Here is a 121896-nt window from a genome sequence, read left to right as displayed (position 1 = left end):
CATGATCTTCCCTACACACACAAAGAAAAGCCTGGGTTCTCCAAGAACAAAACTGAAAAACAGTCCTTAGCAGGAACGTTTAATCATGACAGGAATGAGAAAAGACTTTTATAGATCCCTGGAGAAGGCAGCTCCAAGACAGACGAATTAATCACCTCTTACGTGCTCGTGGACTCCGTCCCAATCCTTCTGTTAGTGCTCAGCTGTGGCTCTCAGTTCTCGATACAGGTAGACAATGACTAGGTGATCATGCTCTATGTGCTAAGGTTATAAATGTAAGCAAGACAAATGAGGGGGAGAGGTGCCTGGTGGGTCGCTCAGTCTGCTGAGTGTCTGACTTCAGCTCGGGTGATGATCTCACGGTTTGTGAGTTCACGCCCCGCATCGGGCTCCACTGCTGTCAGTGCAGAGCCTGCTTCAGATCCTCTGTCCCCCTCTCTCTCAAAAATAAATAAACATTAAAAAACAAAAACAAAGACAAATGAGGGGGAAAATAGGTAACTTAGGCAATGAATGACGGTAGTAAGGACAATAGGGGGTGATACTGGGTGCTGGGGAAGCAGAAGGACCTAGTCCAGCTCTGGGGGTGGGGGAGGGGAGGTGGAATTGGTGTGGGTTTCTTGAAGTAAGTCTCTATAAATTGAAACCTAAAGAACTAACTAGTAGATTCACCAGACCTAGAGGGACAGGGTGGGAGTGAAGAAGAGAAGGGTATTTCAGGAACAGGGAATGGTATGTGCAAAGGCCAGGAGGTGACACAAAGCTTGGATCTTTGGAGGAAGTGTAAGTGGTTCTGGGCGGGAGGTGGGAGAAGTCAAGAGAGAAGCTGGAGAGCTGAGCAGCAGCTAAAGTCTTGTGTAGCTTTGAACACTTACTAAAGAATTTGGGCATTATTCAACAAAGAACCACTGAGAGACTTGAAGCAGATTACTATGATTTGCATTGTAGAAAGCTCAGTTTGGAGAATGGATTAGAGTGGGCTAAGTCTAGAGGCTGATAGACAGTTAAGTGCTTGAACCAGGGGTAGTGACCAGTGGGGGAAGGAGGGTGGATGAACTGAAGAGATAATTGAGGCTAAACATTGAGTCAAGGGGGAAGCGTGGGTTTCTGGTGCGAGCTGCCAGATGGAGGGGTTGTCATTAGCTCCAAAAAGTTAGAGGAGACTGGAAGTGTCTTGGATACACTGTATTAAGTGCCCGAGAGGCAGCCCGAATGGGGATCCAGTGAGTGGCTGGACGTGTGTGCCAAGAGCTCAGATGAAGAGGGTGGGAGAGATGTGGACTGGAGAATCATCTGCACAAAGATGGTGGATGAAGGTGTGGGATGGATGGGCTTGCTTGGAGAGTGGACCAAGAAGGCCAAAGACCCAATTCTGAGGAAGGCTAGAGCTCAAAAGCAGTCAGAGGGAGTGGGACCTGCCAAGGTGCCCAAGAATCCTTGCACAAAGAAACGCTCAAATTAAGTGTTTTTTGAATTTGTTAAACGAACAGGTTGGTCAGAGGAGGAAAAGACTTGCTATTGATGCCATGGAGAGTACTGTTATTAATTTTTTAAAAGATAAGGTATCTTTAAGGATTTATTAGTTTGTTATACCTTTACAGTTGGAGGGCGAAGAGGAAAATATCAAAGCTCTTTGTCTAACAAAATGGCTCTTGGAGATTAATTTACATATCATTACCCATGATAACCAACTAGCATAAAAAGCAGTTAAAAATGGTTATATTCCACTAGAGACATTTACTGAAGTCATGTTTTTTGCCTTGAAGTCTAAGGAGAGTGCTTTTATTTATTTATTATTTTTTTAAAATTTTCTTCTTAACGTTTATTTTTGAGACAGAGAGAGACAGAGCATGAACGGGGGAGGGTCAGAGAGAGGGAGACACAGAATCTGAAACAGGCTCCAGGCTCTGAGCTATCAGCACAGAGCCCGACGCGGGGCTCGAACTCACGGACCGCAAGATCATGACCTGAGCCGAAGTCGGCCGCTTAACCAACTGAGCCACCCAGGCGCCCCGAGTGCTTTTATTTTTAAAAAATTTTTTAATGTTTATTTTTTGAGAGACAGAGTCTAAGTGGGGGAGGGGCAGAGAGAGATGGAGACACAGGTTCTGAAGCAGGATCTGAGCTCCCAGCTGTCAGCACAGAGCCCGACGCAGGGCTTGAACCCACAAGCTGTGAGATCATGACCTGAGCTGAAGTCAGATGCTCAACCCACTGAACCACCCAGGCGCTCCATAAGGAGAGTACTTTTAAAAGCCAGACTCAGCAGTCATTTAACTGCAGATGGGTTTCAGAAAGACAGGATTCGAGTATTCACCCCAGTCCAAGAAATCAATTTCCTTCCATTTGGTTTCCTTGCTGTGCATCTCACTTGCTTTCAAGTCGGCAAGTTCGCCACAATGACATCATCTGGGAGTTAACTGCCGCCACTTTCCCGTTTCTTCTGGTGAATGTGCCAATTCTTAGCTCCTATCCTGTCTTCACACATGACTTTATTTCACCCTGTTCTATTTCACCTTAAATTCCTTTGCTCCTTGGTTAGCTCTCAGTGCTATGCACATGCTAGGAAGTCTTCTAGGAGAACAAAAGTCATCATGAAAACAGACAATCTCATCATAATCTGATCCAAGTGGCCATTTTACTTTACAGCTTACATTTTTTTTAGAGCTACAACCTCAAGATTTAAGACCAAGTTACAAATCCTAAATTGCATTGCTTACAAGAACTAAAGCTTGACCGCTCCCTGAAGTTCAATCTATAAGCGTGGAATAACTTTGGCCAGAGGCCAGTGAATGTACCACCTCTCCCAGACTACTCAATTTTGGACAGTGACATCATTGAGAGACTTCTGTTTTATAAACATTTCATATATTAAGGGAAATGTTAGAGATAACTGTCTGAAATGCAAGCAATGTTAAGAGCTTGAACAGGAAGGACATAGCTAATGAGAGGCTAGGAAATGAGATAATCTCTTTTATAGAATCATCTGATATTGAGGAAACAGGAATTTAAAAGGAGGGGATACAATGAAATTAACCAATGAGTGGAGCCATCCTTTGGGATCAGTAACCTTTAGACCTGGGTCTAACAACAAAGCTGTGGTGGAGTGGAACAGGGCTGATCCGTCTGGGCGTTTGTTTCCTCTAATGATAGCACCCCCCGCAGAAGCCCTTAGAAGGCTGTATCCTAAATTAAAAAGTGTAAGAATCAAGGTTGCAGCAAAGAACTATTCTTGTATAAATGCTGGAAGTCACCTTTTATTTTACGTGATTGAAGGCCAAAACACAAAGAACCCCACCCAATCCCCCCCAAACTAGCTCTTATTGCTGTGTCCCAGTACATCAAAGACCCGCTTCATACGGCAAGAAGACGAGAAGGGGAGGTTGTCAGAATAATGACCTTATCTGCTTATTTCAAAAGCCCAACATCTAAGTAAGATCTGATAATACAGAAATCAAAATAGGACTTGCCAAAACATACCAAATTGTATATACTTCAAATTTCTGCATCATTATTATATTACAGTTATATTTCAAATTAAAAGGCACATGGGAAAAAAGGGCAGAAAAAAATGGGGAAAAGGGTACATTATCAAATCCAGTGGCTAAATGAATTGTATCTATTGTCCTCAACAGGGTCAAAAGCAGGTAACAATAAGCAAAGCTTATTTAAAAATTATTTTTTAATGTTTATTTATTTTTGAGAGAGAGAGAGAGAGAGAGCGAGCAAGTGCATGCGGGGGAGGGGCAGAGAGAGAAGGAGACATAGAATCTGAAGCAGGCTCCAGGCTCTGATTTGTCAGCACAGAGCCTGACACAAGGCTTGAACTCACAGACCGTGAAATCATGACCTGAGCTGAAGTCAGAAGCTTAACCGACTGAGCCACCCAGGCACTCCAGCAAAGCTTATTTAAAAACAAATGTTTCTGAGCTGCCTAAATAAACATTTCCCTTCGACCACTACAAGGACTTCTTCAGTAAATGATGGCACCCATACCCTCAATCCAATTTTAAAAACTGCAGAGAATTCTTGGAGTCATGAACAAAGGTTGATTTTTTTTTTTTTGGCATAATTTTTCAAATAACCTATAAACTAGTTTAACTTCCATCAACATGAAAGTCATGCGTACTCATCCTGACAATCGAGGATTTAGCTCTTTGGGTTTAGGCATTTCATGGTGCGGGGGAGGATACTAGGTCCATTCATTTAAAATCGAGGCTGAAAAACAAATTAAAAAGCTCTTGTCCATTTTGAGATTTTAATATATTTATTTGAAAACCAAGTTCTGTAAAGAGCACACTAAATAGTCCTATATCTTCTCTTCACCAAAGACTTGGAGACAAGGTTCTTCAGGTCAACGCAGAGGCAATGATACATGCAGTGAATAGCGGGTCTCGGCATGAACGTCCTCACAGGCATTTCCCATACGAGCCTGGACAGTCTTCTTCAGAAGAGCAATGAGATCCTAGGGAAGGGGTGAGGGGGAAAGCTAGGGTCATTCTTTTTTTTTTTTTTTTAATTGTATTTGAGAGAGAGAGAGAGAGAGAGAGAGAGAGAGAGAGAGTGCATATGTGAGCAGGGGAGAAGATCAGAGGGAGGGAGAATCGTGAGCGGGGTCCACACTAGGCATGGAGCCCAACAAGCGGCTCAATATCACAACCATGAGATCATGACCTGAGCCAAAATCAAGAGTCAGATGCTCAACGAGCAGAGCCACCCAGGAGCCCGTAGGGTCATTCTTCAAACATTTTTTTATTTTTTATTTTTATTACTAGCTGTTGAAGTCTAAAACTAGCCCCTAACCCTGCCTGTGTCATCCTAAAAGCTACTTTTTGCTAAGACAGACTACAGTTTTTACACTCCTACTAGACTATTTTATCCTTTTGAAAAGAATAAGAATCTAACTTCTGTGGTGCCTGGCCTGGCTCAGTTGGTGGAGCGTACGACATTCGAACTCTGGGCTGTGAGTGGGCGCAGAGTTCACTTAAAAAAAAAAAAAGGAAGAAAGAAAAAAAGTCCAATTTCTAACTAAAACTTTTATAAGTCATCTTGTAATTAACTGCCTTGAAAGATTTAATCAGGGGGTTTTCAGTAAGGTGTGAAGGTGTTATAAAGGCTTAATTAAGGGGGCTAATGTGAGTCCGTTCAGTTCCACATAGACACCGAGTGCTCATTGTATCAACAGTGCCTTGTGCTGCTTGGGTAAAGCTTAGGAAACCAAAGGCTGAAAAATAATTTTCAAAAGTAAGTTTACATAACCAGGAAGTTAGTGTAAATCTCCCTCTCTCAAAGGTCCAAACACTCTCAGAGGCTTGAATATAGTTTCCTACTAATGGCAGGGTTTCTGACTTAATATTTATCTGAGACTTCTGTAAAAAGCCTTCATTAAATGCTGGTCAGTGGGTAACACTCATGGTGCTAGACTTACCACCTGATGTTTAAATGTATTTCTTTTGTCATAATGTAATAAATGATACAGTTTTTATTATTTTTATTTCCATTTTATTTTAAGTGTATTTATTTATTTGAGAGAGACAGAGACAGTGTGAGTGGGGGAAGGGCACAGAGAGAATCCCAAGCAGGTTCCACACTGTCAGCACAGAGCCTGATACGGGGCTCGAACTCAAGAAACCGTGAGATCATGACCTGAGCTGAAAGCAAGTTGGACACTTAACTGACTTGAGCCACCCAGGTGCCCCTGTTCTTCTTATCTTCGAAGAGTAGAAGAGTAAATTCTTATTTGTCTGACAATGTACGTGTACTAGGGTGGACTTAGTAAACCTTGATTATATAGTTCATAGGTTATCTTCAAATATGTGATGACTACTAACAAGATGGGGGAAAAAAGGACAATTTCATGACTTCAGATAGATTATTCCAATCTTCTGCACCTAAAGACCTACTCCAACACTGTTAGAATACTGGAATAATAATCTTTTTCAACTGGACAAAGCTTTGTGTTATAGTCTAATGGACTCCAAAGTACCTTTAAGCACCGTGTCTTATCACATTAGATGTTCAACAGCTTCAGTGAATAAATAAATTATTAAGGCTTTCAGTGCCAAAGAACTGCCAAAGGAAAGGGAGAGAGAGATCAATCAGTGAGAAGCCTAGACCTGTGTGATCCATGAACCAGGCCGGCCCATGAACTGTAACTGATCTCTAATAAGGGGCTTACATCAAAATGTAAATCAACTCTACCGTGAGCAACTTGTTAGTTCAGCAGACTTTTTTCTAGGGGGAGCAGGTAAGTAAGCAAGGTTTTTTTGATGAAAGAAGCATTGAGTAGATTTACATTCTGGAGCAAGCTCCTTACCTCCTCATGGTCAAACACTACAGGGCAGAGAGAGTGGAGGGAAAAAGAAAAAGGAACGGGTGGTTATGTGCACAGGAAGAAATCAAAAAGAGGGGAAATTTTAATACCATTTAAGTAAATAGGGATTAAGCATAAAAGGAATGGAAGAAGTGAGACAATGTCTCTGCCTAAAACATTTATGACGTACTGACAATAGATTTCCCTTGATACACAATTTTATTCTACACATACCTCTGGGTCCTTAATCATCGATATACTCAAATGGCTCTGGGGGTTCTGGCTCTTGTTCTTCTTCCTCAATTTTTGGGCCATGGGCTGCCACAGGTTCTACCAGCTCTTCAGTGTCTTCACTGGTATCCTTCAGGATTATGATGCCTCCAATGGAGAGCTGGAAACACAGAGCAAGGAATGAAGAAGCACAAATTCCACTCATATTTTCAGACTGCTTCCGAGTCTAGGGCGCATATTTGTGAAATGGTACCTTTAAGACTACTCAAATGATTTGGAAGTAAAGGACTGGAATAGAACTACACTTATACTAGACAAAAGTCAGAAAACCTGGGCATCTGTGCCTGTGTGATGCTACAGTGGTGACACACTGTTCAACAGGGAGAAGGGGCTAATAAGATCTTCCACATCTATTCCTTCAGGAATAGTCTGAAGACTAAACAAGGAAAGCAACGTCAGTGTACATTACAAAGGATAAAGAAAATTGTAATCCATAAGGAATATTTACAAACTTAGCCCAGTGGCTCTGGATGGTAGGAGGTTTAGATGATGCATCCCAAGCGAAGAACAGTAAGCACTTCCAGTATTGCCTCAGTCTGAATGTAGGGAGAACGTCTACTGTCTAAGTATAGATATGAATTCTAATGCCCTGCTACTCAACACATGGTCCTGGACCAGCAGCATCATTACTACCTGGGGCTTTGTTAGAAATGCAGAAAACATAGCCCTACCTAGATCTACAGAACCTGCGTTTTAACGAGATCCATAGGTGATATGTGTGCACATTCAAGTTTAAGAAGCACGCTAGTCTACTAGATACTTTATTATTTGTGAGAAAACTATCATTTTGGACACAAAAGACAATCTACGAATGAAAAGCCAATTTTTCTCCGGCAATTTCAGAATGACAGAGAGAACGACATAAATATCACAGATTTACCGATTGTTTTTCACTTTAATTTATAAATCCTTGTGATACAAGACGACAAAGTAGTAGATAGGCAACAAAGAAGAACTATAGTGTAAAAGCAATTGCATTAGCCCTCTCCCAAACATATTACAAGTAAATTCAAATACCAAACTCTTCACCCATCTCTGGTGTGCTAATCTTATCTTATTTTCTTGCCTGTGTCAAAGGAAATGGAAAGCTGCTCTCTGTAATTAAATCAGTCGACAGTGGCAGGGCACATCTGGAAAAACATTATTTCTACCAAAGCACATTAATGGGAAGGAAAAGAAGCACAAGCACATTAGTCAAATGATTCATGTATGTACAAGTATCTCTGCAGTTCAACCTAATCTGATTTTTACTTGTCGGAACTCTGCCCTGCCATGCTATAAAACTGGTGTGCCTTCATGAATTTCTATCTATATTCTACTTCTCTTCTCTCAACACCCACATATCCATACACATTAATTTCTGACTCTTTCCCTTAAAAAGTATGCTTTCCTTGCAGAGGAGCCATTTTATGAATGGACCCTGCCTGTGCTATCCATATTCACCCAAGAACAATCACAGTACAAGGCCACTTAATCCTCCACGGCCTGCAAGTTTACCTGAACCATTTAAAGGACCAAATGGAGATGAACTGTCTACCAAACAGAAGAAAATATCTACGTTCAACAAATAGGACTTCCAATATTTTGGAAACAGATGGCTCCAGGTTATAACTGTACTATTTTACGCTTAATTGGAATGAAATAATCCAACTCAAATCCTGCAATTATAAACAACGTAAGGAAGAGCCTTTTATAGCTATGTGGTTTAGGTTTATTTTATTCTTTTTTAAGTAATCTTCTATATCCAACATGGTGCTCGAACTTACAACCCTGAGATCAAGAGTCACATACTCTGGGGCGCCTGACTGGCTCAGTCGGAAGAGCACGTGACTTGATCTTGGGATCATGAGTTCGAGCCCGTCAGGTGCAGAGATTACTTTAAAAAAAAAAAAAAAAAAAGAGTTGCATGCTCTATTGACTGAGCCAGTCAGTCCCTAACCTTTTTATAAAATTTTATAAAATGTTCTTTGTCTCTAGCAACAATTTTTGTCTTAAAATATATTTTTTTGATTTAGTACAGCTGCTTCAGCTCTTTTTTAGTTACTTGTTTGCATGGGATATCTTTCCCCATCCTTTTGCTTTTAATTTTTGAATCTCTGAATCTAAAGTGTGTGTGTGTAAGATTTTATTTTATTTTTTTGTTTTACTATCATTTTTAAATTTTAATAGTTCATTGTCAAGTTAGCTAACATATAGTGAGTATATATAGTGTAGTCTTAGCTTCGGGAGTAGATTCCTATGATTCATCCCTTACATACAACATCCAGTGCTTATCCCAACAAGTGCCCTCCTCAATGCCCAGCTCCCATTTTCCCCACCCATCTCCCCATCAACCCTCAGTTTGTTCTCTGTATTTAAGAGTCTCTTACGGTTTACCTCCCTCTGTTTTATTTTTTAAGTAATCTCTACACCAAACATGGGGCTTGAACTCTGAGATCAAGAGTTGCATGCTCTACTGACTGAGGCAGCCAGGCACCTCATAAAGTGTGTCTCTTAATAAGAGAGCATGTAGTTGGGTCCTCTTCTTTTTTATCCATTTGGCTGATCTTTGCCTTTTAACTGGAGTGGTTAGTCCATTTACATCTCATGAGGGTGCCTGGTTGGCTCAGCTGGTAGAGCATAAGACTCTATGTTAGAGCTGTGAGTTCTAGGCCCATGATGGGCCTAGAACTTACTTTAAAAAAAAAAAAAGATTTTTCATCTGATTACTAAGGTAAGACTTACTTGTACCATTTTTGCAATTTGTTTTTTGTATGTCTTCTATATTTTTGTTTCTCAATTCTTCCACTACTGGCTTCCTTTGGCATTATGTAGGTACTTTCTAGTGTACTAGTTTAATTACCTTGTTTCTTTCAGTCTACTTTTGAGTTGTTTGTCTGGTGGTTATCTTTGGGGTTACAATTAACATCTTAATCTCACTGAAAAATAGCAACTTAACTTCAAAGTATACAAAAACTACACTTCAATATAGCTGTTTCCCCACTCCTTTGTTGTTACTGTGTTATGAACTGAATGTCTGTGTCTTCTCATCCTGCCAATCACATGCTGAAATTCTATCCCCCAAAGGGATAGTATTAGCAGGTGGGCCATTAGCAAGCAATTAGCCCTCATTAATAATGAAATCGGTGCCCTTATAAGGAGAGCCATGAAGAGAGCTTCTTTCCTCTCTGCTCTCTGCCTTGTGAAGACACAATGAGAAGAAGGCCATGTGTAAAGTAAGATGAGGGCCTTTACTAAGACCCCAATCATGCTGGCGTCCTAATCTTGGACTTTTAGCCTCCATAACTGTGAGAAATGTTTGTGGTTTAAGCCATTTAGTTTTAAACGATAGGTGGCAATCTGCTTTAGCAGACAGAACTATGACATAGTTTAATGCAAATTATGCTTTTGTGCATACCTCAATACCAATTTATGACTGCTTAATACAGTTGTCTTTTAAACCAGATAGGAGAAGAGTTACAAAAATACATTTATACTATCATTCGGATTTACCTATGTAGTTACATTTACCAGTGCTCTTTATTTTTTCATGTGGATTCAAATTACTGTCTAGTGTCCTTTCATTTCAGCCTGAAGCATTCATTTTAGTATTTCCTGTATGGCAAGTTGGCTAGCAACAGATTCTCTTCATTTTTATCTGGAAATGTCTTAATTTCACCTTCATTTTTGAAGGACCGTTTTGATGGATACAGAATTTTTGGTTGAGAGTCTTTTCTTTCAGCACTATGAATATATCATCCTACTGCCTCCTGGCCTCCATGGTTTCTGGTGGCAAACCAGCTGTTAATCTTATTTAGGGTTCCAGTATATGATGAGTTGCTTCTCTCAAGATTTTTCAACAATTTTATCACGATGGGGCTGGGTGTGGATCTCTTTGGGTTTATCACTCTTGGATTTACTGAACATCTGGGATATGTAGATGAGTAACATTTATAAAATCTGCCAAGTTTTCATCCATTATTTCTTTAAATATTCTATGCTTTTCTTTTTTGGGACTCCCATTATCCCATTTTATGTAGCTTGGTATGCCTGGTAGTGTTCCACAGATCTCTGAGGTTCATTTTTCTTCACCCTTTTTTGGAGAGTTGTTCTTCAACTGACCTATCTTCAAGTTTGCCCAAGCCTGCTTCAATCAGCTGTTGAGCTCCTTTAATAGTTTTCATTTTAGTTACTGTATTTTTTAATTCCATAATCTTTTATTTTTTATGATTTCTATCACTTTACTGATACTACTTGTTAAGACATTCTCATACTTTCCTTTAGTTCTTTAAACCTAGTTCCTTTAGGTCTTCAGACGTATTTTAAGTAGTTGATTCAGTCTGCCTAAGGCATCTAGGTTTTTATTTCTTTGTATGTATTGTAATTTTTTGTTGAAACTGGACATTAAAATAATATCATGCAGGCACTCTGGAAATCAGATTCTCTCCCTTCCCCAGGGTTTGCTGTTGTCTGTTTTGTGACTTTTCTGAACTTCTTCCATAAAGTCAGTATTTTTTGCTGTACGTGACCACGTAGTCTCTACTCAACTGAGTGGTCAGCTACGATTGGGCAGGGCTTTCCTTAAACACCTGGAACCAGTAAGTCTCCAGTCTTTGCCGAGGGGCTGTGTGTGCATTAGGGGAGCACACCACCAACAGTCAGCCAGGCAGCTGGCAACTCTTCCTTAGCTTTCACTGCTGGCTTGCTCTGACAAAGCCAGTCTTTTGACTCCTAGATGGACAACGGTTGCAGCTTCCTCTCATTCTGAGCAAATGCTAATAAACATTTAATTTCCAACAGAAACATATCAGTCTTCTCATATGGCCTCACAATATGGAGCGTATACTTTGCTGTCTTCGGTTCTTCGTAATTGTCAAGAACACTGGGTGTCTTGTGTGCTTTCTGTATTCACTAGTTATGCGCTAATAGATCTATTCTTGATATACCCCACTTAAACTGGCAACAGCAGTTTCTAGACACTGTTAGAATACACTCTCTGTAAACATGCCACTTAGATGAACTGGGTAGTCGAGTAGACAGTGACTGCATTTAAGGTGTGCATTGGTGGTTCTATGAATTCATTCATTGTACACTACAGACCAAGTAGTATTAGGTTCTAGTCATAATGAAGGACTAATAGAAGTAGGAAAAGATCTTCAAACACTTCCTGCCTTCCTGGCCTGACTGCCTTGCTAACTACAGCCATCTGGTGACTTGTTACCACCATCAACCAATACTCATTAATTTTCTTAAAAAAAAATTTTTTTTAACATTTATTCATTTTTGAGAGACTGTGAGTGGGGGAGGGGCAGAGACAGAGAGAGAGAGAGAGAGAGAGAAAGAGAGAGAGAGAGGGAGGGAGGGAGGGAGGGAGGGAGGGAGGGAGACACAGAATCCGAAGCAGGATCCAGGTTCCAAGCTGTCAGCACAGAGCCCAACACGGGGCTTGAACTCACGGACCGCGAGATCATGACCTGAGCTGAAGTCAGGTGCTTAACCAACTGAGCCACCCAGGTGCCCCATCAACTAATATTTATTAAGAATTTACCATGTGTCAGATATTGTTTTAGACATTTTACATATAATGATCTATTTAATCTTTACAACATTAACAGATGAGGAAATTGAAACATGAAAAGATCAAAAGACTTGTCTCAGTTATACAGCTAAGAAATGGCAGAGGTGGAGTATAAACTCAGTTCTACCCAATTCTAGCTCTTTACCACTAAATACAGCCATCTATCCCTGTCCTTCTCTCCTCTAGCTGATAATCTAGTTAGGTAAGACCTTGGCTCACAAGTGTAGGTAAGAGATGCTTTCCACTCACCACTATCAGGGACCACTTTCAAGTTGATGAGAATGGGTTTACTTTTTTTTTTAGAAATCTCATCTATGGCACTGTAGACAGGCCCAGGATCTGGATGTATTAAATGTGTCTACTAACAGCTTTGTTTTCCAGTTATAAGAATGTGGGGGAAAAAAAGACATTTTCATGCTCAAATTATTGTTCAGTGTTTCTAACCTGAAACATTCTTCCTTAGAATAAATTAAATGGCAGAAAGATCCTTTTCAAATTGTAAAATTCAATGCTCTAAGTGCTTGTGTATTAACTGTTATCACCTTATTCACTCTTTCATTCCTGAGTTAGGTATAATTCTTATTTTACAGGAGAGGAAACGGAGGCAGAGAGAGGTTTAGTATTAGACTTAAGGTTACACAGGCTGTAAATGGTAGAGTCAGCATTCAAACTCAGGATGTCTGGTCCTGGAGTCTATGCTGACCTCATAGCTATCACCATGCTGTATTAGGAACTTCTATTATGTAAGCCTCTGGTAGATGAAGGATGCTTGTAGGGTTACCCAAAGGGAAAAAAAGATCTCTCCCAAATCTATATGAAATGGAAGGGAATGTCCTCTCTTTTGCTAAGAGACTGATTTGTTCTAGAGAGCTTTCTCCAATGCTTTGGAGATTTATCCTCCTCTATCAATATGTCCTTGCTCTACGAATTAATATCCCACTGGCATATAGCTAAGGGCCATAGATAACTTACTGGTTTGAAAGGCTGGTATCTACAGGTCTCTGGCATGGTCAGGACCTTAAGCTGGGCAGGCATAACTCGGGCTGGGTTATCCAATAACTGGAAGTTTGGCTCAGGTTCTTTTTTCTTCTCTTTTTCTTCCTTTTTTTCTGCTTCGTCCTGGAAAATATGAGAAAATAACCCAACAAAGGTTTACTTCTCTTCCACATCACTGAATAACGTTTGATAAGTTTACTGAGCAACTCCTTTTTAAAAATTTTTTTTAAGTTTATTTATAGTGAGAGGGACAGAGACAGTGTGAGCAGGGGAGGGACAGAGAGAGAGGGAGAGAGAGAGAATCCCAAGCAGGCTCTGCACTGTTAGCACAGAGCCCGATGTGGGGCTCGAGCTCACAAAATTGTGAGATCATGACCTGAGCCGAAACTGAGAGTTGGATGCTTAACCAACTGGGCCACTCAGACATTCCTTTTACTGAGCAACTCTTAGGTACAAAAGGTAGCTAGGATTAGATGTAATGAAAATACAACTAAAGTCATACCAGACTCAGGATGGACAGGACAACTGTGCTTAGGGGTGAGAATGCTATGTAACTTGGTTTTAAAGGATAAGGAAGTTTTTCTACCAGGAGAGACCATAAAAAGAGGGTCTATTTAAACAAATGATATTCTCTTTGCTTGAAAGGGCCTTTTTTTCTCCCAACATCATCTCATTGTCTGAAAATTCTACTCTGTCCTTCAAAACCCACTTTAGTTGTCATTTCCTCCAAGAACTCAACTCTCTTCCAATTAAAACTTTAGGAGTCTCTATGCTTGGAACGGGATACTTACTTAAGGAAGCCAAGAGCAAGGTATGGAAATGTTCACTTACGAAGAACCTGGACCATGATAAAGATAGATATATCAACCCACATGATCACCAAATTATACTTACCACTTCCATTTTCTCCTCCTCTTTTTTTTCTTTTTCTTTTTCCTTTTTTTTAGCCTTGGCAGTAATAGATAACACAGCAGTGGAAACCTAGAGGAAGTGAACATGGTAAATCGTAGTCTCTTACCTACAAGGTACAAGCCCACAGAGAAATCAGTTCTATAATACTTTGTTTCCTGGAAGTAAGTATCATAAATAACAAAATAACCAGGGAATAAATGCGAAAAATAAGCAGGACATTTATTCATATAATTTTCTACTATAGTCCTCAGGTGATTCTTTAGTTCCTAGAGGCCTGCATCCAATATAACTCTTATTATTACTACTTTTTTAATCTGTAGTCTACCTTGGATGTGGATTTGCTATCATGAGATTCTGAGATATTTGGGTGCTGCATACATTTTTACCTTATAGGGAAAGCACTAGAAAACATAAAAATTTCCTCCAGACTTGGTCATAAAGATCCTCTTACTGAATTAGATGCTCTACAATTCTAATACACAGTGGGTGAATGGTTAGCCTAGAACTACCCTTCTTGATGGGTCTTGCTAAAATCGAAGGTAAAACAGGGACTTTGAAGGCTGGCAGTATTGGTATAAGCTGATTTTGTTTCAGACCTAAAAGCCGGGGGTCTGAAACATAGCTGATGGAACAGGATGTTGTCGTCAGAGATAGTCATCACCCACCACCCTCAAATTTGGTCAGTTGTATAATTATCCCCACTTACAAAGTTTACAGCAAATAATCAACTGGCTAATACAGAGCACTGTTGAGAGGAAGAAAAGTATTTTCCTTAGTATAAGGTTGATCAAAAAGGATAATTTTACTGAGAAAACTTCAGGGGCAAGTGCAGCTCTCTAATTCACGACAGTTTGATTTAACACACATCAGTGAGTATTCTCATACATTGCTGTTAGTACCGTAAGTTGGTTATATCCATTCTGAAAGGAAATTTAGTTAATATCTATGAAAATAAATAATGTACATTACTTCTAATCAGTCACATCTAAGATCCTAACCTATAGATATACTCGTACAAGTGCACAAACATACATGTATAAAGACTCTTATTCTAGTCTCATTTGAAACAGTGACAAATTAGAAACCACCTTAAAGTGTTCATCATGCGAGGAACTGAGAAGACAGATAATGGTATTGTACATAAAGGGAATGCTCTGCAGCAATAAATGAGATCCATATACACTGAAAAACTTAGATACTTTTAAAAATTTTAAGTAGGCTCTACACCCAAAGTGGGGCTTGAGCTCATGATCCTGAGATCAATCAAGGTGCATGCTCTCCCGACTGAGCCAGCCAGGCGTCCCCTAAAGATTAACTGTTAAAGTGAAAACAATAAGCTGCAGAACAGTGTGTCAACAATTATTTGTGGTATAAAAAGTACTGACATGTGCAGAGAAAACATTTGCAAGGATTCACAAATTATGATTCCTGTGACGTGGGACTTGGATGACCAGGAGAGAAAAAGGGCTTTTACTTTACATTCTTGTGTAATGTTGGATTTTACCATAAGAAGTATTACTTTGAAAATATCTAATTTAAAACATTAAAATATTTAAAACAAACCCAAGTAAAACACTAAGCAGCTTCTATATAGAAGTACAAATGCTGCTCAAGGGAACAAAGAACCTACCTTTTCCTTTTCTTTTTCTTTTGGTACTTCCAGAGGGGCAGGATATGCAAATGTGGATGGTTTACAGTTTGATTTATACTGAACTTTCGGCATCTGAAGAAATAAAAGAGTTTTCCTCCTTACATTAAAATAACCCAAATCAAGATTTAAGTATTTTATGCTCTTAACAAGCACACAATGCAAAGGAATGCCAGAAGTTTCAATCTAGGCTAAATGTTCTCTTACAAAACTCCCTTACAGGCATCTGTCTTCTTCACTGAATTTGTTTCTAGGTGCTTTACAGAACTACCTGCAGTTCCTTAGACTTTCCTGAGGCTCTGTGCCTGTTCATGGGCACCCGCTTGATCTCATCTCTACTGGCCACGCACCCTGCTTCATAAGTCTCACTCATGGTGTGAGCATCAGATCAATGGTTACCTCCTTTGTAAAGTGTTCTTTGATTAGTTAGCCTGCACACCTAACTTCCATGTACCTTCCTTATACCACTCTAACAATCTATACAAGTCTGAACACGGTTTCTATACCATGTAATCACTCCTTATAAGAGCCCAACATGAGCCTGATGAAAAAGTCAGCTTCACATTACTTAGTGATTAGGTTTTAAAGTTCTCTAGTCTGAATTTTTCTCTATTTACCCAATTTACACTGACAGAGAATGGTAACTGGCATCATATTTACAGGATAAGAAATCTTGTCTTTTTTTAAGTTTATTTATTTTGAGAGAGACAGAGAGTGTGAGCAGCGGAAGGGCAAGGAGAGAGAGGGAGAATCTCAAGCAGGTTCTGCGCTATTAGCACAGAGCCCAACACGGAGCTCAAACTCACGAAACTCTGAGATCATGACCTGAGCCGAAATCAAGAGTCAGACGCTCAAATGACTGAGCCACCCTAGCACCCTTGGAATCTTGTCTTTTTCATTCTACTTTCCTTGTAAAGAATGGAAAACAGAGATCAGAAGATTGTGTGCTAGAGGGAAAAGTCCCTACAGATTATACAGGATGCTTCACCACAGTGTTAAAGGTTAAAAGTTAGGGACTGGGGAACCTAAAGATTCTTGTTTGGAAAGAATATTTACAAATATTTGCTCAATATTTACAAATGTGAGTAGTTTTATATTGAAACACTTAAAGGATAAATGACTGTATAGCTATACCGGGGGGGGGGGGGGGGGGAGTCAATTGGATGAAATACTCAATCTTCATCAGCTATTTTCTGGTCCCAAATTTTTCCACTTTGAAAATTTAATAGAACATTTTAACAGAAGTGATGACCAGATTTAAGAGTTATTTGAAGGTCAAAAGGCTCTGAGAAGATGGAAGAACAAGAAGGTGAATCATCAGGCCACAGGATTAGGAAAGACCTAAGCACAAACCCCACTAAAAAAAACATGGACGGTGTGATGACAGGGGATGTATCACTTCCAGTCCTTGACTTATGTGACTAGTTTCTCTCTGTCAGATTCCTTGGCTTCTCATTGTTGGTCTTGTTTTCTGCCACTACCGAAGAGACATCCTCCTATTTTGCTTTTCCCTTTAGAAATAATCCTTTCTTCCATCAAATACTCCAGCATCATACAACTCTGAAACATGGCCCTGCCTCAAAGCCTCACTCCTTATTAAGATTTAGTTCAGGTCCTCTTTCTTCCTTGCCCAGATGATTGCAATAGCATTCACTGTAATGGATTTCCACAGATACCAGAATGAGGTTTCTAGAGTGCGAACCTCATCATGTCATTTATCTGCATGAAATCCTTCAATGGCTCTTACAGAACTTCAGTATTAAATAAAATTGGTAAGAGTGAGCTATAAAACCTTTTTGTATTTTTAAATTTGCCTCCTCTCTTACCATTCCCTCTCAACTGATTCATCCAAGGTTACACAGTTAGTAAGGAGACCTGATTTTCAAAACTTCCACTGACACACTCCACTCAACAAGGTGATGACTCAATTTGAAGGGGAAACAAATATTGGCGAGATGCCAATTCATCTTTAAAATTTCATGAAAATCCTTGTGAGTGGGTGATTAGGTAGGATACAGTGAAGAAGACACACTATAAACGTGAAGTCTTATAAACATACCTTTAGGTCCTTGTTAAGGCCAATGACACAGGTAGGGGTATAAGCCAATGACAGGAAGTGTGAAAGAGGAAACCAGAACCAGAACTGGGTAAAGACAAGGACGCCAACTACAGAAGGCATATGCGTGTGCCCAGTCCTGGACTGCAAGGAGATTGTGACATTATGACCACCTGTAGAAAAAGAGAGAAACCATGAACATGAAACCAGTAGGGCCATAATAAAGATTTCTAAGCACTGCACTACGGAAGCATTTGGTGATTATTTTAAGCATACAGTTCACAAAATATTATATGGAGTAGCTGGAGTTTGTTAGCCAGTGAATTATCTAGGGTCTCCAAAACTGAAGTGCTGTATTTTACAGCACTAGACCTTCATTCTGTATAAGTAGGCATTTTCCAAAAACGAAGCCTAAAGGATATAAAAACTGAATGCTAAATTAAATATTAAAAAAATTTTAATGTTTATTTATTTTTGAGAGACAGAGACAGACAGACAGAGCATAGAGTGGGGGAGGGGCAGACAGACGAAAACACAGAATCCAAAGCAGGCTCCAGGCTCTGGGCTGTCAGCACAGAGCCTGATGTGGGGCTCGACCCCACAAACCATGAGATCATGACCTGAGCTGAAGTTGGACACTTAACTGACTGAGCCACCCAGGTGTCCCACTAAATTAAATATTAATCTACATTCTACACTGGGGCTTTTAATGCTAACAAAAAGTAAAATTTCAGTACACATATTTGCAAGCAATAGCAAAGAGGCAAGAGGCAGATATTGTTTGCTTAGTTTTACTCTTTCTGCTTTAGTTATGTCTGATAGTAGATTGCTCCAACATTTTAACTAGCCTTATGACCTTGGACAAATGACTTTACCTCTTAAAGTCTCTTTTCCCATTGGCAATATGAAGGTTTGAACTTGAGCACTTGAACTAGAGTACTATCACTAACAAAAGAAAAATTTTAATCTCTAATCCTTGATTCAGATGAAATTTTTTGAGGACACACAATATGTGAAACAATGAAACCAGAGCTAATTCTATGTAATCAGAAGTTTGGGCTGTTGAGAGTATTATGGCTCAGAGCCTGTCCTGTTCGCCCATTCCTTGCCACATGCCCTAGACTATCCCTTGAAGGAGTGCAGAGAAACAGTTTGAAAACTAGTGAACAAGAGTGAAGATCCAACCATCAGTTAGACAGCTGGATCATTATTGGGCCCTTGAAAGACTAAGAATCTAAGGCTAATAGGGGTTGAAAAGTTGAATGCCTTTAGGAACCAGTCAGGCAAACAAATAAGAAAACTTGGATTGGAAGCAATGGGAAATTGAGGCAAATGGAAAGTTCATGTCATATTTAGAGAGGACATGTTACCAAGGGTGTAGGTCCAGGGTCACTAGGTAATTTTGTTTTTAAAAGCAGATTAGAATCTGGATTTTGTCCAATATTTTGCACATTTTGTTAGGCACACAAAACAAAACATGTTTAAGTCCGATGTGGCCCACAGGCTGCTGTGTTGAAGACTCTATATAAAGTATTAGTGCTGGACCCCAGAACTTTGAGACCCCAATCTTTTAGTTTATATAACATAGCCTATAAATGGCGCTTGTCTGTGCCTAGTCACCATCCTAATTGAATTCCAATTCTGGATCCCTACTGCTCACATTTCACTTTTTTTTTTTGGAGATTTTATTTTTTAAAAAAAAATTTTTTTTTTCAACGTTTATTTATTTTTGGGACAGAGAGAGACAGAGCATGAACGGGGGAGGGGCAGAGAGAGAGGGAGACACAGAATCGGAAACGGGCTCCAGGCTCTGAGCCATCAGCCCAGAGCCTGACGCGGGGCTTGAACTCCCGGACCGCAAGATCGTGGCCTGGCTGAAGTCGGACACTTAACCGACTGCGCCATCCAGGCGCCCCTGGAGATTTTATTTTTAAGTAATCTCTATACCCAACACGGGTTCAAACTTACTACCCAAGATCAAGAGTCACATGCTCCTCCAAGTGAGCCAGCCAGGCGCCCCATACATTTCACTTCTTTAAACCTCAGTCTCTCCCAGATGCCTCCATATTAGAGTCAGGAAGTACTAATTCTACTACACTAAAAAGCACTTTAATTTTTTATAAGAATCGGGGTTCAACTGTTCAACCAAATAACCTAGATTTTATCTGGAAAAAAAATCAGGTATACTTTGTTTTTCCAACAGGAATGAGTTACACACATTTATTGTCTGCTTGTACTTTTCTCTACTCAACCTCCCCCATTCACTGAATGCTTACAATATATATTGAGAATCTTGAACAAAATGCTGAAAGCGATCCTGAGGAGTCTCTAGTCTAGTGGGGAAGACAGATAACTAGATAATTAGACCAGAGCAGGCAAGCATTAGGATAGAAACCTATGCACTAGTGAGAACATAGAGCTAAGCATGCCTTGGCACCTACCCCAACATGAGGCTGGGCAGGGTAGAGCAGAGGGGAAGGCTTCCTAAAGAATGTGATCTTTGATTTAAGTTTTGAAGCTGAATTCCCTTTTATTTCAATGAAACCCATTTTCTTCAGACTTAGAAACTAAACTAGCTTTCTGTTCTAACAGTCGGGAGATTTACTACAAAACAAGAAAGAGTTTGTCCTATTGATAGTGTTTACACAGTTTTGCAAACTTCAACCATAAACCTTAATTTTTGGCTTTTCCCCCCGAAGAGACCATATCATTGAGTGAATTCTCAAATTTCAGTCATTCCTTTGAAGTTGCCCTCCAGATTTTCTCCATTACCACTAACTTCTGAGAGCCAGAATACATGACTACACATTTTTTCTAATGCAGTTGCAGCCTAGTTTGTAGGGGGACAGGACACTGACAAAGTAGAAAGGGGTGACAGAATAATTATGCTTGTAATAGTGAACACGACACTACAGAACCTTTATATACTAACTGACACTAAAATAAGTAAGGCAAAAAACATAAATAAAAAGAGAAATGCAAAAAAAGCATCAAAACTTGACTGGTCCATAACAATTCAAAGAGATATTCACAAAAGGAAGTGAAGGGAGAAAGGCCTGAAAGAGTAAGAAGAGGGGAGAGAAAGGACTTCCAGTAAAGACAGCGAAATGAAGCCGAAACAAGAGAATTATCCTCCCCCAGTTTTTTTTTTTTTTTTTTTTTAATTTTAGAGAGAGGGCAGAGTGGGGGAAAGGGGCAGAGGGAGGGGAGGAGGAGTGGGGGAGAGAAAGAGCAAGAGAGGGAGAGCCAGAGAGAGTGAGAGCAAGAGAGGTAGCGCGCGTGTGCGAATGAAATAGAGAGAGAGAGAGAGAGAGAGAGAGAGAGAGAGAGAGAGAATGAGAATCTTAAGCAGGCCTGAGTTGCTTGACCTGAGCTGAAATCAAGAGTCACACACTCAACCGACTAACCAACCCAAGCACCCTTATTTTCCCCTAATTCTTAACAAACAACTCTGATATAGCAGAAACCAGCAAGAAACCGTAGTAGCTCTGAATGAACAAGTAAAGGGTTGTAGTGTAAAAGTACAAACTTCAAAAACTGCAGCTAAAAAATAAATGAATACATAGAAGATTATGGACTAGTAAAATGTTACTCCTAAACCCTACTTAAAAACCAATTATCCAAAGTAGCCAATCTCAAATGGCTACATACTGTATGATTCCAACTATACAATACTCTGGACAAGGAAAAACTAAAGCTACAGTGACAGTAAAAAGTTCAGGGGTTGCCAGGGACTGTGTGAAAGGAGGGAGAGATGAAAAGGTGGCATAGAGGATTTTTAGGACAGTGAAACTACTGTGTATGATGTAATGGCGGATATATATTTATGCATTTGTCAAAACTCATAGAAAGTGAACCTGAATGTGGGATGCTTGGGTGGCTCAGTCGGTTAAGCGTCCGACTCTTGATTTCAGCTCAGGTCACGATCCCAGGGTTGTGGGATCGAGTCCCATGTCAGGCTATGTTCTGAGCATGGAGTCTGCCTGGGATTCTCTTTCTCTCTCTCTGCCCCTCTCCCCACCTTGTGCACTCTTTCTCTCTAAAAATAAAAAAAAAAAAAATGAAATTAATGAAATTAAAAGAAAAAGAAAGTGAACCTGGATGTAAACTAGGGACTGATAAAATCCAGCCAATTAAGTGTCAAGCCGTAGTACAGATACCCAGGAAAAAGCAGCAGTAATTAAAAAAATGGTGATGAGCACTGAATCCATTCAAATATGGAACTAAGACTAAACTGTAAGAATTACAATTTCACAAGAGGATGTAAACATTATAAACCATGACAATATAAAAATATTAGAAGGCGATGAAGAATAAGGAAGAAGAAATGATGACATGTCAATGTCTGTATTATTGATATATGGGAGAGAATCGATACCACTGAGAACTGAAATGTTTTACTAAAGTACCTATGGAGTATTTTCCTTATTTATACACAGCTACAAAGAACTGTCTTTAAATTAAAAAGACACAAATAAATTGTGCCTTAACCACTAAAAGTTTAAGCAAAAAACTCTTTTTGGACAATGAAAACAAAACAAAAACCCCCATGTGACAATGGATTAAAAGAGAAGACTATCTGCCTCAAACATTTAGGAAAAAAAAACAAAACTAACTCCTGAGAAAAGAGAGAAAAAAGAGAGAAAAAGACAAGAGAGAAAAAGCAAATAAAAGATTTCAGCAAAATGAAAAGAATTTAGGGAGGAAAAAAAGTAGCATCAGCAAAGAAACACAAAAAGAAATCTCTGGCAAATATAATCAAGAAAACACTCTCAGCAAGTGAAAACCTAGAGAGACTAAGAAAACTTTAAAGACATAAAAGGACTGCAACTTCTTTTCCTGACCTCCTACAGAAATATACATGCAATTCTACTTGACCAAGAAACGACTGACTGTAGTAGCTATGGCTGAGAGTGTTTTCATTAGAAGCTATACAGATGGCTAATCAGTTTGAGAAAATATTCATTGAGTAACAGAACTGTTATGAAAACCTTGAGATACTATTCTTCACAGCTTTCAAATTAGCAAAGATCCAGGTACTAGAGCACAGGCTTCTACCTTGGAAGGGTAGCCTGTCTCTGACATCAAGCATAATGTAGAGGTGAAGAGCGTGAATTCAGGAGCTAGATGGCGGTTACACTCTGTATTTATTAGGTAAATATTCCATACATCCTATTTTAAGATGATTTGGCTGCTAGAATTTGTCTAAAACCTATTTTTTTTTCTCAAAATCTTTCCAGTGTCAACTTGTTTCAAATTGATATATACTAAGAAAATTAGAGAAAAAAAATCCATGCTGAGCACTTTATTAAGTGATAGGTACTGTTTTAAAAGCTTTACGTGGATTTTTAACCCTCCCAACACCACAAGGCAGACTTTACAAGACAAGAATATAAACATGGGGGAAAACTTCTCAAGGTTATACAGCTACTACTATAAAGGGCCTGGGACTCAAACCCTAACAGTCTGCACGCTTAACAACTCTACTAAAGTATTTCTATGAATTCTAGGCTCCACATTTTCTACAGGAATAATTTCCCCCAGACTCAATTTCTACTATGTCATAGAGCACATAGTTATTACTTCAATAGATTTAGTTTAAATAGATTAACACATCTGGAAGATTTAACATTTACCTGCATCCAGTATGCCCTGGGCCAAAATAGCGCCAAACTTGGCCATGACATCATCATGTTTATCATTGATAACTTTGGAATACAGCTGTCTGAACTGATTCACCTGTATGAACAAGAAAAAGAATTATAGTCAAATTCTATACATTTGCGGTGTCATTTCAGAACAGGGAATAGATTGCTCAAATTGTAATGAAACTTGAGTTCTGAATTTTACAACATTTAAAAAGAGAGAGAGATATAAACCAGACTTGAAAGCAGAAAAGTTCCATGGCTGAAATCATGGGTGTTATGACTTTTCTTGTGTGGGAGTACCAGTTCTGTTTTCAATTCTCATTCCACAGTGGATGATTCACACTCATGGGAATGCTGAATGCGATTTCATATCGCACCACGGTTAGTCAGTAGGCTTAAACAGTTCAAGCAAACACTGAGGACTTCATTGTACTGTGAATTACAGCTATTTTGCTTACCATAACCACTACTAGCAGGCATAGTCCTTCAATTCTATCTTCAAATAAACTACCCTTTACTGAAGTTGTGTGAGGTATATTTTGGATTTAGTGTATATGCACACGTATTAATTTTTGAGAACATGTCACAATAATTAGTCTCATCAAAAAAAACACCAAAATGGAACATGTGCTAACTTAGGATGGGATACCCAGTAATTTTGTTTGTTTCTTTATTCTTTTCTATATTTTCTAAAATTAATATATCTTACTTTTACAATTAAAAAAATAAAGTTTATAAAATAAATATTATCAATGTATTTGCGATTCCTTTAAATCTGTTTGGGTGACAACAAAGGAACTATTTTACGCTTCTTCCAGGTCTTACACTTCTCTGTTTTCCCACAAGTGCTTTTCAAGTGGTAGGCACCCAGGAAGTCTGCTTGTTCAAGAAGCACATAATCAGGGAGCTCCCCAAATCTGCCAAAAGCAGAAAATATTGAATTTGAGTTTCCTAATATAATGACTTTATCTGCATTACATATTCTTTCAGAATCTCTTCCCTTCTTCACTTGCCTTGGTCTTAGAGGCCACACTGTGCTACAGTGCAGGGTAATCTAGAATCAGACAACCCTGGCTTATAAATATCTCTGCTCCAATAAGCTGTTTAGGTAAGCTACTTAGATTTTATGAGCTCCAGTTTCGTCATCCCTACAGGGATTAGAGTGCCTACACCTTACACGGCTGCTGTTAGGACTACCTGATGTAAATATATATGTAATGTAATGTGTAAAAGGCATTTTTGACTTCAATAGCATGGCCATCCTACCATACTAGGGCAGAATCCTACCAGTCCCCCTTGACTATGATCTCGGCAACCTAATACTGCTAACAAAACAATATTCCTTAAACACGCTTCTCATTTTTTATTCACAGGCAGCAATAAAAGGTGATGGGAAAAACAATGAAGTCACTCTGCCAATACCTAGCAACTAACCATTAGTAAGCCATTTCTATCGGTCTTACTTTCTCTTAACTATAAAACCCAGCATGATTAGATCATTGTAAAATTCCCTTCTAGTTTTACAAATCCTAAGGTTTGATGCTTTTACTCTGGTTCAACAGGTCAAATTCCTTTGATTCTGAACTTATTTTAGATGAACACTTACATTACCTTATATAGGATGGAAATTTTATGTGCTAAAGGTTTATGAAATATGTCATGATCTTATAAAAAGAAACACTAGACAAAGCACTGTATGTACATTATGAGGAAGAATTTAAATATAAAACTACACCCAAAACAATAGGAAAACATTCAGTGACACTGAAAGATTGGTAAAAAAAAAATCAACACAAATGTATAACAGGATTATCCAATTACTATTAAGTACACTACTTAAAGAGCTACTTTTATGTTTATCATTTAAACATTTTCCCCCCCTCACATTTTATTACTTATGCAGCAGTAACTTAATTCTCATGTTTATGATTCTTCAGAAAGCATTATTGTTTTGGGGCACTGAGGTGGCTCAGTGGCTCAGCCACTGGGGTGGCTCAGTCAGTTGAGTGTCTGATTCTTGATTTCTGCTCAGGTCATAATCTTGTGTTTCATGAGTTGATGCCCTGTGTGAGGCTCCATACTGATGGTGTGGAGGCTGATTGGGATTCTCTCCCTCCCTCTCTCTCTGCCCCTCTGCTGCTCTGTCTCTCAAAATAAATAGATAGCTTAAAAAAATCTTAAAAAAATTATTTTAGTAGGTGAGGGCAGTTATCTTAAATTTGAAAGGCAAGTTTGAGATCATGTACTCCCTCTATTTACAGATGTGAAACTGAAGTAAGATGGGTGAAATGCCTGGATTGCTTATAATCACAAAAAAACTAATTGCAACCATAGTTAGGATCATGACTTTCTGCTTCAATTTCACTGTTATGCATAGTATGGCGCCCCCATATAAAGTAGAATTTGTGGGAGAAAAGCATATTTATTTCCCATTTTATATTATGATAATCTCACAGAAAAGACAATTAAACTCTAGGCAATCCTGTGATCCATGCTTTCTACTGGGCATGATTATCTAAAAACCTACCTTTTCCAAATTCATGCATTTTTAACATTCATCATATTTTTAACTCTATACTTTATACGGCTGGGGGGGGGGTGGGAAATCATTCTCAGAAAAAAAAATGGGGAGAAGGGAATAAAGTTTTTTGGGGTCATTTCTGTTGGTACTTATCACCTGGGAATGTCTCCTTTCAATTTTCTTCTATTTTGCCAAATACAGAAATAAAGCAGCACATTGGCGATCAGTTTTAAAGTTGTTTTTCTTTTCTTTTCCATGAGATTTCATCTCCTCTTATGACTTAAACTAGAGGTCTATAACTCCTTCCATGAAATCCTTGAGGCCAGATGAATTTTGGAATTCAGAATTCAGAAAGATAGCATTATACATATACCCTACATTATGCAATACTCTCAATGGAGCATGGGGGCAATAAGTTATAATCAAACAAATTAATATTTTAAAAGCAGCTAAATGACTGAATATTAACACTAAATGGGATAAAGGCTATAGATGAGTTCATATTAGGTCAAGTTCTGCAGCCAAGTGAGTCCTTAAAAATTTTTTAATTTTTATGTTTTTGATGGAGCAAAATAGTGCATGAGTGGGGAAGGGGGAGGGGCAGAGAGAGAGAGAGAGGTAAGGACAGAATCCCCAGCACTTAAGCTCCATGCTCAGCAGGAAACCCGATGCAGGGCTCGACCCCACCAATGTGAGATCATGACCTGAGCTGAAATCAAGAGTCGAACGCTTAACTCACTGAGCCACCCAGATGCCCCCCAAATTGAGTCCTTAAAAATAAACAAACCTCTCTTCAATTTTCAGAGCTTTTTAGATTTTGGAACTGCAGATAATGGGCTATGACTTATATAATTTCTTTGTGGCTAGTCCCAAATCTCTTTGGTTCTGACTTTTTTCCTATGCTCTTATCTTATTTCCAGCTGACTTGCTAACATCTCAAACTCAACATGCTTAAAACAAAAAATGATCTTTATTCTTCTTTCAAGATATTGTCAATGCTACCATGATTTCCCCATTATCAATATGCCAAATGATGTTTTTAGCTCCCTTCGTAATTTTATGAGTATTATTTTGCTTATGGTAGTTGCTTGCAGCCCTTTCTTTATATTACCACTGAAACTATTAGAGTCCAAGTTCCTACCTAAGGTGACAGTATGGTAATATATATTATTACTTATAGATGTGTTATGCTGTAAACTATCACCTTATAATACAAAATTTCATTCTTATAATTTCATCCTATAGAAGTTTAAACTTTCTCCATAGAAATACTTCTAGGTTACTATGATATTTCACAAAAGCCTCGTCTACTTAAATAGTGATTTTAGAACTGCAAAAGCTTATCAAGCTTGGCCAAACATGATCCTACTGCCAAAAATGTACCTGTCAGTGGTGGGAGAAGCTTTCCCCCAGCAGGTAACCTCAGGCCAGGGGATATTAGGCCAGGAAGAGCACCAAATATTTTATTCCTACACTGTGATATTTTTATCTGATTCTATATATGATAATATGTATGTGTTCAAAAATGCTAAAGGTAGATTTCATTTAATAAGGAAAATAAAAGATAGATCCTTCATAAAGAGTAGAGTTGGGTTCTTCAGAGAAAATAGTTCCAAGGACGTATAAAAGTACATTATTCTAGTTAAATGGTTCTGAGTCTGGTGTAAAGGCTTTTTAAATTGGGTTTGTAATCACCCAGGGGTATATGCATGTTCCTGGGTCTACATTGGTGAGAGTGAGTGAGCAAAAAACCAGCAGAAGAAAAGCAAAGATGCACTGGGATTACTTAAACCAAAACCATAACGTATCAAACTAAGCATTAAGACAGCATTCTGTAAATGGATGTGATGTATATCATGATTACATAAAACATTTCCTTTGGAACGTCTCATTGTGCATTTCATAAACTGAGAAACGTCCCTTTTGGATTCCTTTGAGGGGTGGTTATAGTTTGATGAAATTAGCACTTGATCTCCACTTTACTTCCACTTTATTTCATGCACCAGTTTGCAACCTTGTGACTAGGACTCATAATCTTGAGAACTTCTCTTCAAGCTTAACAGCTTTTTCTTTTCAGCAAAATGTCACATATCACTCCAAAAGAATCTCAAGTTGTCTTGTTAGCAATTATCAGATAAAAGAGAAATGATATAAATGACAGTCCACAAAAGTCTTTACTGCATGCTTAATAGCAGAAAACAATGAAATAGAACTTAAATTTTAGAATTCATGAGCTAAGTAACAGTTTCCCTCTAAGGAATAACGTTTCCTGAAAACTGGAGCTTTATACTGCCCTACACAGCTTTGCTTTCATAGTTGGCAGGGTATACATTTAACTTTCCCTGTGGAGTTTATATTAATGGCAATGGCTACCAGCTCTAACTGCATTTCAACATTCTTAATCAATACTCAGGATTCTGGTACAATCTGAAGATGGAAGTGTGCCCCATGTATTCACATCAGCTAAGACTTGGTTCAACAGTATTTTATGGAATGATTTTAAAAATGCGAATTAAATTCTGTATTTTTTCACTTTTTCTAAATGTGAGAAAGTTTTATTTATTAGAATAAATAGTTGAATGCTTTTTCAAACTACACAGCCTATATCCTACCCCACCCCCATTCCAAAGGACTCTGCCATTGTTGGTGCAGAGTTTATGATTGAAAAATCAACAAAATCCTACAGCAGAGGATGGAAAGATAGTAAAACATTTGTCTTGTTCACAATACAAATAACATGAAAGCAACATGCAAGGTCAAAGTGGATAAGTATCTATATATTACTATTAGGGGAGGTGCATTCCATGGCCTAAACTTTCTTCTTTAATGACATTACTCAGTTGGATAACCTCCAGCTGATAAAGCTCAGAAGATCAAAAACAGAAATAAAAGATGTGAAAACTATTCATACTATAACTGCTATATTTAAAAATAAAAACCAAAAAGAAATGCAGACTCTTTGAAAAGATGTTTATGTTTTAAAAGATATAATATATGAAGTAATATATTATTAAAACAGAATGAGAAGTTAGATTCTATTTTTGCAATAATACAATTTTTGGAAGTCTTATGAATTATTTTGACAGAAAGAGCAGGACTGGATAAATGAAATAAAAATGACAGCAAATGCTTAGAAATAGAAATCTATTAAACAAAGTTTCACAAAATGAGAATGAATAATCCAGCATCGATGAGTTCTGGCAATTCTTCTCTTCTCCACCCGCCCCATCAATCTACTTTGCTGAAAATGAGGATGTTCTACACTTGGCAGATGAGGCAGAAGACAGTATACTAATGGTTTTTCCACTTGTTAATTTTGACTGTTTCTCAAAGAGAAGCAAAATTAACACAAAACTATTAAATACCCTAATTTCAAGTTAACGAAAAGATCTGAAATTAGTGCATAAGCTCTACACATCTACTTAATATAGTAAACGTGGTAAGTTATAGTACACGTGAATAAGATCTACGCATTTTCTGTTTCTGAACAAAGCGAAACGTTTTGGCTGAGGTGCCAATTTACATTAGATATTATACTCTTAACATGATGTCTAGGGGATTGTCATGAGGAAATTTTAAAATAGATGTCTCTGTGAGGGGAGTCATCCACAGGCTCTATCTGAGAAAACGGGACTGCAGGATATGTGAAGGGGATTTCTGTGGGTCTTTCCCCCTCACTCCAAGCCTAAAGATGGGCTTCAGAGGGATCACTTAGAGAGCTTAATATGATCAGTGGTCACTGTGCATTGACATCTGACATGAAAAATAGGAGGCATTAGCTATCGATTGAGGTACTAGTGGAGAGGGAGTAGGACGAAGAGGAGGGAAAGGAAGACAGAGAGGAGGGAGATGAAGCTGCACTAAGAGCCATACTTCCAGCTACAAGGGTAAATATGCAGGACTGCCTATGTGAACAGAAGGGGTCAAGAGGGAAAGAAGGCCATCCTGCAGCCATGTGAAACTCTGCCCAAAAGATCACCCAGGAGGGAAGTGACACTCTAAGAGAGTCTGGATGTACTCATTTTCCTTCCTTTTTTTTTTTTTTTTAAAGTTTATTTATTTTGGGGCACCCAGGTGGCTCAGTTGGTTGAGTGTGTGACTTCAGCTCAGGTCATGATCTTGTGGTTTGTGAGTTTGAGCCCCGTGTCGGGCTGTGCGCTGACAGCTCAGAGCCTGGAGCCTGCTTCGAATTCTGTGTCTTTCTCTCTCTGCCCCTCCCCTGCTCATACTCTCTCAAGAATAAATAAAAATGTTAAAAATTAAAAAAAAATAAAGTTTATTTATTTTGAGAGACAGAGAGATAGTGAGCAGGAGAGGGGGAGACAGAATCCCAAGCAGGCTCTGTGTTGCCAGCACAGAGCCCAACACGGGGCTCGATCTCACGAACTATGAAATCATGACCTGAGCCAAAATCAAGAGTCAGGTGCTTAACCAACTAAGCCATCCAGGTGCCCCTGGATGTACTCATTTTCTAAACTGAGACTGGATATATCATATAAAGTGAATGTAAGACTTTTTATTATCTTAGAAAGATGGGATCAAAAACTCATGGACCACCTGAGTTTGCATCCTGTATCAGAGGAACAATTATCCTACTAAATACATTTTAAAAGGACAGCAGGAGGCAAAAATTAAAGTTCATTTTTATGATTTCATCAATCTGTAAGTTTTAATTTTTCAATTATGGCTATATAGCTGAATTAACAAACTGACTATACATCTGTAAAAAATGCACTTAGGGAGTATTACTACATATTTAAAGTTTCCCCATTCTCACACCTTTTTACTTCCTGTGAGTTCAGTGTTCATTATATTTGAGTTACAAATGTCCTTAAAAGAACATAGGTTACTAAAGAAAAGCCTGCACCAGCTCTCTTCTACAGAGTTTTTTTGTTTGCTTACCTTTGGACAAGTGATTTCCGTCTGCTGGATCATGATGAGAGCTGAAGCTATAAGAGCTCCTTGCCTCACATAGTTCACAGGATCATTTGTCATTGGTTCTAGCAAATTAATTGCCTCCTGAAAGCATTAAAAAAACTTTAAATAAAGCTGGTATCGCTGGATTTTCAAATTAGTTACTGTCATTCTAAGTCAGTATTTTCATCTAACATTGTAATAAGTTCATTAAAGACTACCTGGAACTGAGTATGCTTTAAGTTTCAATACAATTGATGGTAAGTGCAAAGAAAGCTTATAGAACACAAGCGCTCCTGTTGTGAAGTAAAAGAAGTCAAAAACAAAGTAACAGAAAATGAGATTAATGTTTGATAAACACCTATTATTTTCCAAGCACAGCACTATTTTATATGTGTTATCCCATATAGTTCTATTAATCCCAAAACAAACAAACAAAAAACCCACAACATAAAACCATCTTTATAAACAAAGAAACAGAGTAAGAAAGGTTAAGAAATTTGCCCAAAGTCACACAAGTAGAATGACTCCAGGCTAGTCTGACCCCAAAGCCTGGATTAAGTATCCAACTTCCTTCAAATACTAGGGTAAGGTAATGTCTTTGATGATTTTATAAGACCTAACTTAAAAAATTAAATTGATATTTAGCAGGATTTCCCTAAAATCATATTCTTCAGAATAATCAGTCCTATGAAAAAAAGGATTCCTTGGTGAAATAAGTTTGGGAGTTCCTGTGTACTATATATCACCCCCTCTTACAGATTCAAAATATATACTGCTTATCAAATACTCTACAAATGTACATATCCTAGCAAAAGCTCCAAAAAGCCTTATTAAAGAAATCACTTGAACTTTGTATTTGTCCACTGTATTTGACCAAGAACTCTTTTGCCCTACTAACTTCTATTAACACCCTGTGGAACCTTAGTTAAGTGCCACGTTATAACATTCCTTCTAAGGTCCTTGGTAGGTATAAATCTAGAGGAACAGAGAAATGGGTTTACAAGATAATCAAACTGATTTCTTAATATAATATACCATTTCTTAAATATCCTTTGTTTCAAGGCCAAGGAAAGAAAAAGTTAAATCCTTTTTCTTGGGAAAACAATTTCAGTTTTCTTTACATGTGGATTTATTTATTTATTTTAAATCAGTGCTGTTAACAGATACTGTACACACCAGGTAAGTGTATTCTTTCTCCCCATTTCACTGAAAAATGTCATGACATTATGCAGAGGAGTAAGTTTTTCGACTATTACTTATAATGTTGGCAATACTGTTTCTAAGATAGTCATGATACAAATATAACCAAATTTCCAGCTTGTAAGTTAAAAGACACTAACTTGGTCTTTGAACTATGTGATATAACCTCAACGATAGATATTTTAGAATAAACAGGTGTTTCAGGTTTTTAAGAACCAAACATAAAGCACCAAACCTTGGTCAGATAGGTACTGATATGGAGACCACACAAACTATCTAGAAACAAAGCAGACTTGCTTAGTAGGAGTAATAAAAATTTCTCATTGAATTAACTTGTTCAGATGCTGTGTCTCAAACAACATTTGCTCCTAGATATCATATTAAGGTTAGAATAATCTGGAAAGAAAAAAAATCTAATTTAAAATATTTAACTTATGAGGCCTGCCATAAATGTCTACTGAAGACCTGAGGGAGAAAATACTTTGAAAAACATCTATATTTTTCCTTTGTTTACAGATGTATCCCAGGAAAAAAAAAATGAAGGCCAATTTCTATAAACTGTATTTTATATACTCAATGATATTTGTATATTATTAAAAAAAATTTTTTTTTGAGAGAGAGAGAGAAAGACATCACATGTGACTGGGGGAGAGGGGCAGAGGGAGACAGAATCTTAAGCAGGTGCCATACTCAGGGCGGAGCCCAATGTGGGGCTTGATCCCGTGACCTGGGATCCCATGATCTCATGACCTGAGATGAAATCAAGAGTCAGATGCTCAACCAACTGAGCCACCCAGGTGCCCCTACCCAATGATATTTCCAATAAAACTGCAGATATATTCTCATGTAAGAAATCTCCCCCAAAAGAAACAAAATCATTTTAAAAACAAATCTCTGTGATGACAGACTATGTCCAACTTGTTCACTATCATATCCTTAAATGATCTCCACCCCATCATTGATTTTTTTAAATTAAAATTTTTTGTGTTTATTTTTGAGAGAGAGAGCACGCGTGTGCGTGCATGAGTGGGGGAGGGGCAGAGAAGAGCGAGGCACAGAATCTGAAGCAGGTTCCAGGCTCTGAGCTGTCAGCACAGAGCCTGACACAGGGCTTGAACTCATGAAAAGTGAGATCATGTCCTGAGCTGAAGTTGGACTATTAACCAACTGAGCCACCCAGGCCCCCCAGCCCCCAATCACTGGTTTGACAAATATTTACTGAAACCTACTGTGTGCCAGGTCTGACCTTAGATTCCAGCAATGAACATTGTGTTCTCAGGGACCTTACAATTCAGTGGAGAGGAGATAGACAACAAATAAATAGGTGTAAAAATATGCTGGGTGGTGGTAAGTGCCATGATGAAAAATAAAGCAGGGTAAGGAGATGAATGAGAAATACTGCAAGGGAATGTTTCTCTATAAATTTTTATGTAATTCTTGTCACATGTAGTGAAAATGCCCATATTAATTCCTAGCTTCAGTAACATTTTACAGGACTAGGAAAAGTTATTAGTATCCAATATTAATACCCTTTATTTGAGAAAAAGTCAAGCAAATTAAAATTTAATTCCTGGATCAATCAATAAATACCTATGTTTTATTTTATCTAGTTTGGACAACAGAGGATAAAAAAATGATTCCTTCTGGGGCACTGGGGTGGCTCAGCTGAGTGTATGACTAGCTCAGGTCACGATCTCATGGTTTGTGAGTTCGAGCCCCACATCAGGCTTGCTGCTGTCAACACAGAGCTTGCTTTGGATCCTTTGTCTCCCTCTTTCTCTGCCCCTCTCCGCTCATGCTCTCTCTCAAAAATGAATAAACATTCAAAGTGTTCTCCTTCTCTCTGATGTAAAGACATCAGAAGCATACCCTAATTATGTTCTTGTTCTAGATGTTCTCATTCTCGTTATGTTTGTGTTCCCTCATGCACTCCATTAAAACAAAAAAGTTTGGGGTGCCTGAGTGTCTCAGTCCTTAAGCATCTGACTTCGGCTCAGGTCATGATCTCACAGTTCGTGAGTTTGAGTCCCAGGTCCAGTGAGCTCGAGCTCTGCTTCAGGGGAGCCCTGCTTCTCTCCCTCTCTGCCCCTTGCTCATTTGCACCCTCTCTCTCTCAAAAAAAAAAAGGAAAAAAAAAGTGTAGCTTGGGGCAGTGGTCAAGGTGTGTCCGTCTATGTTATGAAAGGCAAAAAATGTTATGATTAGGTCACTGCTATAAATCAAGAATACTTGTTTAAGCAATAGTGCATTTCTTTATGAATCTCATGATAAACTGTACTTTCCAATCATCTACTTATCTAACCCAACTCCTTATTTTGTCACTTTTGAGAACTTAACAAATATCAGGTTATCTGTTATGTTTGTGAGGAGAGATCAGGCAAATGGCACTTAAAGTGATTTGTTTAAAGTAAAACAAAAAAAGAAATCAAAGTGGATTGATTTTGGTGCTCTTATATGAGAATTTTGATTCTCTATCAAAATCATGAAAATTAAACATGTAAATCTACTAATCATGAAAATTAAACATGTAAATTACCATTTAAAATGACCAAATTCTTTAAAGAAAAAAGTATTTTATCTTTTTCTTTTTTGAAAGAAATCAATGCTCTCAAAGAGAAATTCAACAGCATGTCTCCATTATAGCCACCCCATGGAATGTGGTTTGTTCTATTTTAATTTTAATTTTTTTTTTTTTTTTTTAAATTTAAATAATCTCTGGGGCACCTGGGTGGCTTAGTCAGTTAAGTGTCCAACTCTGGCTCAGGTCATGATCTCATGGTTCCTGAGTTTGAGCCCTGCGTCGGGCTCTATGCTGACAGCTCAGAGCCTGGAGCCTGCTTCAGATTCTATGCCCCCTTCTCTCTCTGCTCCTCCCCTCCTTGAGCTCTGTCTCTCTCTCTCAAAAAATAAACAAACAGTAAAAAAAATTAAAAAAAAAAATGTAAGTACTCTCTATACCCAACACGGGGCTCAACTCATGACCCCGAGATCAAGAGTTACACACTCTTCCAACTGAGCCAGGTAGGCTCCCCTGGTTTGTTCATAACTGGCTTTGAGCAATCCAGCATAGTAAAGTGAGGAAGGAAGTTCTGGTAAGCTTTGTGAGGCAAGTTTACTCTTACAGATCACACCACACTTGTATTTTTGCAGCGGATGCATAAACTTCTCTGTGAGGGAAAACAGTCTGGTGCCAGGAAAGAACTGACCCCACCGGCTTTGGACTTTACCTTGTTTCCGGTACCAGCACAGCAGATGCCTAGGGCCATAGCAGCTCCATAACGCACGTGAGGATTGTAACTCTCTGACAACAATGAAACAACGCTGGGGCACTGTTCGGGGGTCCTGAGAAGAATAGAGAAAGTGAAGACAGTGTTATAGGTAAAATATTCTAAATCAAGATGGAAGAATTTTAACCAAATTTTTTTTAACTTATGGAAAACAGTAATTATTTCACACAGAAGTCGGAGAATTAAAAATCCACGGAATTCCAATTATTGATATTAAAAATCTATCTTCAATATTCAGAGTACACAAAGAAAGTGGAACGGATCAGTGATTCCTCAACCATAGCTCTGCCTTAGAGCATTACAGTCATTCCCTCATGCCTCCTCCATTGTGGAAACTAACCATGGGGAGCACACAATGCTCTACATCAATTCTTGTATTTCCTGCTTACTGTGTTTTGTTTCAGAAGACAAAAGTTGTTACAGAGACTCCGTATGTTTCCAAAGTGGAACACAAGATTTGAGTCACCCAGTATTACTGATTGAATATAAAATTGGTAAATATGCCTTAATAATGAAAAAATTCTGTTTTCAATTATTTTTGTGTTGGTAAGAACAGAAACTGTTCTCTTCTCATCCTCTTCATATACTTCGGCCAAGACCAAAAAAATAGGATGACCCTGACTAATGAAGTACCTGACTCATTAAAAGACTACCCTGTTATAGTGGTTACTCTTTAGGGGGCAGCAGGATAGGGGTAGTAACTAGAAGTGAGTGTAAGGGGAATGTATGGGAGGCTTATAATGATCTTGAACTGGGTGTGTGTTATACACAGTGTTTGTTCAGTTGTGAAAATTCATGAAGCTGTTGGCTGATTATGTGCATATTTTTGGATATTATATTCAATAACAACTTAAAAAAACACTACCATATACTACACTTAATAAAAATCTTTTAAAAGACTATCTTGTTGTGAATGAAACAGTAATTACCTACAGACCAATTAAAATCTATAACTCTGTTTGAACTATCCTCTAGCCTCAAATTCTAGTAAGTGGCAAACTCAAATTTCAAATGCAAAAGAGGCAAATTGATGAAAACCATCCAGAAAAGTGGAATTTTGCTACAAGAGAAAGTTGGATTATTTACTGCTTACAACAGAGTCCATCATTCTTTCTCGAAAATGTTCTCAGTTTGACTAAGTTTCCTAGTAGGAATAATCTGTAAATAATACTAATGGCAACACCATGGAGAAAAAGTTTGGGGCTGTGAAAGATTCAGTGTACTAGGAAATAGAAGATCTGGGTTCTAGTCCTAGTTTTGCTAATTTCTTAATATGTGACATTAGGCAAGTCACTTTCTTCTTTTTGTAATTACAGATAACTTTAAAAAAAAATTTTTTTTTTTAACGTTTATTTACTTTTGAGACAGAGAGAGACAGAGCATGAACGGGGGAGGGTCAGAGAGAGAGGGAGACACAGAATCTGAAACAGGCTCCAGGCTCTAAGCTGTCAGCACAGAGCCCGACGCGGGGCTCAAACTCACAAACTGTGAGATCATGACCTGAGGTGAAATCGGACGCTTAACCAACTGAGCCACCCAGGCGCTCCGATAACTTTTCTTTTTGCAGGAGTAATATAAAAAACAAAATGAGCAAATAATTAAAAATATAGTAATAACATACATACCTTCAGTTAATGCATAGTGACATAAATAACAATATGTTACATAAAAGGAAGCCATAAAGTCAGAAACCCATGTTCCAGTTCCTGTTTTGTCTCTAAATAGCCAGGATAATTTAGACAAGATTCAATGAACCAAACATTCTGGGCTTCCTTTCTATGTATGAAAAAAGAAAAATGGGACTAGAAGTTCCATAATGTCTGTCCCACTTTACAATTAGCTTTGGTTCATAGCTTTTAATGAACCAAACATCAAAGGTTTTCAATGTTCATTATTACAGGACATTTCTTCAATGAGAAATATTCCTATGAGACTTAAAGTGGTATTATACCAATGCGTTGTTGGAGAGTCATTCTGCAACTTACAGTTTACTTTTATTTTTTATTTTTCACTCCTATTAGGCTAAGAACTTAGAGCTCTGTCCATAACTCGATACTAAAATTCTCTGACCAACTCAAGGATTCTGTCACCAAATTAATTACAAATAAAACCAACTCAAGACTGCACATATCCCAAGGGCTAATACTGTGTTTTCTATATATTTTATTTTCCATAAATTATTAGCAGAGTGCTTACTAAAGACAAAATAATTTTTATTATTTAGTAAAATGTAAAGGGAACCAAGATAAATTTATAGTTACAGACTTAAACAGTAAGTATTTTTACTAGGTTCAAAGCCTAATGGTTAATTAACCTCTGGCAGAGGGTGGGGTGGGGGTGGGGGCGGGAATCAAACCCTTCCCTGTTCCCTTGCCCTCTGAAGTTTATAATTTAGCTGCATAATCAAAAAAAGGGAAAGTTAACAAGTACCTGTGCTGCCCCATTAGGGCTAACTGAGTGTCTTAATTTTATTGTGCTTTAAAGTTCTCAGTAGGGAGACCACACAGAGGACTAGGTAAAGCCTGCTTGAAAAAATGAAACACCAGTTGAAATAGGTACCTAATTCTTTTTTTTAAGGTTTATTTATTTATTTGTGGGGAGGGGCAGAGAGAGAGAGAGAGAAAGAAAGAGAGAGAGAGAAAGAGAGAGTCTCAAGCAGGCTCCGCACTGTCAGTGCAGTGGCCAATGCAGGGCTCAAACTCAGGAACCATGAGATCATGACCTGAGCCAGTTGGACATTAACCATTTGAGCCACCCAAGTGCTCCAGTACCTAATTCTAATTTGTTGTTTCAGTACAATTTCTTGGCTTGTAGTCAACAGTCAACTTGCCAACTTTATTATCTATACAAACTTACCGTAGAGCAGGAACTATGCAAGGGCATATGCACAAGCCACTGCTATATCATCTGATCATACATGCATATATGAACTCCTTTCTCTCAACATACTGGCTGTTAACTACTGTTTCTTTACTGAATATTTTGTGTAACCTCAACATCAAATCATATTAATAAATCAAATGTTTTCAAGAATATGGTGTCTTTTTTCTAATCTTTCACTAGAGAAGGAAAAATACAGCAATATAAGTATATAGGCAGAAACACTGTTCTATGCACATGGGGTTTATCACACTGGCAATCTGCTGAGGCCATAAACCTCAGGGTAGTCCTTCGGTATAACTGTGAATTTATAATTCTCACTAGGTTAAGTGCCATAGGAATAACATAATGACAAAGGAATTAAGAATACAGGGGCGTCTGGGTGGCTCAACCTGTTAAGTGTCTGACTTTGGCTCCAGTCATGATCTCACAGTTGGTGAGTTCAAGCCCCACATGGGGCTCTCTGCTGTCAGCGTGGAGCCTGCTTCAGATCCTCTGTCCCCTTTCCCTTTTGCCCTTCCCCTGCTCTCTCTCAAAAACTAAACTTTAAAAAAGAATTAAAAAAAAAAAAAAAGATATACACTCTGTTACCCCAAATAGTCAAAGTAATGTTGAAAAGGAAAATCAAAACTGGAGGAATCACAATTCTGGACTTTACACTGCATTACAAAACTCTAATCATCAAGACAGTATGGTACTGGTACAAAAACAGACACATAGATCAATGGAATAGAATAGAGAACCCAGAAATGGACTCACGTATGTATGGCCAATTAATCATCAACAAAGCAGGAAAGAATATCCAATGGAAAAAAGACAGCCTCTTCAGGAAATGGTGTTGGGAAAACTGGACACCAACATGCAGAAGAATGAACCTAAACCACTTTCTTACACCATACACAAAAATAAACTCAAAATGGATGAAAGACCTAAATATAAGACAGGAAACCATCAAAATCCTACAGAAGAAAACAGGCAACAATCTCTTTGACCTCGGCCGCAGGAATTTCTTACTAGACATGTTGCCTGGAGGCAAGGGAAACAAAGCAAAAATGAACTACTGGGACCTCATCAAGATAAAAAGCTTCTGCACAGCAAAGGAAACAATCAGCAAAACTAAAAGGCAACCACAGGAATGAGAGAAGATATTTGCAAATGACATATCAGATAAAGGGTTAGTATCCAAAATCTAAAAAGAAGTTATCAAACTCAACACCCAAAAAATGAGTAATCCAGTAAAGAAATGGGCAAAAGACATGAACAGACACTTCGAAAGAAGACATCCAGATGGCTAACAGATACATGAAAAGATAGTCAACATCACTCATCATCAGGGAAATACAAATCAAAACCACAATGAGATATTACCTCACACCTGTCAGAATGGCTAAAATTAACAACTCAGGCAACAATAGATGTTGGCAAGGATGCGGAGAAAGGGGAACACTTTCGCACTGCTGGTGGGAATGCAAACTGGAAATACAGCCACCCTGGAAAACAGTATGGAGGTTCCTCAAAAAATTAAAAATAGAACTACCCTACGATCCAGTAATTGCACTACTAAGTATTTATCCAAAGGATAAAAAAAATGCTGATTTGAAGGGGCACATGCATACCAATGTTTATAGTAGCTGAATTATGGTAAGAGCCCAAATGTCCATCCACTTACGAATGGATAAAGAAGATGTGGTGTATATATTATATATATATATTATATGTATATATATATGTGTGTGTGTGTGTGTGTGTATAGTATATACACAATGGAATATTACTCAGTGATCAAAAGAATGAAATCTTGCCATTTGCAACAATGTGGATGGAACTAGATGTATTATGCTAAGCTAAATAAGTCAGAGAAAGATAAATATCATTTGATTTCACTCATGTGGAATATAAGAAACAAAACAGATGAACATAGGGGAAGGGAAGGAAAAATAAGATAAAAACAGAGAGGGAGGCAAACAATAAGAGACTCTTAAACAGAACAAAACTGATGGCTGCTGGAGGGGTGTTGGGTGGGGATATGGGTTAAATCAGTGATGGGCATTAAGGAGGGCCCTTGTTGAGAATAGCCCTGGATGTTATACGTAAGTGATGAATAACTAAATTCTATTCCTGAAACTATTATTACACTATGTTAACTAACTTGGATTTAAATAAATAAATAAAATGAATATACACCCTATTAAACTCCCTTGTATTCACTACCAAAAGATTAAATAAGCTAAGTAGTACCCTGAATTCCAAAGTGCCTACTGAATGTCTTCAACCAAATATACGACAAACACCTCAACCAACAGACAGAATTCCACACCGAAAGAGGAATAAGGGCCAGCCCTCCCATAAACGGCTTCCCTTCCCATGACATTTCATTTACACACCCAGGAAACTCACATCTTTCTTTAATCATTCTATTCTCTCATTCCCCGTATCTTATCTACCACCAAGTCATGTGAAACCCTTAAATCTTGTTTCTGTTTCCACTGCCTGTTTCAGGCCTCAATAATCTCTCACTGGAAGTAACAGTGACTCCTCAAATAATCTCTCTGCCTTCTTTTCCTCTTGCCTTCATTTTGCTGTGGTAGGGAGAACAACATGGGTTTGGAATCAGAAAGACCTGAATTCCAATTCCAGCACAGCCATTTAATAACAGAGTGGCAACCACTAAATCTCTCTGAGCCTTAACTGCATTACCCATAATATGGTATCTGTTCCACCTTATTTATGCTGGGGAGAGTTGGTGGGATGTATGACAGACAGAGTAGAATACCGTATTATAATGACTGAAATCTAAATGCATTACCAGAAATTGTCTTTGGATCAGAACCAGGAATTTAGTTACTCTAGCTGTGGTTTGGGTTCTTACTTGTAAAAAAGGGAAGGTAGTAACTCATGCCCAAATATTCATGCAAAATAACATAAAGTGAGTTGCATATTAAACCTAGAAAGCTCGTTGTATTCAGGGTCCTGACCTCCAGATATCCTCACCAAGTTTTTAAGGAGCTAATGGCACAGAACATTTACCCACTCATCCCTCGGCTGCAGCCAGAGTAAGACATTCCAGGGAAAACTGACTAACACGAAAGAGCTTATTCTAAATGTATCTTAAAACTTCATTTATTTCATGATGTTCACTTATTAAAAAAGTATTAGAGTAAGATATTAATAGTTTCATAAGGTTCAGAGAAAATTTTGCCAGCAAACATAAATACTGGGAGCTTAATGCAGAGCTTTATCTAGTTGATTACCATAAAGACTGAAATAGGTTGTGAGGCTATAAACTCAAAGAACATTAAAAAATTCTTGTCAAATTTCTCAGTCTATAACGGTTCCAATCCTGACACATTCTTCGGTTTAAGTGTTAAGACAAGAAATTATAAATTCTTTAATAAATTAGCTTAGACATTCAGTCCCTTCAAGAGTACAATAAAGCCAGAATATTCTATGTTTACTTTAATTTTTAGCAAGTAGCTCTAAAAGGACAAAAGATCTTTCTAAGCAATGATTGGAATGTAAATATTCGCTGAAAGCAAAATTTCTACACATTAATCTTTGTCTAAACATTACAATATATGTAGAATGTATGTATAAATATAAAAATTTTAAAGTAACAGTTAATCAATGAATAAGTGGTAAAATAATTATCAACATCACTTTGAGGCTTGGAATGAATTAATGGACTTCAGGATAATTATCAATGACTACTGATATCATAAAAATTGAAACAAGTACACCTTATGTGTACTGCCAGCCCTGTCCCTCCAAAGGGGGGAGGGGAGGGGGAAGGGAGGGAGAGAGAGAGAGAGAGAGAGGAGAGAGAGAGGGAGGAAGGGAGAGAAACTGAGCCTCAATGTGATCAACCAAGCTCCGATATCCAATTATCAATTTACAGGAAATAAAGAAGACTAAAAACCACACTATTTTACATACAGGGATGCAGGGTGCAATTAGCAAAACCCATACTGTGGAAACTTGACAGTAATAATGACCTTGTTTCTTCAACAAATAAACTGCAAGAAGGAAACAAAAAGAGGCGAGGAAAGGCAAGAGATGGGGAGAAATTAAATTAAAAGAAAATACACCAAATCTTTAATAGTAGCCCATAAGGCTTTCTTTCAGTTATTTTAGATAATTCTGACACTACTTAACTCTTAGCTTTTCTAAACAATTCTCTCAGATAACATCACAAAATAATTCCTGTCATTTGATATACTTTCCTCAGACTCAGATAAGCATTTATAATAAAGTATTTAAATGACTTATCCCTGATCAGCAATAAAAACTCACCTCATCTCTATGTCTCCATGAACATATTTAAAAAAATAAATGTCTAGAAGTGATCAAGTCACTGGAAAATAGTGGATTTTGTTTTATTGGAGAGGGGGAGGTAGAGAGCAAGGGATTCAACAGTTTGGAAACCACTGTATTAGCATAAAATGTATCACATATGACAGCTGTTTTTCACATATTTATGTTTTGGTATGTTAAATTTAAAAGTATATTTACTCAATTATAAATCTGTTAGCTGCATTTGTTTTTAACAATGGAGCTAAAAGTAGTGGGAATTGTAGCAACTTTTCTTGTTCTCCTTTACTTTTTGGTTTATAAAAATAAAAAAGTGAATATGATTAGGATAAAAAGCAGAGAGAGAGATTTTTTGAATTTTATTTTCATCACAATATAAAAAAGATACATCAAATATGCATTATCAGGAAAATAACCGAAAAAGAAGGAAGCAGTTCTGTTTCCCAAGCATACTTTTATCCCATAAACTTCCATATCACAAGCTACTGCTATGTGTGGATTTCCACTTTATCAGTTTATATCTACCTACTACATGTAAAGTACCAAGAAAACAAAAACAAAATTACACAGATCCTGTCCTAAACCTTACAAATTTAGTCCTACCTTTAATATATACATATATTTTTAAAATCATTTTACTAGACTTCAGATAACTAAAAATAGCTATAGTTTTAGATAAGCTTTTGCTTTATTTCCAAACAGATTGATTTCTTTCAGGTGCTACCAAAGTAGGGCAAAAATATCTCAAAAGGGAGAAGAGAGCAGCTTCATAAGATTTATAAATACAAAAGGGCATCTGGGTGGCTCAGTCAGTTAAGTGTCTGACCTCAGCTCAGGTCATGATCTCATGGTTCACGAGTTTGAGTCCCACATCAGGATCTCTGCTGACAGTGTGGAGCCTGCTTTGGATCCTGTCCCCACCTCTCTCTGCCTTTCCTGCTTGTGTGCTCTCTCTCAAAAATAAACATTAAAAAATTTATAAATACAAAGAAATTGCTACTTCACCATCATAAGAAACATGGCTCTTAAAATATCAAATTTCAGGGGTTCCTGGTGGCTCAGTCGCTTAAGCATCTGACTGTTGGTTTCAGCTCAGGTCATGATCTCATCATATGTGAGTTCGAGCCCCTGCTTGGGATTCTCTCTCTCTCTCTCTCTCTGCCCCTCCCTCACTCGTGTTCTCACATTCTCTCAAAATAAATAAACTTTAAAAAAAAGGAGGGACTTCTTTAAAAATATATCAAATTGCATCCCTGTATCTAGAGAAATCTGTAATATTAAAAAAGTTATAGTATATTATTAGTACATTCCCACCAGCCCTTAAAATGAGCAAACCAAGAAAAGTCTACAGTATGAGTGGGATGCTATTAACTTGTAGATTATTAAAGATTTCATTGGTATTTCCTTGATTTTATAAAAATGAAAATGTACCTCAATTCTCAGAAAGTTTAATTCATTTCTGATATTTAAATAAGTGTCCTGATGATAAAAGTCTGTTTCTAATAGCTGATTACAGAGATTACTGAAGACTTGCAGAGCTGAGCAACTTTACATAAAAATATTTGGATCTTTTATGATCATCAACTATAATTCCAGGTATAAGAGTTCTTTTGATTAAAGGACATTGCCACTTCATGACATCAAGTTGTATTATAGAGTTTCACTGATATTTTAAGAAATCTTATTCTTGGGGCGCCTGGGTGGCACAGTCGGTTAAGCGTCTGACTTCAGCCAGGTCATGATCTCGCGGTCCGTGAGTTCGAACCCCGCATCAGGCTCTGGGCTGATGGCTCAGAGCCTGGAGCCTGTTTTCCGATTCTGTGTCTCCCTCTCTCTCTGCCCCTCGCCCGTTCATGCTCTGTCTCTCTCTGTCCCAAAAATAAATAAACGTTGAAAAAAAAGAAAAAAGAAAAAAAAAAAGAAAAGAAATCTTATTCTTCTGTTCTTGACAAAAGTAGATACAGTCATAAGCAGCTCTGTCTGGCATTAACAATCTGGCAAAAACTGTCGGAATCAACTTTTATAGAACTCTGCAATCTAGTAAAAAACTTACAACAACCAGGGGACAGCTTAAGGAATCACTGTTGTAAGGGAGGGCTGTGACATTTTCAACTACCTGCCTACCACCCCTACTCCCGAGATTGGTGGGTTCAGTGGAGAGCATGGCCTGTGTCCTGGTAAGGCTGCTAATGAGAGGGAAAAAGAAAGACTATTCTCACAGAATTGTGGCTATGTTTCAACCTGTCTGGTGGCTCCTTGAAGCACCAGTGCACAGTCTGACTTTGTTTCACCAAACTTAGAGTACGCTCAGGGCTGCAGCAACTTCCCAGGTGTTATTTGCTGAAAACACTTAAAGGCAAAAGTATTGGCCATAACCCTTATAAAAGGGGTTAATAGGATAGGAAATAAACAGACCAAAAAGCTTGGAAAGAAAGAGGCTGGGAAAGGAGATATGTGGAGTTAATAAGGGCTTCTAAAAGCTCCCGAGTATACTGGGGGAATTGAGAATACCACATGCATACTCAGGGCTGGATGCATACTCAGGAAAGGCCTGAGAACTGTAAACTTTCATCTCAGGCGGTGCACAAACAGGAAGCGAAGGCTAAGGCAGAGTGGTAAATGACCTGGTTAAGTGTTGAAGGAGCGCCCTAGCACACAGCCAATTTGCAAATAGTCTTTTTCCTTTTCCTTTGATTTTTCTTTTCTTGGCTCCAGGCACTGAAGGAAACTCTAGCAAAAACACTAGCTCAACACTAAGCTAATGTAACACAGACTTCAGTGGCCATTCACGAGAAAGAATACAGACTTTATAAAACTACTTTAGAAAAGTCACCAATCTATAACAAGCAGCAATAATAAACCCTTGGAAGGGGGGAAGAGTTTGATTTCCTTTGTTGCCACAGTATAATATTCAAAATACCCAGTTTTCAATAAAAAATTAAGAGTCATGCAAAGAAGTAAGAAAGTACAGCCCATTCAGAGGAAGAAAAGAAATTAATAGGGGTGCCTGGGTGGCTGGCTCAGTCGGTTAAGTATCTGACTCTTTGATTTCAGCTCAGGTCATGATCTCATAGTTCTATGAGTTGGAGTGCCACTCTGTGCCGGTAATGTGGAGCCTGCCTGGGATTCTCTCTCTCCCTCTGCCCCTCCCCACTCATGCGTGCTCTCTCCCCCCAACCCCTTTCTTTCAAAAAAAAAAAAAAAAGTAAGTCACGGTAAGGGGTACTGGAAGAGCCAGTAGAGGAGCGTTTAACAATATTAATTATGGCACTCAGAGTAGGCTTCAATGATAAAGTGATATTTAGGCAAGGACAGGAAGGCAGTGAGGAAGCAAGCCAAGTGGTTATGTGGGGGAAGAGTGTATCAGGTAGAGGAAACTACTATCAGGTAGTGCATCAGATATGCAGCTCATGCATATCCCTATGCTGGAACAATGCCAGGCATGTTTGCGAAGCAGCAAAGGCCAATGGTTTGAGTGTCATGAAGAAGGGGAAGAATATGGCCAAATCATAAAAGCTTTACAGGAACTTTATAGGCCAGGAGTTTATTAGAACTTTGGCTTTTACTGTGAGTGAAATTAAGGGCCAATGGAGAATTCTGAACAAAGGAATTATATGATCTGACTTGTTTTAAAAGGGTCATTTTGGCTGCTTTACTGAGAATAGAGGGCAAAGGTAGAAGAAAGAAGACTGGTTAAGAGGCTACCTGGAAATCCAGTCAAGATATGATGGTGACTTAGTAAGGTAAGATGGCAGCAGTAGATGTGGGGGCGAAATTCAGTGTATATATATATACACGTATATACGTACACATATATGTGTGTGTGTGTGTGTGTGTATACACACATACTGAAGGTAGAACCAACAAGATATTTTAAGTTAATTTTTTTATTTTGAAGTGAAACGGGGGGGGGGGGGCGGTGTGGGCAGAGGCAGAGAGAATGGCAAGGAGGCTCTGTGCCACTAGCACAGAGCCATATGCGGGCTCAAACTCACACTGGGAGATCATGACCTGAGCCGAAATGAGGAGTTGGACGCTTAAACGACCGAGCCTTCCAAGTGCCCCAGCAAGATTTCTTGATGGATAACATGCAGAATGTGAGAAAAAGAGAGTGGAAGGATGCAAATACCTTTGCCAGAGATAAAGAAACCAATACATAGAGCAGATTTGGAGGGAAAGAGCAGAAGTTCAGTTTTAGACAATCTGAGTCTTAGACTGCTCTTTTAAGTCAAAGATAGAATCTGTTCCATAAATTAAAAGGAGGTGCCTGGATGGCTCAGTCAGTTAAACACCTGACTCTTGATCTCGGTTCAGGTCATGATTTCAGGGTTCATGGGATCAAGCCCCATATTGGGATCTGCACTGAAATCTTGGAGCCTGCCTGGGATTCTTTCTCTCCCTCTCTCTCTGCCCCGTCTCTGCTCGTGCACTCTCTCTTTCAAAATAAATAAATAAACTTAAAAAATAAAAAAGTTAATTAAAAAGGCACCAGGGACAAAATTCATTATTTTAGAAAAAATGCACTAATTATTAGAGTCTGAATCTGAACTTTAAGCTACTTTAGTAAGAATTTATCTGGAGTTCTTGGTAAATGAGATATTCCACACAAATGAAGTTTCCAGATATTTGAAATTTCATCCAACTAGTTAAGAATCATACTTTTATATAATTGTCATTTGGGATGGCAATCTTTTAAAAAATGCATTTCACATATTCCTGCCATCTAAAACAGAGCTAAATAAAGATGACTTAACCTTTTCTTAAATATGTAGAAGTAACCACTCTGGTAGCAAGTATTATACCACATAAAATTGTGAAGGGCTGAGTTACAGGTGAGCCACAAGCCTCTATTCTGAGTAGACCTACATGCCTATACTTTGTATTTCCTGTTTCTTCAGCGGACCCCTTCTGCTATCACCAAAGTGCTTGTCCACCTTTTAATTTGTTAATCTACTTATGGAGTAGGCATCGAAATGTTTGTTAAAACGGTCTCAAGGGTGAATTTATCACTGAACTTTTTCTTGAAGTTTCTTTATTTATTTTTGAGAGAGAAAGTGAGTGCGAGCAGGGGAAAAGCAGAGAGAGAGGGAGATAGAGAATCCCAAGCAGACTCTGCACTCATGTGGAACCCAATGCAGGGCTCGATCTCACGACCATTAGTTAGATCATGACCTGATATGAAATCAAGAGACACTTAATCGACTGAGCCACCCAGGCGCCCCTATCACTGACCATTCTTTTGTACTATTTAGATTTACCACCACGTGCAAGTGGTATTTTCATTAAAGAGGAGAGAGAGACATGTTTCTGTGAGTATATATGTAAAGGGATTGGGATTGAGGACTTATAGGCTGCTTTCCATCTAACATGCGTGAATTTTTAGAGGGCTTATAGTTATTGCCAACTGAGAGATTTGTCTACCTTTCATCTATTTATTATCATTTTGCTTTTTTCCTGATTATCAGCTACGCTTCTAAGAACCCAAAATTGCCAAACAAGTAGTTTGAACTAGCTATGTTCCCTCCCCATTAAACTAATTTAAAAATAGAAAAAAATAATCCAACCACCAATTTTAACTACTTATACTTACGATTAAAAAAAAGGTGAGCGAATGTGGGTGAGAGGGTTAGTACTGGTAAAGTAGTATAATAGTAATAATGGTCATCATTTTAAAAATATATTCCATGAATATTTTAATAAATTTTATCTAGAGGGACACCTGGGTGGTTCAGTAGGTTAAGCGTCTGATTTTGGCTCAGGTCATGATCTTAGGGTTCATGAGTTCAAAACCCCTGTCAGGCTTTGTGCTGACAGTTTGGAGCCTGAAGCCTGCTTCAGATTCTGTGTCTCCCTCTCTCTCTGCCCCTCCTTTGTTTGTGCGCTCTCTCTCTCTCAAAAATAAATAAACATTGAAAGAATAATAAACAAACATGGTATCTATAAACACAAATACATGAAGGTATCTGTAAACATAAACTTGTTTCAGACAAGTCTTTTCATTGAATATAATGTTCCTATTGTGTGACAGGTACTAAACTGTGATTCAGAATAAAGCAGGGCTTCAGAATATTTCCATATTCCTGCAGAGAATCCTGGAACATTAAAATCCACTTGAATATTATTTTATATGTTTTCATACTCAAAATTCATAGCAAATATTTTTTATAAAATACTGAATTTTGAGTTAAAAAAATATTGAACAAAATCTCAACTGCTCAGTAGAACTGAAATGAATCAAGTATTTTCCACACAAGCTAAGGAATATAAATTTGAAACAGAAAAAGGGCACAAATGCTATGGCTGACCTGGAAGTAATTAAACACTTTAAAAATGAGGATCTATGGGGCACCTGGGTGGCTCAATTGGTAAAGTGTCCGACCTCAACTCAGGTCATTATCTTGTGGTTCAAAAGTCGAGCCCCACATTGGGCTCTGTGCTGACAACTCAGACCCTGGAGCCTGCTTCGGATTCTATGTCTCCCTATCTCTGCCCCTCCCCCACTAGTGCTCTGTCTCTCTCTGTCTTCCAAAAATAAATAAATGTCAAAAAAAAAAATTAAAATGAGGGATCTATGATGATCTTTTAAAAGGAAATTTTGAGAATGCTAGAAGTTCTAATGCTAATAAGCTAGTCTTACAGTTTAGAAAACCTTTGCATAGCTGTTAAAATTTTTATATCAATTTTCTAAAATAAGGCAGGAATATATTTTCATTACATTCTGTATGCTTTCCCCAATACATCTGTGGAGGAAAAAAAAAACTGCCAAAGAACCGACTCCCCAATCCAGAGGACATCTGTTTAAAAAATGAGCAATGAAAGTTTCTGCTAAAACCTATGTACACAAGTAGAATGCAGACCTTTCTGCACTCTTCTATATAAGGTTGCAACCAGAGAGAATTAATTGTGTTCCACAGCAAACACATAAAAGCTGGATAAGAATCATTTTTGAAACTAGAACTCTGGAAATTACTGTAAGGCTCACAGGGCAGAATCTTCACAGAATGCAAGCTCCAGAATTTCTGGACTTATTTTTTCTCAAATGGGAAAAACAGCTCAGTATTAATCTGAAACAAAACTATCTTAAACTAGAATGACAGAGGCTTATTTCATTCCCCCAAATATCAAAGAAAGCTCTTACAAACATAACATGAATAGGGTCATGAACTGGTTCAACATACTTAACTGGTGGTTTTATGAATTATAATGAATGCTGCTACTCTCTAAAAATGAATGTATCAAAGAGGAAATAACCTTCTTGGCAGGCTTGCAGCTATACAACACATTTGTTTCACTGCTTTCAAGTGCCAGTGCTGGAGGCTCTGAATAAGTCCACGGGAGAACTTCAGTCACAGCAGCAAACAGGTCTACCGAGCAGATAAGATAACATGCTTGGGAGATTGACAATACGAGGTAAGTATTTAACAAATAATCTGAAAGTTTTTTTTTTCTTTCTTCAAAAAAAACTGCTACCTTTCATTTCTATTCAGTGATTTAAAAGCCTAAATGAAAATTTACTGATGTTAAAGGAGAGATATTTAATAGGGGATTTACAGATTTTATGAATAAATGGTTTAACCTTCCTCTTAGCTTACCCTCCTTTCCTAAGGAAACTGGAGAGGTTAAGGGAGAAAACGATTACTTAAAACCAAAAGAAGGAACTGTTTGAAATTTGGTGTAAAGTGATAAATTTGGAGAATATTTGTTGTTGCAGAAACAGGCTTTCTTTGAAAGATAAAGTTACTAAAAACAATTATTTGGATTCTAGTAATTATTTTTTTCCTTCTCTCAAACTAAAGGACTTATAAAATGTTTCATAAAAATGTTATTTACATCAGTATTAAGATAAACTTGATCAGATAAACCCAACTACAAACAAGGATTCCTAGCTGGTAAATAATTTATTTGGACCTTACATGGGTTTGAAGTATTTCTAGGTGAATGTGTACCAAAAAGTTCTATTCAGAACTATTTAGTGCTTTGATGTTTCTATTCTTATGTACATATTCTAGAGTAAAGGTAAAAAGACATTCAAGGGTCGGAAACAGCTAGCCTTTTTTTATGACTACTGAAAAAATTAATGTATCTCCTGTTTCATAACCTGAGGCATATCAGGAATATGACTATGGAACTAAGTTGCATTGCCACAAGTGCACAAGAGACTTGTTCAGATGGGAAGGGCTACTAAGCTCAAGTGTTTAACTATTTTTTTAAAATAAAGAAATAAAATAATGCAATTCACATATTTTATACATCTAGGGAGAAACTCGGAACTCACTGGCATTCAAATTCAAACAGGAGTCTACCACTACAGCAAAAAAAAAAAAAAAAAAAAAAAGAGAGAGAGCAAGAGAAACTAATCAACAGTCTTTCTTTCACAGCTATCAGTTTCTTTCACTAAGCCTTACGAAAGTGGAGCCTCTGCTGAAGACTAAACACTTGGGCCTTACCTACAGAAATGGACAGATGATGTATGCTCTCATTTTAGAGAACCTGAAAATATTTTTTAAAGGAAGGAGTCAACTTTGGCTTTTGAGTGTTTCTGTGGCCTGGGTACAATGCCTTTAAAAAGCAGATGACCAGCTTAGCTACTGACCATGCTGACCATTGTCCGGAATTGGATCAAATCACACAAAAACAGCAAATGGCCTTCTCTTATAGAATATCAGAACAAAGCAGAATTCCTGAGCACACTTTGCGGAGCTCATTTGATCACTTAATCTTTGCTAACTGGTCTGGATTACAGACAGAATCAATACCAGAAGAAATGAAACAGATTGGTGAGCAACAGGGAAATAAACCGCGCTGGGCTGCTCTTCTGATACTCATGGTGATAATACCCACGATTGGTGGGAACATCCTGGTTATTCTGGCGGTTTCACTGGAGAAAAAGCTGCAATACGCTACCAATTATTTTCTAATGTCCTTAGCAGTGGCTGATTTGCTGGTTGGATTGTTTGTGATGCCGATTGCCCTCTTGACAATAATGTTTGGTAAGTATTTCACTTTGTTCCTGACATCAAACCACAGAACTGTGATATACTGTTAGAAAAATGGATACTCATTTAGTCTTTAAAGGTGAACTTAGACTATTTAAAGATACAGTGAGTAAACAGACTCTTATTCCCATCATTTCCTATGGCTGATAATCAATTTTAAAGAGCAAAAAATAATTTCTTAGAAATTCTACTCCTTCCTAGCCATCATTTAAAAAATCATCCAAGTTAGCAATATTCATAGATTCCGCATTCATCACCTAAAAATTATAGTGAAGAACAGACCTATACTTTAACTTCCCCATTATTAATATATTTTTCCCTTGACTAAGTAATAGCTAGGACACTTCTGTGACAGTTATGTGCTGAGTTACTTATTAATGATAAAATCTTTAGTAACTAAATTCCAATTTGAATCACCAAACCCAAATTTAAAACTGGAATTGTTTTAAAATTCTTGTTATATTTATCATTTGTGTACTTTAGACTTAAACATAATTCTTACACCAGTGTCATGTTAAGAAAATACTATGTTTAGTTGCTAAAGGAAATGGTCTGGCTCACAGTGTTCTAAAAGATGATTCATCTGTTTAATTTTTATGATTTCTGACCATCCAGGTCCTTGATACATGTAAGAAAAATCAGACTTTAAATTGTTATTTAAAATAACATCAAAAATTATTAAACATAAGTTATTACAACCAGTGATCAAAACCTGAGTTATTACAATAAAATGTAGTTCAATATTAAAGTATTAGTTTGTTATAATAAAAAGATAATGATATTATAATGAACTAGTTTTGATTTATGCATATCCTCTCTAGTTAATAGAATGTGGGTAAATTCAAATAATTCTAATAAATTATGAGGGCTTCTAAGAATCAGAATTAAAAGGATATTTAACGTATTCATTGCCTGGCATAAATTGATATTCCATCCATTAACTGCATAAGAAAAATGATTATTTGCAGCAGATAGGGCTTCTTGAAATTATGTTTATATAGTGAGTATAAAAATACTTCAGGTTAGAAAAGTAGAGTTTATTTAACTAGAATACATATTAGGAGAAGAAAAACTCCAATTTAAACTATTATATTTACGTTAAATGTTACATTTTTAAGTAATTATAGAGATATCTAAAATTAAGTGTTTGATCCCCCAAATATCAGATGGTGACAGGTTAAAACTTCTCATTCTAAATCAACATTTATCCAGGCTTGAAATTCTGTAGCAGGACACGCAGTAATAAATAAGCTTCCACTGCTTTAATTGACTCTCTAATCATTAATAATGTCTATCTTTCCCCTTCTCTTCTGTAAATCTGTAACCTTCTGAATAATTTAGTGCTACATGTAACCATGGAAAATAATTAATAAATCATACTCGAAAGGAGAACCTAAAGGATCTTTATCCTGAATAAAGTTTAAAAGAAATAAAATGAGGATTATATAGAACCATTTATGTATATTTGGTAAAGACTGTACAGAGATTTGATTCAAGCTCTTTTCTCTGCACACACAATAGTAACTTAACAGTAAAATCACTCTTTAAATAGGCATACAGCAAATGTTACAATGCTCATCTTATACTACCATAAAACTTAATTGATCTTATATTGAACAAATGAGATAGAATGAGTTACACAGAACTAAATTTTAACTTTAAAGTCCACGAGTCCAAAAATATCAAAAATCTACTACATACAAAAAAATACTGTGGTAGATATTCAAGTTATCAGCTAAATAGTTAAGGAATCTTAAAAAGCAAAGTTCCATAGTATTAAAGTGACCTGACAAAACACAAAAACAGATGAGAGATAATTCCATGTATTCCATAGGAAAATAGTAGGTATGTGCAACTGACAACTAAGTTTATATTTACATTTTTTGGGCCCAACATATTCTTGCCAATAAATGTTAGCAGAAAACCCAACATATTTTAACATAAAATATATGGAATGTCTTCCTATTTTTGTCCTAATAATATGTTTTAACTACACTTCATTCTTTCAAATGTTGTTAATTTTTAAATTTTTTTTTTTCAACGTTTATTTATTTTTGGGACAGAGAGAGACAGAGCATGAACGGAGGAGGGGCAGAGAGAGAGGGAGACACAGAATCGGAAACAGGCTCCAGGCTCTGAGCCATCAGCCCAGAGCCTGACGCGGGGCTCGAACTCACGGACCGCGAGATCGTGACCTGGCTGAAGTCGGACGCTCAACCGACTGTGCCGCCCAGGCGCCCCAAATGTTGTTAATTTTTAATTACAAAATAAAATCTTTCATAGTCCCAAACACTTTTACTATCAGTAATTAAGCTCTATAGGGGGATTCGATTTTTAAAAAATAAACTAACCTGGGAATTTAACTTCTATTTAAAAAAATTATTGCATTAAATTCATTATTGAAAACACTGTTCTTTTTTTTTTTAACGCTGTTCTTTTTCTATGAGAAAGGATATGAGAAAATACATGCTCTGCCTTCTAAAAAGCTTCAAAAGGATACATTCATAAATTGGGAACTGCACATACTATAAATTGGGACCTGACTTCAAATACTAAGATTTTTTGATAGGTGTTCACATGTTAACAAAGACTTTCTAAATTAATGCATTTATAAGAATTTCTAATAAATCTAAAAGACAGGAACAGATTTTGTGTATTTTTCTCTCATTACAGGAATAATCTTCCAAACTTCTGAAGTCGGTACAGTGTCCCCAATTCTGTAAACATAAAAAAATTAACTACTACTGAGTGGTATGAGTGATTTTAGTCATCTCAGGGAAATTTAATGAAATTATCATACGAAACTTTACATTAACTAATGTTCTACTAAAACTAAGTTTAAAAAAAGGAGAGAAGTTAAACATTTTAAAACTGGTTCCTATGGTACAGAGTATTTTATTCAACCAATGATTTATATACTATTTGATCATAAACTGTCTGAATTTTTTTTTTCAATATTGTCTGAATTTTTTTTTTTTATAGAATTTCTATTTTACCAAGATTATGACTGGCCCAACATGGTCTCTCAAATGAATTGTGATACCTATGTCAATGCTCTGGGAGCACTAACTTTGCTTTATAGTTCTAGTTTTTACTGTCCTGCATGTAATTCCAAAAATGCAATCACAAGTTAGTAGCTTACGACAGAAGGCTTGGAAATGCCTACATTAGAAATACTTGAATAGGATGCAAAGGAAAACAGAACATCATGTGCTAATACCAAAAAGACAGAATGTTCACTCACAGTTTAAGAAATTCTCTGGACTTTCCCTTCTCTCCTTAAATAAATGATTAAAAATGTAAAGGAGAAAATAACAGTGTTTGGTCATTCATTGATCATTACTAGTCTATTTATAACTTAAGTTTTAACTCATGCCTCACGATTATAGCTGGAACAGTATCTGTCATACAGCTGGAAGAGGGTGTATAAAATAAAATGGCTCAAAGATAGAGGTTACAGAGGTTTAAAGCAAGACAACCCAGGCTCTGAATCCGGGTTCTCCTGTGTTGGCTTAGGAAACTCACTCACATCAGTTCAATCATCTTGTCTGGAAAACGGATATGCTAAAACTGACATTGCAGATATCTTGTTAAATGGTCAAATAGGGACACATTATAGGCACAAATAATTGGCAAGTGGAGTATGAGAAGAGTTTATATACTTAAATATGTGATTTAGTTTAGGTGTAAGTCTGACCAGAGATGAAACAGATGTACAGCAGTAAAAGAAAAAAACATCAGTTATTCACTTACGCAGTGAAATGTTGCTCTAATTCTTAAATGAGGGAGCAAAGCAATTAAAGCACTTCTTTTTGGAAAAGTGGAAATGTAAAAACCAAGAAAAAAATTTTCCTAAGTATTAAATCACTTGAAACATTTAAAACACTATCATATTAGACATCTAATCCCAGAATATTTTATATGCTCTAATGTAATAGGAAAATGACAACAAAAACAAAACAGAAGCTTCATAATAAAGACTGAAGCACTGATCTATGTCTCTCTTTTCTGGAAGATAAAGATACAAACATAAGAATTTCTGAGGTTTAAAAAAATGGCTATTTTGAGAACTATGCCTTTTCGGATTATTAGGCCTTGTCCTGCTCTAACACTGTTTACCTTGGTAATCTCTAAAGGCACAGCCCTCTTGGGATAGCTTTAAAAAGAGTCTTTTAGGGGCATCTGGGTGTCTCACTCAGTTAAGCGTCAGACTCTTGATTTTGGCTCAGGTCAGCATCTCATGGATTGTGAGTTCAAGCCCCATGTCTGGCTCTGTGCTGACAGTGTGGAACCTGCTTAGGAATCTCTTTCTCTTCCTCTTTGCCCCTCCCCAATTCATTCTCTCTCTCTCTCAAAATAAATAAAAAAGCATTAAAAAAAAGTCTTTTAAAATACTCAAAAGGCAAATATCTTATATCCCAGACTTACATATTAATTTTAATTACTTTCTAAACTAATAATTCAGCTTTCCAAACTAAAAACTTGCCCAAAGATTAAGCAAGGTTCAGATAAAATGAGTCTATCTCATCAAGAAATGGAGTTTCTGGTTAAAAAATTTAGGTTTTTATACCAGTTAAAAAGAAAGCAAAATAAACAAACAAATAAATACACATAAATAGCCAAGCATGGCAATGAACATAAGTTATTTATGTTTGCTATTTATAGTTAGACACACACATATAGACAGTTAAAAAGGCATACTTTCATGACAAATTTAAACAGTTAAACATGTTCCCATGCTTTTTAAAGAGTACAGATTTAAATTCAATTGGATACATGCACTCATTTTTTTCCCCCCTTTGGAAACAAAATTTTTTTCTTTGAGAGAGAGAGAGAGAGCACGTGGAAACAAGGGAGAAGGGCAGAGGGAGAGTGAGAGAGAGAAAGTGAGAGAGACAGAGAGACAGAGAGAGAATGAATGAATGAATCCCAAGCAGACTCCATGCTCAGCATGGAGCCCGATGCAGGGGGCTCAATCCCACAAACCTGGGATCATGACCTGAGCCAAAATCAAGAGTTTTGGCTGCTCAACCTACTGTATCACCAGGTGCCCCTGGATACATGCACTCTTGCTACAGCAGTCAGGAAGACAAACATACTGATTTTATAGCAATGATATGACTTACATTTCTAAGTAGCAGTGTTTTAATGGCTACGCTACTTGGCTAGTTTTTGTCAGATAATAATAGTAATAAGAACTAACATTTATTGAGTGCTTTCTCTATGCCAGACATTTTCTAAACACTTTACATGTAGTACAGCATTTAATCTTCAAAGCAAACCTATAAAATGGGCATCATCACCATATCCCTACTTTACAAGAGAGGACATAGGAATAAATAAATGGAAGAGACATAATTTGAATCTGGGAGAATGACTCCAGAATTCATACTCTTAACCTCTTCTACATTGCTTTCTCAAATGAAATGAGAAATCATACCAACCTAAACAGTCATATTTGGCAAAGAGCCAACATTTATATCTTAAATAACTATCTAACAAGACAGCCATTGGGGTACCTAGGTGGCTCAGTCAGTTAAGCATCTGACTCCTGATTTCGGCTCAGGTCATGATTTTGAGGTTTGTGAGATTGAGCCCTGTGACAGGCTCTGCACTCACAGTGCACAGCCCACTTGGGATTCTCACTCTCAAAATAAATACAAATAAAAGCTTAAAAAAAAAAGACAGCCACAGAATTTTCTCTAGGGACAGCCAAAACCCAATATTTTTAAATTTTTGTATTTATTAAAAAAAGTTTTTTAAACATTCATTCATTTTTGAGAGACAGAGTGTGAGTGGGGGGGGGGGAGGGAGAGAGAGAGAGAGAGAGAGAGAGACAGACAGACAGACAGACACAGAATCCAAAGCAGGCTCCAGGCTCTGAGCTGTCAGCACAGAGCCCAATGCAGGGCTCGAACTCCCGGACTGCAAGATCATGCCCTGAACTTAAGTCCGACACTTAACCGACTGAGCCACCCAGGTGCCCCTAGTTACTCTAGTAAGAAACTTTTCTGTCCTTGAGCCTATCAAATTAATGCTAACTGAAAAGACAATTTGAGAATAACTTGAGAATGTCTATAACTGCTTTTAATTTGTATAAATTTTTGCATTACCTGAACCTACTTAAGCAATTAGACAAGCATATAAAAGATGTGTTAATTAAATGCAGTCATGTTACTTTTATATTCATTTCATAAAAAGTCTACTGACTAGTATTTCATGAAACTTGCAATTATAAAGGTTAATCATAGAGATCCATCTCTCTTAATCCTAAACCTATTACAGTCTCTTTTTCTATCACGCCTCAGTACTTAGCAATACTTTTTCTATTACGCCTCAGTACTTAGCAATACTTTTTCTATTACGCCTCAGTACTTCTGTTAGCAGTAAGTACTGACTGAAATAATAAAATTCTAGTGATCTGCATTAATTTTAATACCCACTTTGTGTTCCAAAATTGGAGTTTATAAAATAAATTCATTCTATTGGAAAGTGAGCTTAACAAGGCTTCACAGGCTTAATTAAATGAGCACTAAAGAGCTTTAGCTCACAACTAGGAATATGTAGGTCAAATAGTCTATTTTCCAAAGATCTGTCCTTTTTACATGAGAGTTCTATTGTGGCTTCCTATCACAGCTACTAGATTTATGACTAGAATTTTCCAGATCTTAATTTAAAGACAAAGAACCCATAATTAGAAAACCTATATAGGCACATTTAAAACTATAATCAGTATCTCTTGTTGTAGCTCTAGACTTGAGTATTTTTCTACTACTCAGTCCTAAATGTAGAACTTTACTACAGAATGTAGCCTCATTTCAAGTCATTTCCACTGCAAAACTCTCTTAATCATATGTCATTATTTTCACTCACTTAGACTCTTAGTTTACTTAAGCTCAGGTCCATTGCTGTCTTTCACTGTCCAAAGTCCCTTTCTACTTAACAGAAAATCTAAATACTATAGATTCTTTAAAAATAGTATTAGATTCTTTTAAAGACAGATTTCTCTACCATACTTGATTAATTTTGAGAGGTCTTCCATAAATTTTTTCATATGAGGCATTCTGAGCACCTAACCTATATCAGCAAACAAAGGTAGGTGCATCTTTTAAGACCCAAGACACAATCTTTCTCAGAGCCTTCTCAAACATTAATTCGCATACTTTTGAAAATAACATATTCAAGTCTATTTCAAAACTCTTTTCCTACACTATAGTCTTTTTTGTTGTTGTTCTGGGATACTAACCTCTCTCCACCCTCAGGATTCCTGAATTTAAACAGATTACAACTGATGAGTTTCTTCTTGGTGCTCTGAAATCCTAAAATGGTTATCTTGGTCCTCCTTCAATTATCCTAATCATTTTATACCTGTCAAAGTCAGATCATTGTGGAAAAACCAACAAAAGTAATTTATGTTGTCTGTGCACATACAACAGTTAAACTGTAAAAAGATTTAGATATTCTCATATATATGACATTTGTTTCAAATAGAAGTAATTTGCTTTTTATAGCAAGTTCTAAAATCTGTGAGTATGTGTTTTAGTAAAGTGGATTCTAACTGAAATATTCTAGGGCAAACCCTAAAATAAATTTTAGGTGTTTTAGAACTGTAAATATATATATACTGGGTGTGTGTATAATATATTATGTGTCAAACCCACATATGTATGGATACTTGTCTAAGTAAATTTATTGGAAAGCTATGTAGAATATAGTTATCATATCCAAACCCTGAAAATTTTCAAAGTATTTCTTAAGTGCTCAAGACTATATGAAATATTGAGTAAATGCTTTTTTATAAGAGTTTGTTACATAAATTAAGTACTATGTCTAATACTTGAGACTTTTTAAACCATAGTCTCCAGTGCCTGGAGTGAATGAAGGAATACAGAAGGATAACAATCTACTTTTCTTCAAAATGATCTGAAGCCATTCCTTTTGCAAACTTTATTAAAGAAGTACTTCTGTCAAAAAGAAAACTCAAATCATTCCACTTAATTATTTCACCAAATGAGAGTTTGGTATAAACAAAGATCATACTGCTAGTTATTGCTAGAACTGAGCCCAAATCCCAGGTCTCACTGAGACTCCCATTCACTTAAAAAAAAATTTTAATTTTTCATTACAGAGAGAGGGAGAGACAGAATTAAAAAAAATTTTTTTTATGTTTATTACTTTTGAGAGAGAATGTGCGTGCACACACACAAGTGGGGAGGGGTGGAGAGAGGTGGAGACACAGCATCCAAAGCAGTCTCCAGGCTCTAAGCGGTCAGCACAGAGCCTGACACAGGGCTCAAACTCATGAACCTTGAGACGATGACTTGAGTCGAAGTCAAACGCTTAACCAACTGAGCCACCCAGGCGCCTGAGACAGAATCTTAAGTGGTCTTCATGCTCATTTCAGAGCGCAACACGGGGCTTGATCCCACAACCCTGAGATCATGACCTAAGCTGAAATCAAAAGTGGAATGCTCAACTGAATGAGCCAACCAGGCGCCCCGTGATCTTTTTAAAAGATCACAAAAGGAATAGACAAAAGAACAATGGTATGTTAAAAATATTAAACTGCAGATTTTGAAAGAGTGTTGTAATTATTATATGAAATAGAAAATGTATTTAAAAGGGGTCATTTGCAGAAATATACTTAATATTATTGACTCCATTGTCTTAAACATCTTGTGGAGGATAAACCATAAAGTTTCAGATGAATAACATAAAAAGTTTAAAAATCTATTATCACTTTAAAAAGAAACTACAGATTGAAGATTGCCCCTTTGCAGGAGAATATGTTTTTGTTTTGTTTTTCAGAGGCTGTGTGGCCCCTCCCACTTGTTCTCTGCCCTGCCTGGTTATTTCTTGATGTTCTTTTTTCTACTGCATCCATCATGCATCTCTGTGCCATTTCAGTGGATCGTTATATAGCCATCAAAAAGCCAATCCAGGCCAATCAATGTAACTCACGAGCTACAGCATTCATCAAGATTACAGTGGTATGGTTAATTTCAATAGGTATGTGGGGAATGTCAGGGTGTGTGGGGTGGTGTAAATAAACAGTCTTTGGTTCCATTTGGCTAGGAAATATAGCAGACCTGGTAGGCTGTGAAACCCAACAAAAGACGTCAAGGCAGGCTACTGATATACAAACACAAGCTCCTTATGCCATGTCATCATACAGCTACTAACCCACACTATCAGCAATACGTGTGAAAACGGAGAAAAGTTCATGTGCTCTGAAGGAACCATCTTCACAATGTTTACTGAGATATCTTCCTGCTTTAATTTTGACATGTAGGAAGACTAAGTCTGGAAACAGTTTTCATTTTTGTCAAACAGATCATTAAGGTCTAGGCAGCATGCAAAATCGCAAGTGACAAAAAAAAAAGTATCATCACATTTAAGAAGATAAACAGGAAAAGAGGAAAAAAATCCAAATGTTTTATATGTGGATATTAAAGATCATAAATTCATCTTGGAAGCCAGTATGTGTATAGACTAAAGTCAGTAAATGTCTACGTGTTTTGGATATGTGTTTAATCAGAGATTTTAAGAGAGATGCAAGTGATATTCACAAATGATTTACAGAAGGAAATATTTCTTCTAAACTGTTTTATGCCGTTGTGCTCATCTTTAATGCTCAAAGATAGCTGCTAAAATAGACCATCTTAGCATCAAGTATAGCATAAAAAAACTCAAACCGTTTATAACATCAGAAAAACAAATAGATTCACAACAGTTACTATGATCATTACATTAATAGTCCGACAAGTGGATTCATTTCTTCCTAGCAAAAAAAAGAATTTAAAGAGGAATAAAATCAAGAGAGATCTGGAATGCTAAAAGGAAAACAAGAAAAAGATGGTCTCTCTCTCTCTCTAATCATTAATAAGGACACTTGGTTAAAAAAAAAAAAAAAAGGCAAGAAAGCAAGACAATGAAAATGACCCTTATATTCCTGAAATGATGATACCAGGGCCAAACCTCTTCTGGATAGTTTGGAGGTAAAAGTAAGGAGTGTTACTATTCTGGCTTGGGAAGAAAGTTAGGGTCAAGGAAAAGTCTATTCAGAATGGACAGATATGCAAGTGGTGAGAGGATAGTTTTAGGAACAGATGCTGATTGACAGAACAGAAGAGGCCCCCCAAAAAGAAGTTAGAGAAAGGGCATGGGAGATAATGGGTAACAGTTACCAAAATTTAAAGTGCAAAGAAGGACAACTATAGTAGCTCATGGCAAAAGACCCACATCTTTCTGGTAAGCTCACTGCAATGAGGGAGAGGAAAGGGAAGACAGTGTGACGTATGTGTGTTGGGGTAGGGTGGGGAAATGGGACAAAGGCAGGGAGAAAACAGGAGAAATGATCTTTAAGAAGAATTAAAACATTTGAAACCATGAAATATGATCAAGCCAATAAATAGCCTATTGTTAGAAGTGATACCTCAAGGCTGGATCATATGAATCCATAAACAGATCAAATCTTTGAGTACCTATGACATGCTAGGTACCAAGAATACAAAGAAAGATAAATAAAAAAGAGCCTTTATATTCAAGGAAGGTAGATAATAAATTAGACTAATACAAAGTGTTAAGTATGCAGAGGGGAAAGAATAAAAAGAAGACTCCAGATTTATAGCTTCAGAAGGGATCTTATAAGTCCACTTTTTCCTTTTACAGATGAGAAAAGAAACCTAGAAGTTTTAAATAGTTGGCTTAAAGACTGCTTTCAGCTTTTCAGCACCAAGGCCAAGATCAATGCTCTGTTCATTTCATCACACTCTGTTTTGTAGAAGCAGTGACAATTAAGTAACCTTGTAAAAGAAAAAGCAGAGGATAGTAAAGGTTAGTTTAGGTTTAAATTCTGCAAAGTGCTTTGAAAAGAGTTCAGTTATCCTAGGTAAGACCTGGCATATAAGCCAAGGTATGAAAGAATAAGGGGAAAAGGGTATAAGAAGTACCAGTGAAGGGGTGTCTGGGTGGCTCAGTTGGTTGAGTGTCTGACTTCGGCTCAGGTCACAATCTCACAGTTCAGTTCGTGAGTTTGAGTCCCATACCTGATGACTCTGCTGCTGTCAGTGCAGAGTCCCCTTCTGATCCTGTCTCCCTTTCTCTCTATTCCTCCCCCACTCTCTCTCTCTCTCCCTCTAAAATAAATAAACATTAAAAAAAAAAAACCAAGTACCAGTGAAAATGTAACTTACTGACCACCAAGTTGGTTGAGACAGGTATTGTGAGCCTTGATAGAGGGTTAATGGAGTGTGAAAACAGAAGGAAGAATGGACTAGAGGTCAAGATAATAGGAAAGAGAAGTTCCACAGTAATGAAGAGTAGCAGGACAAGAAAGGGAAATAGGAAACAAAGTTCATAGCTTTAGATATGGGACAGTTTTAAGAGCGCTTATGGATGGCTTCAGGAGTCCAAAATACTACTACTACTACTACTACTACTAAGAGCTGATACACCTGAAAGTAATATAACAATGTATGTTTAACTACATTGGAATTAAAATTTTAAAAATAATTTTAAGAATTAGAGTTGAGTTCAAGAGACATAAAATGACGGTGTTAGAAGGGTCATCAGTGAGGTGAAATCATGGAAAGTAACGGCAACGGACCAGCAGACAGGCAATAGCAAAGCACTGAATCCATTGAGGAAGACGGACAAATGTTCTGAGGGCTGGGTAGATGACCCGGATGGGGAACAGAGTGGTGTAAGGAGATTAAATAGACTTCAAAAGGGAAGGGTTTAGGGGGGAAAGAACAGTGGAATGATTACCTAGAAATAACAGGGTACATACAGCAGGGGTTAGCCGACTTTTCCTACAAAGGGTAAGATAGTAAACATTTTGGGCTTGCAGGCTCTATATGGTTTCTGTCACCACTACTGAACTCTGCAGTACAGTAAAGGCAGCCATAGATTTGAGGAAAATATTTACGGCAAAGGTTCTTCAGTAACCATAAAAAGGCTGTGTACATGACGAAGTACTTTCACATTCATAAAACACAAGCGTTCTACAGGTTTCCAAAGATTAGTTAACTCAGACTTCTTTTAAGGATCTGCTGTTTCAAAGGGAAAGGATGAGGATAACACCTGTGTACTTTCTTCCTAATTAGCTACTTCACTAGGCAAGATCATATTTAATTACCTACTTCATGGCACTTACAGTATTAGAAGATTAGCATAAGATACATTTCTTTCATATCTATGAGAGGAACTCTCAACTTGAAAATAAATTTTATGATCCACATCCTCTCAAATTTTTAAGTAGCATTTTTTTTAAAAAAACAATGAAACCTTTAGTTTTCCCTAAATCAAAGGAAAAGATGAAGACATTCATGAATTTCAAAAAATGAAAATGTCTGTTCAATGAAACTGTGTAGCTCAAAGATAACAGGTCTCTATCCAGAATTAAGATATTCTATGAACGTACTGTGAAGTCTCTTTAAGTCAACTACATCGAATATAAAGATAAAAGCAAATTCTCTTCTGAATTCATTTTCCTTAACCTGGGATAGATCAATAAACAGATATAAATGGACACATTCTTTGCCATTTCGTGGACATACTGCAGATTTAGGAAGCTTTTTTTTTTTTTAGTTTATTTTGAAAGAGAGAGAGAGACAGTGTATGCACACATGTGAGAGTGGGGAAGGGGCAGAGAGAGGGTGAGAAAGAAAAACTCAAACAACCTCTGCATTGCCAGCACTGAGTCCAATGCAGGGCTCGATCCCACAAACTGTGAGATCATGACCTGAGCCAAAACCAAGAATCAGATGGTTAACCGACTGAGCCACCCAGTCACCCCAGGGAAGTTTTAATTATAAACTCGAAATCAGTAATCAATGTCTGTTTAAAAACAGCAGGTTTGCTTACTGAGGTTCTATTGGTTAAATCTTCCAAGGATTAAGTGCTTTGCCCAATTCTGCATTGTGTGTATCAGGAATTACAACACACTAACCACTAACCACATTAAGTCACTAAGATAAAGTCTAAAAGGACATAATCTAAGAGTTGAAAGTCATAAAATTAACTAGATTTATCTCGTTTCTTCTTCCTTAGGCATTGCCATTCCAGTCCCTATTAAAGGCATAGAAACTGATGTGGATAACCCAAGCAACATCACCTGTGTGCTAACAAAGGACCGTTTTGGCAACTTCATGCTCTTTGGCTCACTGGCTTCCTTCTTTACACCTCTGGCAATCATGATTGTCACCTACTTTCTCACTATCCACGCTTTACAGAAGAAAGCTTACTTGGTCAAAAACAAGCCACCTCAACGCCTAACATGGCTGACAGTGTCTACAGTTTTCCAAAGGGATGAAACACCTTGCTCATCACCTGAAAAGGTGGCAATGCTGGATGGTACTCACAAGGACAAAACCCTGCCCAACTCAAAGAATGATCTACTCATGCGAAGAATGTCGACAGTTGGAAAAAAGTCAGTGCAGACCATTTCCAATGAACAGAGAGCCTCCAAGGTTCTAGGGATTGTTTTTTTTCTCTTTTTGCTTATGTGGTGCCCCTTTTTTATTACAAATATAACTTTCGTTTTATGTGATTCCTGCAACCAGACTACTCTCCAAATGCTCCTGGAGATATTTGTGTGGATAGGCTATGTTTCCTCAGGGGTGAATCCTTTGGTCTACACCCTCTTCAACAAGACATTTCGGAATGCATTTGGCCGATACATCACCTGCAATTACCATGCCACAAAATCAGTAAAAACTGTCAGAAAATGCTCCAGCAATATCTACTTTCGAAACCCGATGGCAGAGAACTCTAAGTTTTTCATGAAACATGGAATGCGAAAAGGGATTAATCCTGCCATGTACCAAAGCCCAATGAGGCTCTGCAGTTCAACTATTCAGTCTTCATCAATCATTCTACTAGATACACTTCTCCTCACAGAAAATGAAGGTGACAAAACTGAAGAGCAAGTCAGTTATGTATAGAAGGAACGTCAGTTTTCATCTAATATAACGAGTATGGTGATGAAGCAGATATAAATGTGCCAAGAATCGTATAAAGAGGAACTTTATGCCATGTATCAAATCATCTCTTTATCGAGATTATGTAATTTTCTTTATTTGGACAAAACTACCCCATAAAAAAAATCATTTTGTACAGCTGCAAACGAAAATGACCTAGCACTCTGGCTAAATGTTACGGCATTCAAATGAAATAAAATTAAATAAATAATTGTAAGCTTAAAAATAAATAATGTCACTGTAAGAATTCGTTTAGTTCCTAATTGTATGCAAAGCTGTGCTAAGAGTGTCATTTTATTAAATGAGAAAACACATTAACCCCCTCAAAGCCTTAAAAATATAAGGCATAACAGAACAACAGTGATAGGAAGAGAAGACTAAAACTGAATGCATAAAATGATCACATGCAGTGGTAAGCTAAGACTGTCATTTACAGTCTGACTTACTTAGATGTAGTCATGATTTTGCTTTGATCAGGAAACTTGTCTTGATGGAAGGGATAGGGACGATAGTGGTTGGATATCACACAAAATAACAGCATCTTAGAACGGGAGCTCTTTGTTAAATGGTTGATACCAGGAATCTACTCAGCAGAGGTGGGGCTAACTTAGAGAAGGAGGAGGAAGCAAATGAAGTCAGTCCTGGGTACCTGAAGCTCAGTTTGTTCCTTAAAGAACATGTACAAACTGGAGCTGTGGGATCTCAATCCAGGAATCTAACCTTTAATGGCCACATAAAACTGTGATCATGGTTGCCCAAGCTCACCCAAAGAGTCTGTTGAACTTCTGGCGCAACATTTTTTATTCACCCTTTCCTCATTTCATTTTGCATTGCAAGATCTGGGAATAAATCCAAACCATGTCACTTACTAGCTAACTGACTGAATTTATGAGAGGTACTTAAATTTCTCAGTTTTCTCATCTACATTTCATACGGTTCTTATGAGAATTAGTACATGTGCACAGTCTGTACATGCTAGCCAATTCTATTTACATTTGATATTTTATTGTTACACTATTCCCATAAATGGTAAAGAAATTTAGGCTGAGGGGGTCTGCAGTGAAGCCAGTCCATATCTTAGCTTTTCCTTTTCGTGTTGACCCATTCTTATGTCTCAACCTATTTATTACTACTGTATCGCTGTCCCTTTCCAGGTGATTAAGTTTAAGAAAATTACTTCAAGAAATGCGTTGGCTGTGGAGCTCAGCATAAGTGAACCAGATACATATTCTCCACATGGTAGGATCCTTTCCTAGAACACAGTTAGAACATAGACCTAATGGGCTCTATGTCATCTGCCAGAAAGAAAAGATTACAAATTTAATCCCTAAATCTCAAAGCTTTAGGCACTTTTCCCTACCAGTCTAAGATTCTTCAGCAGCATTAAGGGTGGCCCATTTCAGATAGGCAAAATAATCTACATTCCTAAAAAAAAAAAAAAAAAAATTGTTATCTATTTTGGTTCTAGTCTCTAATATGATGGGTTTGACATACATTAAGATTTATATTCTTGCAAAGTCACAGAAGATTAAGTTTTCTGGTGTCACTTTAAAAGTATCACAAACTGAATCTTATCTATGTAAAGGCATATAAAATTGTTTCCGGAAAATCTAGAGATGGCACTCACACGGCCAAAGCTCTACCCCTAGACGAACTAGATTAGATGGACTACCTTCTCACATGCTCTATACTGCCTCCAAATTCATGTATGTACTTAAACAATCACACACTTACAAAATTAACTATATGACTAGTTAGCTTCAATTCCTGGGGAAAAAAATCTTTGCTTTATAGTTAGCTGAGAGATCTTTCTCTAGTTAATCATTCTAGTACTTCCAGAAGATTGTAGAAAATGAAATACAACTCCAATATAAACTATTTCTGAAAAAGTACAACATAGCACAAACTTTTACCATTTTGATACAAAACTGACACTTCCATTTCAAAATACTTTTAAAAAATCTGTAATTTGAAAGCAAATTTCAGATGTTAACCACATTTATGGCAATAAAAAGACTATGAAAAAGAGTAGTCTTTAAAAATATGTATGTCTTTAAAAATAATTTTGGAAGAAAACTTTCATTAAATTTCATATTTATTAATTACTGGAGGGGGGGAAGGTATAGAAAAGGTTTAAAAAGACAGAAATAAAATAAGGAAGTTATAGCATCAAGAACCTAAACACAAAGACAATGAGGCAGAAACAGAACAGAATACAGACAATATGTATCAAAGTGATAAAAAAATCGGAATGGAGATATTGTAAAGATGATTCATGCACTTGGTGGTAACTAGCTGATTGCTGGGGTTCCTTCAAATTCTAAGACTCTATAATGGTGCAACATTTTTATATTCAAGGAAACATATCTTATGGTCTAAAGAAATATCTGCACCAAGACTCTCCCTCATATCTTATAAGATCCATCCGTATCTGAAAGCAAATTAATGTATACATTGGAAAATATGCAGTTATTGTTATAACGTAAAGTTATAGCAAAGATGTCCAGGGATCTCTAGGATTGTCTAATTTTAAGAAGAATCTGTATCAGATCATTTTTGCAACTTAACTTTAACAAGTATATAAAGACCAATGCTTCTTTTAACTTTTCTTCACTTTGCTTTCCAATGTCAAGTTAAAATAATTCAGATTATGCTCAGTTCCAACTGAGTTTCAGTCAATGCCAAGCACTGTATCATAAAAAGAGTTGTTATAATAAAATCTGCTTACTCGATAGATAACAATGGGCCTAATAATCACCTATTTATTAAACAAAAATGTACTAGGTTCATTTCAACTTGGCAAGAATGTTTTCAACTCAATTCTCAATATTTATATACATTATAAACAAATAACCCACAAATATCAGGAGAAAGAAACAGTGAAAATATTATAACTGTCTGGACTACTTCAGGGTAAAAGAGATAACATACATAAGAATTTTTAGTTTCCCACGAAGACAATTTCACCTTAGTGGTTGAAGTACAAATACATGTTTACCCACATATTTTCAGTATTCATGTCCAGTAAGTACATTTGAAAGGAAGATTAAAAAAGTAAGAAGAAATAAATTCTTAAAATATGGTTCAAGAAGGTGAAATGTCTGCAGTTATTTTAAAAGTAAATCTAAAAGGGAAGAAATGATAAAATGGAGCAATTTCTAAGAAAATAAATGATGATGCACCAGAAAACATTAACTATTCTTAAGAGAAAGGACAGAAACTTTCCAAATATTAAAGGTAACGAGGAAATTTGAGAATAAAAATGTTCCGTGAGAGTTGCTCAGGAAAATAGTACTCTGATAGAAAGGCATGATGTAGAAAGCCCTGGTCTCTAACAAGACCTGTTTTGAATTTCAGTTCTACCATTTAGCTCTATGACAACGGGAAATTTTATTAACTATTTTAGAATTGAATTTTCTTCTCTTTTAAAAAAATATTTCTAAGTTTCTTTCATCTTTAAAGATTCTCCCTCCAGGGAAATGACACTAATCTAAAATTTAGAGAATTTGGTTTCAACGGCAATTTCTTAGACAAGTTGATTACATTTAATTTTCTTCATCTATAAAGTAACTTTTAGACAAAATCATCTCTAAAGACTTTTCCAGTTTCTTCTACTTATAAAGAATCCTATCATGAAAATAAAACTCAGAATGATCCCTAAGAAATAACAAACACATAGAACCACTCATTAGCTGGATCTATCCTAAGTAACTGAGATCTTAGCAAAGCCTAAAAGCAGCTCATGGGAGACATCTGCTGCTGAAACTGGGAGTTTAGCATGAGTGTGAACTACAGGAAATGCAAAGGCAGAAATGAATTTTGTTAGAGAGCAAAGTGCTGTCAGGTTAAAAAGGGAAGAGAAACAGTCTTCATGAAGCTCAACTTCCTATGTGGCAGAATATACATACTAGACCACTGATGTAGAGAATATGAAATGGAAAATCACCAGTAAAAATTAACAGCTGACAACAAAGAAACAAAACAGAGACCATCATGAGTAGGATGGTTTACACAAACCAACAGTTATTAAAGGTACTCCTAGAAAAATATACTTTCCAAATCAAAATTACCTAGTTCTCTGATAAGAATTAGAACAAAAACAAAAACAAAACAAAAGAACCTCTCTGGATGGCAATAATTACCCATGCCCAACCCTACATTGTGTCTAAATTCTAAAGCTAAACCAGTGAAAGTTTAGGGTCATAACTTGGCCAAAGATGACAGGCAGAAAAGAGAACTATTCAACTTCTGTTTTGCTTCCTTTTTTTTTTTTCCCCTCAGGATAATGAGTTTTAGACCAGCAAGATAAAAAGTAATGGAAAGAGTGATCAAAATGTAGACTGGGTGAAAAGACTAGCTGCCTTAAATGAGTTCAACTCTCTAAGCTAAATGAATCACCTCCCTGAAACAGAACTTTGTGGTTGTAATTATGGAACCACTGCTGACAAATCTGAGAAAAAAAGAAAATGGCAAAGGTACAAAAAGACTGTAAGTGGCTAAATGTTCTGATGTTCAAAAAAAGATAAGAGAAATAGGAATCAAGAAATAAAGCGTGTAGTCTACTGCAGATCTTTTTTAAAAATGTAGAATAGCTTAACGCACATAGGCTCTGTCATCTTAGAAAAACAATCAATGAATATCTGACACTTGTATGGATTTACTAAAAAGCAGTAATAACCAACTAATCACATATTCTACCTTGGAGGTGTTACACAGTAGATCTGTGTACTATGTCTTTGGATTTCAAGAAAGCTCTCTACTGTCTTTGTGAACAAGTTGAGCAAATAAGGGTTTGAGGACAACACAATGAAGGAGGTTATTTAACAAAACTGGTGTAAGGAGAAACCTATTAGCATGTCGTATGGGTCTGTACTTTGCTGTTTTACTCAACATTTTTATCCACAATAAGAGCAAAATTATTTACAGCCTTTCTGGATAACCTCCCGATAAATGGAATAAGCTCCTATCAAGATGTTATGAAGAAGATCCTATAACCAGTTCACGGTGGACATTCAATATTTGTAAACTTACATTATGACCTTTGCAACAAAGGTTCACTCCCAGGGACTTGGGGTAGAAAATCTATCCCAGATTTAAACGGACATGAATGAGACTCATCTGACTCATCTAACATATATCCTGGGAACTTTACTGTGTAATTTCATCAAAAATAAGTTGTTATAAGCAGTGTACAAATAGAGCTAAATGAAGCTCTTTTAATCTGCCTTTGTTAGATTTTAATATAAAGTATCTTAGCTAAAAGAAACAATGGTATGAGATTGGAGATAATAAGCAGACAGGAAGAAGAACTACTGCAGGAAGTACTATTGCAACTACCACTATTACAGTTACCACCACTATCACACGCTTAAATAACACGTAGTAGTGCCAGACACTGTTCTAAGGGCTTTAGATATTAACTCAGTTATTCATCTAAAAACACATTTCTTAAATAGGCACTATTATTGTACCCGAAATCAGAGATTCAAAAAGGCTAAGTAACAAGCCCAAAGTCACTCAGCTTGTAAGTGGCAGAGCCAGGATTCAATCCTGGCAGACTGGTTTCAGAGTATGTCCTCTTCATCACAACTGTACTAAGCCAAGGCATCTCCAAATCTCAAGTCCAAAACAGTTTTCTTAACTCCGCACATTTTTCAGCCTTCTTTAAACAAAGTCCATTACCTTTTATTCTCATTAAAGAGCTTCAAGAACTCTACAAATCTGTGTAAGAGACAGCATCCAATTTGAATTACCAATGTTCATGGAAAGAGTAGTACTAAATATGTTATCTGGATTTAAAAAACTAAACAAATACACTGAATGTTATGAAAAAACAAATAATCAAGTCATTTTACTATTTCTCAAATAGGTTCTTGGAATCTCAAGACACACTTGCTTCCTTTTTCAGATGAACAGTACTAATCTTATTGTTAAATGGTCTTCACTCTGAACCTAGACATATTTCTCAGACACTAGTTTCTGTTTAGTTACTATTAAAAAAAAAAAAAAAAAGGACTATAAAGAGAACCAGAAATTAGAAATTACCTGAAAAGAATGAACCCAAGTGATTCTACTGCTGCCCTCCTGACATCATCATTAACGTCACTTACCTAGGAAAAATTTTAAAGGATTACATTATACCATGCATTCCATTACTAGAATAAACTGATATGAGGCTCACATCATTCAAATGTAAATTAGACCTCATTAATTTATTACTATTTAATTAGAATGTCTTCCTCACTTTAGAAAAACTCATCTGATATAGTTTTCATTTCAGGGCTTTTAAGCTTGGTGAAGTTTAGGATTCAGGGCTACTTCTAAAGATTATTTCAGCTGCACTATATAGCTTTTGTGGGCTACACTGAAAATGTAACCATTTCTTCAAAGTTATTTTCAAAAAAGTATGTCCTAAATTCAAGCAAAATACAAACATTTAATATTTACAACATACCACATGTTGCACTGATAAAAGATAAATCAATAATAAATACAGCGGAATGTGAGCATTTCTGGGAAGAAGATAATAATAGTTCTAAACCCTTTCTGCATGGGAAGATGACCTGAGGTTTACCTTCTCCTGGCACCAAGATGGTAGAAACCTACTAAGTGAAGACATATGTACAATGTCCGCTGTGTTACCAGGCAACATTACTGTTCATAAACTCCCATCTGGATTGGGAGGACTAGGAGTGGGAAAAGCCTGTTGGAAAACACGGACACTGGCTTTCCTGTATAATGTATCTCTTGTAACAGACCATGTCACTTAGGGCTGCCTGGAAGCTAACTTCACAGGTTGTAAGAAAGAAGTGATTTTTACTGTTCATTAGATTTCCCTATCCTAGGGTGGCTGCACACACTCATGTGGTCTTGTTCCTTACAAATGAGGATGCCCCTTGGAGTAGGTTTTCAGAAGTTGCCCCTGAATGATTTTAAGGACTTCTATTCATATCGACTTACTGTTATCCTGTACTACATCCTTCTGAAAAGCCAAGTGAACCTGGTGCTTAGGTTACAGCTGATTGTGTCCAGCGAATGATAATCTGTACCCGAGATCACTGGTGGTGATCATGTAGTGTGGGTGCTGCAATAACCTAGACATTTAGTGTCCATCTGCAAACTTTCCTTTCCCCCTCCAGCCAAGAAAGAGTACTTACAGCAACATGTAGCAGGCGCCGGATAGCTTTGTTGTTACCCGAGCCACAATAAGCCATGGCTACAGTGTACATTCCAGATCGTCGAAGAATTGGGTCCTAAGAAGAATAATGTACATCAATAGACAAGTTAGCATTTCAAATAGTAAGTGGCATCCACCAGGAGAGTTGGTTTTAGGTAGGAAACGATGGAAACAATAAACTTAAGGAGAACTATTTTGTGGTTGGTAATTTGCTAAAACAAATGTGGAAATAAAAGACTCTAATACAGAAGGAGTTAACTTCTAATTCCCAACATTCTGTGCAACATGCCTGTACTGCCTCACACTTACTAGGAAGTATAAACTCAAGTCCAATACCAACACTATCCTCTGACACTCAACTTCCATTATTAAACGAATAAGAAAGAAGCTCGCTTCTAATTCCACATTGTAACCTCCTTTTACCTTGTTTAATTCTTGGGCACTGACGAGCACTGAATGGAAGAGATACGGAGTCTGAGAGCTGAGCAAAATAATCAGTAGCTTTATCATTTAATACAGTAGTAGTTCTTTTTATCAAGACTATAGAGGACAGCATTATTTACCACTGAGTACCCACCATATACAATACCACTGTCAAAATAAAACAATACAAAAGGCAATGAAAAACACTTACCCAAATAAATAAGCATGGGGATTGGCACTGGTTTTTGATGCAAAAACAATAAATTTGTATCTCATTAAATGATTATGAAATAATTCCAAAAATACTATTTCTAAAAGAAATCAACTTGTAAATTTCTAAATACCTTTTCTGGATCTGCTTATCTGAAAATTACTGGTCTGAAATCTTGGTTAAATTGAAAATCCTCAAATTAGTCCTGTTCATCCCTTCTAATCAGTGTTTTTCTTTCCTACATTCTATTAGGCTTTATATACCTTGTTTCATCAACGAGTATAGTTACGCGTTCTGTCAAGAACAGAGATAATTTCTAATGAAAAGTATTTCTGTAAATGCAGGTGATAACTAGGGCATGAGGGAGTACAGGGGGAAAAGGATAAACAATGTATCGTCTCACCTTATCACGGCAGAGAGATTCAATGAGAGCATCAGCCTCCTCCATCCTCCCATACATCACTAATGCAATGCCAACTGCAAGACCACGCAGAATCTTCTCATGTTGAGTTTCCTGTGCATAGCCGACCATGTCCTCAATAGCCTGGGCATTTTTAGAGCCCAACATAACCAAACCTAGGGCCAGGCCAGCTGCTTCCCCTAGTGAGTAAAAAATAAAACATTAAAAAATATAGGGCATCTGGGTGGCTCAATTGGTTGAACGTCTGACTTTGGCTCCGGTCAAGGTCTTGAGGTTTGTGGGTTCAAGACCCACATTGGGCTGTCAGCGCGGAGCTCACTTCAGATCCTCTGTCCCCTTCTCTCTCTGCCCCTCCCCGACTCATGCTCGCTCTCTCTCCCTCTCAAAAATAAATAAACATTAAAAAATAAAATTACATATGTAAACTCAATAAAACATATCCTATTGGAAGTGGCACTTACTATCATCAACTATCAAAACATCTATTAAATGAAAATGAAGGCATTTTTTCAAGCCAGCTGATAAAAAGCACATCCATATATTTATAGCTATTTTCCTTTTAAATCGTGACAGAATGTACCATCAATCCAACAGTGATTTCAAAAGAGACACGATGTTTTTCTATGTTATCACCAAGCAGTACAGATAGCTCTGTGATACAAATAGATCACTCTAATAAATTTGTTTGCAAAAATCAATTATACACACACAGGATGTATCATTTTTAAAAACTTATACGTCACAAAATCTATTTTTATGAGTTTGACAAATGGGGCAAAATCCACTCCCTATACAAGTAATCTATTAGATTTTTAAGAGGCTACAAAACAGAAGTAGAGGGGCGCCTGAGTGGCTCAGCTGGTTAAATGTTGGGACTCTTGATTTCAGCTCAGGTCATGATCTTACAGTTCACGAGATCAAGCTCCACGTCAGATTCCATGCTGACAGCGCGGGTTCTTTCTTTCTTCTCTCTCTCTGCCTCTCCCCACCCCTGAACCCCTGCTCACACTCTCTCTCAAAATACTTAAAAAACAAGACAAAACAAAATATAAGTAGAAAACAAATTTAGTCATGTTAATTAATCCTAAAGTGAGTTGTCTTTGCAAAGAATCACTTACCTGTCACAGCATCATCCTGATAAAGGTTCGTTTTTAGCAAGTCATATACATCCTGGCGTGCAGTCCCCATGGCAGCCAAACCCAGGCCCAGGCTGCCCCCATGTCGAACGATCTAGGGAAAAAGCATGGGTTCCAGGGATTTAGAATACTGTACTTAAAAATCCAAGCTTTTATTCTAACTTCAAAATGTACTGTGATATTAAACATGCAGGGCAGTTGACCTAGTGAGTATGACCAAAGGATTTGACTCAGATGGCCAGTGGTAACCTCAGCAATTTCAGTTTCAAAAGAATGGTGCTTGCTGATGCAAAATAATAGTAAGTTGAGAAGTGAATGAGAGATAAAGTGGAGAGAGAGGGTATAGCTCTTTTTTAATAAGTTTACATGAGAAAGGGAGAAATATGATAACTAAGAAGGAGAAGCAAGTGTCAAGGAAAGATTTTTTTAGGATAGGTGAGACCTGAATATGCTTACTGGCTAAGGGGAAGGAGGCTGAAGAGAGGAGGAAAAGGTATCTATGGAACACAGTCATGAAAAAGTAGGAAAAACGGGGTCAAGGGCAAAAGCTGGTCTTTATTTCAAGACGGACACATTAGTGGTCATCTGTCATTTTTGAGTGCAGTCTCCTTTTACAGGAGACAGCACCTCAACGTTGCTTGGGAAATACTCTTCTTCCAGTGGTTAGTTTTGGTGGAATTGCCAACTTAATACGTGCCCACTTTCTCCTACCCAAAGTATGGGACTGTGAGACCCAAGACAGGCCAACTGAATGCTCTTTCTCTGAAATTCCAATCTTTCTTAAGTGAAATGACCCAAGGACAAAAAACATTTCAAATTCCTTCATCCTGACAGCAGGGCCCTAGAAAAATGGTACAATTAGTTCCTGTTATCTAGATCTCTAGAATTGCCCTGGCTCTTAACTGTTGTGAGAATTGGTTCATCAGCTTTTCCTTTAATTGTATAAACTACTTCCAATAAACATTTTGTTTAAAGTCAATCAGTGGAGGTTTATATTGCTGGTAACCAAAGAGATTTGTCTGATTAGAAAATTTTTACCTGAGAAGGAAATGAGGCAAAGCCATGAATAAATGTATATAAAATTCGTGGATGAGGGGCTTATTAGTGGAGACAGATCATCCTATTGGCCTCAATCTTTTCACTGAAATAGGAGGACAAAGTTATCTTTCTTACTTAGCTAATCTCCTAATAGCCTTCTAAAAAAGAGTCTACTCTAACATAAAAGTTAAAGTCTAAAATCCTATTTCAAAGTTCTGTAAAATAAGAACAAGCTGCTTAGTAAGTTTTTCCAAAACAATTACATGTAACAAATTATAAAACACCAAATAACTAAGAATTGATTCCTGACAGTTACTTCTTTGGGACTTAGTGTCCTATAAAATAACAAGATTAAACCAAATGATCATTAAGGTCACTTACAGTTCTAACATTCCAAAACTCTTAAGTGTGGAAATACAACATATATTTTACAAACATATGGTACTTTATTTTGCTTGTCACATACCAATTTTAAAGGACTGAGAAGCACAATTTTAGTTTATAGAACAGGAAGGAAAATTCCCTTAAAAAAGAATTCTTTAAGAACAGTTCCATTTTGGGAATTTCAAAATGTATAAAATTTCTATTCACTAAAGTAATTTGGCAAATGTAATATTTTCTTGGACTCTTAAGTAACAGACTAGTTTTCCATTTTCGTACTTACATCATTGCTGGCATTCTTAAGCTGGTTAAGCAGATAGTCAATTATATCACCACCATGATTGGCATGAATAAGACCTAATGCATAGAGACCTCCACCTTCCTGATAGGCGGATCCTGGAGAAGTGTCCTTGGGAAGATATGTTGCCATTAACTGTAATGCCTCCTTCTCGTGACCCTGTAAAATTGAGCCACAATAAAGGTGTCAGTAAGAGAAAAGTGAGAGAAAAAAGATGTAATATTTTCTAGAATTATTTTCTTTTCTCCAGAATGTTCACTTTCTAAAAGAGGAGGAAGTGGGGCTCTCTCCTATACAACTTTATAACTCAAATGAGGAGAATCTTTAAGAGATTGAATCACATCCTTGTTAGAAACAAACGCTTCAATTTTTTCCCTAGTTTTATAACATTTCCCCAAATTCATTTCAGACTATACAAATAATTTATTTCAATTCATCCTGTGAGAAATGGCTTAGTCTTCATAAGGAAAGGATTTCCACCTTTTATTAAAATCAAACACATACATATGTATTTTCATTTCTTATTTACTTTATTCTTTCCTGTAAGAGAATCTATCTGATTTAAAAAAATTTACTTATGAAAGAAATACAATAAACTTTTACGTTTTTTAACTCCAGAAAAATTGGTTCCGTTCGCACTGATCATTGTATATTACCTTATGAATTACACCCAAACTGGCTGTAGCTGTAAATTTCGCCCAGTTAGTGGCTCTGGCCAACCATTCCAAGTTATCTCTGCAAGAAAATTCAGCAATACTATTGAAATGAATGCCATAAAGTTTTTTATAATACTAAAGTCAAAGCATTAAAATTTTACCTTGAACTATTACAAATCATTTTACTTTACGGAGCTCAAATTACTGGTGATTCTATTTTATCTACTAAGTTCTTAGTATTCTAGAGACTTTAAAAAATGCATGATATGTAATTTCACTATGAACAAAAGCAGAATTACATTAACATTATGTCATGAAAAAGCCTAGATTCAAGCCAACTAATAAAGGGAATTAATTTTACCTTAAAATAAGCAGGCATATGCACTAAAAAAATGTATAAAATAGCAAAAACAGAATTTAAAATTCAGGACTGGCAGCTACATCTATGTAACAATGTCAAGTGTCTCTATTAAAGATGATTTTAAACCAAAGTGGAAACCTTCGAGTATATTTACCTAAGAAACTGGTCACTGGTAGTCCCACAGTGCATAAAAGAATTTGCTATAACGGTTGCTGTGTGACATACAGAATTCCGTACTGCATCCTATAAAAACAAATACATCTGTACCACTGGCAAAGTATTCATACATACACAAAGTCACATGTAGGTACACAATCAGAGGCCCTGTTTTGTGATCAAAATATTAACAAACTGAACTGACATTAAACTATGAATCTTGGACATTAAAATTTTTAATGTTTACTTATTTTTGAGAGAGAGAGAATGAGAGAGTGGGGGAGGGGCAGAGGACTGAAGTAGGCTCTGTGCTGACAGCAGAGAGCCCAATGCAGGGCTCAAACTCATGAATTGTGAGATCATGACCTAAGCCGAAGTCCGATGCTTAACCAACTGAGTCACCCAGGCGCCCCTGGATAATTCTTTATATAAAGATTAAATAGGTAGTTTATAAACACAAGCAAGTCAGAGTTTTATCTGTAGTCTTGAGATCAGTAGGTTGTAGGTAGCAATTTCGGTAGTAGATTTTCTATTTATTGGTTTCTGAATAGTTTAATTTGCCATTTCTTTTCAGCATCTTGTCTAAGGTCTCCAAGGTATCAGGCTAGCCTAGAGAACAATGCTGCATCTCTTCTCACTCTGCACCTCTGGCAGTAACCAAAGGGATTTTGTTTATTTCTAATGAGACTATATTATAAAGATTAGTTTCAAAAAACTGTCATAAATACAAACTGTGTAACTGTGTCCATCTGACATTTGTAATTATTAAAAATTTGAGAAGTATGATTATATATTTCAGTCAAACAACTGTGTAGTATTGAAATAGTATATAGCTGTAAAAGAGGAATAAATGACTTTATCAAAAGCTACTGGGTAGATAAGACAGGAAAGGGAAGAAAAATACGTAAGTTTTTTCATATGAAAACATTTTCCTGAACCAGATGAATATATTATCTATTCAAAGATTAAAATTAATCCTACTGTTAGGATCAGTATCTCAACAAACATTACACAATATCAAAAACCTGTACACTCAAGCAGTTTGCAGTTCAATGGGAAAAAAGACACATAAACAAACTGCATCAGTGCTCTGATTGGGCCATTCGTCCAAGTGCTACATGTACATATTAAAAAGTTAACTAAAAAAAATTAAAACAAGGAGCACCTGCGTGGCTCAGTCCGCTAAGTGTCTGATTCTTGATTTCGGCTCAGGCAATGATCTCACGGTTTGTGAGTTCTAACCCCAAGTCAGGCTCTGACAACCTAAAGCCTACTTGGGATTCTCTGTTGTCTCCTTCTCTCTCTGCCCCTCCCCTGCTCACACACTCTCAGAAATAAACAAATGAACGTTAAAAAACAAAACAAAACAAACCACTAAACTTCCCAATGAATGTGAAACACAAAAACAGGAACTCAATTTTAATTTCCTTTCTTCTCTCAACAAATTCAAGAATTTCTCTCTTTGTTATTCTTTTTAAGTTACTTTCTTGATTAGAATAAAATGCAACAAAGTATTCAATAATAAATAAGTATACATACTAATAATCAACAAAGAAATAAATACAAGAAAGCCTCCATTACAGATGAATTTCCTACCTTTGTGTTTTTTAGAATCATGAGATCTGTGTTATTATTTCGTATTAAAAACTGTAGATGTAACTCAATAGCCATTTCACCACTTAAAATTTTAATCATTTTCAAAGTCTGGTCCTTGGGCTCTGGACTCTGCCAAAATAAACAAACAAGAAGAAAAATTCATATATTACTGATATCCACCAATTGTGCTTTAACAGTCCTAAACCAGTGAAATTCACAATCCATACACAGAGCAAAACTTGTATTTTAATAGTAGGATCTAGAATACTCATATATCACTTATTTGAAAGAAAGAATATTTCTTTAATAGCTACCACTGAAATATGATACCAGTTTAATGAAAGAATATAATTCACTCTGAAGAAACTTCCAATGTAAAATTATTTTAATGTTAAAAAAAAAAACCCAAACTGTAAAAGAATGACTACTGATGATATGCAAGGAAAACTATTTTATACAGAACAACTCATAGTTTAGGTGAGAAACTGCCTACTCCAAACTGGAAAAATCAAAAACACATTTAACCAACGCATATATATGATCTCATCAACTACCAAGCTATCCAGGTAAGTAATAGTTGACATTTATATACCTGAGTATCAAAAATCAAAAGTCTTGGTGGAGGAAACATTTACATCCAACAGACCACTGTTCTAATACTTACCCCATTCCTCCATACACCATGAATATTAAAAATAACAAAGACAACTAAAGTACCCTGCCCCGTCTACAACTAAGTTGTCATTTAGTTGTTAGAGGCCACACTTTTTTCTCATCCTGTGACAAATAATTCAGAGTTATTCTAGACAGAAGTCAATCTTTTGTAAGGATCTAAGGATTTGCTTTCTTCTAAGTTAAGCACTTTCTAGGGTCAGTCTTTAAAATTTTACTTTTTTACAGAAGATCTATTTTTATAAAATAACTTTGGTATTAAACTTAATATTAAACCACTAACAAAGACAGATATATAACACTTTAAAATAACTTACAATATAATTGTATGTTAAATGGTAACCTCAACTTCAAAAAACACACTTACCACTTCTGGTGTCTTTCCCACAAGTACACTACCTGGCTTTTCCTCTGTTTCCATTGAGTCACTAAAATAAAGAGAATCAACAGTTACTAATCTGATAAATCTTTTCTGAATAGTATGTATAGGTAACTAGTTATCAAACTAAAGAATCTGAACCATGTTCAAATAAATATTTTGCAAGGAAAAAATGTTTAATTACCTAAGTATTTCCCTTAAGAAACAGAGACGATTCTATTAAGATGGAAGCAGCCCAGTGATTTAATTTCCTTCAAATAAATTCATAAAACCACACAACTAACTAGGTTAGCACAAACAACAAATACAACAAAACCAGATGACAAAGCACCCACCAAACTCCTAAAACACAGCCAGGTGGAGATACACCATCACCAGCTACAACACCAGTTTGAAGTGAAGCAGCTGAGGACCCCAACGACTCTGAAAAACAACCAGCCAATACTCCCTTCTAGGCGAAAGCATTTCAATGGGGATAAAATGCTGGGTACAGAATCCAATTACCATGGCAGAAAGAAAGAAAAAAGAAAGACCAAATAAAAGTGAGAAAGTAAAGGGGATTGGGTGGCTCAGTTGGTTGAGCACCTGACTCTTGGTTTTGGCTCAGGTTACAACCTCACAGTTTGTGAGTTTGAGACCCGCATCAGGCTCTGCACTGGCAGGGAGGAGCCTGGTTGGGATCCCCTCCCTCCCTCCCTCCCTCTCTCTCTACTTCTCCTTCCTCAATGCTGTGTCTGTCTCTCTAGAAAGAAATAAACTTAAAAAAAAAAAAAAAAGCAAGAAAGAGAGTTAAGAGATCTCAAGTTGTAAGATACCATTTTAAAACTCAGTAACACAACAGAAGAGGGAATTCTAGAGAGCAGTAAAATTAGAAAAACTATCCTAAATAAGCCTCCTTTGCAAAAATTTAGGAAAACTAATTTCAGTAAAGACAGGCTACTGACAAGGATCAAAGTTAAAGCCCATATAATATTAAAAGAAAAAAATTATTTCAAAAGAGGTAAAAGACATTAATAAAATTATACAAGATATAAAAGAATAAAACATACCAGAATGAGATAATTCAGAAATGAAATTATAAAACTGGGGGGAAATTATAAATGAAGGAAGCAAAATAATAATTTCAGAAAATTAATTCAGAGGAAACATAAGACCAGATAAACACAAATCAAATAAAGGAGAAGGTATGAAAGAAAAAATTTAAATTAACAAGAAATAAAACAAATGCCATTCCCCTAAGATCAGGAATGAAGGATGTTCACTCTTATGTCTACCCAGTAACATTGGAAATCCTAGCCAATGCAGAAAAACAAGGGTGGAAAAGTCATGAAAATTATAAAGGAAGAAGTAAAATCGTTTCTATTAAGGTAACAGGATCCCTATGTACAAAAGTCTATAGAAGGATCTATAAAAAAAAATTACTAGACCTAATAAGTGATTTAAGCAAGGTTGTGGGATTCACATTAATATAAAAAAATCAACTGTATTTCTACATATCAGTAACAAACAAATAGAAATTGAAATTTAACATACCACTTACAATAGCATCAAAAAACATACTTAGGAATTAATTTAAGACGTACAAAATCTCTGAACTAAAATCTATAAAATGCTGCTGAGAAAATTTAAAGAAAACCTAAATAAATTAAGAACAAAACTATGCTTATGGATTGTAAGACCCAATATTGTGAGGGTCTCAATTTGTTCCAAATTGAAGAGATTCGACACAATCCCAACCAGAATCCCCTCAGGCTTACAGAAATGCAAGAGACCCAAAACAATCTTGGTGGTGAGGACAGAAGGGAGGTCATAACTGTATGTCTTCCACTGACCTGATTTCAAGACTATAAGCTTTAGTAATAAAGACACTGTTTCCTTATACTGGTATAAGGAAAGACAAATAAATGGAAAAGAATAGAGAAATCGATCCACATATCACATGTCCAAGGTTCCAAGGCAATTCCACAGGGAAAGGACAGTCTTTCAAACAAATGCTAATGGAATTACTAGACATCCATGTTTTTAAACAAACTCTTTATTCCTGACACCGTATTATAAACCTTAAACTATACAGTTTCTAGGAGTGTGGCAGAACAGCAGAATACCTTTGTAACTGTGAGACTGACAAAGAATTGCTTAGATTGGGATCCCAAAATGGAAAACAGGATTATAAAATATAAAAACTTTTGGGGTGCTTGGGTGGCTCAGTCAGTAAAGTGTCCAGCTCTTGATTTCGGCTCAGGTCATGATCTAACGGTTCATGAGATCGAGTGCCGTCTTGATAGTATTCTTTCTCTCCCTCTCCCCACTTATTTATTTAAGTAAACATTTTTTTTTAATTAAAAAAAATTTTTAATGTTTATTTTTGAGAGAGAGAAAGAGTGCAAGTGGAGGAGGGGCAGAGAGAGAGAGGGAGATGGAGACACAGAATCCCAAGCAGGCTCCAGGCTCTGTCAGCACAGAGCCCAACACGGAGCTCAAACTCATGAACTGTGAGATCATGACCTGAGCCGAAGTAGGACACTTAACCGACTGAGCCCCAAATAAATAAACATTTAAAAAAAATAAGTAAAAACTTGTGCTCATCAAAAAATACCACTAATAAAATGAAAAGATAAGCCAAAGACTGGGAGAAAATGTTCAAAACAATGTATCTGACAAATTACTTGTATAAAAATTAACAACAAAATATCACTTTATACCACTAAAATGAGTAATATTAAAGAGACTGATAACATCTGATGTTGGCAAACAAACAAATGGAATGCTAATACATTGCTGTTGGGAGGGTAAAATGGGCAACCATGTTGGAAAATATTTCGGCAGATTCTTACCAATTTAAACATATACCCTGTGACCCAGCTATTCTAATCCTAGGTATTTACCCAAGAGAAATGAAAATATTTGTCCACAAAAAGACTTGTATAGGAATGTTCTAGTAGCCTTGTTTTGAAACAACCCAAATGTCCATCAGTATAAGAATGAATAAACAAACTGTGGTATAGTCATACAATGAAATGCTGCTCAATGATAAAAAGAAATCAGTTACTATTTCATTCAAAAAACACAGATATATAGAACATGTTCAGTGAAAGAAGCAGAAACAAAAGAATACATGTTATATGAACCATTTATATGAAGTTTAAGAACTGGCAAAACTAATCTATTCTGACGGAAATCAAACCAGTGGTTGCCTCAGGGGCAGTGGGTTGACCTCGAAGGGCACAGGGCAAGTTTCTGGGATGATAATACAGATGATGGTTATATGGGTATTTACACTGTCAGAACTCATTGAACTGGATCATTAGGATATGTGTATTTAACAGTATTTAAATTATCATTCAATTAAAAGAAAGAATTGAAGGGGTGCCTGGCTGGTTCAGTCAGTTAAGTGTCTGACTCTTGATTTTGGCTTAGGTCATGATTTCACAGTTGGTTTGTGAGATGGGGTCCCAAGCTGGGCTCTGCACTGACAGCACGGAAGCTGTTTGGAATTCTCTATCTCCCTCGCTCTGCCCCTCCCACAGTTGCACATGTGCTCTCTCTCCCCAAATAAATATTTCCTTTTAAATAAAAGAAAGAGGGGCGCCTGGGTGGCTCAGTCGGTTAAGTGGCCGACTTCAGCTCAGGTCGTGATCTCGCGGTCCGTGAGTTGGAGCCCTGCGTCGGGCTCTGTGCTGACAGCTCAGAGCCTGGAGCCTGTTTCAGATTGTGTCTCCCTCTCTCTGACCCTCCCCTGTTCATGCTCTGTCTCTCCCTGTCTCAAAAATAAATAAAATGTTAAAAATAAATAAATAAATAAATAGAAAGAAAGAAAGAAAGAAAGAAAGAAAGAAAGAAAGAAAGAAAGAAAGAAAGAAATGAAGAGCTGAAAAGGATTCAAAAGAAATGAGAAATACAGAAGATGGGCAAAGAAAATCCAACTTACATATTAACGATAAGCCCCAAATAAAGAAAAATAAAGGGCAGAAAACAAATACTAAAAACTAAAATTCAAGAAAACCTTACTGAAGCAGGACTATTTCTAGTGTTTTTGAGTAATAGTAAAAAGGCCACTGAGATCGGAGGGCAGTAAGTAAGGAAGAAAGCAGCAAGAGATGAGTTGAGGGGTATGGAGACGGATCATGTATAACCTTGAAGGCCATGTTCAAGACTTAGAATTTTATATGAAATGTGTTCGCCAAGTATTGGAGATTCAAAGAGTTGTGACATTTGTTTCAGAAAAATAACTCTCACTGCTGTGTGAACTTTAAAAGGAAAAAAGGAGGCATAAGAAAAACATTTAAACATTTTAAATAAGTGGTCTAAATGCATAAAAAAATACAGTAAAATAAAATCTAACATTGCATCAGCCTAAGATAAATGTATATTTAGTTCTAATAAAAGCACAAAAAGCTGGAAATGTTTACTTTCCAAATACTAAAATCTAGCCCACCTAACCTGAGATTTTTAATTTACTTGGTTAGATAGCACACATGCAATTAGCCCTCCCCGTCAGTCACTTCCATTTCTTTCCAGAAGAGTTCCCAGTTTTGATTTTCCTTAATGTACCCAGCACAGTGCAAAACAGAGCAATACCCTTAATAAGACTTTACAATCTATGAAAGCTAATTCTGAAAATAATTCTTAGACTACACAGTCGATGAATATTCCACCTATTCTCAAAATGAAATAAAGGCTGTCCAATTAGTTCTGATGCAGAAAAAGATACTTATACCTGTCTTTCTCTGATCCTGGGACAGTACCCGTATTGGTGGATCCAGGCACAGAAGCAATAGGGGTGCCAACAGTTCGAAGATTCTGGATTACAGATGACAAAAACTGCTGGCTAGCACTTTCATACAAATCAAAACAAATCTGATAAGCCATCAGGAGGTTGTCTTCCTTGACCAGTTTTTCTAAGATATCACTCACGGCCTGAGGATCATCTAAGAAAATTAAGCACTGAAATGCAGATAAAAAACAATTACATAATAATCGAAAACTGTGTATACAAGATACTTAGAGACTGACGAACAGTTGATAATAATACAGGAAACCTGAAAATATAAGCACAGGCAAACTGGGGCAGATAAATTGTTCCAGCACTCCATTTCTTTTTTTCTTTTTTTAAATTAATTTTTAATTTTAATTCCAGTGTTAGCACTCTATTTCTGATCCTGGCACTAGACAAATTTTTCCTGAAAACGGCATCTGCTTTCTGTAAGAAAACCCATACAGATCATACTCACAGCTCCTAATTACTGTGTCTGGCAATTAGCAGTACTTAATGACTGATAGGTAAATGAATCTTGGATTCTTCAAATCTTATCTGTATATTATTGTCAAGTGCTCCTTAATTTGAATTTTCTGCTTAACCATAAATTGTAGGAGTCATTGATTCATTTAACACATGTTGTATAGTGCTGGGCCAGAACAAGGGGCACTGAAATGACCATTTTGAAGTATTTCTCTTATCACCCTTACAATCTGTCATGTTTTAACAAAATTATCTAATAAATTTAGGATTTTTTTAAGAATTCAATTAAAATTTTCTTGTTCCCTTAAAGTAGCAAATAACTAATTTCAAAATGGACACATTAACCAAACTTATTACAAATTAAGAATGAAAATAATGGAGGAGCACCTGGGTGGCTCAGTCAGTTAAGCATCCAACTCTAGAGCTCAGCCCAGGTCTTGATCTCAGGGTCCTGAGTTCGAGCCCGTGTTGGGCTCAGCACTGGGCGTGGAGCCTACTTAAAAAAAGAATAGGAAATAATGGGGCTCCTGGGTGGCTCAGTCAGTTAAGCATCTGACTTTGGCTCAGGTCATGATCTCACGGTTCTTGAGTTCAGGCCCAGTGTCGGGCTCTGTGATGACAGCTGGGAGCCTGGAGCCTGGAGCCTGCTTTGGATTCTACGTCTTCCTCTCTATTTGTTCCTCCCAAGCTTGCGCTCTGTCCCTCTTCCTCTCTCTTTCAAAAATAAACATTTAAAAAAAAATTTAAAAAGAATAGGAAATAATGGAAATAAGATAAATAAAATAAATAGGGAAATGGTTAAGTAAGGCAAAGTACATCCACTAAATGCCTACTGCACATTCAAGAAAGTTGGAACAAGAGTTTGTGAAGACTTAAATATGGAAAAATGTTAAAACTGAAGGATTTATATAACCGATAACTGTTTGCCTCCAGAGAAGGAACTTAGGAGCCAAAGGAAAGGAGTGGGAAGACTTCTCCCTGTATACCCTTTGGTTCTTTTTTTTTAATGCTTATTTATTTTTGAGCCAATGCGAGAGACAGAGTGCAAGCAGCAGAAGGGCAGACAGAAGGAGACACAGAATCCGAAGCGGGCTCCAGGCTCTGAGCTGTCAGCGCAGAGCCCGACGTGGGGCTCAAACTCATGAACCGTGAGATCATGACCTGAGCTGAAGTCAGACGCTTAACCATCTGAGCCACTCAGGCACCCCACCCTTTGGTTCTTTTTAAATTTTGAATCGCATGAATGTATTATTACCTGTTCAAAAAAAATTTATTTTTGAAATGTAAAATAAAGTTTTAAAAAACCTTGAAAGGACAAAAAATAAAACAACTACAAAGAAATGAAATTGCCTCTGAGGAATAAAACTGAAATACACAGGTGAGCATAAGACTATTGTTTCTCATGTACGTTTTAAAACACAATTATTTAAAAAACAAACACAAACAAACAAAACCTATTAAAAACTACTTAGAGACAAACAAAACTCCAAAAAGCTATACAGGGAAAACTGAAAGGAAATACACTTAAATGTTGCCATTGGGTGATGTATATGATTTTTCTTCCAGCCTTTTCTGTGTTTCAAACTTGCTTCAAAAAGCATTTAAAAAAGGATACATTACTCTAAATTTTAAAAACATATAGATGATGAAATTATATGAGAACACATTATAGTGACAAAGTAACAAAATCTGTGATGAAATGCTATGCTCTAAGCAGAATACAAAAATTGATACAGTATGACAATTGTTAAAAAAGCAAACTCATGCGCTTCCAGTCAATAAAATACAGCCATTTAAAAGAAATGTGCTAATGAGTGAAAGAAAAACATCTATGCATTATCTTTGAGAAAAGGCCCAGGGAAAGGGAAAGATACACTTTTCATTTTCTGGGCCATCTGAATTTTTTAAAAATGTGCAAGCAAATTCATACATGAAGAGGGGAGCCTGGCTGGCTCAGTCAGGGAAGTGTGCAGTTCTTGATCTCGGGATTATGAGTTTGAGCGCACACTGGATGCAGAGATTACTTGAAAATAAAATCCTTTAAAAATTTTCAAACATAAAAAGAGATAAAATATACCCAAATGTGTTGGTTGTGTTTGGGTAATAAAACCAGAGATCATTTACCTGAAATTCTTTTTAGAATGACACAACAAAGGTAGTGTTTTTATCTTTTCTTCTATCTTTCATTTTTTTTAACCTAGTTTTCAAATTTTCCATAAATGTTTGGAATACTTTCAAAATGAAAAAGAATACAGGGGTGCCTGGGTGGCTCAGTCGGTTAAACATCCATCTCGACTTCGGCTCAGGTCATGATCTCACAATTCTGCACTATCTGCACAGAGCCTGCTTGGGATTCTCTTTCCTCCTTTCTCTGTCCCTCCCCTGCCCGCGCACACACATGCTCTGTTTCTCAAAATAAATAAACATTAAAAACAAAAAAAGAATACATGGGATGCGTTGTAACAAAAGTTTTTTAGTTTTTTAACATTCAGTTTCTTATCAGTAAAAAGGAATATAAGCATATACCTTATCTTCACAGAGCTGTTGTGAAAATCAACTCAGATACATGTATGAAACCATTACAGTAATATAAAGTAATGTAATGTGGTAAGGTCTAGCCCACCAATGCAGCATAAAGTAGTGTGACATAAGGTAAGGTAACATAAAGTAATACAACGTAATGTAATGTAAGTACCTGACAAACATTGATGAAATCGGGTTTCTCCAAATTCATGTAGATTTTCACTAGAACCCTTAGTACCTTATTCCGAAACTGTTTATTCTGCATTAAAGACATGCAGAGCTTGAGGCTATAGGCTAGCATTCCTGGGACATCATTCTGAAAGAGATCATTTAAAGATATATCATTATCTGGTTACTGAAGTATTATGTTTATTTAGAAATCAAATTATTTTAATCTACATACTTTAGTTATTTTAAGCAACGAAAGATTTATTTGCTACTTAAACAGCAAAACTTAAAAACAACCATTTTAAGCGGATGCCTGGATGGCTCAGTTAGAAAAGCATGCAACTCTCAGGGGCGCGTGGGTGGCTCAGTCGGTTGAGTGTCTGACTTCGGCTCAGGTCATGATCTCGCGGTCTGTGAGTTCAAGCCCCGCATCGGGCTCTGTGCTGACTGCTCAGAGCCTGGAGCCTGTTTTGGATTCTGTGTCTCCCTCTCTCTGACCCTCCCTGTTCATGTTCTGTCTCTCTCTGTCTCAAAAATAAACATTAAAAAAAAAAAATTATTCAGTTAAAAAAAAAAAAAGAAAAGCATGCAACTCTCGATCTCAGAGTCATGAGTTTGAGCCCCATGTTGGGTAGAGAGATTAAATAAATAAAACTGAAACAAAATAACTGTTTTTAGGGGTGCCTGGGTGTTTCAGCCAATTAAGTATCCAACTCTTGATTTCAGCTCAGGTCATGATCTCACGGTTCATGGGATCAAGCCTGCAACAGGCTCTATGCTGATAGCATGGAGCCTGCTTGGGATTCTCTCTCCCCCTGCCCCTCCCCCAAGCTCTCTCACACATGTATGCATGCACTCTCTCTCAAAATAAACTTTACAAAAGTTTAAAAAATTAAAAAGTAACCATTCTAAATAAAAATCCTTAAAAGGGGCGCCTGGGTGGCTCAGTCGGTTGAGTGTCTGACTTCAGCTCTGGTTGCGATCTCACGGATAGTCAGTTTGAGCTCCATGTCAGGCTCTCTGCTGTTGGCACAGAGCCGATTTCAGATCCTCTATCCCCTTCTCTCTCTGCCCCTCCCCGGCTCTCTCTCAAAAATAAACATTTAAAAAATAAAAAAATAAAAATATCAGAGCTATATCATAAGTAGTAAAAGCAGGCACTGTTTCATAAAACCTAAGTTATATCCATATGTATACGTGCACTGGGATGCAAAATAAGATGCATTTCTTACTGAGCTTTGTTCTTGATTTGAACATGTCACCCCTTGACTTTAAATTTTTACTTGTTCAACTGCCTATTCCCCTAATGGTTTGTTCCATCTGGTCAGAAACTCTGTTGGTCTTATTTGCCACTGCATCTCCAAAGCCTAGAATAGTTGTCTGACATACAGGAGTCAGTCAAAAAATATTTGTTGAGTGAATGAAAACAAATTCTGTTCACATGAAGACAAGGAGAAGCTACAACTGCACAAAAATGAAACAGTATAAAACAAGGTCCAATTCTTTTTTTTTTTTTTTTTTGGATTTACTTTGATGGATGCAAACTTTTTATTTTATTTATTTATTTATTTATTTATTTATTTATTTATTTATTTATTTTTAATATATGAAATTTATTGTCAAATTGGTTTCCATACAACACCCAGTGCTCATCCCAAATGTGCCCTCCTCAATACCCATCACCCACCCTCCCCTCCCTCCCACCCCCCATCAACCCTCAGTTTGTTCTCAGTTTTTAACAGTCTCAAACAAGGCCCAATTCTATCACACAAGGTTGCTCATTCATTTACTCGTTTAAACAAATCCTATCACACTGCTGCTAAACACTGCCTCTGGCTTTGGAGACACAGTGGTGAATAAGGCACAAAGTACCTGTCCTTATGGAAGTTATAATCTAGTGGTGAAGACAGATGTTAACTACCAAGTAACACAATGAGTTAATTACTTTAATAGTAAACCCTATGAAAAAAAAAACACAAGGCTCCAAGAGATTAATAAAAGAATTGGAGCTAGTCTGCAGTAGGGGTTGAGGAGGTATGGGTGCTGGGAATCGATGGATCTGTAAAATAGTGACAGTTGAGCTAAACTCTGTATCTTGTACAGGAATAAAACAGGTAAAGAAAGGAAGGAACATTTTTGGCAGAAGCAGTATTTCTGGTAAGGAGAATGGGGCAGGGTACATCTAGGAACTGAATTGAGGTTAAACTGGCTGGAGAACAGAGCCAGCTTATGGAGACAGGTGGTTAGGCAGGCCAAGTGGGCATAAAAATCAATGCCCACTTAACTCAGTCTTATACCTTCCTGACCACTTCCTTACACTAACTTACTACAAATGTTATAATTACTGCAAAACACCCTCAAACAAGAATCTAGTCTGTAGTATTTAACCATAATAATATAATTACTGCAAAACACCCTCAAACAAGAATCTAGTGTGTAGTTTTAACCACAATGTAGTTTTAACCACATTTATTATTATGTGATATGGATGTGATACGAATTATGTGATACGAATTATGTGATACGAATGTGACAGGATAAAAGCAGGGATTTGATGACCACAAAACCTAGCCAAAGTTCATATATATATACATGAAAATAAAACATTTGGTTAAAAAGCATCTTATTATTTCTAAACTAGATTTTCTTTTCACTACCCTTGAGGTTTTAGTTTTAACAACTTGCTTTGCTGATTCCCCATTAATAACAGTCTCTAAAATCACATCATCTACCTACCGACTCCAGTATAGTCTTCTCAAAGACGTCCAGTCTTCGTGTCTCCAGAGCAATGCCAATAGCTTGCTTATACTTGTGATCATCTAGACATCGCTGGAACATTTTATTTACAATTCCTTCTAATCTCTGGTCAATTGGTTTTTTTTCTCCTTCTGGCAAATCTGCATTTTCCACACATTGTTTGGTGTAGTGATCAATGCATTTTGCTATGAAGAAAATAAAATAACGAATCACCTTATAAACAGGACTGAACTACTAGAAAAGAGAAATGCCTACATTTATAATCATAAAAACTCATGGGATAACTATAGAGTAATAAGCAATTTTCAAAATTTATGGGATAACTATAGAGTAATAAGCAAATTTCAAAAATTTTAAATTCTAGAAGTTATATATTCAAATTAATATTGTTCCCTTCAAAAGTTATACTGGAAGGCTTACACACTAATTCCAGTAAGGCTGATGTCATTCACTATATTACTACTTTGTTACTATATTTTAACCAAAATTATACTCTTCAACTTCACTGTGCTGCTTATTAGACAGAATTGGCTACAAGTGCTCTTTCACTTTCAAAAACAAATATTTGCTATCATTGAGGATATTAAAAAAGACCTACTGTAACAATTATCACAGAGCAATAAATTATTAGACTTCTTCATGTTAGTAAAGCAGTAGAAACCATGTCTAAATCATCTCTTTAAAATAATGGCAGGGGCGCCTGGGTGGTTCAGTAGGTTAAGCATCTGACTCTTGCTTGTGGCTCAGGTCATGATCTCACGGTTTGTGAACTGGAGCCCCATGTTGGGTTCTGCACTGGCAGGGTGAAGCCTGCTTGGGATTCTCTCTCCCTCTCTCTCTGCCCCTCCTCTACTCTCGCTTTCTCTCAAAATAAATAAAACTTAAAAACATGAACGCAGAATTCTAGTTACAACATCAGAGACGTTTGAAAGTATCCCTTTGGACCACCTTGTGCAGCACTTCCCAATTTCTGAGAAAGAATACCAAATCTCTCCTTTTAAGGGTTCAGGTGAATAATGCAGATCTCTTCTAAATCAGCAATTCAAAAAAAAACCTACACCGCACACTCCTGAGAAAACACACCCTTGGGCTCTCTCTATAACTATGACTGAAAACTTGATATTCCTACACTTGCCTGGAGAGTATGCAGTCCTTTTTCCATCTATTAGATCAGTTTCCAATCGCTTTTTTAAAGTGACACATCTTTGAACAAAACCTTACATAGTTATAATTCAATTTACAAGATAGAGAGCCTAAAGCCTTGCCAGTATCCTGCCCCCCACTTCAAAAATAAAGAAACAAATTAGAAAATGATGGTTTCTAGTAGAAACAGTATGGACTCTGAAGTGAGTAAGCCTCAGTTTTAAATTCTGACCCTCCTATTTAATAGCCCTGTGTCTTTATCATCTCGAAACCTGAGTTATAGCGCCTTCCTCACAGGGGAGCTGTGGAATAAACCACACCATGCAGAATGAGTGGCACAGTGCCTAGCACAATGAAGGCAGTCAATAATGGTTTCTGGTATTAGAAACAACTCTATAAATTGCTGTCATTTAATTTGTCACTCATAATAATGACTGAACTTTTTCATGCTACAGAATGCTCACTGGAGTAGCAATAACCATAATGTAAGATAACTATCTTTGTGTTGATTAGGCAGTTTCTGAATAATTTATCAGATTAATTCTTAAAATGTTTTGTGAGGTAGGCATCTTCATTATTACTGTTACTAATGTTACTGCTCATTATGTCAAAAGATAATAAAGCACAAAACTGGAAGGCAGATCTAAAAACTCAGCTTACATAAAATTATAAGATTATAAACTTCCAATTAAAATCAAATTTGGCAGGGTGCCTAGGTGGCTCAGTCAGTTAAGCATCCAACTCCTGGTTGTGGCTCAGGTCACAATCTGACAGTCTGTGAGATCAAGCCCTGCACAGAGCCTGCTTGGGATTCTCTCTTCCCCTCTGTCTCTCTGCCACTCCCCTGCCCTTGCTCTCCTTCTCTCTCAAAAACTAAATAAATAAACTTAAAAAAAAAAAAAAAAGATTAAGAATTAAATTTGGCAAGAGCAAGAAGTAATCGGAAAAAAAAAAATGTTATGTGCACTACGGCAAGAGAGAAGCCAACAAGATAAAGCCTTACCAGATGGAGAATAATTACCTATAATAGTCTCCACGTATTCAGAGTTATCATTGACATTGAAGAGGTCACCGGCTCCAAGTGCATAATTCAGAGATTCCTCAAAAGCCCCAAGGTGATAAAATACTTTAGATGCCACTAAGGCTGCAAACTGCCGACTCCGGAAACCTTCATCTTCATACAAAACTTCTCTGAAAGAAATTTGGAAGTATGGGCAATCTTAAACTGTGGTTCTTCTCAAAAATCCCAAATCTAAATATGTTTAGTAGCAGCAAATTTCTAAAGGAATCAATAAGCCATATGATCCACATCCACAGAGATTAGTTGATCTACTTGAATCCAGTTTATAGAAATAAAATAATTTCTTACATTTTATCTACAGACTCAGAAATTTCTGCCCAGAAATCATTGACAACTGCATTCAATTTGTGTAGTGCAAATTCCTGTAGAAGATAAAACCAAAATTCAATTTTGAGAGAGACTTACAATTACATTTTCTTAAAAAAAAAAAAAATGTTTCCAATAAATCAGTGGCCAGATTCTCAGTCACATTTACTAAAATTTTTACTATGACAAACACAAAAATTAACTGACTTATGTTGTCTCTTAGGTCTACACATTTCCTTGGTTTTTAATCATAAAACATCAGACTAGCCATAGGTCATTCCTTACAAAGTTGGAATACAAAGTATATACAAAGTTGACTATAACTCTGGACATAAATGAATTCAGGTGTGTAGAGCCTCTTAACATACATTCCAAATTTCAATCAAATAAAAATAATTTAAAAATATGTGACACACGAGAATCAATTTTTTGTGCTTTCCTTTGATAAAGAAACAAGGGTGAAGGGAGTGTTCTGGTGGCATATTGAGAATTATTTACCTTAGCTTTGTTAAATGAACAACTGCTATTGCCAAAATACTGTCCTTTGGGGCTAGATTTGAATGGGTATAGACTGGGTAAGATGGCTATTTTAAATGATGGAAAATACACAAATATCACTATAGCCAAAGAGTTTCACAGCACTCCTATTAACCCCAGTTAATTTTTCTTCACCTCATACCTTAAGCTGTGGTTCTTCCTCATCCAGAAGAGAAATAATTCCAGCTATAAAACAAAAGGTTTATCGTGATAATGAAGTATATGCGAAGAAAGAAGCTACTGCTTATTAAAAAATATATCACAGTTGGAAAAAATAAGTATTTTTTGAGGAGTGACTTCACTACAATAATTATTTTTCTTTATATCTATAAATGCGTATATTTTGAAGTTTAAGAATTATGTTATCAAATCCTTATGATACCATGACACCACATATATCACATTATTTGCCAAATTCAATAGTTTTCTAAGTGTAGTCCTTGCATCCACAGCATTAGCATTACCTGGGAACTTGTTAAAAATGCAATTCTTGGCCTCATTCCAGATCTACTAAATCAGAAAATGTGGGGGTGGGGTCCAGTTACAGGGCAACAAGTTTTCCTTGGGATACAGATAATACAGTTTGATAATCACTGGCCTAGTTACTGATCAAGGGGAAACCTTCCCAGACAATTTGTTTGAGAACAAATTTATTCACACAAAATAAACCAACAGTTATAAAATTATTTACCAAAAAAAAAAAAAAAAAAAGAGAGTAATCAACTCAACAGGGTAAAATACATCAATTATTTCAAGGCACCTCCTTGTTATCACAAGTAACCTAGAAGTTATGTGAAATGATGAGCAATTTGACTTGTTCTGAATTCTAAGTACCCAAGCACAGTGTTCCTCCTGTGACCCTGAAGTGTTAACATGAACACTGGAGAGTAAAGGAAACAACTAACCTCTCCAAAAGAATACACCTTGAAATACAGTCAAAGGGATTATTAGAAAAAATATATGGGAAATTACTCTCCTTAGACCACAAAGAAACTGTCTCTCAGATACAGGTTTTCCATGTAGGTCTTAAAATCATTCTGGAACACTGAGTTCAAACTGTGAGTTGATTAAAGTTGATCAAGACAACTTTACTTAGGAGATGTCGCCATTTTTAATTGGTGTCAGTCTGCCAAATAACTCCAGCAGTCTTTAGACAGCCATACAGGAAAGGATACAAAATATAGCCAACAAAATCACACCATGGTGCTGGCTAGGTCATAATGCTACTCTAAAAGCAAAAAGCAAATAGAAAGAACTTCTTGGTACTCTAGTTTGGTAGGACAAGTCCAGAACAGAGAGGCTAAACTGACAGAGTGGAGAGAAAACAAATTAAAAAACGTAATGGGTGGGATTTTAAACTAGTGACGTGGGTAGCTGATAGACAAGAATGCTTTAAATGTGGAACAGATCATGAACAACCGAACACTTCATCAACGTACTACAAATGCTACCCATTGCCCATCATCAATGATGTGTCTGAACTGCTTTTACCAAAAGAGATAATGAATTTTTTACACTCTCCTATTTGGTTTCACTTATGACTAGCTTGTTACATAGTTATCCTGGCTTGGAAATACAGCCTTTGTTCATGGAACACAACTAAATCAGATACTCTACACTCCATACACAAATCTTTGTCATCTTAAAAACAAAACAGAACGCTCCTTTGGACAGGGGAGGGGAGATACACAAGGCATGTGAAAAGTTTAGCATGCTAGAAAAATCTCTCCTGCCCTAATAAAAAGTAAGCAGATACTATGTAACTTATCCAATCAGTTTATAGAAAACTTTGGATGTGATTTATAAATAGTGACGTATGTTCCAGTGGAAACAGCTTAAAAGTTGAAAGTGGCTGTCTCCAGGGATTAAGAAGAGGAAAGAGGAGTGGGAGGCTACTCTTTTAAAGCTTTGTAGCATAATTTCTCTTTCTGTGCCTATATTATGTTAAAAAAAAAAACAAAACAATCAATTTTCCATCTCTCTCCTGTAACCACCTATCTTTCTATCTCTCCACTGCCTTTCTCTGCCAAATGGTTTGAAAAATGTAACAATCCACATTCACCTCTTATTCATCACTGTGTTCTTCGTGCCTAGCAAGTGAGTAGAGAAATAAACAAATGAACGGATGAATCCCCACCAGAACCATGAAGCTAGCCTGTTTAGCACCTGGGACAGATCCTAAGCCACTGTGAGCCAAAGGACAGGAAATAAGGTGACAAAAGGTTTGGAGCAGAAGCTAAGTAATTCAGTAAACATAACAAATGATAGTAACAAATACACACTCACCACAAATATAGCACATCACCACAGTCTCAGAGTAGGACCTCAAAGGCCTTTATTCTTACCACCAAAAGGCTTAAATTCTTCCCATTATATTCCCACCAAGCGCTTTTTCAGCCTCCAAAACACTTTAGGGATTGATTTATTGATTTGATTAGCTGACTAATGATTTCTTCATTCAAGACATACTTGTGAACTTCTGCCATCTGCCTGACGGTGCTCGAAGAATTATGAAAACGACAAGTCTGTCGTCCAAAATTGTACCAGAGAGAAAGCTATCAGGCAAGTAAACAAAGTAATCACAGGACTGCGATGAAGGGAGGGGACAGCCAAGGTGAAGAGAGGCAGGCAGCACGTTTTAACAGAATGATCAGGAAAGACTAACATTCGAACCGAGACTAAAGACGGAGAAGTTAAGGGAAAACTCGAGGAAAAAGAGTCTAAAAAGAGGGAAGGGTCCTCAGGTAGGAGAGAAACTGACATACTCAAGGAACAGAAAGGCCGGTAAGATTCGGATGCAGTGAGTGGTGTAGGACAAGGCAGGTATCCAGCCAGGTAAGTCTTGGGTTACAAGACTGGATCTGGTTCTAAACACAGTGGAAATCACTGGAGATTTAAAGCCAGAAAGATGATATTGTGTGATTAAAGTTTGAAAAAACAGGGGCGCCTGGGTGGCGCAGTCGGTTAAGCGTCCGACTTCCGCCAGGTCACGATCTCGCGGTCCGGGAGTTCGAGCCCCGCGTCGGGCTCTGGGCTGACGGCTCAGAGCCCGGAGCCTGCTTCCGATTCTGTGTCTCCCTCTCTCTCTGCCCCTCCCCCGCTCGTGCTCTGTCTCTCTCTGTCCCAAAAATATATAAACGTTAAAAAAAAAAAAATTTAAAGTTTGAAAAAAAATACGCTGACTACGACAAGGAGAATGGAATGTATGCAGGTAACAGTGGAAAAACCTAATCTTCAGGCTGTTACGGTAACCCAGGCAAAAGAAAAGGCGGTCTCCGGCAAAGAAGCAGTGGTAGTGGACGGATGTGAAGTAGAACGAGGCCTACGTTTACAAATGGCAACAGACTTCATGCTGATTGTACCTTTAGAGAGCCGGGACTGGAAAAACTCTTCCCTATTCAACTCAAATTCATCTCATTTGTATTCTTTGGGGGCAAAAGTCTGATTCCAGGTGCAGGTGACGGCTCTTGAAGTCTTTGAGAGTAGCTATTACGTCCCTGGGGTCTCCACCAACTTCTTTAAGCAATCCTCACAAATGCATGGTTTTGAGCTCCTTACAAGTTATTCTGATCACCAGCCTAGCTCACAACAAAATGCTTGAGGGACAAGCATAAATAAAACAGGAGGAGAAAAGGGTGTGTAAGCAGGCAAGCAAACAAGGAAGAAAGAAAGAGAAAGAAAGAAATGAGAAAAGAAAAGAAAGAGAGAGAAAGAAAGAAAGAGACATCAAGGCTGTGGGCAGCTACACGCAAATCAATTTGTAGCAGGGGGCTCAAAAAATCGCCGCCAGACCTGTACAGCTTATCGCATGTCAAATGTCATTACCCGAATCTACATCTACAACGTTAAGCGTATGAAGCCTGCTCCGCACACCCGCGAATTCTTTGCTCAATGCAGAATGTTTACTGAGCACCTCGCCTCCAAACCACACAATGATTCGCAGCGTAATGCTGTCTCCGGGTGTTGTCTTCACCGCACACAAAAGTTGTCTGGGCGTTTTAACTGAATCCTCTTGGAATAGGCCCAGAAACCGCCCGCCTCAATATAATTATCAGGAGGATGGGGCCAGAGCACTGGCAGGGAGGCCGCCTTACCGGCCGACCGCACAGGGGGACCGGCCCATCCTAAGCACCTGCGAGGAAGCCCTGGGATGGAGGAGACGGCCCCACACGGCCGACTTCGGGAGGCGCAGAACTTAGAACCTCCACCGCCCCGGGGCCGGAGAAGGGCCCAGGTAGCTCCTCGGGACCGGGCACGGGGGTGTGACTGGGGAGGGATGCCCAGGCGGTCGAGCCGGCGCGATTCCCCCGAGCCCGAGGGGGACGCGGGGCCCTCAGAGAGGCCGGACCGGACTGCCAGCCCCCGGCCCGGGGGCTGGGCCGTGGGCAGCGAGGGGCCGCGCGGGCCGGCGCTCCGCCGGGAGGTGCCCAGTCACCGGCCCTGACTCAGCTAAAAGCCGGCGTGGCGGCTCCTCCCTTTCGGCGCCGGCTGCGGTCGCACTCACCAGCTGAGGTGATCATGGCTGCGTCCCGCACAGGCCTGCCCGCTCGCTCGCCGTCCCGGCCGCGCCGTGTATCTGTCAGCTCCGGGCCCGTCCACTCCGCCGCGCCTGCTCGCTCTCCCGGTGCGCTGCTCAGTCAGTAGCCTCCTCAGGCCGCCGGCTCGCTTCTCTTCCAGGACCCCGCCCGCTCCGGGGCTGCCCGCCTCCCCGCCTGCTGCTCGGCGCGAATTCTCCCCCGGCCTGCAATTCTCTGCGCCCCGACCGCCGCCCTGGCCCCTCGCTGAAGGGTGCAGGAGAGCTCCATGTTTTTCTTCAACCCTCCTCGAGGTTCGGCGCTCCCGCTGGGGCGCGGACACCACTGCGCACCTGCGATCAGGCTTCAGAATGGCCACCCCCAGAAAGAGGACCCCATCATCACCCGCCATTGCTCAGAGAAAGGGTGTTGCGGGCAGGTGCTCGCGGAGCTCGCAGCGCCACCTGCCTCCTGGGCGGTCTCTCTGCAGCATCCACCTCAGCCAAACCTTTGGCATCAGGGCAAAGAGCGTTTTCTTAGAGAAATGAGTTTCAAAAGTTTTTATTTTTTTGTTAAAAAACACTTTCTAATGTTTATTTATTTTTGAGAGAGGGAGAGAGAGAGACAAAGTGCAAGTGGGGTGGGGGCAGAGAGAGAAGGAGACACAGAATCCGAAGCCGGCTCCAGGCTCTGAGCTGTCAGAGCCTGTCGTGGGGCTCAAACTCACCAACCGTGAGCCGGGGTCGGATGCTTGCTTAACCGACTGAGCCACCGAGGCGCCCCGAGTCTCAAAAGTTGTTAAAAAGCAGAACCCGTCTTCTAAAGAAATCCTCACAGAAATGCTTTATTGTCATAATGAATCCCTAAGTATTCACTGCTTTCGAATAAAATTAAACCATGAGAATTTTGTTTTACATTTAGAGTCATTAGCACAGTACATTGTTTTATAGAAGTGTAGAAACATATACAGTGAAAATGTCCCAAAGGAAAAAAAAAAAAGCTTTCCATTCTTGTTTCCACTTGCCTAATTCTTCTTTCCTCCAATAACAACAGGTTCTTGGTGTTTCATATACCTAATTTGAAATGGCAGTTGGGGTCCCTGTTTGCAGTCATACACCAGCTTCAATGGCCAATTTGCTTCAATAGCCAGTACTGAGAAAGCCTTGACAAAGGTTAGAGACAGATGGTGGCATTTTTAAGCCACTTGCCTTACATCATCAAGTTACTCATCGATTGGATAGCAGTTAGAAAAGATTATTTCTGAAAGAGAAAAATCAGGATTATTTCTGAGGCCTTGTGAAAGCAATGTAACCTACTGGCACAAAAATATTTTGCGGTGCAATTAAAATTTGCTTGATAACATGTTGGAGTGTATGTGTGAATTTTTTAAATTAGTATTCTTAAGCTAAGCTTGTTAAAATATATCAAATATAACTATGAAACACTTTTGAAGACCCTATAGCTCAGGATGAAAGGCACTGCCCTGGGAAGTGTGCACAAAAAATAAACAGATGTCTGGGAGTATCATTTTACGGATGCATTTTGGCCAATCCCTCATATAAAGACGCTTGTATGCCCGAAACTTCTAGAGGAATCACAAATGTAACAGGTGATGTAAAGGAGTGAAGCAGTCTGAGTATAATATTAGATCAGCATGATGGTGAATGGCAACTAACAGTGTCAGGGAGGCAGGAGGGCGTGGTGATAACTGTACCAACACGAAGAATGAGTGTCCCATTGAAAGAGAGCGGGGGCTGAGTAGCCCAGCGTTGCTGTGCAAAATGTAGGGCTGCTGTTGTGAAAGCTTATGACTTTTTTAATTTTTTAAACGTTTATTTATTATTGAGAGACAGAGAGACACAGAGCGTGAGCAGGGGAGAGGTAGAGAGAAGGGAAGACATAGAATCTGAAGTAGGCTCCAGGCTCTGAGCTGTCAGCACAGAGCCTGACATGGGGCTCGAACTCATGAACTGTGAGATCATGACCTGAGCCGAAGTCAGTCACCCAACCAACTGAGTCACCCAGGCGCCCCTGAAAGCTTATGACTTTTGCAAGAAAAGCCAGAAATCAGAATTTCATATGAAATATGACTTTTAAATGGTGATAACTTGGGGGCACTTGAGTGGCTCAGTCAGTTAAGTGTCCGAATCTCGGTTTCAGCCCAGGTCATGATCCCACTGTTTGTGGGATTGAGCCCACGTTGGACCCTGTGCTGACAGCATGGAGCCTGCTTGGGATTCTCTCTCTCTCTCTCTCTCTCTCTCTCTCTCTCTCTCTCTCTCTTTCTCTCCCTCTCTGCCCCTCCCCCGTTTATGTGTATGCTCTCTCTCTCCCTTTCAAAATAAATTCTTAAAAAATTGTTTTTTAGTTTAAAAAAATGGTGGTAACTTGGGTGAAATGGGTGAAGATAGTAGTCAAAAGGTACAAACTTCCAGTTATAACATAAATAGGTCTATTAACCTGAAACTAATGTATAATTGTGTGTCAACTATACTTCAATCTAAAAAGATGTCCTGGGGATGTTACAGTATGGTGACTATAGTTAAAGATATTATATTGTATATATGAAAGTTTTTAGAGTTCTAAACACAAGAAAAAATTTATACTGATACCCTGCTGGATGGTAACTAAACTTATTGTGGTAATCATTTTCCAATGTATACACATACCCAGTCATTATGTTGTATACCTAAAACTAACCACAATGTTACGTTATATCTCAATAAAAGAATAAATGTTGGCAACTAATTCAAAATGTTTTAAAACAAGAGGAGGGATGCCTGGGTGGCTCAGTCAAGTTGAGTGCCCAACTCTTAATTTTGGCTCAGGTCATGATCTCACAGTGGTGAGATCCAGCTCCACGTGGGGCTCTGCACTGCGGTATGAAGCCTGCTTAAGATTCTCCCTCTCCCTCTGGCTCCACCCATCTCTCATAAAAAAAAAAAACCCAAAAACAAAAACAAAAAACAAAACAAACGAGGAGGCCAGTCGCCACCCCTGCTCTTCAAAGAGAAGAAATTCCCTGTGGGAGGACAATCATGTCTCTGGCTGGGATACTGTACTTGCAGCTGCCACAACCTCATCTGAGCCCTGTGGGAACCCTGTGAGGGGCTCCCTCTCTTCCTGGGGATTCTGCTTTTCCACCTGGATGGCTGTTCCAGGCCTTTGGTTTCTTCCTCTCCATTCAATTGTGCATTCTTTACTCAGGGCGATCTTCTCAAAACTCAACTCTGACCACCGCCTCTACTCCTTGAAACCCTCAGCCCTCATCCCGAGCTCTATTCTTATGCTTCGTTCTTCTGAGTTTCTTTCTGTCCATAGCCTTTGTCTCATTCCACATTCTCCCTGTGAGAGATCAATGCCTCCCATTGCTATACACTAAAATAGATCCCTGCATGCCTGTCCTCTCTCTCGAGCACCAGACCCACACACGCACCATACATCTCTGCTAGATAATCCTTAACTCAACAACCTCAAAGCTCCATTCTTGTCTCCTGCCTTGATCTCAGTGTGGTGAAGGGCACCCAACAGCTACCGTAGCGGAGCCCTGGGGCGTGCACTTGACTGTTCACTGCCCCTCACCTGGTCTGTACCCGATCTGGTCAGTCTAATGTCTTTCACATTAGTGCAGCTCCATTTCCCAACGGTCTTGGCTGCCCCTTTTCTTTCCTGGCTGCAACAGCTTCCAACAGCTTTGACTTCCTGCTTCCCATCTCATGATTCCCCAGTCCATTCTTCCCAGCCAGCCCAGAGCACAATCAAAAACAAGGAAGACAAGGACTCTCTCCCCCAAGACCTTCACCCAACCCTGCTTACCCTCAATCTTTATGTCCCAGAGTGGCCATGCTGCCATGCACCTCGTCTCTGACCTTGGTACTTGCTCTTCCCTCTGTCTTCCTCTCCCTCTCCCCCTCAGCTAACAAGCAGCTCCTCCTCTGGGTAGGCCTTCTTGACCACTCCACTATGTGCCCTCTTACAGACTTTACCCCACACAGTTAGTATTCTGTCTCCTTGCCCATGTTCCAACTGGACCAGGACCTTCTCAAGGGAACACGCTACATCTTATTCATCTCAGTATCACCTATAGTAACTAGCACAGTGTTAGGCACACAGTAGGTGCTCAACAAATGTTTGTTGAATGAATGGATGAATGCAGGGTCAGTTATTTATGGCACAATGCTAGAACTCACACCTATGTCTCTCAAACCCTTGCCCTCTGCAAGATTTTTTTTTAAAGTTTATTTATTTATTTTGAGAGAGAGAGTGAGAGAGAGAGGGGAGGAGCAGTGAGAAAGGGAGAGAGAGAGAATCCCAAGCAGGCTCTGTGCTGCCAGTGCATAACTGGGCGCAGGGCTCAAATCCACGAACCATGAGATCGTGACCAGAGCAGAAATCAAGAGTCTGATGCTTAACCAACTGAGCCACCCAGGCTCCCATCCCTCTCCAAGATTTGAAAATGAGATACATTTATCTTCAGAGAAGTTTGAGGACATACCAAAATCACAGAAATAATTCTTAGCCAGTGCTCTGTTCATAAACAACTATCTCCCTCCAAATTTAGGAGCGACACAAAAGTTCTCAGAGCCCAGACAAGGTCATCTGTGGGCTCACACGGGTATCGGCCTGGCCGGGGTCTCTGTCAGGGTGAAGGGAAGAAACCAGTGGGCCCACCTCAAAAAGGGTTCAGTACCACGCTCTGCCTGGAGCCACTCCCTGATCGGCGCGGCGCCCTCTAGAGGCCACAGTGCTCCCCGGAAGGCAGAAAACTCCGCTGCGTGCGAGACCCTGTGGCCACCCACATCCCCCGCTCCCTGCCACCCCGGCGCCCCACCTCCAGGCATTTGAATCCTGGGTCTTAGGAGGGCTCATTCCTGCCAAGAATCGAGATTGATTGCTTTTTGAGCAGAAGCGTGATGAGTTGATTAGGGCAGGCGTCGGAGCCAGGAACAGCAGGATCAAATCTCCGATATTTTGCCGCTTAGCGGCGCTGTGGCGGTGGGGTCACTCGATCCCAGGCGTAAAGGGGGCGGGTCCACCTGCCTGGCGGGGCACTAGTCCGGGGTGGGGGGTGCTCTAGTCAAGGGTTTGGCATAGAGCAGCGTTCAATGAACCTCAGATCTTATGTCACAGGGCCTGGCGGAGAGGCTGCTGACTGCTTCACGTACAGCACGCCTGCCACGTGCTTTTAGAGGGAAGGCATTTGTTCTCGGGAGTAGAAGCGTGAAACGCAGCCGGTGACGTGGGCCTCCGGTGGGCGGGTGCTTGGTGGGAGGGAAAGGCCTGGATGGGGCCAGAATCGCCCTGGGTGGACCGAGGCCCAGAGACCTGCAAAGCCATCTGAGATGCTGAAATCTCTCCACCCTAGGCATGGTCTCCATGAGGACAACTCCTTGCTGGGAGTCGGGGGGGGGGGGGGCGGGGAGCCCCACAGTGAACCCCCAAGACAGGTCTCCACCTTTCCAGTGTTCTCTAGACTCTTGCTTTCACATCCGGTGGCCACTAGCGACAGGTGATATTGAGCCCTGGATATGTGGCTGTTCAATCCAGGAACTGATTTTTAAATTAAATTTTATTTTATCTCATTGAAACTTAAAGACTGGCACCCAATTCAGTTATGGGAAACTTCTAAGTATGTTTGGAACAATGTCAAGTACTTTGAACAAAAATTTAGTGTCTGAATTGAGCTCGAAGTGTAAAATTCTCACAATTTCAAAGATGCCAAATGTCTCAAAATCTTTCTATATTTAAGTTGAAATAATATTATTTTGGATATATGGGGCTAAATAAGATATATTATTTAAATTAATTTCATTGCTTTGTCAATTATTTTTCTTTCCTTTTTTTCAAGTTTATTTATTTTGAGAGAGAGTGAGAGAGAGAGTGCTCATGAGCAAGGGAGGAGCAGAGAGAGGGGGAGAAAATCCCAAGCAGGCTCCACGATCAGTGCAGAGCCCGATGTGGGGCTTGACCTCACAAACTATGAGATCATGACCTGAGCCAAAATCACGAGTTGGATGTTTAACCAACTGAGCCACCCAGGCGCCCCTACTTTTTTCTAATGTGACTACTAGAAAATCTGAACCGACATATATACGTCCCTGATGTTAGATTTCTCTTAGACAGGGCCGGTCTAGACCTACCCAGAACTCTCGTTCCGACTTGCCATTTGGGCCTGGTTCTGCTCGTTGGTGCTGGCACGTGCTGGACCAGACCGGACTGAGGGGCAGAGGCTAAGGGTGAGACCCACTCCCATCAGGGAACAAGGGGCTTGGAGTGGCTGTCCTGGCAGCCAGGAGTTCTGGAGTGGGCGATATATCTGGGACAGCAGGTGGTCAGGGTTAGAATACTCTGGGTTGGGGAAATGATCTGAGAAGACCTCACTAACCAGTGAGGAAAAGGGAATGCAGGGTGACAAGACAGAGGCCCAGTATTGGTACCCAGAACTCGAAATGAGAGCTTAGTCACAAGGACTAAGTGCCTAACTACTCCAAATGAGTGCAGAGAACGATAGTAACAAGCCTGACTTAAGACTTAACATCTGAACTCCTACTGGAGTGTCTCTGAATTTCACCAGCCATGGAACATGCAGATGTGGGTCTGCATTTGAAGCAGGAGCCCTGGCTGGGGCTGGGGAGCTCAGGTAAGAAGCCAGAGGGGTCTCCCGCCCTTGCCAAGCCCTGGACCCACAGTGGCCCTAGTGCCCAGCCCAACTTTGGACCCAAGCAATCCCACACCTTGGTCCCTTCGGTAGGTCTGTGAGCCATGGCATGGCCCGGCTGGTAGGGCCTATTTCTGTTCCCGATTCGGCAGCCCCAAGTATAATGCAACCAGAGGGCTCTGGCTCAGGGGCCAAAGGCCCCTGAGGAATTCATGCAGGATCCTGGTCATCCACGCTGCCTTGTACCTCATTTCCTTTGAACTCTAAAATTGCACAAACAACGGTCTGTCTCAATCCTTGATCCACTAACACACAAAACCAGGTCAGAGGGGAGTTGTGCAGCCCCTGGGTACCAAACAAAAGGCTGTCTCCACTGCGCTGGTCGTGTTTGCCATCCAAACAGGACAAAGTGCAGGCCTGCTGACTACAGGGAACCCAGCCCCGCGCGGTTCTGTTACACTTTGAAGTGCAGATGCCATCAGGTTAACATGGCTGTCATCACCTTTTCCGGTGAGGCTGGGACCTGGGTTCTCTGTCTGGGATAAGAGGGACTTGTTTAGAGCACACAGGTATGGGGGGCTCGGCCCTTGGCCCCTTTGCAGCTTTGCCTTGTTTTTGGTTTGACAACCAAGGGATTCCTTCTGTGTGGCAAGTCTTGGAGACAAATTCTTTGAGAGGAAAGGCACCATGACACAAATGATAAAGGGCTCTCTGAGACTCAGGCAAGGCCATTTGGTCTCATTAAACATGCTCATACGGGCACACAAAACACACACATCCTGTTAAATACCAAGCTAAATGTTATCTTTTTTAAAAATTTCAAGTATTTACTTTCCAGCTATAGATTTTCCAATTCTAGCCAATAGGGTGGTGGAGGTGTGATCTAGGGCGGGAATGGAAGTGTTTCAGGCCAAACTATTCCAGAAGTTCCCACCTTTTGCCCAGATGCTCTGCTCCCAGGGGCCCTTGCAAGGAACACCTTATGAAAATGAAAGGGAAGATCCATTCTGGTTTTGATTAGACAGCAATGAGGTACCGTTTGGTTTTATTAGATATAAGGAATTATTGATTCAAGTCAGAAGCAGCACAATTACTGCCATATTAGAAGGATTAATACCCAACAGTCCAGACCATGACTTGACCGGAGGCCTTCGCCAATGGCTCCTGGTACCACCGACTTAATCCGGGGCTTCTATTCTCGGACAGGCCCATCCAATCTTCATGCCTTGGAAGAGTCCTTGGAAGAGATCTACCACCAAGGTCATCCCTTCCAGCACCTAACTCCTCTGTCTGCTAGAAAATATCAACTAGACTGTTCCTAAAAGGACAGTGCTTATCTTAGCCATGTGTCAAGGAAGCCAAGCTAGACCCGGAAGGATCTCAGTCTTGTGTTTATCTGTTGGGAGGCAGAACACAAATCTCAGTAAAGACCTTCTCTCTTCAACTATTCACCAGAGATACTGAAAGCAATGAAAAAATAATATGCAAACCACCCTTTACCCCATAGGCTTGCAAACTCATATGTCCTCCAGGATCAGGCAGGTGGCTTACGTGAGTGAAGTGCAGTGGATGGGGGGCGGTGTAGATGGCTGGGAGGGGGCCTCCAATCAGGGGAGGGGGGTTGCAGCAAACTGGAGATGATGGCATTGCCCCATCCTCCACCCTAGAAAACTAGCTTTTTTATGTGCAATCTCTCAAGTCTCAAATATTGTTAACAAATACAAAAGATTTTTGAACACAGCAGAGGCGGGCTGCCTTGGAACTTCTGCCTTAGATAACTTCCTAACTTAATAAAAGCTCCCTCCCCCCACCAAATAACAAAACTCCAACCCGATTATTACAAAGAAATTAACAGAGAAATAGAAAAATATAGCAGCTTCAAAAATACCAGTCTCCCCATTTTAAAACAAAATCAAAAGTTAATTCATTGAGTTCATTCTTGCAGAGAAGGAGGTCAGCTGGGTCCACTTATCGGTGAGACAGCCTTGCATTATTAAAATGACACCTGCTGTTAACCAAACCCCAAATAAGATGTCACCCTGTCTGCCCTTACACTATCCCCATGAAGCAGAGAGGGGTTGAATTAGGCTGATTATGAAGAATAAATTGAAGCATAGAGCCAGGAGGGACCCTCCTTGATCTCATACAGCCCCTCAAGCCCAATTCCACATTTTGGTACCAGAAATGGAAACCAAAATAACTACTGGAAGTCATGCAGCATCTTGCAGAACCCTGGGCAGAAACCTGCCCAACAGCACGTCTGCTGAGCAAACCGTGCACGAATGAATGAATTCAGCTACTTTGCTTAGATAGCGCTTCCTACCACGGAAAATCAGGAGATGCGCTTGCCACTCCAAAGACTGTATTAACTCCAGGGGCAGGCAAGGAAGGCAATGGAGGTAATGCAGAGCTCCTTCTACAAGTGAACGGATGGCTTTCCTGGCTTTTAAGGGAATATCATCGACCCTGTCTGACTCATAAACAGAGAAAAAATGATTCAGGAACTTGGCACCTCTGGGCTGGGCTTGCTTTGACCTTGGACAAGGGCCTGAGATCGAAAGTCCCATGTTTTTATTCCTACCTTTCCTTGTTTGGTGCTGTGGGCCATTCCTATCATTCTTATTCTCAAAGGCTTTGGCACAGATCAATGTCAACATGAGGAAGAGAGAGGGCATGCAAAGTACTTGGATGTCTTGTCTCTGGCCCAATAGGTCCCCAGGGCAGCAATGCAGTCTTTATTTTGGCTTGTTCTGGGAGCCAGGGTCTTGGGAAGCCCAACCCTCTCTGCTCCAGGGGACTCTTCCTAGAATTTCACAGGGAGAAGGGATTGGCTCATCCAGAGTTTCTCAAGGTTGCCATGATGAGCAATTTGGATGGAACAATAATTTGCTGTTTGAGATTGTCCTGTACGTTGTAAAATAACCACTAAGTGCCAAGGGCACCTCATAGTTACAGTAACCCTCCCAACACACACACACACACACTCAAAGTTTCCAATGCTGCCTGGAGCAGCAGCCTGGCCCTTGGGTGAGAGCCCCTGGGCTGGTAGTCCCCTCATGTATTTGAGAAGCAGAAGCCACAAAGGTTCAGTGACATGTCTAAGACCACTCCCCCCAGATCTGATGACTTCTGGTCCAGAGTTCTTTCCAGTCGCACTTGAAATGATGGATGCTCATGCAAACACACCACAGGCTGCCACAGCACCACAGAGCCTCAAAGGAGACAGCCATCTGTCCCAATGGTACAGGAAAACTGAGGTACAGAAAGAACAAATAACCTCACTGTGATCAGAGATTGAGCAAATTATGAGGTGGGGGCAGGTTCCAGGAAAATAAGTTTTCCCAGCTGGCTCAATGCGGCAGCCCCCTGGCAGCAGGGGCTTTTGTGGTTACCACCATTCCAAGGTCACCATGGAGGCAAGGGGGCTCAGTGAGAAGGCGCCAGTCCCCAGAGTGCAGGTTCGAGCCCAGGCAGTCCGGGTGTCCGGCCTTCATCTTGAGTCTCCAGCGGGCTCAGCCGGAGCGTGGACAAATCCATCACAGGCTCTCAGCCCCTTTCTGGGGTCCTCACAGTCTCCATTGGGAAACACGTCTGTCAGGGCCAGCTCCTCCTCAGGGTCCTGGAGGTGATCTGGAACACAAGAGCAGGAACCACCTGATCAGAAGGTCAAGTTTGGGAGTGAATAAACTAGGAATGAAAGGGAGAGAGTTGGCCTCAGCAAATATCTACTTAAAAACCACAGTGAAATACATATCAAAAACCTTAAAAATGTACATACCCTTTGACCCATGAATTCCACTTCTAGGATTTTATCCTATGGAGATAATTAGGGATAATTAGTGGAGCTGCTGCGGCCGTCTTGCTACCAGCCCAAGGATGAAACAAGAGTGAGGGCAGCCCAGCGGAGAGAAGGAAAGAACCTGGGCCGCTGAATCGACCAGCTCTGCAGCTGACTTTACCACTAGACCATCTTTTAGGTGAGATACTGAATGCCTGTGCTGCTATGCTTGCTTTCTCTGCCTGCAGCTGAAAGCAAACATACCGATTAGATGTGCAACCATGGGATGGGGTAACCATGGCTCACCCACAGGATGGGATTCAGGCATTAAAAATGATGCATGGGGCAGGTGCCTAGGTGGCTCAGTCGGTTGAACATCTGACTTCAACTCAGGTCACGATCTCACGGTTCGTGAGTTCGAGCCCAGTCGGGCTCGCCACTGTCAGCACAGAGCCTGCTTGGGATTCTCTCTCCCCCTCTCTCTCTGTCCTTGCCACTCCCCTGCGTGCACACATGTGCACGCTCTCTCTCTCAAAATAAAGAAATAAACCTTAAAAAAAGATACATAAAATTCCATAGAACTAAACACACACACACACACACACACACACACACACACACACACACACAAATACAAGTAAAACTGGGGAACTCTGAGGAGGATCTGTGGATTGTTTCAATGTCAATATCCCGTGGTAATATCATCCGATAGTTTCAGACAAGATGTTACCATTGAGGGAAACTGGGCCAAGTGCACAGGATCTCTTTGTATGATTTCTTACAACTGCATGTGAATCTACAATTACACACTATCCCCTCAAAAGAGAAAAGATATCGTTGATATGTAATCATTGCCGTGGAATACTGCAGCCACCATATGTTATTGTGAAGGAAGCTGATTGCAAAACTATGTATAAATGTCTGTCTGTATAATCTTATATTTATTATGTATGTTATATCATTGCCTACACATAGTCCATGAATGCAATTTTCATTTTAATACATTTGCTTCTACTTGAGATTAAATAATTTGTTATATGCTACAGAGATACCTGGGTGGCTCAGTCAGTTAAGCATCCGACTCTTGGTTTTGGCTCAGGTCATGATCTTGCGGTTCGTGGGTTTGAGCCCCACATCAGGCTCTGTACTCTCAGCACACAGCTTTCTTGGGATTCTCTCTCTCCCTTTCTCTCTGCTCCTCCCTCCCTCTCTCTCTCTCAAAATAAATAAATATACTTAAAAAAAAAGAAGAAGAGCATGTGACTCTTGATCTTAGAGTCATAAGTTTGAATACCAAGTGGGGTGTAGAGATTACTTAACCATACAGAACTTAAAAAAAATTGTTGGGACGCCCGGGTGGCTCAGTCAGTTGAGCATCCAACTCTTGATTTCACCTTAGGTCATGAACCCAGGGTCGTGGGATCGAGCCCTGCATCAGACTCTGCAATGAGCGTGGAGGCTGCTTGAGATTCTCTCTCTCTCTCTCTCTCTCTCGCCCTCCTCTACCCATGCACATGCTGTGTGTGCTTTCTCTCAAAAATAAAAATAGGGGCGCCTGGGTGGCGCAGTCAGTTAAGCGTGCGACTTCAGCCAGGTCACGATCTCGCGGTCTGGGAGTTCGAGCCCCGCGTCAGGCTCTGGGCTGATGGCTCGGAGCCTGGAGCCTGTTTCCCATTCTGTGTCTCCCTCTCTCTCTGCCCCTCCCCCGTTCATGCTCTGTCTCTCTCTGTCCCAAAAATAAATAAACGTTGAAAAAAAAATAATAAAAATAATAAATTGAAAAACACTGAAAAAATTTGTTATATGCTACAGAGGGGGAAGTTATACAAGATCTCTGTAAAATTGTTTAGGATTCCTTTGCTTTATTATTTTTTTCCTTTGGTTCCCCAAAATATCCAAAATGATGATAGAAAAGTTGAAGTGAACATTTTTGTAATTAAATGTTTTAAATATCTGATGCATTTTGCAGATGATGCATACATTATATAGAAGTATATTTACTAAAATTTCTATAACACAAGTGGATCTAGATAGGTAGAACGATGAATAGACTGGTCTACACCAAAATGCAGATTATAGTTCCTTTTAAGTGGCAGAATTAAGCAAATGACTTAAATACTTGTTTTGCTTTTTCAATTTTTTTTGAGCTTTCACCTGTGATAGGCAGAATTCTAAGATGACCCTCAAGATTTCCATTCCTTGGAATGGAATTATCCATCCTGTATAATCTCCTTCTCTGAGTGTGGGTGGGACCTGTGAATCCCTCGATTAGGGTACCGTATATGACAAAGGTGACATTTGATGATTAAGTGACATAACAGGAGACTAGAAAGTCTCCTGCTAATTGAAGAAGCAATTGTTGTGCTGAGAGATGTGTAGAGGTGTGACTGTCAGAGCAGAGAACAGCCCCAGCTAACAGCCACCAACAAGGCAGGGGCCTCAGTCCTACAGCAGCAAAGAAGTGAATTCTGTCCACAACGAAGTGAGCTTGAAGGACTCAGGCTCCAGAAAGGACCGCAGCCCGGCAGACACTCAGATGAAGCTTTATGAGACCCCGAACGGAAGGCCCAGCTAAGCCCTGCCCAGGCTTAACCCATGGAAATCAAGAAGAATTCATGGGCATTGTGTTAAGCCACTAAGTTTATGGTAACTTGTTACGTGCCAGTAGAAGGCTGATACCTCACCTTCTGATTTTTGATTTGATTTATGATTTTTTTTTGAACGTAAAGAACATTTGCCCCCGGGGGCGCCTGGGTGGCTCAGTCAGTTAAGCGTCCCACTTTGGCTCAGGTCATGATCTCACGTTCGTGAGTTCGAGCCCCACATATAGGGGCTCTCCGCTGACGGTGCGGAGCCTGCTTTGGATCCTCTGTCCCCTTCTCTCTCAGCCCCTCCTTCGCTCTCAAAAATAAATAAACATTAAAAAAATTCTTTAAAAAATAAATAAAACATTGCCCGTTTCTGTAACAGAGCTGTACTGTTCAGTACACTTTGGGGGTGCAGGCCACATACATTCGGCTGGTTACAACTTAACTCCCCTGGTACTTCTTGTCTCTGTCACAACAGCCTCAATGCCTACAGAGTGCTTCTGGGGACTTCGCAGGACTTTCTTCCCTCCCCTTCTCCTATTAGTGGCCTGATGATCCTACCCTAAAAATGGCTTCAGGCTGAGTTCCTTCCTCTCTGTTCCCAAACTGCCAGCATTGGGTCCAGGCTGCCCATTGTTCCTTCTAGGACCGGGCGGTCCCCTGCTAACTGGTTCTGCCTCTTGTCTCTCCCTGCTCCGCAGTCTGCCACCTCTCCCAAACACCTCTAATCTGGACACCCCGCTCAGAATGACCAGTGGCTCACTATTCCCCAGACACTTGGGTCCAGGGGCCCAATTTGGTGTAAACTCTCCTCTTTCAGCCTTAGCCCTACCAGTCTCCCATACCTGACCCCCGGCTCTCCCGACAAGGGGCTCCTTTTTGGAGCATGACACCATGCCGTCAAGCCTTCGTTCACAGTACTTCCTCTCTAAGTCTTACCATTTCCGCCTAGGACGATCTCCAACCCCTAGCTGCCTGGTCACTTGCCCTTGATACTCCCTGGATCCTCAGGGGAGATGGAATGCGTCTGGCTCCAAGTGCCCCGCTATGCACCTGGCGGGCACCTGCAGGGCAGCCCTGCCCGCACCAACTGCCTTCATTAGTCAGAGACCCACGGGGCTAGAGCCCTGCTGGGGAGCCTGTGTGCCTTGCCCAGTGGCAGGGGCACCTCACATCACTCACCTCCACGCCCCGCACATGGCGGGTGCTCCATGGATGTTGGTCCACTCTATCCCTCAGGTCCCTGTGAGCACATGACCATTCCCATAATCCCAAGCACCTGGCCCTCAGGGTCCAGAAGGCCAGGAAGGCAGCACACTCACCCTGAGCTGGGTCACTGGGGGAGGTGGCATCTGGGTCCTTCCCCCGGCTCCAGGGACCCCAAGAAAAGCACGCCAGCAGTGCTGGGAGGCCGGGTCTCTCCCAGGCTCCTGCCACTAGAAAGAACACAAAGTCCCAGAGGCAGCAGGTGAGTGTGCTTGACAGGACTGAGAGATTATCTGTTCAGCAAACCAAGAGCTTCAATCATCAACTGCCCTAGTTTCAACTGTTTGATTAAAAACACAAGGATTTTGATTTATAAAATGGGGTGGACTTTTTATACTTAAAAAATTGAGCCCCCCCCCATAAAAGATTGCTTTATATATATTATGTTATTTTATCTTCTCAAAACCCTATGATGTGGGTATCGTGCCTGGGAAACCGTGTAACACAACTGCCATGAAACTAACAATTCCATAGCACCAAAGAAAATACTCAGAGAGCAGAAATTCTCCCCCTGGGTTTAGTTCAAACTGTTTCTTAATGGGAACAGATTTAATCTTTTTTGATAATTACCATAAAACAATTACATGTTGAGTCTAGTTTCCTTATTATATAGTAGCACCTCAGTCCCAGAGAGTCCCAACGCTCTGGAGAAAGCCAATTGGGACACAAAATGTCCTGTTCATAAATCCTTACTCGGGATCTATTTACTCTTAATTTGTACCCTCTCCTAACGAGACTGGATGCTTAGTTGGATTAGGATTTGAACTAAACATAAACTAGGTAAAAGGTCACTGCCAAAAGGCAGGCAACCTGAAAATGTAATAACTATCAGGCAGGGAGGAAACAGACTGGAAACTTTAAAAAGCCAGACCCAGCTGCCAGCAAAACCGTAGCAAAGGAAGCCATGGTGCCACCCACCGCAAGAACCCTGAAGAAACCAGGGGACAATGAGTTACAACCACACTCATGACTTTTGGTCATGAAAGCTTTCATTGTTGTTTAGTATGTTTTTAAAAAAGTAGAAACGAGTTTAAGCAGTAGAGAATGATTCCCTTGCAGAGTGTTAAAATTTCTTAAGTGTTGGGGCGCCTGGGTGGCTCGGTTAAGTGGCCGACTTCCGCTCGGGTCATGATTTCGTGGTCTGCGAGTTCGAGCCCCGCGTCGGGCTCTGTGCTGACAGCTCAGAGCCTGGAGCCTGTTTCAGATTCTGTGTCTCCCTTTCTCTGACCCTCCCCCGTTCGTGCTCTGTCTCTCTCTGTCTCAAAAATAAATAAAGGGTAAAAAAAAAAAAAAATTTCTTAAGTGTTGATAGGAGGCAAGGATTCTGCAGGCCAGGCAGGGTGTTGGGAAATGGGAATATAATGTCACTTAAGAGGGAAAGTGACAAAACCACCCGGTTAAGAGTTCTGGGATTTCACTTGCAAATTTACAAGGGGGAGTAGGGAGGGTTGGGGAAGGCTTCCTGGAAGAGGAAGTCCAGTCCCAAAAGATGAGATGGGATTGGTCAGGTGAAGAGGAGGATGGGAAAAATGGCTTTCATTTGAGGCAACTGCATTCAAGGCAACTGTAATGTGCACAAAAACTTAGGAGGCCAGAGCACGCTTGGCTCCGGGGAATTAAAAGTTGCTTCTGGAGAACGGAAGAGGGCGAAGAGACTGAGAACTCAGAATTTTCTAGGCACCAGCTCATTAAGCACAGAATATTTGGTTGTGTAAATTCCCTCCTCTGCCCCATGGGGCCAGGTCAGTGAAGAAGCTGGCATCCACAATCACAATAATAACCCACCTCAGGACATTCCCCACGTCTTTCAGGATACTGTTTGCAGAGTTTCAAATTTAGCTGGCTAGCTCACAGATTCGAGAGAAAAGGGTTGCAGGCATGTGGGGGGAGGTTGGGGCAGGCTCTAAGGCTGAGCTGCACAGCCTTCACCCAGGCAGGCCAGGCTAGCTGGTAGGTCTGTGACATTTGTGCCATCAGAGGTCCCAGGTCTCCTTGCTGGAAAAGGCTCCCCTGCAAGCCTGGCATCTCCCAGTTTCTGGTTAACACACCAGTGCCCAGGGAAGCAGAACGCAGTCTCTGTCTTCATTAACTCTTTAGCAAGAAGGGAAGGCTGGAGGGCTTGGGGGGCAGCAGATGCTGGAAAAGTGAGGGTGGCGAGGGATCTGGGAACGCAAAGGACAATCCTGCCACCTCTCAGCTTTGCCGGATCCAGCTACACTTAATGTCTGTACTTTAATCCTGAGATACAGAAAAGCTCTTGTTGGTGGAGTAGATTCTGACACTGCCCCCAGCGTCCTCACCCAGGCTGGGAAAAGCCCCTCACTCCCCTCCTCCCACTTCAGGAGAACGTAGAGAGAAACACAGCAGTGGGTGCGCACAGAGTGAGTAGCCAAGGAGGATTAGAAAATTCTGGGCCCCCAGTCCCTCACACCCTGTCCCCCTACCTCCAAGTCTTGGCGTCTATTCCTTTCCTTATTCCTATGATAAGCCCTTGGCGCTTCTGCACTGAGCCTCCCCGTCCCCGTCGCATCTCCAGCTGCACAGCGTCCTAGAAGCTCCGCGCACAGCCAAGCCCTTAGTCCCGGGTCTGTTCTCCTCCCCACCTTTAAACTTGGGCATCCTGAGGCTTTCTCACCTCCTCTCCCTCCCCCCAGGTCCCAGCCCAATCCAGTCTTCTCTCCACCAACTTCCCCTGCCTTGAGCTTGCCCGCTCGGCTTTTCCAAGCCCTCCTGCAACTCTAAGGCTCTCTGGATCCTTCCGGAACAGACTGGACCCCGTGCCCAGGGCCCACTGCGCTAGCTGAAAGACCTAGTGCTAGGCACCTCCCCTCTCTCCCGGCCTCAGTTTACTGTGGTGCACCAGGAGGGAAGCCGGCCTAAAGAGTTCCAACTTGGGGGTCTTCCCCCCCCCGACGCCCCTCGCCCGCCCGCTCCCGGGCCTCGTAGTCTCACCTGCTCGCGCGGGCCCCGCAGCTTGCAGCGCTCTGCAGGCGGCCGCCTGGACGGCCAAGCTGGAGGCCGGGTGGCCGGGGCGGTAGGCGGCCGCCTGCACCGGGCCCCCCGCCTGGCGGCCGAACACCGCGCGCAGGAGCGCCTCCAGGAGCCGCAGCCCCGGCGCCACCGCGTCCTCGGGCCCGGCCTCGGCCACCAGCACCCCGACCAGCGCCGCGCCGGCCCGCCGCCGGCCGCGCACGTCCCGCAGCATCTCCCGCAGGCGGCGCCGCGGCTCGCGGGCGGTCAGCGAGGACGCGCGGCACAGCACGAAGACGAGCGGCGAGCGGATGGCGCGCGCCCCCGCCGTCCCGGGCGGCCTCTGCGCCCCCGGCGCCCCGGCCCCCGGCGCCCCGGGCCCCGCGCCGCCGGGCTTGCCCGCGCCTGGCTCCGGCGGGAAGACGGCCCGGGCGAAGTCCCGCAGCAGTGCGCGGCTCTGCTCGCGCTCCCACAGCTCGCCCACCAGCAGCACCTGCCCGCGGCCGCCCGCCGCCTCCACCAGCGCCTGGAAGGGCGGCTCGGCCGGGCGCGGGGGCCGCGCCTCCAGCTCCTCCAGCTCGCGCTCCATGCTCGCCGCCGCGCGTCCTCTGCGGCCGCCGGGGCCAGGGCGCGCCAGAAGCGCCCCTCTCGAGGCGCCGGCGCCCGGGCCCAGTAGGACACGCCCCCGAGGGCCAAGCTCCGCCCGACCCCCGGCCCGCGGGCCGCGTTTTCCGTGCCGCAGCCGGCTGCTGGGGGGGGGGGGGGGGGGGCGCGGCTGGGGCTCTCCCCCCAGGGCTCTAAGGGCGGCTCCTCCCGCAGTGTCTGTGGCAACGCGGGGACACCGAGCCGGCCGGCCGTGTATCCAGGCACCGATTCATCCATCCATTCAACAAACACAAATTGAGCACATACTAGGAACAGGGCAGCCGAAGGTGAAGGAAGACCGAAAATTATGTGAGCAAATACACCTTCACAAGTTAGATCGGTTTGAGACCTGGAACAGATACTTCTTTTTTTCCCCCCTAATGTGTATTTTTATTTATTTTGAGAGAGAGAGACAGAAAGAGAGAAAGAGGGAGAGAGAGAGAACGAGCAGGGGAGGGGTAGAGACAGAGGGAGAGAGAGAGAATCCCAAGAAGGTTCCACACTGTCAGTGTGGAGCTTGATTCCAGGCTCCGTCCCCTGGCCATGAGATCATCACCTGAGCCTGACAATTAACCTTGCTCTAACTGTGCCGCTTTAGAGTTGATGGAGGGGTGGGGTGGGGGGGGCACCAGAGACAGAAAGCAGACAATGGGGTAGAGAGGTGAGAAAAGAATGGAAAGGGGGATTTCTTCTCTTCTGTCACTTAACTCACCTTTTGGGTCTTAGCATTTAACAGAAGCTAATTGAGGGTTCATTATTGCAGCAAATACTTATCGTCCACAGGGCAGTGCCCCAGATGCTGGGGGGGAAGGAGGTGAAAACTAAGAAGGCCGACAGCTTTACTCCCTGTGGAGCAGAAAGCTTAAGAAGGCAGATAGGGGCACCGATGGTGCTGTGATCTGGGCAGGGGTAGTGGTGGTTTAGGGGGTGACAAGGGGATGTCAGTAGGCCAAGTTAGAAGCAGGGGTGCATTTACTTTCATTCTAAGGGTCTAGGTCAGCTTTGTCCAATGGAACATTCTTTGATGATGACAATATTTTATATGATCCGTACTGTCCAATGCAGTAGTCACAAGCCACATGTGGCTGTTATTAGCAACTGAGGAGCTGAATTTTACATTTTATCTCGTTTTAATGAAATGTAAATAGCTGCATGAGGTTAATGGCTGTGGCAGTGGACAGTGCTTTACTTCCGCTGACTCCCTTTCGGTCAATAGCATATTCATGCTCAGCTCTCTCCTTCACCATATAACCCCCAATGTGCTCTTCAGTTACCCTATTTCCTGCCCCCCCCCTAATTATGCTGAAATATCTCCTCCTGGAGAAATTGTATGTCCATTCAATAAATCACACCTTTTTGAGCACCTACTGTGTGCAAGCAGTGGGAATTTGAAGATGTGTAAGCAGCCCTGCCCTAAGTCGAAATTACTCAGCAGTTGTTTTAGCCAGTGCTTGGAGTAAGGACCCCATATCTTTGTCGTGAGCCTAGTTCATAGAAAGCTCTTCTCATTGTGTACGGTCTTTGTTCAGGGCACAGATCCAGGGGCTTGGGTGGGAAAAGCCCAAGATTTGGAAGCCCTGGGCCAGAATCAGGGTTAGGTTCCAGCACCAGCTCAGTGATTCAGTCCCTCAACTTGTATGTACTGAGCATCTCTGCCGTGTATTGTGCCCGGTGCTGGGGAGACAGCTTACCCTACTGGATAGGCTGTTCTAGTGGGGACTTGTAGAGAGAGAGAGAGAGAGAGAGAGAGAGAGAGAGAGAGAGAGAGAGAAAACAATACACACATAAATAATAGCTTCAGATGGTGATCGGTGCTATGAGAAAAGTAATGCAGAGCTGACAAAAGGGTCACGTACTTGAGATGCTGGCCTCTTCCTGTGAATACAATCTTGAAGATGCCACAGAAACAAGAGGGGGGTTGATGAGGATTAAGAAAGCAACGCACAAACCATGAGAACTTCTCCCCCCCCCCCCCAATCCTACCTCCTTGGAGGCACCAGGTGGTTGGGTCATGGAGGGTGGGAAGGAAACAGCAATCCCTTGCAGGTAAGGGCTGGGGGCCCTAGAAGGGGGTAGGCTGAGTGAATGTCTCACAACATGTACTTTTCTCTGCACGCATCGGCTTGGATGGATCATTGCCCAGCCCCAGCTCCACAGTTATCGCCATCACTGCCGTGGCGCTCTGAGGCAGAAAATGGTTGTGCTAGCCAGGAATGGTAACATCAGGCTGGAGTTGGAAGCATAGCACAACCGGACCTGGCAGCCCCTCGAAGTCCAGGCCCTTCTTCCCCCTGCCTGGGTCAGGGCATTCCACTCACATGACCTAGCTCATGAAAAGAGTAGCGGCCAAGGGAGAGTGCCTAGAAGTCCCTTGAGCAAGGTGCCTGGTAAGGGTCAGAGGGGGGTCTGAGGGACCTGGAGGTAGCCAAGTCTACACTGTAATGCCAGAGGCAATTCCCTTGTCCTCACCACCACCCTCCCTTCTTTGAGCTCCCCAGGAGGGATACAAGGTAGGATTTAGGCTTTAGCCTCTTCCAGGGTAGCCGATATCCGGGAGTATCAATCACTGGGAAAACTAATCAGATTTAATTAAGACATGAATTATGATTCATTTCAGCTACTAATAACACAGACTCCAAATAACAGCTACTGATAATACAGACTCCAAACACAATGAAAGTTTATTTTTCCCTTCTGTAGAAGTGTGGGGGTGGACCGCTCATGGCCGACATAGTAGCTTTGTATCACTAGTTCTTGAGGACTCAGGTTTCAATCCAGATCACTATTCCCCCATCTCATCTTCATAATCCAAGCTAGCAGCGTCCACGCCAGCCATCACATCTGTATTCCAGGCACCTGGATAGCAGAGGGCTGAGGAAGGAACAAACATCAGATTGACTTCAGATTTCTTCACAGCACCACTGCATTTAAGATGATAGTTGAATAATACTTTTAAAGTATCAAAGAGAAAGAACTTCGAACCTAGATTTTTGATTTCTAGCTAAATTATCAGGTATTTAAAGGGTCGGAAGTTTTCTCGCAAATAGCCACCCTTTGAAAACACTGTTAGAGGAAGCACTCCAACAAGAAAAGAAATAAATACAGGGGTGCTCAACAATACTGAGTAAGAGGGATTAAATCATTTGCTTAAATCACTCTTGTCTAAGTAAATGGTACAATGCAGGGCCAGCAAAGCACAGCCTGGGTGCATAGAAGTGCAGAGGCGACAGCCTGTGGGAGTCCTACCTAGCGAATAGACAGGTAATGGACCCCAGCGAGGTCACTTCTTTGAGGAAGAGAGGAAGACACAGCAGCTGACTAGAGCATTGCTCTTATTTTTGGACTGTCTTGCCAGGCTTGTCTAAAACCAACACGCTCTGCCGCGAGCTATTTATTCTATTTATTCTTCGGCTTTAAACTTCCAGGTAACAATTCCAAGCCTTCCAGAGGTGGGATGGAGAATGAATCAGAGAAGGGGTGGGTGTTAAACAAAGGTCAGAGTCCAGGGCCAGTGAAGTTTATCTTTACCTGCGCTATTTACATGGCGAAGGTTCAGGGATTAAATTAACAGGAAACTACAAAGACCTTAAAAAAAAAAGAGGCAGGAAGCCAAGATTATTTTTCCCTCCTCTGTGTCCATGCCCTCAACAATATCATGAAACAAATAGGCTTTTTCTGATTTCTCTGGTTTTCAATGAAGATGTAGAGTGAAACTGGGATTTCTGGAACAATTTGCTTCCTCATGGTCCCTCAAGCAGAACTTGGTAGGAAGAGTGACAGAAAAGTGTTGATTTGGAGAAAAAGGAGTGATTTTGGTCTGGTTTCCGGTACCTCCTTTCTCCTCTAGTCTCCCGATCTTTCAGGCTATCCTTCCTTCTTCATTCCCTCAACCCCTCCCTCCTTCCCCTCCCCATCCTTCTCTCCCCACTCTCCCCTACCCCTCAACCCTTCTCTCGTTTCGCCTCCCCATCCCGCTCCCCATCCTCCTCCCCCTTCCCCTCCCCCTCCTTCCCTTCTCCTTCTACCCACTCCTCCTTCCCCTCCTCTCTTCCCCTGTCCCTAAGTCTTTTTTCCTTCCCCACTGGTCTTCCTTTACATCTTTCCTTCCTTTCTCTTCACCCACGAAACAGTTGTTTTCGGAGCTCCAAGGAAAGTGGGACCTGGGGAGAGTGTATGGCCTCCTGGGGATCCCAGTAGAGGGAGAAAGATCTTCAATGTGAGGAAGACCGTGAAGGGGAAAGAAGTTGGAGGAGACCCCGGGACTCAGAGAGGACCAAGGCTGGAGCCAGAAAGGTTTCAAGACTGCGTCTGATGGGGGCGCTGTGGGCCCGACAGTGGAGCAGCCCCTGTGCTGGGTCCCCGCTGCCGCATGACCACGAGGGCACCCCTGTGCTAGGACTTCATTTCCTTGTTGTCGAGGTGCAACGTTTGTTTTCCTTTCTTCCTTTCTGGGTTCTTTGGCTGGTCTAATGACGAAATTTACATAAGGCAGGTTAACGGGAGAAAAAGAAATTTAATTACATCCTTATGGGAGGCAATTGAGGCTCACTTGTTGTCCTGAGCTGAGGAAAGGGATAGGGGCCTGGGGGCTCCAAAGGGCAGGAGGGCAACTCACAGGACGATGAGAAGGCAAAAGTCTGGTAATCAGATGTTGGCCCTACCATGCAGGTGAGTCTCTCAGATAAAAAAAAATTTAAAAAAAAATACATCTACTATCTATATCTATATCTATATCTATATCTATATCTATATCTATCTGGTAATGATTCTCTTTCTGGGCCAAGTCCCCAATCTAAATTCTTTTAGGCAGTTAAAGGAGAGGTAAAAATCTTTTCCTGAACATTTTGGGTCTTGATTGCCTTCAGCTCAAATAGTCCACATGCCAAAGTGGCATTTTTGGGTGAGGTATTCTGTTCCCTTTCATTGTCTACCTGACCAGGGCTGGTTCCTGCCAGGGCACTGGGGATGTAGGTCTCTGTGACGGCTCATGCTCCTATGAGGGTCAAGCGTCTCAGTTTTACTTGAACTTTAGGTAAGTGAGGGTCTAGTGAAGGTCTGTTAAGAAGGCCGGGCAGAAAGACCCTAGCTCTAATCCTTACTGCACCCTTGCCGGGCCCAGGACGGGTCAGCGGTGTCAGCAGGAGGGGGGGCAGGCCCCCTGGGCACCTCTACACAGGCTGAGGGCGTGGGGGGCAGGAAGGCGATCCCCCATCTGCAGAAATGCTTACTCAGCTGGTGCCTGAGCATTCTACCCGCCCCCACCCATCCCCCTCCGAGGCGTGCACTAGGAGACCTGGGAGTCACAG

General features: G+C 39.5%; 3 protein-coding genes across 8 annotated transcripts; 1 reads left to right on the top strand and 2 right to left on the bottom strand.

The window, feature by feature from the left end:
* Positions 1-4248: 4248 nt before the first annotated feature.
* Positions 4249-98858, bottom strand: PSMD1 (proteasome 26S subunit, non-ATPase 1). Its single transcript, XM_027048041.2, has 25 exons — positions 98676-98858; positions 94314-94357; positions 93617-93690; positions 93269-93438; positions 91084-91289; positions 88352-88495; positions 85135-85361; positions 80406-80466; positions 79367-79495; positions 77769-77857; positions 77254-77332; positions 76583-76756; positions 74863-74974; positions 73727-73923; positions 72670-72765; positions 71558-71622; positions 35287-35401; positions 30845-30961; positions 23410-23512; positions 17777-17946; positions 15700-15792; positions 14052-14138; positions 13134-13280; positions 6548-6704; positions 4249-4465 (listed from the first exon to the last, which is right to left on the bottom strand). The coding sequence occupies exons 1-24, from the start codon at positions 98689-98691 to the stop codon at positions 6558-6560; spliced, it is 2862 nt and encodes a 953-aa protein (XP_026903842.1). The 5' UTR covers positions 98692-98858; the 3' UTR covers positions 4249-4465; positions 6548-6557.
* Positions 46083-65770, top strand: HTR2B (5-hydroxytryptamine receptor 2B). Of its 4 annotated transcripts, XM_053215942.1 has the most exons (5): positions 46083-46277; positions 49797-49944; positions 50913-51524; positions 60339-60539; positions 64584-65769. In XM_053215942.1, the coding sequence occupies exons 3-5, from the start codon at positions 51107-51109 to the stop codon at positions 65474-65476; spliced, it is 1512 nt and encodes a 503-aa protein (XP_053071917.1). In that variant the 5' UTR covers positions 46083-46277; positions 49797-49944; positions 50913-51106; the 3' UTR covers positions 65477-65769. The 4 variants fall into 4 exon arrangements, with proteins under 4 accessions (XP_053071917.1, XP_053071919.1, XP_014943181.2 ...); XM_015087695.3 differs by lacking the exon at positions 46083-46277 and having other exon boundaries at positions 49502-49944; XM_053215943.1 differs by lacking the exon at positions 46083-46277 and having other exon boundaries at positions 49502-49944; positions 50791-51524.
* Positions 98859-105913: 7055 nt separating the features above from the next.
* CC1H2orf72 (chromosome C1 C2orf72 homolog) lies at positions 105914-116640 on the bottom strand. Of its 3 annotated transcripts, XM_027048125.2 has the most exons (4): positions 115928-116640; positions 113032-113145; positions 109122-109157; positions 108836-108973 (listed from the first exon to the last, which is right to left on the bottom strand). In XM_027048125.2, the coding sequence occupies exons 1-3, from the start codon at positions 116532-116534 to the stop codon at positions 109153-109155; spliced, it is 726 nt and encodes a 241-aa protein (XP_026903926.1). In that variant the 5' UTR covers positions 116535-116640; the 3' UTR covers positions 108836-108973; positions 109122-109152. The 3 variants fall into 3 exon arrangements, with proteins under 3 accessions (XP_026903921.1, XP_026903916.1, XP_026903926.1); XM_027048115.2 differs by lacking the exon at positions 109122-109157 and having other exon boundaries at positions 106372-108973; positions 115928-116633; XM_027048120.2 differs by lacking the exons at positions 109122-109157; positions 113032-113145 and having other exon boundaries at positions 105914-108973.
* Positions 116641-121896: the final 5256 nt, after the last annotated feature.

This window comes from Acinonyx jubatus, chromosome C1, assembly GCF_027475565.1.
Source record: "Acinonyx jubatus isolate Ajub_Pintada_27869175 chromosome C1, VMU_Ajub_asm_v1.0, whole genome shotgun sequence".
NCBI classification, from domain to species: Eukaryota; Metazoa; Chordata; class Mammalia; order Carnivora; family Felidae; genus Acinonyx; species Acinonyx jubatus.
The sequence above is the reverse complement of the archived record's forward strand: the minus strand, read 5'-3'. Positions and strand labels throughout refer to the sequence as shown.

Coding starts and splice junctions, on each gene's coding strand:
- HTR2B (XM_053215942.1), top strand. CDS start 51,107: ATGACCAGCTTAGCTACTGACCATGCTGACCATTGTCCGGAATTGGAT. Junction 51,525..60,338: donor CCTCTTGACAATAATGTTTG/GTAAGTATTTCA, acceptor TTTGTTTTTCAG/AGGCTGTGTGGCCCCTCCCA. Junction 60,540..64,583: donor GGTATGGTTAATTTCAATAG/GTATGTGGGGAA, acceptor CTTCTTCCTTAG/GCATTGCCATTCCAGTCCCT.
- PSMD1 (XM_027048041.2), bottom strand. Junction 23,513..30,844: donor CGGAAATCACTTGTCCAAAG/GTAAGCAAACAA, acceptor TTGTTCATACAG/GTGAATCAGTTCAGACAGCT. Junction 6,705..13,133: donor GATACCAGCCTTTCAAACCA/GTAAGTTATCTA, acceptor CTGTGTTTCCAG/CTCTCCATTGGAGGCATCAT.
- CC1H2orf72 (XM_027048115.2), bottom strand. CDS start 116,534: ATGGAGCGCGAGCTGGAGGAGCTGGAGGCGCGGCCCCCGCGCCCGGCC. Junction 113,146..115,927: donor TGCGGGGCCCGCGCGAGCAG/GTGAGACTACGA, acceptor TGTTCTTTCTAG/TGGCAGGAGCCTGGGAGAGA. Junction 108,974..113,031: donor CCCCAGTGACCCAGCTCAGG/GTGAGTGTGCTG, acceptor CTTGTGTTCCAG/ATCACCTCCAGGACCCTGAG.